A 121,896-nucleotide genomic window follows, 5' to 3' on the forward strand; every position below is an offset into this window, starting at 1 on the left:
TTTTAAGAAAATCATTCAGTATGCTACAAAATTATTCTTATTATATAAGCAATCAATTATTTGATATGAGTAATAAATGGTGTATATACTAATAGAGGAAATATTGTAATTCAATTATAAACTTCTTTATAAATAATGGCATTTAAAAATAATGATTTTGTACTGATTGGGTGCCTAATTTTGTTTTATATTAATAGAACACTAAAATTAAACTTGTTATATTATTATAATTAATTATATTATGAAATATATCATGAAAAAAAAAATCCTAGTAAAGGTACTTTCATCGTCTTCCTATCCATGAAATAAAGAGACACAAGTTTCCAAAAAATACAGATAAATGTAATAAAGCATAAAATTTAATGTTTATGTTTACATTTATTATAAAAATTAGTGGTTATGTTATTTACATTTTATTTATATATCAATCCCTTAAGCAACCCCCATGAGACACAAAAACTTTGCCATTTCTAGAATGAAATGTTTTATCTAACCTCATCTCTTATGAACACAATTTTGATTTTCAAATCTTATTCATAAAAATTAAATAGAAAAAAAATAAACATAAATCTCAAGGATGAAGCTATGTTATTAAATCCAACTGAGCAAACCATGCTTTTTCCCCTTAATTTTCAGTAAGATTTATACATGTATCAATGTGTATGTGTACATGTGAATATACGAAGAAATTATCATAAAATATAAGACCATCGGGTCATTCCACCAAGCAATAGAACCATCTGTATATAATAAAGAACAATGTTATATGAAATTTAAATGCAACCTTTCATCAATTCAAATTAAGTTTAATAAACTATTGCACCAATTAATTTCCAAAATTATTTTATAATTTAAAACTTTAAAGAAATTATTATTGTTGTTTTTATAACTCCTCATTAAAAGGTTAGTGTAGTTGCCACAATGATCTTGAAGTGATGATAGCAAGATCATTCAATTTTTTTTTTTATAAAAATAAATATTCAACTCTTTATTGTTCATCTCTCTTTTATTTTAGGAATTTGAGTAACACGATTTGGGCTTCGAAGAGTGTGAATAAGAACTTATCTTGAATAAGGAAAGTTAATTAAATTGTATATATTTAATTTATATTGAATTGGATGTGTGATATGTATTATGTATTGTTTGGTTAGATTGAAATAAAGATATTTGAATACAATTATATGTTATAATAACTTTTTAAGTATTATATGACCAATTATTTTTTAACAAATTCTGAAAAGAGTAAAAAACTTTAAAATTAAAACAAAAATTATAAAAGGATACTATCAGCTTAAATTTTTTACAGAAAAAGAGTTAAGCTAAAGAAAAAAAAATCTCTTTCTCAATTAGTACAAAACATTTAAAAGTAAAAAATAAAAAATTAGCTATATGTATGTGATGAAGAGAAGGAGTAAATGTAAAAAAAAAAAATTAAGAGAGGGAAGAAAGTACACATAAATGAGCAAAAGGTAAAAGGATTATAAAAAATTATGATAAAAGCTATTAGGAACATTATTGTACATGAAATGTAATTATTGTGGATTTGGTGTGGTTATATTTATTTTTATTTTTTATAATTTAATAAAATTTTATATAATAAAAAGTTGTTGATGAAAATTTGAAAGTAAATATATTTTAAATGTTAAAGTTCATAATTATATGTAACATAATATCATTATTTGAAAATATCATAATTAGGAATAATGGAAGAGACGTTTATTACTTTATTTATCTATTTTATAATTTGTTCGTGCGATGGTTGTTATCTCATTTTATAATTATTATGTTAATGAAAGAAGATTTTTATTATTTTATTATTTTATAATTTATTTTACTGAGTGAAATGTTTGTTAGTTTATTTTATTTATTCATTAATCTTGTATATTTAGTGAGGTGTTATTTATTTATTAATCTTACTATTATCTTTCCTTAATAAAATATCATTAGTATAATCTTATTTATTTATTAATCTTACAATTACATTGATTTAGGATATGTCTAATCTCAATCTTATGTATTTATTTAATTATTTTATAAATATATTTGTTAAGTGTGGTGTCTAACAATTTTATTTTAAAATTACCGGTGGGGCATTTCTAATTCATCTTGTTTTTTAATTTATATGTACACATGTTAATTATTTAATTTTAATATTCATTGTTTTTCTTTATTCTGATAGTTTTTCTTAATGGTTTATATTAATGTAAAAATAATAACTATCAAATACAAAATTCTGCTACTAATTATTTGTAATAAATATTTAAAATTTGATAAATATTTGATCGTGTTTATTTTAATTAGTCACAAGAAATACACAAAAGAGAAATTCTTTTTCTTTTTTTTAACTTTCAAATCAATAGATAAATGATCATATAACGACGTTAAAATGTCAAAATTTTAGTTTGTGACATTTTATCCAACAAAATCTAGTTTCATAAATTCACACATCCTATACCAAAAGAGTAAAATGTTTTGGCAACTTTTGATAAAGCACACTGGTACTATTCATAATTCAATTAGTTACATTTTATCTTTATTAACCATTAAGAAGAAAAATCATATAAACTGACAACAAAGAAAGAAAATTTCCAGTGAGTATCTGATTAACCCGAACTAACAAAAAAGTATAACCTTGTCAAAATAAGAAATTCTAGCCATGCAGATATCAGAACACCAACAATAATTCTAAAGATTAATACAATCATCCTTACACAGTGTCCAAAAAGCATTTTCAATAATAACATCGTATGCATCATTACTACCTGTCAAATTGACAATGATTTGAATAACATGTATTTTTTATACTTAGACTTAAGAAATCGAACATGAGTTTAATCTAAGTAATTTTACCTTAAGCAAACTCTCGAGCTAAACCAGCATATATGCTTTGTTCTCCAAATGAATGTTAGTAACCAACAAACCACCTTTTACCTTAGAACCTCGTACGAAAGACTATTTAATAGTTAAAAAATTTGTTTCTATCACTAGTCTAATAAGATTTCAAATGCATTGTTCCACCTCAACAATAAGCTTAATAGGTCATTTGTAAACATGAAAGCTATAAGACAATAAGCTAACAATTACCGATTTATTTATTACCTAAATTCTTCCCGTCATACTAAGTAACTTCCATTTCGTTGAAAAAGTCACGTCTTAGGAGTTTCTACAAAAATGGGCACACATAAATATGTAAAAGGAAGAGATCATTTATTACAAGAGAAAAATCTCTTTAGATGTGTAACCAAAGAAGCAGAAGCATCAACGATGTAAAAGTGATTTTTAACGATACTCACTCATTGACATAAGAAAATGGCATATTCATTCAAGAGAAATTTTCAAATGTTGATTGGTGGTAGTATATTCTTTATATAGAAATAAATATATCATCAACATAAAGAGCGTGAGAAGAAAAATGGTACCCCAAGGACCAACCAAGCTTTTTAGAAAGCTCTCAGATGCTCATACTTAAAACCTCTCCAGTAAAACAAAAATGAAAAGGAGAGAGAGAATCTCCTATCTAACCCATCTACCATAAGTGAAGTAACTACCAAAATCATCATTAACTCAAATAGAAAGATGAACAAATTATAAGATATACTAAGAAAATCTACATAAAAAAGCCTTCATGAAAACCAAAACAATGTAAAATTGAATTAAGAAATGTTAATTGATCGTATCAAAAGCCTTGGTTATATCAATCTTAATAAGTACATTACCACCATTAACCTCTTTAGATGGAAGATTAATAACTCCACAAGTAATACAATTTTTAACACTTCTTTTAATGAAATCATTTCGATTAGAAAAAATAATCGTGAAAGAAATCACCACAAGTCTATTAACTAAGATTTTGTAATGATTTTGAAACAAAAAATACTCATTACTATAAACAATATTCTAAAGAATGATAAAAATATTCTAAAAAAATGATAAAAACATATGCTAAAACCATATAAACAAAAGATGTTATAACCATTTGAAAAAAAAACATACTTCATCTATCAAGATCACTAAATTTAATCAAAAAGTTATTTTCATCACCATTAACTAAAGAAAGAATATATAAAACAAAAAAGAAAAAATTATTAACCATATCAACAATCAAATAAATTTGTAGCAATGGACAAAGTACTTTTATCTCATAAAAAATCATTGGTTACTTTTATCTTATTTTAAGTTTTATTGTTGTGTGTTCTTGAACTTTTGTATATATCTATTAATTTAAGAAAATTTTAGATTTGATTCAGTTAAACATCGAGTCGATATCATTGTCTAGTTGTGAATATTTTCTTTTGCTATTATATGTGAAAATGTTTAAAATCAAATTATTTTTTTTAAAAAAATATTATACACAACATCCATCATGGTCATAATAAATGTTGTAGGTGGTGTTTTCTATATTGATTATGTCCACAACCAATATTAAAAGTAACATTTAACTTCTTCTTTTTTGTCTAAATGACATGAAAGTAAAATTTTCTACGTCGATTTTTTTTTCATCTAATTGGTATGAAAGTAAAATTTTCAACATCAATTACTCATTTTCTTCGTCTGACATGAAAGTAAAGTTTTCTACATCAATTACTCACTCTCGTTGTGTGTAAAATCACGATTGACTCTCTTTACTTTTTATATCAATAACACTTATATTAATTTGTGAATCAATATAGAATGTTTAAAATAAATGAGATAGAATATTTCTAATATAATAATGAACACTACCATCTTTGTTTATTTATTTATTTTCAATTTCTCTATCTAAATATGACCTTTTTGAACTCTGAATTTTTTTTTATTAATAAGTTTATTATTTTTCATCATTCTTTTAAATTCTTCGAATATTAAATATTTTTACTCTATTCTTTTTCATCGTAGACCATGTTAATTACCAGACAAATACAAATACTTTCAATTAAATATTTTTATGTTGAACGTTAAAAATATAACTCGTCAGGGTTATATTCAAATCTTTTAAAGGATAAATTTTAGATGTATACCTATGGATTTATATGTTGTTATAAATAATTAAATAATCTTTTATTTTCTTGAAAAGTAACATAATCCTATCATATATACATGTATAAGTAGAAATAATTTAGAAAAAAAAATGTTGTCTAGTCAAGTCTTTTATTAATTTTTGTTGGAAATTGAATAGTAATATGAGTGTACATTTAAGAAAAATTAACATTAATTACTCTAACCCTTGAAGGTACATGTTTCCATTATACTCGTACATCAAATTAGTGAAATAACTCTGCATTTGAAATCACGTGATAACTAATAATCAAGCAATGAAAAGTTAATCTTTTTTGGAATCTTGACACACCTTGATATCTTTGAAGCATGGATAAATATGTCTGGGTCTTAATATTGGATTTTGAGAAAATATTTTTAAAATATTAAGATAAATGTATAAAAAATTTAGAAATATCAAATGCATAAAATATACAAAAATTAAAAAAAAATATTTCATATATTAGTTTAGATATATAAAAAAGAAAATTAGTAAGTTAAGAACTCTTATAAACTTTCAAAAGAATGTGATATCCGATCTTAATTAAAAAAAGGTTCGATTTTATAAAAGCTGATATCCTATCTTAATTAAAAAATTCAAATTAATTAGTATTTCGGTGAGTAACTTTATGATTTTAAATTACATAAAAGAAGTATGATTTTAAGAATCCAACATGGCCGAAGTTAATTATATTGGTAAGGACTGTTCAATTAATAAAATAAAATAAAAACATAATTATCAATATTACAACATATCAACAGTATCATTAATATTATTAAACAATAATTATAATTAATAAAAAATAGAAGTTAATCTGTAACTCTGGCGAATGAAAGTTTTGCAAGCAGAAATTGATATTTAGTGATAAATTTTAGATATTACGAATACTATGGTTATTTAAAAAAAATAGAAAATGATATATGCGATTAAATGAATGTAAAGATAAGGATAATTTGAAGTCAAGGAATGTATTAAAAGTCCATTGCCGCCAAACCTATTAGAGGGAAGGGCACACCTCCCCACGTGTCTCGGGCTGCCCGACTACACAAGTATCTCAATTCTTTGACTATCATCAATTCCTCCAAACACTTTCAACATCACAAAAATCAAATACAAAATTCATTTTCCCATAATATTATGTCAACATCATTCACTCTTTTCTACATACAAAAAATTGCTTGCATTAATGGATATTAGGCATATCAAATGTTTCAAGTAAAACTACACTTTCTCTTTTTCATATCAAACATTTACCTTAATTTGATGATTAACGTTGAGAATTTTACATTAATAAAAATAAAATCAAATTATAATATATTAATAAATACAAATTTTATTTCATAAAATAATTTTATAGAATTAAATTAGACTTAAAAACATATTTTTTTCACATAATATAAACACCATGTTAAAATTTAATTTAAGAGTTCGATTTTCTTTTTGCTTTATTTCTTTTATCAGCAGCGATCAGAATATTTTGAACACTTAGCATAAGATAATATAAAAAATTTATAAAAATTATTCTTTTAAAAAAAAATTATTATTTATTAAATCTATTATTTTACTTGTTATTATCGAATTATACATATATATTTAATTTTAAACTCAAAATATACATTATGTAAAAAAAATGTTAAAGATTTCGTATTAACTGAAAATAAAATTATTCATGTTATATTTTTTTTCTTCAAATATTTTACCATAAGCATTTGAAAAACTTTCCTTACATTTATGTTATCTTTTAGTCTAAAAAAATATAAAATAATAAGTTAATAACATATGAAAAAGGTTTCTTCCACTCTTGCATACTTTACTTTTTTGAACCATTTAAAATGCTCAAATTTGTAAATTATTTTTCCAATACATTGACATAGAATTCTCAAAACCGATCCATGATTAATAAGGAAGTTAAGTTAATTTACTTTTTGGTGAAGCAAAAAGAAAACAACATCAAGCCCCACCTATCCTAAAGTTTGTAGGTTCGAATTTTTGACTTATTTGATAAAATTAAAATCGAAGTTAAAAAGAAAATGATGATAAAAGAATGAAAAAAAAAAGTGGCATTTCTATGTTAAAGTTAACAAATAAAATTATCAAACAGATTTGGATATTGCTACAACTAAAAATATCTCAAATATTAATTTTATAACATGTTTGGAAATAAACTTTCTCTTTCTTCTTACTACAACTCTATGTCAGTGGTCCTGAGGGTGATTATAATTATATTATGTATTCTAAACTAATTAATGTTAAGCTGCTTAAACATTATTATGCTACCTTCGTACAACAATATATTTTTATTTTTACCACAATTTATTAGAAATTAAAATATTAGTTATATCAATTAGAAAAGAATGGTTATAATTGCTTGAGTCACACTTCAATTCTTATAAAATCTGCTTGTCCGAATACATAAAGTTTTTATATTTATATATCGTTTAATACTCCCTTCATCACTAACATATTTTTTATTATTTTCTTTATCCTTTTCAAAGGACTATTTCTGATTATTTCTTACCTCGATTATTTTACACTAATACACTCTTGCTTATTTTAGATCAAATATTAAATGTTACAGTTAAGTATTTTTTATTTGGAAATTAAAATCATATTATTATCACTCTCGTTGTACATTAATTATTTAAAATTAATTTTGAAAAAAAAATCATAATTATATACAATTTTTATATAGTATTAAGTATTGAAATCCGTTATTGAAAGAAGATACTCTTATTTTATTAATGGTCTAAATTATATACAAGGCATTAGGTGATGAGAATATTAGGAGAGTTTTTGCACCACTTTTCTAGTTATTTGTGTAATCAATACACTTACCCTAATTTATGAAATCGAAATTTGTTAATCAAAAAGACTTTAAATAAGTCATATTTTAGTTTTGGGAGATTTATGATTTCCTGTGGTGAACTTATGAGGTTTTTGTCTCGTAAATTCTTCTAAACTTGGAGATGTAGAAGGAAGAACTACAAGGGGGATGCATCTCAAAATGATAGATAAGAACTTAATGTTGTTCTACTATATAGTGGCAAATGATGTTGTAATGACATAATAATCATCTTAATGACTTAATTATTTGGGAGTATATGATTGATTGAAAGTAGAGTTAGGCCTAGACATCATATCTTAACATATAAAAGAACTTAAATTAGAAAAATCGTTAAGAGATTCCTAATTATTTTTCTTAATTTATCGCATTGTATACATAAAAAAACATACAACGTACCCAGTTCCTTTAGATTAATCTAATGTAGAATCTCTTTTTGTTTTTCTCAAATCTCTACAAAACTAACATGCACACTAGTCATATGTGTGGAGGTTTAAATTTCTATTATACCTTTATTGAGAAATTAACTGAATTTAATCCATATCAATCAATTTTTTAGTAATTTATATTATTGTTTCCAAATTTATTGTACTTAAAACCAAACCGATGACAGTTCAATATTTGTGTCTATTCTTATTCTCCAATATTCAGGTCACATGTTAGTAACTTACAAAAAAAAGTATGGCAAAAGTATGTCAATTAATTAAGGTCGTTTTAGGGTAAAATAATTAATTTATCAAAAAATTATTAAGTGATTTTATAAAAAGGATGAACAATTTTTCTAAAATATGATCTTGTAAGCTAGGAGAGGAAAATAGCATTGAGATGGTGTTATGTGTTCTTGAATTTGATAGTAGTATCTTAAAGCACAATAAACACATGAAATTGAAATGTAGGATATTGAATTATGTGTGTGCAACCGATCTTATAAAACATTCAATGAATTTGTGACCGAATTTAATGTCAGAAGGTTATTTTCCTTTCACTAACTATTGACTCACAAGATTTTATTATAATTTTTTAAAACTACATATACATTGTTTCGTCATAAATTTTATGTTTCTTAGTAGTCTTGAACGACCACATGCGAAAAAGCTAGTGATGTTTGTTTTATAATAGCAAAGGAACATTTATAATTTCTTGTTTTGAGAACAAATCACTAAATTCTTATGATTGTATACGTACGTCACTCTTTGGTGAAGTTGAAATTATGTTCATAATGTGTGATCCGTTTAAGACATATTTGCATTAGTGTAATGTGTTAGAATGTTGTTTGATTCAAACTTTTATCACATTAGTATTAAAATCGTTTTGTTTCTACAAGGAATGGGATGTGTGCTTTGACCAAGTGATTAATATGAATTATAACTTATTAGTAATTTTTAAGTTGCCATCTGTTGATGTATTTGCCACATTTTTATTTTTATTTCTCTTTTATATGATGAATTATTGTATTACTCATTCTTAATTTAAAATGTTGGAAATATCTTTTATCTTGTATTTGAACGTGTTGGTAATTCATTAAAGATAAAATGAATTTATAAGTATATGAAATCTCATCTTATAATATGATTTTGTAAGGTTGAGTTAGGTTTAAAGTCTACTTTTTAAAATAATATTAGAGTTATCTAAAACCTATCATAACGATATTTATTGTTTGTTGAATTTGTGTCATTTATTATCGAAAGATTTGAAGTTTTCTTTTTAAGAATTTTTTTTCCATTATCAAGTATGACGAATTTTGAGAGAGTGAAAATTAAAATTCATTTTTTAAGATTGGGTTAGATTTAAAGTTTTCTTTTTTAAGATGGTAAGAATTATATGAAATCGAAATAAAAATTGTTTTTTTAATCTATTGTATCAGCCATTTTCAAAATGTTTAAATTAAATTTAAAATTTATTTATTAAGATATTTTTTTTCGATTATCAAACTAATTTCTAGAATATTGGTTACATAATAATTACATTATTAGTTAGGAATTTAGGTAATCTGGAAAATACATAAAAGCCATTAAAGTTATAATTTTGTTTTCTCATTTTCAATTCATTTCTATATTGAATTCAATAGATTTTCTCTAACAACATGCTTCAAAAAGAAGCATTGAAGACATTGCAGCCAAAAATATAGTTCATCGTGTTAATTGCACTCACATTTGGAGAGTTATTCATAAGTCATAACTAGTTAAATGCTATTTTTAATTATTGTGATAATCTAACTAATTTGACTTGAATAATATGAATTGAACATTCTTGATGAACTTACATGCTGTCCTCTAAAAGACACCATTGGCATCTTAATCACTTGAATGTGGTTGCTAGATATTTCATATTAAATTAGAAAGTGAAGCTATGATAGACCAAATTTAAAACGTAGCTATATTGACCATAATTAAATCTACATTATTCTAGTAATTTATATGGCCCTTTAATGAAATTTTCACATTCAAAATATTTTTCACCACCAAATGATTTAGTTACTAATCATCATCACCTATTTATTGTTCACTTACAAACAAATAATTGGATGCTTCAGTGACTCGTTTCAAGCATTTAATTGCTTTCATTAATCTTGCCCTTTCATGCTACAGAGCTCTGTGCCTATGCTAATATCTCTGCAAATCATCAATTAGTTAATCTCCGTGAATGAATTTTAAAATCATAACCACTACTTCAATAGCTAAGTTATTGGACAATAATAATGTTTTATCCCAGCTCTGAATCAAATGATGATTAAAAGTTCTAGTTAAAGATGTATTAATGTTTTGCAATATATTAAATAACAAATAAAGTTAAATTAACCTAAAAGAACGATATATATATATATACATATATATATATATATATATATATATATATATATATATATATATATATATATATATATATATATACTATTTTATAAATGAAGTATAAAAAAGTTAGGTAATAAGCGTAGTGCAGTATAAAAAAGTTATTGTCATTGTGCTGATTAATATTTTATAGTCTGAGAGAGAATATGTATTACAAAATTACAAATCCACAAAAAATTAGGGGTAGAATTCAAACAATACAATTTCTCTAAAAATTCTAGTAGTATTGAACATTAAAAGAAACATTAAATTGTGTAAGACAATTTTAAATTCTTGTACTTTATTTTGTGAATATAAAAGAAATACAATATATATATATATATATATATATATATATATATATATATATATATATATATATATATATATATATATATATATATATATATATAGGTTATACTATTTTGAACGAAATGTGATGAGACTCTTTTAATTACGTATTTCTATTTTTTCCTTTCGTTTAAGTTTATGTTTCTATTATTTTTTTTTATAATTTTCACATTAAATTTTTTATTTATGTATTTACATATGTTAATTTGGCAAAATAATATTATTCCTTTATAATAATTAGTTGCTTCCTGAAATAAGAGGTTCATATTAGAAAACAAATAACAAAATTACTTACTAATTGTAATAATAATCTAGTATCACTTTTCAATTATTTATCATAATGTTAGCCATAATTGCAACTAAAATACACCGTAATTTAATTAGATAATAGGTAAAGATATACTTCACTAAAATAATAAAGATATTACTTATATTTTTTATAAATGCATGAAGTTCATTAAATTCCTGTAAATTTTTAAAATATTTTCAAATTTTGTGATTTCATATTTTAGAAATATATATACTTTTAAATATTATAATTTCGTATTACTAATTCCTTTATAGTGCAACTTCAAAAATTCTAATCATAAAATTATTTTATAAAATCATTACTTTGTACAATCTTTTAAATTGTAATAAGAATTGTACTTATTTAGTTCCAATATAACCATAGTCTAAGAGTTTTTGTAAAACACAAACATATTAACATATGGTAGGTATGATATAGAGACAACCGAAAAGAACTATCTATAATCTTTAAACAAGTTTTTCAAAATCTTCAGATGTAATTTTTTTGTACATGCATATTGAATTCTTTTGAGAAACAATTCACACTTTAACTATCATTTTAACAATACAAATATATTTAAAGGAGAGTGCTAATTAATCTATATCCATTTTTGAAGATTTTATATTCAGTTTTACTTGTTTCAAAGTGCAATTCACAACTACAACATTAGGATCCAGTCTTTCATTGATTATTTGCACTGAACTTCCTGTGTTGTTAAATTAATGTTTAATGACTTTACCTGCAAACATATACACATTTACCTGTTTCAATAATTCATATTTATGAACGGAACGGGTTTCAATGGATCCCAAAATTCTAAAATTATTTCCTTAACATCTCTCATTGAATTTTGGATTCTAAGTTTTTTTCTTTTCTTTAATAATAATAATAATAAATAAATAAACAATGAAGCATCAACCTATAAGTTAGAAGCAAAACTTCATATTTATCTTTTTAATTCGTGTAATATGTTTTTGTTTTAAAGAAAACAACCATAGTTTTTTAGTGGAAAACAAAAATGGGAGGAGAGGAACCATGTTTTGATTTCATAAAATCAAGGTTTAATAGGTAAATGTGGCACAGTTTTATTTGAAGGATGCTTCAATATACCACATGTTTAAAAAGTTAATGACGTCCATTGCATTTAACGGAAAGGGTATTATTGACTCAATTTTGTTAAATTAGGGACCAAATTGATCACTTTCAAAATTGGAGGACCCAATTGAAACGAACCCACAAATATAAGGACCTCCGAACCTATTAAACCTAAAATCAAAGAACTTATCAACAATCATCACCTATTGGTAATGACTGTCGACGTTTACCGACAATATTATCGATGAATATACGTCGGTAAGCAACCAAGTTCATTATTGATGGTCATAGGCCCGTCGGTAAATACTCATTATGCACTTCGTTAATAAGTTTGTTGGTGAATAAGTTTTACCAACGGATCGTTAGCCATCGATAATTGTAATAATTCTTATAATGCAATTGATCTCGTCTCTCTTTTCTTCTCTTTTTTGTTCGATTCATGCATTTTTCATTTTTCATTCACCATTGTCCTTAAATGCATTCCTCTTTTCGTTGTGCATTCTGTCATTATCCGTTGCTATGGTTACCACCACCATTCTTTTCCATGCCTTTTCTTTCCATTGTGAAAATGAAAGGTTTGTGCAATACTTTTTCTTCTCTTGAATTTTTGTATCTAATAATGCAATGTTTTGGTATCTTTTGTTCAGGATTTTAGTTCTTCACTTCACCCTCCAAACATTTAAAAGTCTGATTACAACTAGTTTCACACTTTTAGAATTATAAAAGTTAAAAAAAAATTATATATGTTTTTTGTAACATCTCATAATCTCACACTTGATAATTCATAATTTATATATTGTAACATTACATTTACGGTAACATCCCGTAATACTTGAAAATTTATAGTTGATATATATATCTATACATATGTTTTAAACTCAGATTTCAACTACAAACTCATAAATATAACTCAAATTCTTCTAATTTATTCTTCTATCTCTTTCTTCATTGGCACTGGATCAGACGACATTCCTTCATCTGCTCCCGTATAACGAATTATACGATTATCGCACATACACAAACACAAACAAGTAGGGTGAGCTAACATGCAACAAATCATTTATAACATGCATAATTACTTTGATACAAACATCATATAATAATTATGTCAGACACCCTCATACCATCATACCACAATCACACCATAGATACTCATCCCACAATACTCAATAGACACTCGTTCCACAATACCTAATAGACACTCGTCCTACAATACCCAATAGACACCACAATACCCAATAGACACTCATCTGGATGATACGTTGATGAGTGGTCACAGGAGGTTATGCACTTGTGATGACTTCTACTTCCTCTTACAAATACATTTCCAAAATACTCCATACCATTCACAAGGTTAGTCCTCAACACTATGTCCAAAACCGGCACATAGACTAGGACCTCCTGCTCCTCTCACCACATAATTCATCCTTCTCTACTTGAGACTGGATGATTATTAGAGTATCAGGATAACCTCCAACTACAAGACCCTCAACATCAACATATACACAAATACCACATCATTACTGAATCTCTCCACGAGACTCATACCATGCTCATGTTCCTCAAGTCACATTATACCCTTACAAAATCTCTCCATAATACTCATATCATGTTCAGATGCATAGATTCAATATAATAAAATCCAATCATCGCAGAAATCATACAAAATGAATATATCACAAAATAAATTAACAATACTAAAATATCACCATAAATGGTCACCGGAGAAGAATCAAATGTTTGACGAATCAAACTCACCATAAATGCCAGTACATATGACCAGTCACAACTTACTGGATTGGACCAGGGTTGCTCTATGATCAGGGATGTACCAACTCCGATTTTTAAGATTCCTCTATCCTACCATCACAATTATAATTCATAATTTCGTATCTACCACAATAACATGAATTCATTCCAACGAGATATATTGCACAACAGTTTAACAATACATAATCTGTTCAACAAGATTTAAGTTAAAAACTTGTCGAGTAGACTTCTAGGAAAGAGAGGTGCGTCACAATGGACAACTTAAGTACCAAGTCTTTCCTTAGCCAAAGTGTTCCTCAACTAGTTTTAACAAATTTCTTATTTACAGATTCAAAACAACAACATATAATATTAACACAGAAATTCAATATAGATAGATATACAATAAGTATTAACAGTATTCACACAGAATTTCAAGACATGAATAGTAATAAAACAGTACTAAATCATAATATAAAAGCTTAGAAATGTTAGCTCCCCTACCTCATTTCCAGACTTATTTTCTTGACCAGAGGTTGTTCCCAAAAATCTTCCAAAATCTCTACTCTAAAATTTTTTCCTATTCCAAAAACTTCCTAATTTCTTCTTTTCTACTAAATTTCTCTACTTCTTGGTGAAGAATCAGCCTCCCCTCCTTGCTATTTATAGGCCAAAATTTTGGCACTATTTAAGTTTTTTTCTACTATTCATTATTTTATTAAAAAATATTATTTTAATCTTAAACATATTTGATCCTACTCTACACCAACGTGGATGCCTTATCCCTTTGTTACTATTCACTTTTTACTATTTACTTTTTACTATTCATTTTTCTTTTAAAAAAAATTCTAAATAAGGTATCAAAAATTTGAACCTCTCCTTCTAGAATTACTATAATTTTATATCAAAATTTTTAATTTTTCTACCATAATTTTCTATTTTATTATATTTTTGATCCATTAAAATTATTATTACTAATAAAATGCTAAAATTTACTACTATAGATATTTTTCATGGGTCTTACATTCTCCCCAACAACAAAAATTTTCGTTCCCGAAAATTCTACATTTCAAGAAAAATATATGATAGTACGATATATATGTATATATATATATATATATATATATATATATATATGTGTGTGTGTGTGTGTGTGTGTGTATATATATATATATATATTAATTTATTTATTTAGTTTCAAGTCAATTACAACTTCTAATAGTTAAGTGTTAGTACATAATGAGTATGGTAATATATTTTGATTCTTCAAATAATTATTCACATAAGTCATACTATGAGTTATATATATATATATATATATATATATATATATATATATATATATATATATATATATATATATATATATATATATATATATAAGATGTATTGTATATCACTGTTAACTTCCTTTATGGGTTACCTAGTCAATTCAATTTATACTAATTACTCTACATATGATACTATGAGTTACCTAGTCAATTCAATTTATACTAATTACTCTACATACAATTACCAGAGCATTTTTTTTTATAACCGACACTATGCCAACCCCGGTAGCAACAACCAAAACTGTTGCTACAGTGAAAATGTTTGGCTATAATTAAATTATTCCTCCGCGTTGAGCGACACTTGAGTCTTATAGTGGAGCGTGAGTTTGCTCTCCTTGAGTGTCCTTCGAGAGTGTCCTAATTCTGTGAGGAGCCTCTCTCTCTAAGTGTGCCTTTTGTTTTTCGCATCCGTGTAAGTGTTTCATCCTCTCAATGTTTCGTTTTGTTCCTTCTTTCCTTTAAGCTTTCTTTTAATCCATGTTCTTTTGCATTTACGTTCGTTCCTTGTTCTTGTTATACTTGTTTATTTGTTTTGTTATTTCACCACTCTTCACTTTTTTCTAATAATGGGGTATATAAGCTGGAAAACCGTTGTTAACCTCCCTTCGTTTGAAGGTATGATAGAGGAATTCGGGTAGAACAATGCTACGTACCCTAAAAATTATTTTAACTTAAACAAATCATAGAGATAAACTTGTTGGACTTAGATCTGGTAAGATCCTTTGCGAGGACCGGATGATACATCTAAACTGGACTTCAAACTAGACTATGGACAAAATTGAGTTAAAAGAAAACTAATTGTATCAACCTTCTTTGACACAAACGTAATATTCCTTCACTTTTGTCTCTTAGAAAAATGAACAAAAATTTAAAATATTTGGAAGTTCAAGACAAGCTGGGATATAAACGATGGAGTCCTGCTAAAGACAAGTTGCTCTACTAGAGGCTCTTTTTGCATTTGGGATACGAAATTCAAATAGAGAGCAAGTGCACGAGATTGCAACGAAACTTTAAATTTATGAGGAAATTGGAGAGTATAGTGTTTATTGTTGGTTTCAAAATTATGGGTATCGTGAAAAGCAACAATGCTTGAAGCAAAGCACCACCACCACATCTTACTCTCCACTACCCCTCTTGCCGCCTTTTATGAATGGTAAGATATGTTGTATATTTTTTTTATTATTACTTTAACATTTCTAATTTTATTTATTTGGAGATCTTTCATGGATAGCGTTGTCGGTTCCAGATCAGGTGACGTTGGATCTTTTTCCAATCCCTCCCATTCCTGATAAAAGAGAGGTTTCTCCTCCCCTACTGTTCCAGGTGAAAGCTCCTTCCCTTGAGCTTTCCTTACGATTGCCTTCCGCCGAAGAATAGTCTCCTCGAGGAGACTACAATTGTCTTTATTTATCTCTATTACTATGGACTGTAATCTTTAACGATCACTTGTGGTCGACTTTTGAACATCTTTATTATTATTATTAGTATTATTATATATTTATTTATAGACTTAAATCTAACGTAAACTAGCTAACCATCAATTTTTTTTAAACATGGTTTAAAGTTGATTCCTTGATTCACGGTAAAGTAACTTTGCATCCTTACTGTTAGATCTGTCGATTTGTTTTTATCTAGGAGCATTAATTTGTTTATTTATTTTGTTTAAGTAGTGGAAGATAGATTTTATTTATCACAAGGGTAAGACCATCTTCGGTGTAATGGTTAAGACATTTGGTTATTCAATAACTCTACTCATATTGGTGTTTCTTCCTCAATAATTCTATAGATGTTCAATCTTCCTTCCTCGGTCTATACTAAGGTAAAAATTGGACACTTGAAGAGTTGTATTGATTTTGGGTATTTACAAGACTCAAGCCACAAGTGAAATTTTCAAAGGCTTAGGAAGGAAAATCTATTATTGTAAATTTTTACTCTAATGATGAAATTAATTAAATCTTATGTTTTTCCTTGATTCATTCAGTTTAAACCTATAAAACCTATCCTACTTACATATATATATATATATATATATATATATATATATATATATATATGTGTGTGTGTGTGTGTGTGTGTGTCTAGCCGGTTTAACGTGCAATGCTAGTTATTAATTAATTCACTTAATTAGTATCTACACTTATAATATTAAGACCTATTCTAATATAATTTAGTACACTATCCAGCAGTACCTTACGTTTATAACTCCTAATCCTATCTGTTACCAATGAGGAGCATTGGTAAATTTGAAGATAAATGACTTTGATGATGCTGCAAGAAGATAAACTGTTCCAATTGTTTTAAAAGCACTTTGTAGATTATAAATGTATTAGGAAAGGCTTTGAACATATAATTCTTAGAAAAGCTTGTACTTCCAGAACTGTTACGCATTTAATCGATTATTAGAAGCTATAATTGATTATCCTGAGCTTTTCTGAAAAACCTTGTTGCTTTGGAATAATCGATTATTACTCCAAATAATTGATTATCATTGGTTCTGATGAGAACTGCCAAAGTCTCTGGAATAATCGATTATTCCTCAGGATAATCGATTATCACTTTTGATAAACCCTGTAACTGACTCAAATAATCGATTATCACTAACAATAATCGATTATTTGTGGTAGTTATAATTCATCTCTGCGAATTCAGAATAGTTGGCTATATAAGGTTCTTCCAAAACTCTAAGAAAAGAACTCTGAGCTTTTTGAGAATACAGTGTGTCTGAGGAAGTTCTAAAGAGCTAGTTCAAGTGTTTTGTCTGGTCTCGTGAATAGGAGAAGCTCGCGTTTCGTGTGTCGATAGTCGGAGCGGTTCTCTTTGAGTTGGCAAGGTGGTCATCTTCCGGTTCGTTCGTCGAAGGAAGATTTTATCTCTCTGTTTTTTATTCACTCTTATTGTAATTTGTGAAACTGATTTTAGTGAAAACGTTAATCACTTTTTATAGTGATTAACAACTGGACGTAGATTCTTTTGAATCGAACCAGGATAAAAATTCAGTGTATCAATTTTTCTACTCCCTACTCTTTTTATTGTTTTATGCACATCAACTGTTTGATAAATTTTCTCTAAGAAAATTGTTTTTCTAAAACGGACCATCAAAACTTGATTTGTGACCATAACACGCTTTCCGAATATTTTATTCCGCTACGTGACTCTATAACGGTATCGATTGTTCCGACACTATCATGTATCCACACCATAAAAATTATAAATTCAACAAATCAATGACAAGTAATAGTTGAGACTGTAGCAAACATGTTTATAGAATTGAAGTTCACTCAAAACAACCATGAATCGCTACACTAATACCATAAAACAATGACAAGTAGTATTTGTTCATCATGTGAATTATGAAATCATTATCAGCCCTATACTAGACATAATGTATGTAAATTCCACATAGACTAATAACCAAAGATAATATCATGTGAAAATCAATAGCAAAAGATTGACTTCATTTACCTAATTCATTTATAATTCATTTCAATAAACAGTCAAACATATACGCATCGTAATGACAAAGTAATTAATTTCAATTTGCTCATTCGATACACGTACTAGAAACTATATGAGCTCACTCCCCAAAGCCCTTGCCAAGCTAGGCATATTAGAGGTTTCACAGTTGGGTTGGGTGCGTGTCATTTCTCTGTTCACACAGAGAATTATTGTTATTATGATTCATAATGAGTTCGTAGGATAAATCCACAACTCTTAGGTCGTCATAAGGACGAACCGGTCTGATAATTTCTCTGTTCACACAGAGAATTATTGTCAGTATGATTCATAATGAGTTCGTAGGATAAATCCACAACTCTTAGGTCATCATAAGGACGAACCGCTCTGATACCATTAATGTAACATCCCGTAATCTCACACTTGATAATTCATAATTTATATATTGTAGCATTACATTTAAGGTAACATCTCTTAATCTCACACTTAAAAATTCATAGTTGACATATATATATATATATATATATATATATATATATATATATATATATATATATATATATATATATATATATATATATATATATATATATATATGTGTGTGTGTGTGTGTGTGTGTTTTAAAGTCAGATTTCAACTACAAACTCATAAATATAACTCGGATTCTTCTAATTTATTCTTCTATCTCTTTCTTCATTGGCACTGGATCAAACAACATTCTTCCATCTGCTCCCGTATAACGAATTATACGATCATCGCACATACACAAACACAAACAAGTAGGGTGAGCTAACATGCAACCAATCATTTATAAAACATGCATAATTACTTTGATACACTCAACAAACCTCATATAATAATTATGTCAAACACCCTCATATCATCATACAAAAATCGCATCATAGATACTCATACCATCATACAACAATCGCATCATAGATACTCATCCCACAATACCACAATGGACACTCGTTCCACAATACTCAATAGACACTCATCCCACAATACCCAATGGACACTCATTCCACAATACCTAATAGACACTCATCCGGATGATATGTTGATAAGCGGTCACGGGAGGTTATGCACTTGTGATGACTTCTACTTCTTCTTACAAATACACTTCCAAAATACTCCATACCATTCACAAGGTTAATCCTCAACACTATGTCCAAAATCGGCACATAGACCAGGACCTCCTACCCCTCTCACCACATAATTCATCCTTCTCTACTTGAGACTGGATGGTTATTAGAGTATCAGGATAACGTCCAACTACAGGACCCTCAACATCAACATATACACAAATACCGCATCATTACTGAATCTCTCCACGAGACTCATACCATGCTCATGTTCCTCAACTCACATTATACCCTTACAAAATCTCTCCATAATACTCATATCATGTTCAGATGCATAAATTCAAATCCAATATAATAAAATTCAATCATCGCAAAAATCATACAAAATGAATATATCACAATAAATTAACAATACTAAAATATCACTATAAATGATGTACATGCAATTGAAAAAGATCACAATAAAAGAATATACATATTACCAATCTATAATTTTATGTATGAATTTCATATTCTTGTATAAATTTAAGTATTTTGTTAAATAATATGTTATTTTATATGTCTTTTATTAATTTTTTGTGTTTTTAATTATTTTAACATATATATGGTTGACTATCATAATTCATTAGGAGATAAAGGACTCACTACAAAAACCCACCAAAGAAATTACTATATTAATTTTTTGTGTTTTTAATTATTTTAACATATATATGGTTCACTATCATAATTCATTAGGAGATAAAGGACTCACTACAAAAACCCACCAAATAAGTTACTATATTAAGACAATTCTTAATCAGACGGGATAGTGGTGAGAGAATATTTTTCGTTATGATTCCATATTATTTGAGTTTGTGTTTTGAAACATTGAAAATGTTTTTCTCTCACTAAATGTTAGTCTTAATAAGATTTTTAAATCACTTCAATGTTAAGATAATTAAACACAAATTTTCATCTATAATGATTTCTATTTTTATTTATTAAGAAAAAATGTTAATATGTAATTAATATTGAAAAAACCATTAAAAATGGTGATCTTAAATTTAGAAAGCAAAAGCACTAAATTTCTTTCAAAATTTATGGGTATTAACGCTCTTTTATTATACACATAACAATTACTAAAAACAAAATATGTGTTTAATTATTTTATTCCTTAATAAAATTAACAGTATTAACATTGTTATATTAAAATAATATTTTTTATTATACTAAAAATAAAACATATCAATAATTCTTATACTAAAACGATTATTTATCTTTTTATAACTATTTCCAACTATATATATATATATATATATATATATATATATATATATATATATATATATATATATATATATATATAAATATTTTAGACCCAAAATTCCAACAAGAGTTTTATTATAATAAATTTTCTATAGAGCTACTTTTTTTCTCTCTTTATTTCTCTATCATTTATCAATCATTTCATCGCACTTTTTTTTTTGTTCAAACATTTAGCTAGGGCACCAACCCATTAAATGACTTCACATATAAAAACATCATGTTTTTCTTTTAAACAGTTTCAATATGCAATGGAACACTCAGTGATTTAAATTCAGATGAAATCTGACCAATATCTGTTGTATACATCAAAAGAAAAAGAAAAAAGATTAACCATTGAGTGTTCCAAGGTTTTCAAGAAGGTGTTGATGGGTCACTTTCGAGCAATGACGATGATAAAGAAGATCATTCATGTCACCCCAACAAGCACACAGAGCAGAATGCCATGGTTCATCCATCTCAAACTGCAGAAGGAAACAAATTAGGTTAATTAATTGCATGGTGCCATCCCAACCTAATTTCTATTGCCAAACACACAACAAAGATTATAGTTTTACCTCTTTGTAAAACTTCATGCATGTGCTTGTGATTATATTAGGTATGTTTTTTTTTTTCTTTTAAGAGAAATATTTGTTAATAAAACACTTACTTGTTAATATATTTGAGTAAATTTATTTTAAAAGCAGAAAAATATATTTTTCTATTTTTTAAAATTATTTCTATAAAAGTATAATAAAAACAAAATATTTTTCAGCAATTACATTATTTCAATCACAAACATACCATTGTGTTGAAATTTGTAAAGAGCATTCTTATAACTTTCAATTAAATGTGCATGCCTCCACTAAGAGTTTTATTTTAATAATAATTAGCATGATAGAAATATTAAATGTTAATTAAGTTATAAGAGTAAATATGTTTAATTACGTATAAATAAGTACGTTAATTATAATTTTTTTTACTTCTGGATAATTATCCTTTGCTTATCCTCCTTCTCTTTCAAGTTTTTAAACTTAGTATCTTATTTTTATTATTAAGTATTAACAAATGGATTGTTTTTAAACTTAGTCTCTTATTTTTATTATTAAGTATTAACAAATAGATTTTAAACTTTACTCAATCTTATAAAAGTGTTTTTTTTACGTGAGATTTACAATTACTTATATATTATAATCTCGTTTTATCTTTAGTCAATTGAAATCTCTAATATAAATCCTTATGTTAATGCATATACATTTTAAACGTAAGGCTATATGAGATTTGCAATTACTTATATATTATAATATCGTTTTATTTTTAGTCAATTGAGATTTTCAATACACCTATTTACCTTGATACATATACATCTTGTATGTAAGACTAAACATTAATGGATGATACGACTTGATAATGGGTGACATGATAGACCCAAAAACAACAAATCTTGTTAAGATATACTCTAATTCATGATTCTAATATCATATTAATAAAAGAGTTTTAAGTCTAACAACCTTACAAAACTCGCTTCTATACTAAGGTTTGCATTCACATATATATTGTAACTTGATTTTATCTCTAATTGATATCGAACTTTCAACATTCCCTCGTATCAAGACATTTACATCTCAAGCGTGGGAGAAGATATTATTGAGTGGTCCGATAGTAAATAAAACAATAGACCCAATTTAATTGATGATAGAAACGTTAATTCATGACCCTGATGTCTTGTTGAGGGATAAACTTTAGCCTAACCCAACCTTCAAATTTTAAAAAATAAATAAACTCAAAAGAGAATTTTTAAATAAAAATTTAAAAAATAGAATTTTAATTAGAAACACAGTTATAGTTTATTTCGATTATTTCATTAGTGCTTACTATTTCAATATATTAATTTCGTTACCAAGTTCTTGACCCTTTAAAGATTATTATACAATATTCAAGAAATACTTAACGTTATTAATTAATAATATATTTGATCTAAAATACTTCTACCCAATATCTGTCGTTGTAACTATTATTCCAGGTTACACAATATAGGAAAACATATCTGTTTCTATACATTCAAGTATACAAGTATAAATATAAAAAAAATGACATTTAGAAACTGTGAAATATCAAGAGTTTAAAAATGGATGAAGGGTTTATCTGTTACTACTTTTAATCAATTCCTTAACTAAGTGATGAAAATTGAATAGCCAAAAGAAAAAAGAAAACCCTTGTTAAAAATTGTTTGAAATTCAAAAGATGATGATGATGCAGAAAATGAAAAAAAAAAGGAAAATAGAACACATGGATGGGTCATGAATAGGATATTAATGATATCCTCTTTAACTGAAACTTAAATATATTGAAAACTTCATCTACTTTACCATTCATTTATTCTTTACCAGCACTTGATTGCTGAAGCATTTAATTGCCTCACTTTTCCTCTTTCTTTTTACATCATAATTTAATTTCTCTCCAATTGAATCGAGTGGGTGGGGTGCCCAATTTACAACTTGTTAACTCTTCATATATATCATTGCCAATTTACCATCATCAATGTTTGTGCAAGAGAAAAATAACCATATTCAATTCACATTTTTTATATATGTGAAAAATATTTACACCATTACTAAATATTTTTATTTCTCAATCAATTAATAAAATCACTCTCTTGAAGTTCATTCTTAATTTACTTTTAATGTTAGTAACTAGTGTCTTGAAAATTATATGAAAAGTATTGATAAAGGATGAGATACAATGTATGGATTTTCTCATGTCCTTAATATGAGAAACAATGTAAAAAAATGTTTTAAAAAATCGTATTTATCCTGTTTGTATCTGTATCAATAAAAAAATGAGAATGGGATTTTTAAAGTCAGAATAAAGGTATCTCGTCCATTGATGATATTGGTTTAAGAAATTAACCAAAGTAACTAAATTAGTATTTATTTCTATTGGTATATGCCATCTTTTTTTAAAAAAAAAACTTAATAATTTATTAAAAATATTTTTATCTAGCTAATGAATGATTTAATTATCACATGTGGAAACAAGACTAAACAAAAATCAATATAGTAAATATGAAAGGTAAATCCTTATTTGATATTTTAAAAAATTAAGTAATTTGATGGCTATTAAGTATTAATTAGTAGAATTACAAACATTACTTTTATGAAAGTATTGGGAAATTCTTCAGAGCTGCCTCTCTAATATCCAGCTCCAATTACGCTATTATCATTATTTACATTGCTAAATAAAGAAACTGATATTCATGAGTTTGGACATACACTTTAATCTAAGCTCTGAAACAAGTGAATTTATTGTCATTATTTAAAAACATGTAGGCAGAGGATCCTATGTGTTTGTAATTAACATGGATGTCTGAGTTAAAGGTTTGTGTTATTTGTTCAAATTCATTAAATCAAAAGTCATCATTAAACTCTGATCACTGATCATTATTATATTTTGTTATTGTAGTGTGGTCATGCTAGGGTTTTTACAAATTCTATTCATCAAAATCTAACGACAAACATTCCACAAATTATCTGCATTATTCCTTAATATAGTATATTATTGTGAAGAAGCTATAGCTAGGTATATTGTAGAAAATGTTATTTGAATAATCACATGAGCCTATGTATTTGTTTAAATTAATATTCTTAATGACATATGCATTATGCTAATTAACAAGATGCATTATTGAAGTTATTATGGATTGTGTAAAATTTGACTTAAAGTGAATAGAATGATGATGATTATTAATTAATGTGTATATATAGGCAAAAGAAATAAATATAGATATAAGAATGAGGAAATGAGAATAAAATTAAATTGAGTAGGACAAGGATACCTGAAGAAGGAAAAGTGAAAATGGATGGAAAAGAATTAAATTCAGGATACAACACATTTGAAGAGAAACATGGTTTAAATGGAAACACAAATTAAGAAGGATTAGATGAAAGACAAGCTTCTTCGTACACTTCCACCTCTACCTCCCAACGACCAAGCATCACTGCTACCTGTTTCTTTTATTTATATATATTTATATATTAGGGCAAATTTTTTTTTTCATGTGATATGATTTACAACGGATTTAGTGAAAAATAACAAAAACAATGTATGGTTGAATTTTTTAAATAATTAAAACTTATTTATGTCGGGTTTATGAAAATTGATGTAAAACTAATTGAATTAGAATTCTCAACTTTTAGAATTTAAAATTAAAATAATCATGTAAACTGCAGTATTTTACATTAACCTAGGGGATGGGTAAAGGTAAATACAACAAAACTTTCATTTTCTTTTTCTAAACTTTTATAATTAAAATTGTTTTACCCTACCACCTAATTACAAATTACTATATATTATATTTGATAATTCATATAACAACAAGGGGTTTTCCACATCAGTTGATAATGTTTAAAAAATTACAGCAAAAATATACGTCATAGTCAAATTGTAATTTGTATAAACTTTTAACAACAATTATTTAAATAACTATCATTAAAAGTATTAATGCAAACAATGATATAGAGAATTATCATTAAAAGAAGTGGAATATACGAAAAATAATCACAGTTATATAGGAAATCATAGTTAAAGTTTTAAAAAACGACAACGATTATATAGAAAATCTTCGTCAAATATACATTATTCTTATAAAAAAAGATCCGTTTTTTTTACACGATTTTTATTTGAGTGTTTCTCTTTCAATTGAATCTTTTTTAAAAAATAAACACTCAATTAAAAAATATATATAAATAAAAATAAATTAAAAACCTAAATATAAAATCAATTTCTAATTAAATCAAGATTAGTGTATTTTGATATATCAATATATATATATATATATATATAATATAATATAATATAAAATTTGTCTAACCTATATAATATAATTATAATTTGACAATTCAGTAATTAATTAAGTGGAATAATACAATGGAAATATTCAATAGGGAATAATATTTGAATAAGAAATTAGCCTTAATCAATATTTTGGAAAGAAGTTCATAAGCTCTTGAACAAAATGTCAGATGATTAATGAAAGGGTCAAGCCAAAAAAAGTGATTCATTTAAATAGTGATAAGATCAACTGAACTGTTGAATTAAGAAATTAAGAGAAATTTCAACGATTCATTAAGATCTGCAGAGACAATCATTGCAGCTTAAACTTTAGTGGTGAGGGAGAAGATAGAGCTATTCATGTGCACCTCTTGGTTGTTCAAATTCCAGAACCAGCACCCAATTTTTGCTCAATAATTTTTATGAAAAGCAATGTAGCATTTACGCAGTTGGTGAAGAACATTTTTCAGCATTAAAACCCTAGCCTTTCTCAAATTTAACCCTTATATATGCACACACCAATACAAATTATAACCCTAGATAATACACATAACTCTTCCTACATCTATACTTCTTTTCAATGTTGTTTAAGATTTTCTCAAAAAAACCAATGAATGAAATTAATTTTCTACTTTTGCAAAAAATTAATTATAGTGTTATCTTCAAATAAACTTAAAAATCTTTGAAAGATGACAATTAAAAGAAAATGGGAAAAAGGGTATATTTTTCTCACACTCATAATTTATGAAATAAAATTTAATTGTCTGATAATATGAGCTAATTTAACATTAGTAATAATCTATGCTCAAAATTTTCCTAATTATTTTTTATTTTATTTTGCTTTTTATGTACCATCAGTATTATAGAGGTGAAAATATACCAAACTAGTTTATTCATTTATATATAAAAAAAAGGTTTGAGTATGGATCTGTGAGTGTTTTTAAATTATTGAACTTCATAATCTAACCTTGTTTATAAACATGCTTAAGAACCTATTTTGTCAAAGAGACTAATAATAAACATAATGCTATGAGCATGTTGACCTAAAATGACTTATTAGATTTTATATTTGTGTGTTACATTCATTACATCTATACTATGAATAAAGATTACTATTATTATTTTTTGTGTATACACTTTTTAAAATTTTATTTTTTAATTAATTATTCTATTAAGGTCAAATAACTAATAATAATATTGAGTCCACAGAAGAAAAGAAAATAATAATAATTGAAGCAGAGTTATAATAAAAGGGTCATTTTCATGTTTTAAGAGAGAGAGAAGATTGGGGAGCAACCTCTGACTATGGCAGTTTGAGAGGCAGGTCGTCATCACCGTGTGCCTTAAACAACACTTCTTAAATTCAGTAACCAATTAACTTTCATGGTCCACACTTTTTCTTTTTCTTTTTTTTTTTCATAGAAATATTTGATAATATTTTTTTTCAACATTTTAACATCATTTACGTGTCATTCTATGAGTGATTTACGTTAGTGTTTATGATTATTATTATTGATTATAAAATAATTTTAAACCAATCATAAAATGACACGTAAATAATATTAAAATATTGTAAAAAATGAGTGTATCTTTTAACATTTTCTTTTTAGTTGCCTTCTCAAATCGATCGTAAGAATGAAAAAGAAGAAAGAAACAAACTATCAATTGCGTGTTGTCTCTTTTTGAGTTGACTTTTTATTCTCGTTTTGCAACGTATCTTAGTTTTTCTCCACCACTCGCCTGCATGCTACTTCCATATAGCTCATCCATCCAAAATAATCTTCTTCTTCATCATTAATTCCTATCAAACTTCTTCTTTAAGTTACTCTCTTATTTTCTTTATCATCATTGTCATCTTCTTCTTAAAATATCTTTTTGTTTATTTTTGAGTAATTTTACAATGAAATATTATGTTTTTGGATGCATGTATAACTTGAATTTAATTCTTACATAATTCGAAAAAAGGCAATGATTATTATATTGTGAAATAAGATTTAATTTTAACTTAATTTTATAAAATTGATTTTACAATATATGAGATTTATTCTTACTTAAATAACATAATTTATTTAGCTTGTGTAGAATCACTAAAATTATATATAATTGTATTTTTTAATATCATGTTAAAAGGGTAATTTTTTTTACTGTTATATTATTCTCTAGAAGAGTAGGTTGTAGATTATATATTTAAATGATGACTAACTAACGATAGAATCTAACCTGATGGTGGTTAAATAAATTAGATCTTTTACATTCCTATAATAAACCGATTATAATCAATGTCTTCTACAAAACACTTTTATAGTTCAACTTACTAAAGAAAATGGTACGGCTCATAAAGGCATCCTTATGTCATGTTAATTTCTTTTAAAGTTTAGATCTAATTTTAGTTTATAAATTATTCAGCTTCCCTATAAAACTCCTTAAATCAAAATCAATTTTAGAGATTAAAAATAATTAGTTAGTATAATCATACCAATTTATAAATTAAAAATTATGATATACAAGTTAGTTTCTATTACGAATAAAAAATTATAAATGATTTATGAATTATATTTTAAATTTCTCTTTAACATTAGTTTTTAAAATTTTAAACTAATGTCTAAATTATCTCTAATTTTAATTAGTTGATACTTATATGCGTTTCTTGATATTTGAGAATAAAATATATATATATATATATATATATATATATATATATATATATATATATATATATATATATATATATATATATATATATATATATATATATATATATATATATATATATATATATATATATATATATATATATATATATATATATATATTAGTTAGAATTGTGGATTGTTTTTCCATTATTTATAACTATTTATTAATTGCGAGTTTCAGTATACATTATTTTCATACAAGAAGGATGTTGGAAGTTTTATATTTAGTAAAAATAAGATCAATTGACAATATATAAATATATAAATAAAAATAAACTTTATCTTACAATTCAATTTTTTTTAATTAAATTAGACTTAAGTTCTAAACATATTTTGATATTCAATCCTTAATACATAATACTTTTTTCCATTATTTTTTTTTCATAAAAAAAACATTTAATTAATATTTATGACCTCTATGAATAAGTAACCTATTACACGTTTACACATTATGTTTAAATTATTTATTGATATTTAATTTTTTTTTCCAAAATAGATTGTGTATAATAATATCCACAAAATGAATTAACTAGTAAGGTGATAATTATTCTTAGGTAAATTAATTTTATACATCATTAATTAAATTAGTTGTTTGTTTTTTTCTAATGAAAATATATGAATCCACATCCTCTTTCACTCTTCCTTCTAACTACATCATTAAATCACCTTGTAATAAACATCTGATAATCAATATGAGATCTCATAAATGTATTTGTTCATACTCAAAAAATAAAAATTGTTATATATATAATTAATATAAAGAGAAAATATATGATGCATGGGCAGAAGAAGCAGCATTAAGAGAGGAAGGATGAAATTGAATTGCAGTAGTTCAACTGACAAGAAACAGATAGCTAAAACCATTATATATGTTACTTGTGTTTGGTTCTGTCGTCTTCCCAACTGCATGCATGTTTCTTGTTGTACTGTTAACTATGTCCATCAATATAAATAAATAAATAAATATATATATATATATTATGTATTTCTATATACTGTATTGTGTAGTGTACACATTAATACGTACGTACGGATAGTAGTATACCCTTAATTGGCTGGTAAGTAATTAACAGCTATTGTTGAACTACCCCTTTAATTTATGTTGCACCTTAATATTTATACCTTATTTTTTCCTACATTATATATATATACACAACTGTATAAATATCGAATCACGTTCAACTCAACCAATTTCCAATCTTTTTTGTACTTTATATTGGTACAATTGATTTTCGTAGTTCTTCAAAAATTGTATCTAGTTGTCACGTCACTTTTTTAAACTTAAATAAATTTCTGATTTTTAAAGATTTAAGATTCTGTAATTATTATTTTTATTTTCAATAAATTGAGGGACAATGACAATGTGTGTCTAAAGATGAAAAGGAAGTTAAGTCAAACTTTTTAAAGAGTTCAGAAATTTATTTGATTTTTTTTTAGAAACAAATTTTGATGGTAAAGTATAAGTTTAGAAAGTAAATTAGCTATTTTTGACTTTGATATGGAAAAACTTCTCTCCTCTTAACTTTTTTTAATTAAAAATATATACTCCTTTTTATTTTTAGTTTTTTTTTCTAAAATTAGTGTATTGATTTACTCGTTTAATGGCTTATATATGGATATGATAGAAGAAGCATAATCTACTAGCTCAATAATTGGTTTTCAAAAAATAAAATATAATATTAATCCCGGATTTTTACATTCAATATAGAAAAATATATATTTTTTATTTTCAATGCACCTTTAAATGAGCTATTCATTATATCTCTTTGAAAAAAAATTCCAAATCACTTTTAGTATATAATAAAAACATAATTGAAATAATATTTAAAATTGAAACTTCTTCCTACTTACAGCTTTTGATTATATTTAAAGTTGTTGTTTTATTTTAAAAGTGTTACTTAGGTCTTACGTGTTTCTATTGGCATGCTCATGATGTTGCTTCGAAAAGAAAATCTTCAGATTTTGGGCTTCGAAACAAAACAAGAACTTCATGGATAGGCCCAACTCGAACAAACAAAATTGGGCTTTGAAAAGTTAGTCCAATGCTTACAATCACTTATGGACTTAGTTTTTTTCTCTCTGCACCATCATAAAATATTTATAAACCCTAAGTAATTTCTCATTAAAATTATAATAAAAAAGGTAAAATTACTTTTTCAATACATTTTGAAAGATAATTTTGAATTTAAAAATTAATTCTAAATACACAATCTGAATTATTTAAAAAATATCTTTATTAATTATATTAAAGTGTTAAAGTATAATAAGATTAATAATATTATTAATTAATTATTGTTGTCATTATTACTTTTATTAGGATTTTATTCAGATATCATATTATTTTTTCCATAAATATTATTTTTAAATACTTTTTATTTTATTAATATTAATAATAATATTTATTGTTATAACTGTTGTTATTGTTATTATCATCATGTTCAACAAAATTAAAAAAACTTAAAGATATTAAATCTTTTTACTTTTATTATTTATTTGAAGTGTAAATATCTTGAAACAAGCAGATAGAACATTATCGAAAAACAGAGAAAGAAATAGAGATGAATGTAGGAATAAGCTTTATACGAGGATAAAGGATAAATTTTCTCTAGAGTGTCAACATAGAGATAACTAACTCTAGTTTTATATAAAAAAGAATTATAAGTAAATACTTTTAGTTATTACTTAATTACTTGGATTTGTTTAGATAAATTATTATAGGTTTAACTAAGTTATAAATCCATTATAAATTTAACTATTTTGAATTGATTATATCTATTAATTTTTTTAGTTTATAAATATTAAAAAAATTTATATTTTTCAATTGATTCTTTAATGTTATTCTTTCCTTATGCTAGTGACCTTTTATTATTTTATTTCATTATCTTCCTTAATTGTCCTTCTATGTTAAAAAATGTGAGATTTATTGTTAATGTAAAGTGATATTGCAATTAACACAAAATAAATGATTTTTTTCATTGATAATGTAGTGTATAATAAGGACAAGAACCTGACAATTTCTTGATTATTCTATAACATGAAAATTATAGGAGAGTAAGATTATTTCATTATTAAAAACCTCACATTTTTAACATGAGGAGATAAGATAAGTAAGAAGGAGATGACGAAGGAATATTAAATTTTAATTAAGTCATTATTTTATAAGATTTTCTATTTCAATTTTTTCACACATAAGTTAACAATATATGTTAATATTAAATAATTTATAAAATTAATTTGTATATAAACTAATTTAATATAGGAAAATGATTTCATAATCTTTTTCTACAAATGTTTCTAGAAAATTTAATTCAAATATACCTTATATATAGTAGTTCTGATAATTTTTAAATAATACCTATATTTGGTAGAGAAGAAAGAAATAAAGAAGGGGAAAGAAAGAGAAATGAAGTAAAATAAAAGAGAAATAAATGAAAATTGAAGTTGTTTAAGTGAAAAAAAAATGAAAAAATGAAAAATGTGTGAAAAAATAAATGTAAGAAATCAATATTATTGATTGCAAATTTTAAAATAAGTGTTCTTAGAAGCATCTTATTTTTCTTTTCATTACCCGCATTAAGGAGTTATAAATAACTATTTGTAATTTAATTTACTCTTTCAATGTTATTAAATTCGTTTTAATCCACAATCATTTTTTTCAAAACAAATTTTCTAGCAAATACACAAAATCTAAAGCACTAAATAAACCCCTTTTATGAAAAAAAAAAAAAGAAGATTTTGGTAAAGTAAAGTGGGTGAACTGAATTCATTAATCTTTACACACAACAACACATGCATCTTGTGGGTTTCCTATGTTTCAAATTTGTGTTCATATCTAACATGAGCATGCTTGTTTTATAAGTTAGGATGGATCTTAATAAAAAAAATCATAGGTTGTCCCAACTTCTAAAACACATTCATCATGTGTAGAAGATGATAATTCCCTCATGAAAAGGGCATCTAAAATCATGTTCATCACATGTAATCTTTAAAGAGTTGAACTTATCCAATTTAATTTTTATTTTAACATGATTTTGAAGACAAATTTATAGTTAAGTCACCCTTTAAATCCTCTAAATATTATTGTCTCATGGTTATTTAGATAGATTTTTTTAAAATTATGCTATTTAAAAAAATGTTATACAAACTTAAACTAATAAAATTGCTTTAAGACATGTGAATTCATATTAGTTTCCTTAAGGCTATGCTATTGTTTAACATGCAGAATTGATTTTATTTAACATAAGTTGAGTCAATAATAAGTAACATATAAATATCTATAGTTTTATAATGATGAGGTGTACTATTTTCATAGGCTTTGCTATTCATTGATCAGTCACTAATAAAACGTAGGTTGTATCATCTGTTCTAATCCCAATTGTGCCCATTTTAGGGTGATGAAGCATAGCAATTACCAATGTTTATACCTTAAATGTTTTATTTTATCTACCATGTGTTTAGATCTATTTGAAATATTATACATTAAGACAAATAGATATATTTGAAATATTATTTAACTAATGTTGTTTCCAATGACCAACAATCGAAGTCTACTATAGTTATGTTATTTCTTATCCCATGCCTTTGTTTTCAGATTCCATCAAGCATGAAGAAGGTTTTCCACCCAATAATTTTTGTGCAGCATTTGCAGAGCTAGCATCAATTGTTTAAGAGTTTCTTTTTGTATAGAGCTTGATTATATTTTAGATGTAAATTATAGTTTAGTTAATATTAAACTCTATATTGTACAAGGACAGTTTGTTTTGAACTCTATTTATAGAGTCTTTCAATAAAAATTTTATGTTTTAATTATTTGTTTTAAGCATATTTATATATTATAAATTCTTTACATTTGTTGAAAGTTTAAGCTTATATAATATTGTAATTGTAAGTTTCTTTGTTTGTTTTAAAGCTTTCTGTTTTTTTACTAAAAAAAATTATTATTTTTCTCTATTATATGTTACATACGGATTTATCCGTATGTAAAAGAATTATTTTTTTAATATATTACATACAGATATTATATACGGATATCCGTATATAATTTATATACGGATTTTTGTCCGTATGTAAATCGTATATAACTAAGTGTTATATACGGATTTTGGATTTTATATATGGATTTTGGCTGTATGTAATTCAATTTTTTCTTGTAGTGAATGCATTGAGCAAGTCATTTGAAATTTTAAGAATAAAAAACTCTTAGGAAAAAAGAAAGAAAGAAAGGTGATTAAGAAATGAGTCTCTAGACAAATAAACTTCTGAAATATGAAATGAGGTAAGTTTAAGTCAATAATAGTATATATATTTTTATAAATATTAAATTAATTCTAAAAGGGGTTTTGAACTAATTAATTAGAAATATTTAGCTCTTATTAAATACCAATCAAAGTCAAAATATATAATGTTCAGTAAGTTGAATAAGTAAAATACATAATCCCCTTAAATTAAATGATAAGAGAGGAAAATATATATTTTATAGATTGAAATTGATTTTTAGAGAAGTTCATATAAGAAAATTGTTACAAATTAATTTACACATTAGTCAAATTTTAATTTATATACTTTGATGATGAAAGGAAAGAAAAGTCTTGAAAGATAAGCAACTAGTGAACAACACTTACAAGATTTAGGGAGAATCATTGGTATTTTAATTTTAAGATAATAGTCATATTTTCACACAATCATGGTCAAAGCCGTTTTCTAATGGACACGTTTTATCTTTTTACATGTTAGTCATGAGAATCATCAAGTTTTTTCTTTGCCAAAACTTTAGATCACCCATAAGAACTAGTGTTCAAAACATTTTGTACATCTATACAAATTGACAATTTTTGTTTTTAAAATTAATTCTAGTGTTGTATAGTGCAGCCGATCACGCAACCATTGATGAATCGAATATGAACACAAATAAAATAAGGAATTAAAAGGTTGATTCAGCAAACTTCCTGCAGAAAATCTTGAAATGGTTTTGTCTTGTACCCAAGTGGACAAGTTACTGGTAAGCAGTTATCTGTGTGGCATTGAAATTTTCTGCAAGTCTTTCATTTTTTGATGAAATTCATTGAGAAAGACATTAGAAGTGGATTTATATGGCAGATTATGTATTAGTTTTTTTCCTCATACATCCTATTTATTGGAATAAAATGTCAAGAATACCAACAAAAATAATATAATAATAAATAACCTGATAAAAAAGAACATAATAAATTCAAAAAATAATAAATTTTATTAAAATAAACTTCAAATTTTAAACCTAATAAACTAAACTAAATATTAAAAAATGAATTCTAAACCTAATAAAGTAATTAATAATAAACTTGAAAAACAATAAATCTTACTAAAATAAATTTCATACCAAAGTAAATTCTAATGTACAAAATCAAAATTTAAACTTTTACAAAACCGGTTTATAAATGTAAAATAAAATTTACAAAGCTTACAATTAAAAAAAAGAAAAACATTCAATGGTACATAAATAAGTAACTAGTTTGTACAAGTGGAATAGCCTTTGATATTAGATACAGAAATAGAAGTTTTAGGTGCATAGAATAGAAAACAACAATGTAATACAAAATTCATATCTTCATAGCCACAAAGCAGGGCTGCTTGTTCACTAAAACTTTCACACAGCCTAGTTTTGTGACTGTTTCCTAGTCGCTATCTTCAACACAACACAAGGATGTTCCAAGAAATATTCTCAGTGCAGGAGCACTGCAGCCTCTTGCACAAGAGGCTGTGTAATATGCACAAAATGCTCTGCCTCCCTTTCCATCTCTTCCCAACATTTGTTTGCTCTTTTCCCTTCTTTCATCTTCTTCACAAACGCCACAAACTTCCTCCAGTTATCTGCTTCAAACAGATGAGGGTTCATCCTCAGGTATGTGAATGCACACATCTCTCTGTCACCAGACTCACCGTCCACATTCAACTCTGATGCCCTTATGATCTGTTCGTGAGCGTATTCATCATAGCGTGGCAGTGCATTTTCCCCAGCAAGTGCCACCTGAGCCTTCTGTGTTGCCAGAGCCACTTGCTTCACCAGCTTCTCAGGAGCACAGAGGGCATTCTGTGGCTGCTCGTGATCGCGCATCTCGATACAGGTGAAGTTGAAAATGGCACCATGGCGTGCCAACATCTGAGCAATGGGGAGGTAGCCATCACGGAAACGGGTGTTGTAATACCCTGCTGTGAGTTCTGGAGCATGAGACCTTGAACCGTAGTGCCAGTGAATGCCAGCAATTTTCACTGAGATCTTAACTCCAGTGTTGTCAAAGATTGACTTGGCTGATGTTAGAATCCTATCACCATGGTCCAGCAGCATCTGAGAGTACCATGTGAGGAAAAACTCACCATATGGACCATCCCAGCCTCCACCTTCTTTGCGGAAAAATTGTGTGTCTTCTGGCCAGTTGTTATAGTTGCCAGCATCGGTAGGGCCTGTGCTTCCCCATTCTGGCTTACCCTGAGCTTCAGCAGCAGCTTTTAAGCTTTTCAGCATATACTGCACCACACCGCATAATTAAACATTAGAAATACAAAGCAAAGCAAAGCAAAATCTGTATAGTCTTTGGATAAATTTATCAGCATTTGTAAGAAACTAAGAAAGAAAATAAATTGAATTTCTTATGCGATAATGTTTTTAGTTAAGTTAGATGTATGCTTCTGTATAAGTTAAATACAAAAAAACGATTTCAACTAATTACATAGACAAACTGAACCCATTTTTCGATAAAATGCCTTTTAGATTATTATTTTTATATTTAAAAATTAGTATCTTTTAAAATGTGGCCCAAGTAAATGAAGGATTTAGGTACAATGTATTTTGGATCCATTATTTTTACATTAAAAAAAGGATATCTTTTATTCTTGTATTTCTGAAAGGTGGTCCAAGTAATAATAAAAATAAGAAAAATAGGTTTAGGATAAAATGTGTTTTGGGTGCATTATTTTTATATAAAAAAATAATATTTTTGGTTCTTGAATTCCTTAAAATGTGGTCCCAAGCCAAATAGATATGAAACATAAGGTTAGAAATGAAAATCAACCACATTTATAAAAATATCAACCTACAAAAAAATCATATAGAGATCAAAATTACCCGTTTTGAAATATAGGGCTAAAATAAATTTTTGGCAAATATTGAGATATTTAGAATACATTTTCGAAGAAAAGCAATTATATACAGAGGGCAAAAAAGTATAAGGAAAAAAAAACCACAAGTATACCTTGTCAAAGCATTGAAAAGCACCAATTCCTGGGAATTTCCATGTCCCGTTTTGCTCCGGGTAAGAAGGGTAGCGCAGCTCACCGGCTGGTCCCATCCCAACTTGAATTTCCTGAATTATGCCAGTAACAGGATTTCAGGTAAGAAGTTAAGGAGCACATAACAATTTCAGGTAAGAAAAATTCTACACAGAGGGTGACAGTTATTTACCACTATAGTATCACCAAGGAGGTCCTTGAAAGTGTCTCGGAAAGCACGCATGAAATCAGCGTAACATTGAACTGGGGTTCGGCCCTTGAGCACAGGCAAAGTATCACATCCCAGTGATACATATTCATAATTTCTTCTTCCCCATTGATCAGTGTATGCAAGATCGTGATCGTTGTTAATTTCCTCCACAACCCATTTGGGCAAGGGAATACTACAGACAAGAACAACAATCTCATAAGCCCACAAAGAAGACAAATGGAAATCCAAAAAATGCAACTAGCTAGAGAATCACACAAGTAAGAACTATTACTCAGGGATCCAGTTCGAAGTTTCAACTTGCCCCGTTTGGATTATTTGATAGAATTAATTTTATTTAATAAATAAGAATTTTAAAATGTTTGTAATATTTTAAAACAAAGTAAGATATCGGATCCACTAAATTACAGGTAGATCCTAAAATCTTTGTCTACTTTTTGTGGCGATAACGACGTGAATCAGAGGAACTAGAAGTCTCGTGTGGTCCCATTTTCCTTCCCATAGCTAAGCCACACACTTTTCTCATGTATTTTAGATGCTTTTCTTGAGAACCACAAGGAACGAAATCAAACAACACTAGCAGCACCGTATTCACCACGCCTCTTTGAATAATAATATTTTTTAAAATTGTTTTTGAATTGTTGTAATTATAATAAAAACATAATAATCAAGTTTAAAATAATTTAATTGACTTCATAATTTTCAATCATCATGAAAATAAAACAGTAATAATTCATCTAAAGAGAAAAGGCTAAATAATACACAAGACCCAATTATTTCAAGTTCCTAGGTCACTTTGAAGCAAAGTGATACAAGTCCACCTCACATCACATGGCATGGGTTCAGCTCCCTATCAAAAAAACCCTTTTACTCGTTTATTTTATTTTTCCAGAAAAGTGTTGCACCTAATAACAATGAACGCAAATTTCGGTTCAAGATACGTAATTTTGAAAAAACGTAAACAAACTTAAATCTGAGCACTTAAAAACCATTACTTCTGTGTCAAAACATAAAAAAGAAATTCACATCTACTTATTCTTCAAAAAAAACTATCAGAAAGCCAAAATAATGAAAATTGCAAGAAATCCATCCAAGTTGTGTCTCCGAATTTTTATTTTTTTAATTCAAATATTACGTCTCTATCTTGTTTTGTGTTAAATTAATATCTAGATTCCAGAAACATGTAGAACTTTTTTGCAATTGATTGAGCCACTGTCAAATTATATTTTCCCAAGTCGTCGTCATAAACTAATTTTTTTTCCAGATCAATTACTATAATTTTTATATACAAGCTTAATGCAAAGAATCTTAAAAATATAAAACTCAGATTAATTCAACCTAGTTTTTATACTTGCTAATATAAAAAAATATGTATAAAAATTATCAATCCTAATAATCTATTCGCATGCAATTAGTAGATTCAGTCTTCTCCATAACTATTAACAGAAATGAAAAAACGAAGAGATGACATTACTCACTTGCAAGAATCTCCCACGTTACCACCACATTGATGAAAGGACATAACGGCCTGCACCTTCAGGCCATGTTTCTTGGCCATTTCCATCAATTCCACATACCCGCCCCAATTATACTCTCCAGGCTTCTCTCTCTCCACCAGCCCCCACCACACGTCCATCATCACCCCCTCAACTCCGGCGCTCTTCAGCGCTGCCATCGCCGCGTTCATCGCCTTCCTCCGATTCACCGTGTTCCCCGCCGACACGCTGTCCAGTGGCATCATCACGAAAACCGGCACGCCACTCCCCTCTCCCTTCTTCCCTCCCACGTCGTACTCCTTCTCTTCCGCCACGTCCGTCGCGAACGCCTTACACGCCGCCGACAGATCCGACCTGCACGGACTCGTCGGCGGCGACAGTCCCTCCACGCCGTCCGTCTTCACCGCCTTGCACTTCATACTCATCGCCGGCGACTTCAACACCAGCGCCGCCGGCGAGTCGCCGGTGTTCAAGGAAGAGTCCATCGCCGCCGCCGCCGCTCCGGCCAAGCTCCCCATCTGGTTAGTCATGCTCAACGCCATTCTCCAAAGAACAGTAGAATTAAAATCTTGGACAATGTTGCGATTCACACAATTGGATTGAAATTCTCTTAGATTTTATGATTTACAATTGGATGAAAATCTTTCTTTGTTATTAGAATTCTCCTGAAAAAAATGGCAGGAGAAAATAACAACAGTGAGGAAAAATAGAAAGTTGTTTAGACAGAAAGTTGTATAAGGTTTAGTGAATGTAATGAGAGAAACATTGGAGGGAGGGAAGGCCAATTTATAAGGAAAGGTGGAGGGAAATGAGGATAAGATTAAAATAACAATATTCGGAGAGCCGTTGGTTTTGTGACACGTGTGTGTTGGTTGCGTGGCTGATTCGGAAACGGGTGAGGAATGGACGGTGGGATGGAGAAGGCGCGTGAAGGAGGAAGAAAGTGTGGTAGGGAGAGATCCCTTAGAGGATGGAAAGGTGACACGTGAGGGGTCACGTGGCTTAAGGAGGAACTAGTGAGGGAAAAAGACAGAAAATTAGGGTGAGATTAAGATTTTATGACATTTGCAACTTGACACGTGTCAAGGTCCACGCCCAATCTAACACCCAAACACATAGATTTTATTTCACTAAATTCATATGGGATATTAATCACTAATTAGCCTCCTTAATTTTGGAGAAGGGGCATGAATGGTGTGATGTAACTTGCTTTTTCTCCCAACATTTCATTTTGAATAATTAAGTTTAGGATTGCTTAGGACCAAATTCGTTATTATTTTTCTTAACTTGATGACGACTTTGAATGGCTGTTAGGATTTAACTTTGTAATGACATTAATAACTAATTCTATCTATTTATGTAATAAATATGGATAAGTAATCATTTTACTCTTCCAAAATGTAGATGAATATTAAGAGTCTTCTGTTGTGAATAATTATTAAGATAATTTTTATTTCTTTTTCTATATTTTATATTTGACAGTGGATGGTATTTCTGAGGTTGTATAATTTAAATTATAGGTGCATTTATAGATTAAAAAAATAGAACTTTATTCACCTGTTAATTGTTTTTTTTTTATAATTTATTTTTGACATTATATTTGTTTAGGTTTTTGAATTAGTTCATTATTCAAATTATATATTATATCACTATTTTTATAAATATTAATGAAAACTTTTAGGACTCAAAGTTTGGACCAGTCGTAAATAAATGAAGCCATATATGATGTAGTTATTATTATTGAAAGCACATTTCTTGATTTTTTCTATAAAACGTGAAAAAAATTAGAGTTGCTGATAATTTAATTTATGATCTATCCTAATTTGTTTTTTAAAAAAAATTTCTTTTAGGAAATTCTATTAAATAGAAGCCAGAAAAATAAGCTCCAACCTCAAAATTTTCTTTTAAGTGGATTGAAAGCAATATTATTAATATATATATATATATATATATATATATATATATATATATATATATATATATATATATATATATATATATATATATATATATATATATATATGTCAAATCTCATTAAAAATGCACCCAAAACCCCTCTGAATGGACGCCAGGTGTCAAGCAACGAGGATTTGGAAATCAAATAGTGGAAGGCAAGTGTCAGCAGATGAGCGGACGTTCGTTTTGACGTGGGAAACAAAACTGATTTTTCTGAAACTTCCGTCCCACTCTCTCTGCATGTACCCTTCTTCCCCAAAACTCTGAACTTTTCATTTTCTCCTCCTTCTCAGTAAAAGTTGTCCCTTCTCTCTAAGAAATCTTACCTTTTCTCTTCTCCGATCACCACTCAGGCACCGTAGAAGCATTTCCGGCGTCCTAAGCTTCATTCTGAACCGATCGGTTTCGAGTTCTGAACTGGTAAGATCTTCTCCTCCTTTTAGTCATTCGTTCCTGACACATGCAAACCAACTTCTAGGTGCATGAGGTCATAGTTTCATTCTGAATCAGTTGGTTTATTGTTTGGTTTAGTTTGAAGAGTTGATTGAACGTTGATAGTAGAAGAATTGTAGTCAGACAAACCGCATTCCATCTTTAGGACGATCGTTCACGCTCATAGGTAAGGGAAGCTTATTTAATTTAATTGTATGTTAGTTGTACGTTCGTTAATAATAAATGCATGTTGCTGAGTGGTTGAATGTATATAAAGTATGAATGTTGATATGCTTGAATATATGGAAATTGATTATTTACTATGTTATGGATTGTATGAAGTGTGAAAATTGATTATGATATGAATTTATAAAGTTATGAAATTATGTATTGAGAAATGAGTTGAAGATAAATGAATCCTGGATATAAATTTTTCCTATGATAATGTACGTTCGTCACTGAACAATCATTGACTGTTCGGTAATACTAGTAACCTTGGTTAAAATTAGATTCTTTCATTTGGAAAGAATCCTAGTTAAGGACGAGTGTCTTCGTGTGGTAATACTCTACTTGAGTGTTCGGCCAAGCGTAGTTGCATCTGAGTGTTCTATGATAAACTTAAATTTTGTAAATATATGTAATTGTATATTTTAGTTATTCTTAAACACTACTCTAATAGCAGTTTAGTATATTTATCAAGCCTCTTTTCTTTAAGTTTAGTAGCACTTGGTCTTACACTAAGTGTTCACCCTAAGCAGGTGTTTGGTCTTACACCAGGCCCTCGTTCTAACTTCTTAAGCTAAATTTCCAAGTACGAGCGTTCGTTCAAACCCTCTAGGGTTAGCTCACTATAGTGTCCGTCTTTAACTGACATTCGTAATTCTTGATACTAAATCTGAGTAATCTAATTTTTCATAAGTGTTCAGTTCTTCATGGGAATTCCTCTAAGTATTGTTCTTTGAATACCTAGAAGTGTCGGTATCCATCGGTTACGGCCTAAAGCTTTAGTGCCGAGCATGGTCATTTAAATGTTCGGTTAAAACTCTTAAGAGTCAGTTCATCTAATTGGCTCATTTTGTAAGCTACGTTCGTTCTACTCGTTTATGGTAATATATGATTGTACTCGGTCTCTTTCTAAAATCGATAGTAAACTTCTTGGTCTAAATTCTTTCTAGAACTGGGGACCTCTCGGTCTCGTTACAATTATTCGGTCTCGTCCTGAGTCAGGGTTGAACGTTCGGTATTTGGTAACCGTTCGAATCTTGGTGAGAAATGTTTAAGTGAGATAATTATTAATGAAAGATGAAGAAAATATGATAACAAAATGTTGTGGATTATGGACGAGCGTTCCGGGGAGGAACGACTCATGTGTGAATATTGGAATTTGTAGAGTATGACTATGGGTAAGCTAAGCTGGCTGTTCATCCTGATGTTCCGTGAATACTCGTCTTCACGTAGAGGAGGGTAGGTCATGTGTGGGAACGACAGGAGGTCCTAGTCCTTAGGGTTAGTTTGGACAGATAGGGCTAACCTCGGGTGGCAGCTGTTGAGGGCATCCCAATTACTACATCACCCGGGTGCACGAACGCCTGTAGCTATGCAAATTTCATACGGTCCGGACAATCAGTCTAGTATTAGGATTTGTGTGAATGAACTATGAATTATCTTGTTTGAATGATATTGTGAAATGTATGTTTATGCATGAATTAAATTACATAAGCTTACCCTGTGTTTTCTGTCATGTCTCGTCTTGTGCGTTCGTCTTGTCGTTGCAATGATCATCCATGTGGATGTGAGCAAAAGGGGACGCGTTGTTGGAAGATGCGCTGGAAGAAGAGAATTTGGTAGAAGTTGAAGTTAAGACCGAACCTTAAGACGTTCGGTCAGTAGAGTAGTTTTATTATAAGGTGGTCTGTCGTCACTTTCCTTTCTTTTGTATGTATGACCGTTTGGTAGTTGACTTTTGTAAACCGTTCGGTCAGACTCGTACTTCTGTATTGTTTAATTATAGTAACTCTTTCTGTAAGGCCGTTCGGCCGAGACCGTACGTTCTCGTATAGTGTAAGACTGATCTGCTATATTATTAAATGTAATTATTCAATTATATGGTTTATTGCTGTATTTTTGGGATGTTACAATATATATTATTAGATAGTTGGATATATTTAAATTTTATTATATTTAATCAATATTTTTATATCATATTTATTATTAATAAAATTAATAAAGTTTTTGATTATATTTTATTTATTAATTTTATTAATTTATTAGAACTTTTTTTATAACATTTAATATTGGATTAACTCTAATAAAATTTACACTAAAAGGTTTTTTTTAATTATTATATATATATATATATATATATTATTTATTAAATAAAAATAAATAATTAATAGAATTTAAATGTAAATTTAAGTTATATATTAGAAAATAAAAAATAAACAACATATAATAAAAACATCATAGATTTATTATTAATAAATTTGTTATTTTAAACTTTCAAATTGAAATATCTTATTTAATTTTGACTTAGATTTAGATAAATTTTTTTATAAAAAAATTAAATAATTATTTTATATATTTTAAAAATATATTTATTTAATAAAAAAAAGTTAAATATATTTAATCGAATTTTAATATCTTACATTATTGTATAATTTTCTTATATATAAGTAAAAGAATTATTAAAATCTCTTATAAAATTTATGTTAGCTTAAATAAAATGTTTGTATATAGTTATTTGACAAATTAAAAATATTTAGATTGATAATATATTAGGAGTTAATTATATTTTTTTATATTAAAAATAAATGTTTTTTTAAAAAAAACTAACTTGTTTACTTGTAAATATTTTAATCTCGTAAACTTTTTCAATTGAGAGTTTTTTAATCTTGGTTTATTACCTAGTTAATATGCGTTAAAAGCAAACCATATTAGAAGAGCCAAAACTTATATGTATAGAAAAAACTAATATTATCATAAAAAAAACTATGAACAAAGTAAAAGAGGCATGTTATCAAATGGTGGTAAAAGTAATTGGTTTCATCATTGTTATACTTCAAAATATATTTTTAAATTTTACTAAAATTTACTGGACAAATATGGAAACATGATACGGAAGATAATAATTTTGATTATGGTTATAAGATTGCCAGTCACTAATATTTATACACACATATATAAATCATTTAGATATTTTATGGTTTTTATACATACAGAATTAGATGGTGATAATTTTTTACTTAATATATTAATTTGTTATTAATAATTATTTTTATGTATGGAATGCTAATTACACAATTATAAAATAAATATTATATCCAAATACTTTCTTTAAATAATATTTAATGGTAAAAAGGATATTAATCATTTAAAATTGAAATAATATTTTTGTGGTAAAGAGGATACTGATTATTTATAAAAATAATATTAAAGTAATTGTTCATATCATATTGAAGAAAAAAAATACACATAATTAGTGTAGTGACTTTTTTTATGAGATAAATAAGTGTGTGGACTTAATCAACAAAGTGGTAATTAAATTTAAATTATGCTTAAAATTAAATTTTATACTTTAGTGGATTAGTTTAGATATTATTAGATTCTATGTTTATGCTTAAGTATAAGAACTAATAGTAGAAACTAGGATAGGTATTACAGATAAAGAGAAAACGCGTTGTGAGCTTACTGGAACAGGCGTGCCAATAGCAAATTGAAAGGTTTTCTTCTGTACAAAAACAACAGTGTCACGTTACACTGCACACTGTCTTCTTCAATGTAACGCTCTACCTAATTATATCTTATTGTATGAGAAAGAAACATGACATGAAAATATTTTAACATCATTTGTAATTGATTTAATCAATAATAATAATTAAAAACATTAATATAAATCAATCACAAAATAACATGTAAATAAAGTTAAAATATTATCAAAAAATTATTGTTAAAAATATCATTATCCAACAGAAAAACGTCTTTGATGAAAAACTTGTTTAGGAAAACTTGTTTTAAAAAGTATTTTGTACGTTCGAAAAAAATGTTTTAAAATATTCATTCCAAACATTTCAATATGCGATTCCAAAAACTTATTTTAAAATATTTTATTTGTTGTAAAAGTCTTGTGTCGAAAACAACGTTTCAAAAATTTTGAAAAGTTTTTTTTCAACAATAATTAATGTAAAAAAATAGATTTTAGAATGTCTTAACTCGTAAGTAATATTAAAAAAATAAAAGATGAAGATTTAAAATCTATAAATATTATATCTTTTCATAATGTAAATAGTTTATAAATAACACTCAAACTTCTCCTAACATAAATCATTGAGATGCATCTTATAATTTTTACGAACACAAAATATTAAAAAACATATATCTATTTATTCGATTGTAATATAGGTTATACAATTGAAAAGTTTTATTTGAACCATTTTATAAAAAGATAAGATTGCAATTAATTATCAAGATGATTTCTCCTTGTCTTTTCTCTTTATTTTAATTTTAATTTTTTCCCTTATTGTGGTTTGGTTGGGTGGAGAGAATGTTTTAAAATTGGAATTTTAATCTTGATTATATGATGTTTTATGATTAGAGTTTTTAGGAGTTTTCTTTTAGTGTATTATAATAATAAAGATAAAAACAAGGGAAACTAATTCTATTTAGATTTTGAGCGACATGATGTTTTTTTTTATCACATAAATGATGTTCTTGCACGTAATTAATGTGAAAAACAATTGGAGATTTTGTAAAAAGTTTAATGTAAGAGTTATGTGTGTTACAATTCAATTTTTATTAAAAAAAAATGTCTTTGTAGCCTTTATTCAAAATTACTCTATAAAAATATTAATTAATTTGTTATAAAAATATTTTTTAAGATAGTGAGGGTTCTATTTATTCGGCTAATCAAATAGTTAAAAAATATATCTTTTTCTTTTAAAGTATTTTCGTTCTTTAAAGTTGTAGGTCAGTTTTAAGTTAATGTGTATGGTTTAAAAGAGTTTTTAAGGAATTTGTTGTTTTGCAGTCTAGATGATAAATTTAGATCTATTGAGATTATTGTTATCAAATTACATCTTCATGTCTGAATAGAGCTCTAAAGAACACCTTTGAGGAAAAAGAATGTTTAACTAAGATAAGAAAGTTAATTTTGATTTTTTATTACCTTAAATTATGTTATGGTTAGTGTATATCTTGATACTTTGATTTTTATGAATTGGATTTACGTTAAAGCTAATTGTTTTGGTGTAAATGTGTATGAATGAGGAACCTATGATGTATATCTAAGGATTGATATTGATATGTAAAGTTACTAATTTAATATACGAAAGTGGTTTACTTGACTTATCATAAGTTGTTTGTATGTAAATTGTGTATTGATGATATGAATGAAGCATAAGTTGGGTTTTATGTTGTTTAAAGTGCACATTTACTAGTCTGCATTTTGTAGATTCATTAGGCAAGTCCTCTTCTAATGGAGCAACAATCAGATTCAAGTTTAACAGAAAGTCAAAAGATGAGGTCTCACTAAACGAATAAATTTGTATTTTGGTTTTAGTGATCAACTCATTGAGCGAGACTATTAGTCGCTAAGTGAGGGTTCCTATAGTGGAACTTATTGAGCGAGTAATTTGTCTTGCTGAGTAAAACTGCTAAATTTAAAGACAATTATAGCTAATCTTAGAATATGTGAATGTTGTGGGAAAATGATTTATAAATTAAAGAATGGATTATGAGTAAGAAAGTGGAATGATGGAATGAACATTGTGAATGCTTGAATTGTATAATTTGGAGCTTGACTTTTATGGAAGAAATACAAGTCTTTTCTAGTTTAGTGTTATGCATTGATTAATGATATGTATTGATCATAAGCTATTTTATGCTCTAGGTTATAAACTCACATATAGTGTCATAATTTAGGTGGTTTGAATGAGGTTTCATGGTGAAAACTTATGTGAAACTTTGTTTTAGAAAAATCATAAGTTAACTTATCTTTATCACGAGATTGAAACAATGCAGTTGATATGATCAATCTTATATTTTGTTTCACTTTTACACGACAGGTGTAAAATTTATTATATCAAAACTTATGCATAAATCTATATATTAAGTCTATGGTCAGTATACCATGTATGAAGCTTGATTGTTTTAGAAATATAATGCATTATTTTAAAGTGATTAATAATGTAATATGTTATATTTTGAAAATTTATATTATATTTATGTTTAATTATAATTAGCTTAACATTTTCACTTGTATATTGTTTGTCTTATTCTTACCATGATTAGTACAGTGGTATGAGCATAGGAGTCTACATGTAGTAGTAAAACTAGACCTTAAAAGTAGTGATTGTAGCTTAGTGTTTTCGTCGGATTGGTTAATGTATATGAACTTTTTATATTATGTAGTCAGTTTTATTTTTAGTAACACTAGTTTATCTAAGAACTATATCTTTTTTGTAAACGTTTTGATGGATTGAAATCTAAAACATTTGTTTACGTGCATCTATAAGAATATGTATTCTTAATACTATAAGTTGTAGAAACTATATTAAAGGATGAATTCTATTTTTAGGATTGTTAGAAATTATATTTTCACAAATTTTAATTAAATTTGAACAAATTATTTTATTTTTATTTATATAACATATTTTTTCTTAAAATAATAATAAAATATTAGAAAAAGGTATTTATTATTAAAATTTATATTTAAATTCAGAATTTCATTACAGTTTTATCTAATGGATATTTCAGAACATTGGAAAAGAAAGCGACTTTAACTTCTAAACAGTCACCACAGTATCTGCCTTGCTTCCATTATCTTCTCCTCTGTTTAATGGAAAGCTAAAAGCTGAAGTGTATGTTGTTTTTATGTTGAAAGGGTTCAAATTCTAGTTCAAAACCAAAATTTCAAGAGATGAACTTTTCCAATTGAGTGAAACCATCACTCCAAACCAACCTTTAAACCAATGTTCACTAACCCTAATTTGTGACTTCTATTTTTTGATTTTGAGTTTTTGTTTTTCTTCTTACCTGTTTCACAATCAAATGCTAAGGTTAAAGCTTACCCTTTGTCTTTCTCACCCTCTTTCGTTTCACAATTTTCCTCCTTTTCTTCTTTCTTATCACCTTCATTCACACTCTCGCCCCTCATGCTTTCACAATCCCCAAGATGCCGTTACCTTGTTCAATGGCATGCTTCAAATGCATCAACCACCACCCATCATTCAGTTTAATCGCATTCTAGGATCACTTATGAGGATCAATCACTACCCTACAGTCATTTCCCTCTCTAAGCAGATGGAATCCAGTGGAATTATTCCCACCGTTTGCACTTTAACCATCCTCATCAATTGCTTTTGCCACCTCCATCAAATGGCCTCAGCTTTCTCTGTGTTCGGCAAAATTCTCAAGACGGGTCATCACCCCAATACCGTAACCTTCAACACACTCATCAATGGTCTCTGTATCAGTGGTGAGGTCAAGAAAGCACTGATCTTTCACGACAATGTGGTAGCTCAGGGAGTTCGGTTGGATCAAGTTAGTTATGGAACCTTAATCAATGGGTTATGCAAGAGTGGAGAAACCAGGGTTGCTGTGCAGTTGCTGAGAAAGATTGAAGGACGTTTGGTCATGCCTAATGTGGTAATGTACAGCTCAATCATTGATAGCCTATGCAAAGATAAACTTGTTGCTGAGGCTAATGATTTATACTCTGAAATGGTTGTCAAGGGAGTTTCTCCCAATGTCATCACTTACACTGCTTTAATGTATGGTTTCTGCATTGTGGATCAATTACACGAAGCCATTGATTTATTTAGCCAAATGGTACTGAAAAGCATCAGCCCGGATGTGTATACCTTCAATGTATTGGTTGATGCCTTCTGTAAGGAAGGAAAGTTGAAACAAGCTAAACATATGCTGGCTGTGATGGTGAAAGCTGGTGTAAAACTTAATGTTATTACCTATAATTCTTTAATGGATGGGTATTATTTAGTCAAGGATGTGAAGAGGGCCAAAGATGTATTTAACACTATGACTTTAAGGGGAGTGATTCCGGATGTTCGGAGCTACAACATCATGATTAATGGATTATGTAAGAATAAGATGGTGGATGAGGCGGTCAATATGTTTGAAGAAATGCATCAGAAAAATATTGTTCCAAATACAGTGACTTACAATTCCGTTATTGATGGTTTGTGCAAATCAGGAAAACTATCTCATGTTTGGAAGCTTATTGATGAGATGCATGATACTGGTCAACATGTTGATGTAGTCACCTACAATTGTTTGTTACATGCTTTGTGCAAAAGCCATCAGGTAGATAGGGCAATTGAACTACTCAAAAAAATTAAAGACAGTGGACTTCAGCCCACTGAGCATACATACACAATACTTATTGATGGATTTTGCAAAGGTGGAAGACTTAAGAGGGCACAAGAGATTTTCCAGAATCTTTTGATTAAAGGATATCATCTAAATGTCAGGACATATAATGTTATGATCAATGGACTTTGTAAATGGGGCTTGTTTGGTGAAGCTTTGGCCATGCTGTCAGAAATGGAAGAAAGTGGTTGCAACCCTAATGCTGTAACTTATGAAACTGTTATTTGTTATCTCTTTGATGAAAATAAAAATGATATGGCTGAGAAACTTCTTCGTGAAATGATTGCTAGAGGCTTATTGTAGGATTTAAACTAGGTGAGATCTTTTTTAGTTTTTGGCCTAAAGTTAATTGAATTTTAATGGCGATTTTATCATATTAGTGCTTCAGATATCAAACCAAGCTGAACGTGTTATGATTATTTGGTATTGGAATACGTCATCTCTTTGATTTTTAGATATGCAGGATTTGCTAATGAATAAAGGATCAAAGATTGAAGGATGGCATCTAAAAGGCATGATGGTTGAGGGCTGAATTTATATATTCAATGTAAGGTTAGATGTGAAATTTGAACATTTGTTTACCAATTTTCTCTCCTTTGTGTCTTTCGTGTAGAGAATGTTATAACATCTATGTAGAATGCAATTTTGAAGAAATTTAAAATCCAATGTCATAAGATATTTCATTATAAGAAATATGAAATTTTGGACACTTTAACCAGGTGTTTCTTTTTTTGACAAACAAGTCTTTCTAGATAAACACTCTCTTGTATTACTTGTTGTGTAAATACGTTGAATAGTACAAGAACTATTTATAGACTATTTTGTCTTGGCTCTTCAACTACATCCATTAAATACAACTACTACCTAAAACATAATTAATGAACTGTATTGCATGCCACAATCATTACTAAAAGTACTCCTAACCTTTGCAATCTCCTAAGACACTTAATTCTACCAACACTACTAAAGGCAACTAGCCACATTTAAGTTTACCCAACAAAATCTCCCCATAAACTTAAATGTCTTTGTTGTCCTTCATTCCAATCACCCTCTTGTTATTTTCGAATAGAGTGGTCGATAATGGCTTCATGAACATATCAGTAGCTTGTTCTCGACTTCCTATGTGCTCTAACGCCATGTTTCCTTCTTTCACTTGTTCTTAGATGAAGTGAAACTGAACATCAATATGCTTGCGTCTCTCATTATTTATTGGGTTCTTCGCCATTTTAGTGGTTGATTTGTTATCAACTCGAATCACAGTCCCCTTTTCCTGCTTCATCTCTAGCTTACTTAGCTTTATGAGCAAACAATATGGCAGACACTCTTGGATGCTGCAACAACTCGGCTTCGCAAGTTGGCAACATTACAATGGGATGCTTCTTTGAAAGCCAGGTGAACACTATGTTTCCCATAAAGAATACATATCTAGGTGTGCTTTTCTGGTCATCAACATCTCGACACCCGTTGAGTAGCCAACTAGTCGGTAATTATTGGTCCTTGTATACATCAAGTTTAGTGACACTGTTCCTCTCACATACCTTAAAATTCGCTTTAGTTCCAATGAGTATACTTCGGCTCCTGCACATATCGACTTGTTATTCAAACACTTAGACTTTGTTCACTTGAATGGATTTGGGGGATAGTGATTGAATGGATTTGAGAGGATTTGAAAGTAAATTTTGTTGTTGTTTATTTGAGTGGATTTGGAGGTAAATGAGAGTGGATTTGGAAGTAAAGTTTGTGAGAATTAGTGTAAGATTTGATTGATGTGACATATTAAAAAAATTTACTTCCAAATCCACTCTTACTTACCTCCAAATCCACTCAACTAAACAAAAAAAAAATTTAACTTCAAATCCTCTCAAATCCATTCAATCACTCTCTCCCAAATCCATTCAAGTAAACAAGGGCTTAGCATTGAATTGGTCTTGTATTTGTAAGATGCCTAAGACTTTTAATCAAACTTCGGTATTTTCTTGCATCAACTCGGTCTTGCTCACTATATTTTGAAAGCTTTGTGCCTGGTTCCATTGGGGTGGAAACCGGGTTGCAACTTGACATTTTAAACTTCTTCAAGACCTCTTCGACATATCTTTCATCTAGTCTTCTTATGTATAAAGCAATCCTTCACGAAATGCTCGACCTTGCCACAATTGTAGCACTTGTTTGACTTGCAGTCTTTTGTGCAATGGCCATACTTTCCACAATTAAAGCACTCTATGCTTGAGTTGCTTGACCGACCTCCTCTCCCCGACCTCAACCTTGGCCATGCCAATTTTCTTGACCAAATTGTTCTTTACCTTTTTCATATCCTCCTCTACCTCTACCACCATGACCTTGAGTGTTTTTTTGTATAAGGTGCCTTCTTCTCTTTTATGGTTTCCTTTGCCGAAAGTGCTTGATTGAGAGACTCTTCCTTCTTCTTCCTTCTCTACTGCTCATGCGCCTCAAGTGACCTAACAAAGTCTTCAATTGAGAGCATCGATAGGTCCTTATATTAGTGGGCAGTGTTTCTCCATTCCTTTCAAGTGGGTTCATCATGTCTCAGCCCGAGAGACGTACAAGGCCACTCCTTCAACCTCTTTCATCATCATGCTTTCAAGCTCGCCTTTGAGAGTTTGAAGTCTGACCTACTTTATACAATTATCCCCTTTATAAGCTTTCTCTAATATATCCCACGCTTCTTTTGAAGATTTAGCATTTGCTATGTTCTCAAAGTTGGACTCATGGACAACTCGGTACAACACGTACATGGATGCTTTGTCCTTCACTTGCAATGCTTTCAACGCAACAAGTTAGGCAATCGTCTATTCTTCAATGTCTAACGATTCTTGTGCCCATTTTCAACTACTTTCCATACTTCTTGGAAATCAAGGAGGGCCTTCGTCTATAAACTTCAGTTGTCATAGTTGATGACTTTTGTTAACTTAGGCAAGTGCATATTGTTTGCAAGGTTGGTCATCTCGCTCAAACTCTCAAACACTTTTTCTTAAGCACTTAGATACTCAGGCTCTCTAGCTCTGATGCCAATTTGTTGACAAACAAGTCTTTCTGGATAAAAACTCTCTTGTATTACTTATTGTGTAAATACATTGAGTTGTACAAGAACTATTTATAGACCCTTTTGTCTTGGCCCTTCAACTACATCCATTAAATACAACTACTGCCTAAACAATAAATTAATGAACTCTATTGCACGTCACAATCATTATTAGAAGCACTCCTAACTTTTGCAATCTCCTAAGATACTTAATTCTACCAACACTATTAAATGTAACTACCCACATTTAAGTTTACCCAACACTTTTAACCAAAATGAAGCATTGCTGATATAAAGGACATTTTAGAACTCCTTGTCTTTTCTTCTTAAAACGAAACCCAACTTCAACTTTTGCCTTCTCTGCATGAATCCATCTTTACTGTGCTTGCAATAGTAACCTTGAACTCAAACCATGGACACAATTAAATGTGAGGGATTTCCTGCTGAATTATACTTTGGTATGTGAGTTCTTCTCGATGGTTTTGATGAATAAAAGTTTAAAAGCACCCATTTTAGGATTCTCCAGACTTGCTTGTATACCTATAATTAACATTTGACCTATCATGTGTATTACTTGTAAACTTCTTTGTTTTTTTCTCTTTACATTCTTATTGCCGATTTTTTAATGATTTGGAATCAGTAGTTTAGGTTGATGCTTTGAATATAGTCACTTTGTAAATATCCCATGATATAGTGTATAGTCGATTAAGGACTGTGTTTTTTCCAAAGAAGAGAATGATAAGGCCGAGAAACTTATTCAAATGATTACTGGGAGCTATTCTAGTTTAACATAAAAAGATGGACTATGTATTGGGTTCATTGTCACTTTATTTTCATCGAAAGTCATGTATGTTATTAAGTTCATTCTCTAATTGTGATGATATTCATGGTCGTTTTTTGTGATTCTACTTCATTATTCTTTTTTCTCAATGTACCATTGTTCTGCTTCATCTGGTTTCAAGGTTTCAAGAAATTTTCAGTCGCTGCTCATTGTATTTAAATATCAACCACTGAATTGAACATGATACTTGAAATGCTTCATTTCTTAGTGTTTCAGATTTGTATAACTTTTTAATGAAGGGTCAATGAAGGATAATATTCGAAGGGGAAGATTAGCATTTGAAGGTATAATGACTGCTTGCCATTTTCAATATATTATGTAAAGGCTGGCTGTTACATATTGAATCTTGTTTACCAAATTTTATTTCTCTCTCTTGTAAGAGTTACTATTATTTTATTTCATTGATTCTAAATTCAAGATTCCATTTAAACATTCCAGCAAAGCACTGCTAAATCATTTGCTTGCATTTGGTCATTATTTAATTTTGAAAGGAAAAATTGTATATAATATTTGTCCTGTATAAATAGGACAGTTTTCAAGATGATTAAACGAAGTTGGTTATTTAGTTAGTAACATTAAATTTATTAACTCACTGCATTGTTTTTCCATAATTACAACTGTATTGAAATTATTGGGACCTAATTTTGTGAAGAGAAAATAGTAGTTTGTATAACTATCTCAATAATTTGTGGTAGTCACAAGAAAAATAATTATGTTTTTAATTTATAACATCTATTTACCAAAATGTTGTCAAGTAATAAAGGGTATCCTGGTAAAAAAAATATTATCATAAGAGAAAATTTGAAAAAAGTCTAACAAAAAAGACAAACATATTTCTCGAAAAATTGCCATGTTCGGATGGAGGTAACAGTAGGTAGAAAGGTGAATATTCTACAAATTCATTGGTTGATCTAATTGTGAGGTCATAGAATTACTTCTACGTTTCTTCCAGTATCTCCATGCCACCTGAATTCGAGTTGCTGCCAATGATCGCCAGTAAGGTGATTCATACCTGGCATAACAAAACGATCAAATGATCATGACAGAGCCATGAATTTGAAGAAAAGAAAGTGGGTTCATTACTAGTGAAAATCTCAAACTTGTGAGAATCCCAAACCTAGGAAATAGATTACCTTAGAGATCCTTGAACCCGAAGATTCCGCAAGAATCTCATGAACCGGCTTGTGACTTCTTCAAGATCTTCAGCTCGGATTGAAAATGCCTCCACATTTGTTAGGCACTTTACTGTCCTGTTGCTAAGCCACCTCTGCCCTGGAAGCCTTACTTTTTTACCATCTGCTAGTGAAAAAATGTTGATTACTTGTGTTGTTTCTCATTTAGTATTTTTGTTCATTTCCTAGTTAAGTGCGGTTAACAAGCATGTTGTCATCATACCAAGTATAGCTATACCTGTGCTTACAGAAGAAGAATGTTCAAGATACCATGTCAGAAGTTCTTCACCACAAGCATCTCCTTCAGACAAGGGAACTCCAACTCCGTCTTCTCCAATGCTCTCCAATTTTCCGCGCACAATAAAGATCATCTTCTCAATTAGACAACCTTGGGTCAAAATTAAACTTCCTTTTATGTATGTCTTCTGTCTCAGTCTCTCACAGACGGCATCCAAGATAGGTTCATCCATCAGAGTGAAAATTCGGACCTACCAACATTTTGGATCCTCAGGTATGCATACAGATTGATATTAAGTAAAAGAGTCAAATATCATTTGGATCTTGTGTATGGTGTTGGTTTGACCATAAAGATACGTGAAGCTTTTCCTTCAAAATGGATTTTAAATTTAAGTTCCATCCTTCATTTCTAGTTTCTTACGCATAGAGAGAAAAGACCCAAGGACTATAGAACTTTAAATGAGACTTTGTGGCTTTGACTTTGAACTTCATCCAATATGTTAACCACAATTCTTCTCGTAGCAATCATGATTATGGTGTTATTATAATAAAATTATTGTGGCACAAGTATTGTACTACATACTTTCTTAACAAATTTGAAGAGATGACGTCTTATGTCTCTCTGGAGATCTTCGGGCAAATTCTCAAGAATCATTTCTTCATTCACCCCTTTTGTTGCAGCCCAATTATACCGTTCAGCGCTTCGTACTTTCCTGCACAAGAAACATAATATCTATCACTTATACATTAATTGTGGTCTTAAATTTCCGGTTATATTAAACAATTATTTTGGCTCATAAGAAATGGATGATTAAAAAATATAACTAACAGTAACTTTATGTTTTTTAATCATGAATTAGACTAGCACCATGATTTTCTGTTTCTTTAAAAGTAAATGCATTGCCAATATATATATATATATATATATATATATGTATATGTATGTATATGTATGTATATGTATGTATATGTATGTATATGTATGTATTTGCTTCATGATTTTGCATATACTTATTGGAGGAAACTGGGGAAGTTTTACATACATGGAGGAATTACCAAATCGTGTACAACTAGAATACAAAAGAAAGGGGTATGGGAAGCAAAGGTTGTAATATATAACGTATAGCAGATAGTGACTCAAGGTGACAACATTTGTTGGATGCATATGCTAATCATGCTATCTATTTAAAGGTAAACTTATGTGTGTGTGTATATATATTTATTTTCTCACAAGGTATTTCAATATCGTTTGTTAAATTGGAACATTTCGTACTTTCTTAGATCTTCTGGTAAACGACGATGCCTCATCCATTGCTCAACATCGCGGCCTCTGAGTTGCATTTCTAGCCTTCTGCAAGTGTAGGTAAGAAAATATATCAAATGCATTGTAATAAAACCACACTAAAAAAAGTAACACATAGCAGTAGATAAGTTATGTGTAAACCTTCTTCCAAGACCTTGAAGAAAGTTATGTATGTTTCCAATCAGAACTGCAAAAAGCAAGAGTCCCAATCCTATAATGGCCATTGTAAAAAGGACTTCTCCCCAAAACCTGCTTGGGGTTAAACTACCAGCGAGAGTACTAATTTGCTGCATTAAACATCATGCAGGTATTATACTACAATTGGCAAGACATCAAATTATTCATGAGCTGTCACTGCAGAGGTTAAGTTACCGTTTGTTTGGTTTGGACTTTATGATATCAGAGTATTTATGTTCTAGAGTTCATTGGTTGTCTTCCTCATTCTTCTTAAAAATTCTAGCACGACATAAAGTGAGTGTGTGTTTCATCTAAGCTTTAAATCCAAAGGAGTTACCAGCCAGGTGGGTTAGAAAGTGAGAGACCAACCATGAGAAAACAGGACAGGGTTCATGGAATTTGTAAATACTACATAGGCCTTGTTAATAAGTTAACAAAGAAAAAGGGATTGCAGATGGTAACATTGTGAGACACTTTTCAATCATGTCATAATTAAAAAATTATGTTTGGCTGAAACAATTCTTCGAGACAACTTGAACGGCTTGAACACCAATCCTTAAGCACTTAACAAACAATCTAGAGAGTGAGTGTACACTTACTTTCGTTTACTCATTTGTAACATTTTTTTTGCGAGACTTATTTTCATATATCTTAGTTGTTTTTAACCATCAAAATATATGTTTGATAGCATTCTATCTGTGTAGATACTTGTTATATGAAAACTAAAAAGCTTAGTCTTCATAGATATGCCACATGCATGCATCCACATTTGCACCCAAATCAACATTCACACCTTCTTACTTGGTACTAAATGTACATAATTGCAAAAGAAGGAACAAATAAAGGAAGGAATGAGATACATACCTGGAACCCCCAAAAAAGAGAATAAATATATTTGTTAATCAAACTAGTTTCCGTGGTAAGAGGTACAACATTGACATAGATCCCATATTGGAAACCGCCGGGTGAGGAATTCAAACAAGCAATGGCGTCTGTGTTATTGTTCCATAGAGCTGATGCTTGGTCGGAATAGTTGTTTCTGATATAACCTCGTCTTCCACAATCAATGATTGTCGTGCATCTATCAATACGAGACTTTCCGCAGACATCTCGCAAGCATTGATTAACCCTCTATCAGGAAGATATACAAAAAGAGACAGTAAGATAACACCAAATTCCTGATTCTAATGGATCACTCATCTTTAAAGAATCCAAGACTATATGATAGTTGAATTTGACAATTAATATCAATAAATTAATTAGAAGGATTAAACTTTGTAGTATATACTGATATCATACTGACAAGACAGTAACACTCATTTTCTCTGTACTATGTACAATATCACTTGAAATCAGATTCATTTATGGTAATCCAGTAGTATTCTTTTTTTCTTTTTACAGTGAGGGTACAAATAATGAAATTCGGCGAGGAAGAAATTCATTCTTGTTTTCCTGCTTTTGAAAAACATTTAGCAGAATAAAAATATCATAAAACTTGTTTGGTGAATTTTGTATTGAGAGTTGAAGGAAGCTGTAGTAGTGGTTTGAAGTAAAAGTAGAGAAGTCAAGGAAACAAGTTAGAAGAGAAAAGCTAAATTATGTTTTCAAAACAAACAAATAAGCTTCAAATGTTTTTAAGTCACCTGTAGACCGAAGAGATACCAGCAAGAGCCAACAATATGGCTAGCAAGCATGAAAATGAGAAGATTTATGATGAAGTTTGCCCAAGCTGATTCAAATATAAATCCTGTTTCAGATTGTCCAATTAGCAGAGGCAGGATCCTGAATAATCTGGGAATATACTGCACAAGGATCGCTGCACGAAGAAGATTCTTTGCATAGTTTGCTCCTGATGCCCCCAAGCGGGTTGGTAGGACAAAAAACATCATTATCTGCACATATTTCATTAGCAAGGATTTTGATGAGCATATAAATAGTTGATTAATTTTTGCACATTATTAAAACACTTTCTTTCCCCTTTCACACTATAGTTAAATCTAATTTTGACTATCTTTTATGATTGTATGATCAAGATTAACTTTCTGACTTGTTAGTTGTAATGCTTCCTGTACATAGAAGGTTATATACAAATCTGATGATTTCCAAGAAATGGAAAGAAAGTATAATGCTTGTATCATAAGTCACGTTAGAAACTTGAAATGTGTACAAATGGATACCATAAAAACATGAAGTCACGATGAGAAAAATTAGTTACAGAAAAAAGAAAAAGAAAATAACTTTTCAGAAAATGAAGAAAGCTAGACAGGAAGAAATTTACCTGAGGAAGAGGAAATACAACAAACAAGTCAAAAAGAAAATAACCCTTAAGGTAATGAAGTGCAATTTTCTTGGGATGATCAACTAAATCTCCAGCACCAACCACCCTTGACTCTGGAGAAACATAGGCCAGCCTAAACTGCCAAGGGGCAACTTGATAGTTAGTATTATTAAGCTTTAAATTGTGAAAAAGCACAAAACTATACCTAAAATCTCAACAACCGTATTCAATATCCACGAACAACTTTTCTGTATCTTTTATTTTCCTTCCAATCTCCTCAATAATTACATAAGTCTCTTATTAGTTGATTCTCCACTAGATGAGTATGTAAATCACCATAACTTTCCTACATGTATATATAATGCGTTTTCTTGCTTTCCTTTTTCAGTGTGATAATTTCATTATGTGTATATAGTTGTGATGGAAAGGCTAGGAGCTCTAGACACAAGTCTCTCATGTCTTGCATTATTATATTTATAGCTTAACCAAGTTCATTGGTTACTTCATGAGATCTCCACATTGCATTATAATTTAGAGACTTAGTTAGCTCGATCGATTGAGTAAACCCAGGTTAAGATCGGCCAAGTCATTTTCGATCGAAATTAGATTGAGTTGGTTCCAACCAAAGTTCAACCGAGTCGGTTTAACTAAAGATTGATCAATTTGGTCCAACTAAAGATTGACCTAGTCCATATCTAATGAATTTAATAGTCAAGTATATTAGATCAATCTCACTTAATTTAATATCATTGACAAAGTGGATTCAATCTAATTTTAGTCCAATTTAAATTGGATTAAAAAAAATCTAAATCTTGTTAATCTAGTTAAAATAAATTTAGATTTTAATCCAGATCCATTCTAACTAGATCATCTAGATTTGGAATATAGATCCAATCCATTTTATTGGATCTAGACCTGGATATTCAAAAATCCAATCTATGCCCATATGCCCACCGCTACATGTTGCTTTTGCTACAATGCACTTGGGAAAGCTGGAAAAGATGTTTTTCATTAAGATTAGCAAGCCACACATATCAATCCTTATTCATGGCATCACACACAAATACACACTAATTCCTTGCACTCCACATCTATTAAATTGTCTTCAAAATCAAAGAGAAGTCAGTGCAAAATAATAGAGATCACAATAAATTACATAACATGGTGAATAACTATGATGCATAGATGCCATGTCCTACCACACCCATCAGTTGCCACAGAAACTTTTATTAAAAAAAATCTATGGACCATGTGTATTAGCACACTTTTTGGGAAGGTAAGTTAGTTATTGAGAAATCACCTGGAGAAGAATGTTCAAGAAATACACAGTATCATTCACTGTTCTAAGAAAAACAAGTATTTTTCTCGTATCCCAGTCGATAGCTATACATTTATCATCCTGCGTACAATGAATGGGAAAAATGTAAAGTAAATTTGCAAAATACTGTAACATGAAAATCTCAGTACTACTGATCATATAACTTAATTGATTTTTTCAATTAAATAAAAGGAAAATAATCATACCTTCTGTACATATATTAAAAACAAAAATAACGGATCCACAAAAATTGCTCCCATGCAAAAAATGGCCAAAAGCTTGTTCCATTGTTGTACAACTTTTGAGTGAGGATTCATAACTCCAGGAACACATGAAGAACAGAAAGAGAGAACTTTTCCACCAAAACCCTTGGCATCCCCATAAAGAGCACTGTGGAAGTGAAACTGTAAGCATTGAAAGCATGAATGAAAACAAGCTTAATTTTGTAGCAAAGTATACAAAAGGCAATAGAAAAGGTCACAGAAAGATCAAGAATTGTGATAGAGTAAAGTTTGTCATAGTGGCCTTCAGTAAGTGAGTGTTGAACAAACAAGGAGACAACTGAAAATTCTCAATCCACAATGCATGCATTGACTCATTGGTGGATACAGATAATTGTTGGATCTATCGAGGAGGAGGTTCACCGGAGAGACACAAACACAAATGAGATATGAGTCCAATCATATAAGGAATTGACACCACTCTCTACCCAAAATCTCAAGACAATGAGTTAATGGATCTTTCACCTTTATATACTAATCTACTTTCTCATTTCTATCTAATATGGGACTTAGACTCACTTGGATTCCCAACAATAATAACAAATTTGTTTTAAAAAAACTCCTTGTACCTTCCAAATTACATGAAAATTTTCTCTTATAATGCACAATGTATTTAAAAGGAACTTCAAAATATGAAAGTCCATGATTTATAAACAAAGGTAGTAGTTTATTACCTGGGGATCAAACACAGTGGAATCATTTGGAAGTCTTTGCATAGAGGTCTTGAAGTAAGTTGGGCAAGTAGTACAATAAGGATCGTTACATGTTCCGAGTAGCCTAGACCTCACCAAGTGTTCATTCTTTGTATCATAGTTGTTATTGCAATGATTTTCATCTTTCTCACTAAGATTACAAAATTTTTCTGTCTTGCTCTCCACTACTTTGTTTCCTTCCACAACTATAGTGTGCTTCAAAGGATTTTCAGTTCCATTGGTAACATATAGTGGCCCACTCATATGCATTAAGGATGGTTTTCTTACACTAGGAAGTCGACCAGTATGACCCACAAGACTAATTTCTCTCTCATATGACTCCATGGAGATTACAGGAATAGAAACTGATGCACTTCGTGTCCTTGATACAACCTTCCCAGACCTAGAATGTTCGTTATGTTTTGCATGTGTTTCGGATGGACTAGGCTCCCCAGTTTTTTCAAAATTAGCCATGTTTGTTGATTCTGCAAGTTTTAAGAAAATGAACAAAATAATCATTGCAGATGTTTCTGCACCATATCAGTTTTTAAATCAAACACTTCATGTCAGCTGAACTTGAAAGGGGAGAAAGTAAACCATAAACAGCCAATATTACTAGCTAACGAGTGCAGTATGAAAAGTCAAAGATTATACCATACGGAACAATGCATGTTAAGGAAGATCACAGTTAACATGAGGCAGAGTTATACAATGATAAATTTTGTGCTTCACAACAAACAATTAAGAAATTGTTGAAGTAACATGTGTACGTAAAAAAGTTCTACATCCAGTAGAAATATGCAAATTGAATATCATATACGTGAGAAGGATTAATACACCTGAAAGTTTAAAATTTTTATCCTCTGGTATTCATAATTTCTAATAGAACTAAGACTTGAAAGATTCAATCACCAGAACTAATAATAAAATCATAGAAATGCTTGTACCATGCAACCTCTCTTAATTCTATGAGACTGAACAAGAACATCTATAGGCATTTTTAGACAAACTCCTCTACAAAGACTTCAAGAAAAGAAAATGAAATGAGTTTTTCCATAAGTTAAAATTAATGCACAACTTAAGAATAATTTTTTAAAAAACTATATAAAAAAACCTCTACAAATCAGTTTATATATAAACTAGTTTTCAAATTATGAAAAACTCATTTCCTTTTTTTCTGTTATTTTTCTCTTCTACAAGTTTTTATAAAGAAGTTTGTGAATATATTTGTCTTATATATTCTTTATGTCGTTGCTCCTTCCACATGCAACTCTGCTTGTATTCGAATTAAGTTATCTAAAAGCAACACGATGAGGCACTATATATATATGATGAGAAAGGTGTGAACAGTAAGCATTAACACAGCAATACTCAAAGCATTTTCAAACTAGATGGAGTTGTTTACATGTATGAATAAAATGATGCCATTGTGTTTTGTCGAAAGCCAATACTTTGGGAAACTTCCTTGAATTCTAGAGTACTACTCCAATAATTTTACTTAAAATCTTTCTTAGTCTATCTATAACTCTAGTTATTGGAATATCCTCCATATATGCATGAATAAACAGCAATAAATAAGAAAAACAACAGAGAGTAATTTAAGACCTGACTGAAGAGAAATTCCCAGAGAAAAGTCGACCAACTATGTTTTTGTCATTGAAGTTAAAGCATGTGTTCTTGTGAGCTTGTGATTATGGGAAAAATGGAGAGGTTTGTATGTGTAAATATGAACAAAGTGTATGAGAGAGAGAGAGTTCATGACTTATAATGCAACAAAGTGAGATGTGAGTTGTAATGCAAGGACGGAGCAAGAAAACACCTTTGTTGGATGTCACTTTGTTATCAACGAAACTGCAACAAAGCCAATGAGTTAGACAATAGCTAGCAAGTATTTGGATTTTTTAAGTTTCTTTAATGCTTATGGATTTTTCAAGTTTTTTTAATGCTTATGGATTTTTCTTTGATTTAAACTGGATCCTTCAAATAAAAGTTTCTAGATTTGAATATGTTTCTATTTCTGTAAATAATTGTTTTTTACTCCTTCAAAATAACTTTCGTTTTTTAATACATGTTAGATATGATCTTTGTTATTTAAAAATATATCTTTTTAATCTTTTTTCTTGAAATAAAAATGATATATTTTTATGAATGAGAGGTCAAAATAAGACCATTTATTTTTTAGAAAATGATTTTTAATTCAATTCTTACACATATTATTTGTTTAAAATTAAAATCTATCCCCCATTATTTGTGTATGTATTGATATTGTGAAATTGATATTAAATTATAGTAAAATTTAAGCACCAAATTGAAAATTGACTGTATAGAAAAACTAAATATTTTGTTTTTATACATGTTATTTACTTTTTCTTTTTAATTTGAACTATTCAGTGAGTTATACATCTTTTAGTATTAATTACGATGATCCCTTGTGCTATTCAATTTCCTTCCCTTTTTAAACATTTCTTATTCATGGTTGCTTAGCCTATTTGTTTTTTTTTGGAATTTAGAAGAGTGCTCAATATATTTTAGAATTAATTTAAAAAAACCATTGATATACTAATCCTATTTAGTGGGAAGTAATTTTGAAATAACAGTTTAAAAAAAGAAAATAACCCAAATAAAGAAATGGTATAAAAAACAATACTACCAGTCACAACATACAGAGACCATAAACCAAATAGAACAACCAAACAGAAAATGCTTTCCTTATTTTATTTTGAAACATTTTATTTCATAATAGACAGGGATGTTTATGGAAGAGACTTATGTTTGTGGCTATTCAAAAAACTTGTTTGATAAGATTATCTGTTCAAACATCAATTCAACTCAAATAAGACCAACAGTATGTGAAACATGATAAGTTAACTCAACTTACTAGTATAACATTATAATTGTTAATAGTATAGTTTAAAAATATTCAACTAGAGTACAACAAATATATATAATCATGTTATTTTTTATGTAAATCCATTCATGCTATTATACAAACAGATTAAAGGCATCTTCAGTATCACAGGCTGAGTCAGGGAAACACGACCATGAACTTCCCTTATGACCCAATTAGCATATTTTAAATACTCACATGGTTTAAATAACATCAAATTAAAAAATAAGGACAAAACAAAAAGCAACGACCAAAGACAAAGATTAAGAGACCCAACATTCTACAGACACAAATATTAAAAAGAAAAACATTGGATAGAGAAGATAAAATGGAATGTTGAAATGCAAATATTCAAATTGTTACCTTCACAGAGGCCTAAGAGAGTTCTTCCTCCACTTTTTTCTTTTCACTTCCAAAACTTCAAATCTGTGTTTAAATATCATGAAAAAGCAAAAGGGGTGTGTGGAAACTTCACAAATCTTTCTGTGTCCACAGAAAGACGCGTTCCTCGTACCTTTTTGCAGTGTTCGAAATGCTTCTATTCTAAGTTCTGAAGTCAAAGGAAAACAAAAAAGGTAGAATGAAGAAAAAAAAGGTTAATCAGCACAGCTTGCTTTCTGTGTAGGGAATGCAGTGAGAAAAATTCCAAAGAAGTGAAAAGCTCTTTATGGCCTAATTAAATGCTATGAAAAATGAAAGCTAATTAGATACACTACTTTTTAATTACTCTCTGACTTTTGGTAAAATCTTGTCATTTTACTCTTCAATGCACGTGTAAGCTTTTGGTACATGAAATAAGAAGTTAATTAATATTTGAGATAGTTAAAAAAGCCATTTATATTTTTTGGATTTAATAACTATGTTATTTTCTTTGTTCTAAAACTTCTATAATTTTAGTATTTTATTTATAAATTATGAATCAGCTAATTTCTCAATTTTCATTGATTTTTTTTCTGTTCTTAATTCTTTTTCAAATTAATCATTTTCTCTGTTTCAATAAAAAATAATGTACTTACCAAGAGAGTTAAGTAATTTTGATATAATTATTTTAAAAGGAGACATATTTATTATTGTGATTAATTTGTGTGAAACAAATTATACTACAATAGGAAGTGATGTGTAATTTATTAATATGTTATTGTTTTAATTGATTATTAATTTACTTCTAATATAGTATATTGATGCTTGAAGTATTAATAAGGTAATAAAAGAAAATATTTAATACATCTTATCAAAGCAGAAGTTTTAAAAGAAGTGCCATGTTAGCTTCTAATACAAATACAATATTAATTAATAATTTATTGTGAATAACAACACCACAATCACAATTCTAAAAATAAATAATCAGTAAAACATTAAAGTGAATTTTTAAGGGCATAGGTAATTTAGGAAAAATATATTAATAATAATGGTTATGTAAAAAAAATAATGACTATATAATAGTCACTTTTAGTATTTAAGTAATTATTTTTTATTTTTTAATTTTAAAATATAATTAATCATAAAATATAAATATTAAATATGCATTTTCTTTATACATTATTATATATTCTTTAGTTTAAAATTATAATTAAGAATAAAATAAGAATACGAAATTTGTACTCAAGAGGAGGAATTTTTTTTTATATATCGTTATAGATAACAATGTTAAAAAGTGACAATACAATGTTTCAATCAATATTATCAAAGACAATTCTAAAAAGAAAACATATTTTTTACAAAATTAAAATTATTAACTAAACTAATTATTTTCTTTTATTTGACGAATGAGTTAATTGGATCTTATAATCATAGACAAAAGTATTATATCTAGGCAAATATTCTCTGACACAATATTTATGGCTGATTAGAAAGATAGAAAATTACATAATTATGAGAAATACTTATTAAAGACATGAAACGTAGAAAATTATGACACGTCCACAAAAATTAGAATAATAATTAGTATTTGGAAAATAAATTATTTTTAGCTGTTTTTATTCAAAGACAAGTGTCCCATATTTTGTAATCTTAGAATACAGAAAAATGTAGTGTCACCACCATACACTACATTTTATTTCATGGACCAATTTAACCCTTTCACAGAATTTATATTACAATAATCTTAGGATGCACTTTACTGCATAACATGCCAGAGAAATCCTCACAGAATGCAAACTACTTCTTTCTTTCTTTCATTGACTGCAACATGAGTTGACTAAGTCAACTTGTTTGGCTACATAGAATAACTTTATCCATTGACTGACTTGACTCAGCTTATTCATTTTTTTTTAATTACATTGTTTCAACTAGCAAAATGAAATCAAAAGAAATTCTTAAATTAAAACAAAAAAAAAAGTCTTTTGAAATCAATTAAGATATGTTCAAATCAAGATATTTTCTACCACTGATATGAGTTCAGACAATACCCAGAACAGATATGAATTTATTTGTCTTATCATATATTTTGAAATGAATGCAACATGTACATGGAAGAATGAACTTGTGAGTACTAGTAATTATTTAGTAAAGTAAATATTGTTCAAACCATAGTTTGATCTTTGCCTTAATCTTCTCTTAATAGCTCTATTTTTTTTTAAGATAAAGTAAATATTGTTCAGATTATATAAAGAAAGACTAATCTTGCAGTAGCATTTACTAAAGAATAAATATTATATACACTGATGAGTACAACCTATGATAACGCCTTGCTAATGAGTACAACCTAAACATCAGAATGTTTGATCTGATTGAGAGGTATAGGCACGACTTAGACGCTTCTTTCTGTATCTCCATGCAACCTGAATACGACTTGCTGCAAGGGATCTCCAATAAGGTGATACATACCTAACATGATACAATTTTCAAATCATTTGTTTTGAAAACTAATGAGGCATACAAAGCATACTAGTTACATGCTTATTATGGTCATTCCAAGAAAAAAGGATGGATTTGAACACTTTCAAGCTATGTAACAAAGGTGTAGGTGCTTCCTAGACATGTCAAGAAAACGTAATGGAAGAATGCTCTTCATGAAATGATACAGTTGAATGATGTCCATTTTTGTATGTCAGAAGGTTCAAGGTTAAGTTGAAAGATAAACCAAAATACAACAAGGAAATGAGGTGAAATGAAGCACCTTAGAGTTCTTTGAACATGAGGGTAGAATCTAGTGAAAAGAATTGTGAGTTCCTCAAGGTCTCCGGCACGAAGTGAAAATGCCTCTACATTTGTTAAGCATCTTACAGTCCTTTTACTCAGCGACCTCTGTCCTTGAACTCTTACTTTTTTTCCATCTGCAAAAGTCAAGAAACAAATTGATTAAACATGTTTCTCAATTTTGTAGTGAGGCCAAGTTGTTGAAAATTGCAACTTCTGCTGACCACAGCTTCAACATGTATGGCCGTACCTGTGGTTACAGAAGAATGCTCAAGATACCATGTGAGAAGTTCTTCACCACAAGCATCCCCTTCAAATAAGGGAACACTAGTTCCATCATCTCCAAAGCTCTCCAATTTCCCTCGAACAACAAAGACCATTTTCTCTACCAGACCACCCTGAGTAAAAATTTTACTTCCTTTGATGTATGTCTTTTGCTTTAGTCTCTCGCAAATTGCATCTAAGATAGGCTCATCCATCAGGGCAAAGATGCGAACCTGAAGTGTTCAGATCCTCAGAAAATTAAATTCTCATAACAGAACTTAGAGGTGGGTTGAATGCTTTGGCTTTTGATGAGTCACAGTTCTAGTTTCATGATGAATAAGAATATGTTATGAAAAGGTGAAACCATTCATACAAGGTTCCAAAATTCCTTAACAAACACCCCTCCTTCAAAGCCTGACACCTGACAACATGATGAATTCGGGATTCCCCCTTCTTAGGAGTAGGAGCCTCAATGAGATTCAAACTCAAGAAGTTGGGTTCGTTGCAAGGTACTGATACCATTGTTACAAAAAGGTTAACCCGTTCACAGGTTTCAAAATTCCTTAACAGAATAGAGCTTTTTTGAAATGGTTTAAGTTTTTCATATTCAAATTCTAGTTAAATCTAGTTGGTCCCAATAGACAGACACCTAAAAAAACAAAATTTAGAAAGAAACACCCTGGCGGGAGTTCAAATTTCAACATAACAATTAATAATATTTTTAATAATTATTACTGGTCATTTAAGAAGCAAATTTTTTGGGGGCATACTTTCTTAACAAACTCGAAGAGATGACGTCTTATGTCTGTCTGGAGATCTTCGGGTAAATTCTCCAGAAGCGTCTCTTCATTTACACCCCTTGTTGCTGCCCAATTATACCGTTCAGCTTGTCGTACTCTCCTGTATGGAAGATAAAGTATGTATCAGTTGTTCATTGTGTGTGATCCATAATGTCATAAAACTGAAAAACAGTAGACATTATGCTCTTCCTCATTTCTACCCCACATGCTCTGTTGTATAGCTCCAAATATATTTACATTGTTGATATATCTATGATTATTATGGCTGGGAACTTAATACTGTTTTTATGTACAATTCTAAAAGCCAAAGGTCCCACATTACCTAGCCTCCTTTTAATTGTTTACATACCAGCTTGAATCTAAAGCTAATAAAGTGACTAGCAGTAGGAGTGGGTGCAAGAGCTTGAGGCATGATTTTGGGTTGCTCAAAATCTGCACTTGATTTTCCACCTCCTTGCCCGTGTAATGGACTTTCAAGTCCTTTTCTACCACAAGCTTTATTTAACTCCCAAGGCTCTTATTGAGCAGTTAAATGTATAAAGGTTTTATCAGAAAAGCATTTTTTAACACAATCTATAAGGAAATGGATTACACGACATGTTGTCAATGAGATGTTTTTAACAGATGTTTCACATAAGTTGCAGATATTCCTAATGCACATGTTGTAAATATGTTTCATTGTCACAGTAATTTGCTCACGTACTTTTTCATGAAAGGGAGTTGTAGGAGGAGGTGGAGAGAAAATAAGCAATGAATTGAATCAACCAGTAGACAGATATGTTTTTGAAAATGTGAACTTTTGACTCGTGAAAAGAATAAGAACAATTCTTACCTTCTTAGATCTTCTGGCAAGCGACGGTGGCTCATCCATTGTTCAACATCACGACCTCTAAGTTGCATTTCTAGCCTCCTGTAATTGTGATGGAAGAAAATAAATCAAGCACATTATGATCCTTACAGAAATAAGGATATCTAAATGTTGTGATTCTGTGTCACACATGTACTGTATATAATTGTGTATTAGAGTACAAAGGGAATTAATCATAAATACAATTGAATCCCAAATTCATGATTAACATACTTATGTGTCTACTCTAATCTAACAAGTCATTTACCATTCTTCTGGAAAGAAATTCTCTTTAACAGAGTAACATTCAATATCCATTTGGTACTCTCATGGAAGACCTTGTTTGATGAAATATGCCTTGCAGCTAGGTTATCATAGATAAGCTTTGTGTGAGCATTGCATTATTAGAAAAGAAGTTATTGGACTGTTTCTAGGGTAATTAGTTGTTAGCAAGTAGTTAAGATAGTTACATAACTAACTATAGACTGTTAATAATACAGACAGTATCACAAGGATGATTAGCCAAGCATACTAGTCTCTTCAGAGATGACAAAAAGATAATTATGTTGTGTGATAAATAACACATGAATGTAAATAGGCTGTATCCATTCCCAAGAAATATTTAAGTGAGAGATACCAAATCTTTTAATAACATAAGAGATGCTAGTTGCTAGCTTCACCATCACTATGAAGACAGTGCTGTCACCATAGACTACAAGACAAATGCAATGGCCTGTAGGAGAATGGATGCAGATGTTCAAGAGGACTGTTTCAAACCATAGAGAGAATTGAAAGGTGAAATTGATAGACAAGGTGAGAGTTGGTAGAAGTGAAATCAAGGTGTTGCTCCTATAAACTATTTCTGAAATTCATGGTGTAAGAAGGCATTTTCAATGTTTGATTGATGGGGAGACCAAAATGATAAATGACACTTATGGCATGAAAAAGGTGAACCCAGGTGGTTTTAGCCACAAAGGAAAGGGTATCCTCGTAGTCAAGACCAAAGATTTGAGTATATTCTTTAACTACAAGGTGGGTTTTGTTGAAGTCTTTTTAGAGTGTTGTAAATAGGGCATTACTGGGATAAAAATATCCTAATATCTATACAGTAATTAGGAAAAATATCTCTAGAATCTACTCATTATTTCAGCTGATTTTTATTTCCTTTTCTTCAAGAGAGTGTAAGTATTGTGATTGTAATTAATAAAATATTTCCTTTCATTGTCTCATTATTGAAGTTAGACAAACTCATCCAAATAGACCCCCTTACACTTATGAAATGGATGACATCCATCCATCCCATTACTTTTAAGTTTTCAAATGAAAGAAATGGTAAAGAGAGGTTTATTTTATGGAAATGGATTATTTTAGTGTGTTTTATCCAGTTTACTTTGAAGAAACAATTTTTTTTTTCTGGCTTTTAGAAAAGGCTTTTGAGGGGAAAAATTATTATAATCCACTTAAAAACATGCAATAACAGGAAAACTGTCATCAACATGGGGCATGGCAACTAATAGCAAAAATTTCTACCTGCGTCCAAGAGCCTGAAGAAAGTTCTGTATGTTTCCAATGAGAAGCGCAAAAAGTAAGAGTCCCAAACCTATGATGGCCATCGTAAAAAGGACTTCCCACACAAAATAGCTTGGGGTTTGATTACCAGCCAAAGTACTGATTTGCTGTAACAAATATGACGAATGTATAACTGTTGAGGAATATCATATTAAAAACAACTATATACAAGACTTCGATCTTCTTATATCTCAACAGACAGATCAATTGATCTTACACAGGTAATCTTAAAGGAATTGATCCTGACACACACACATACATTGCTCTCTATTGGGTTCATATAAAGGAGGACTCAATAAGGAGAGATTACACAAATGTGACTTGAGCTCAACCTACATAAAAGATCGACACCATTATGAGTCTTCTTTCTTAAATGGTATTCAACCTTTTCATTTCTATCTAATGTAAAACTCAGACTCACTTAGATTCCCAACAATATTACACATATTATCTTGATAGATAGACACACATCGACATATATCAGGTGAGACTATTAGAGAAAATAATCTGAACCATCCATTTAAGATTGAATGGTCAATATTAGTTCATCTAAAGCTCTCACTTGACATGTGCCCCCTATATGTATGTATGTATTTTATTAAATTTATGTGAATTTTTATAGCTGTAAACAATTACCACAAAAGTAAAAAAATAAGAGAAGAATGAAATACACACCTGGAAGCCCCAAAACAGTGCAAATACATATTTGTTGACCACCCTAGTTTCTGTAGTAAGTGCTACAGCATTTACATAGACTCCATATTGAAAAGCACCGGAACTGGCATTCAAACATGCAGAGGCATTCACATTTTCGCTCCATATATCTGACTTACGGCCAGATGAACGTCCACAATCAATAAATGTTGAGCATCCACGAATATTAGAATCACGGCAGGCATTTCGCAAGCATTGATTAACCCTCTGGAAGAACGAAGAGGAACATAAAAGAGAAAGTTATAATTGAATATGACCCATCATTTACGGAATCAAATTCCTGGTTCTAAACAGTTCGTTTAGCTTGCAGGGAGACAACAATTCTGCGAGTTGAATGTCATTATCAACATTACAAAAGTTTAGAACGAGTAAAATTCTGAGAACATACTCCTTTCATACTTTATTTTGCTTATACTCCCTGTAACATATAACCATATTATTTACAACCTATCCTCCTTTTCCATGCAACATGAATTCAAAGCAAATTATGAAAGTTAGATAGGAAGATGAGATTTTGTACTTTCTGAAAATGAAGCTTCAAATAACATTTTTACTCACCTGTAGACCAAAGAGGTACCAGAAAGAACCAACAACATGGCCAGATAGCATAAAAATGAGAAGATTTATAATGAAATTTGCCCAGGCTGACTCAAAAATGAATCCTGTTGGAGACTGGCCAATTAGCAGAGGCAGAAACCTGAATAATCTGGGAAAATACTGCACAAGGATTGCTGCACGCAGAAGATTTTTAGCATAATTTGCTCCAGATGATCCCAGGTAGTTTGGTAGGACAGATAATATCATTACCTGCAAATATTTCACTCCATGTCATAACAAAGAATTTGAAAAGTACACAATAAACCATTAATCTTTCTCACAGACTGAAAACCCTTTCCTTCCATTACTGCCTGCTTGATGTCAAGTACATTTTTATATCCATTCTCCACAGACTATTTATTCATCAGAACACAACAAAAAGTTTAGCCATTGAGGTTCATTTGAGTTTGAACAAGACAGCATAGAACAAAGCAGTTTATAAAGATAAAGATGACATGACAACAAAAATTTTTCAGAGCACTTAAAAATTGTTCTACTATAAAAATCATTTCTACCCTACAACTAGCAGCTTAAGCTTTTAAGATAATAGATTGTTAAACAAGTCATCATAGCCTTTACAACTAATTATAAAATTTAGATCCTCAATGCTCTCGTTTTCTTAATTTTAATTTCAACACAAAAATAAGTGGGCCTTTGGAATATACGCGTTTCAAGGAAATTGGATATTAGCGAGTTATCATAGCCTTTATGAGAGACGGTAAAAGATAGATCTACAATGCTCTCATGTTCTTAATTAACTGGCAACAGTAATTAATTACAAAAGGTTCTATTATAGAAAACTTAACAGCTAGTTTCAAGCACTGCATATTTAATCTGAATAATAAAATCATAACTAAAAAACTGATGTTTTGAAAGAACCAAGAAAAAACTCAACTTCATACAAAATCCAAAATCAAGCATTGTGTTTTCTTTGGGTGGGGAGATTTGAATAATATTTCAATATATAAATATCTCATGAAATCCAAACTCATCATCGCAGTGAATGGCAACAATAAAGAACTTCATGTTTTCTAATAAATAAAAAGATACAGAACCACTGAAATGAAGAGAAACATCAACAAGCATTCATAATCATTTGTATGGAAGGTACATCTCATAATTCATAGTAAACTTTTCGCTTTGTTGCACATAAAACTAAATACCCAATGAGCAAACTCAGGCAAGGAAACAATATAATAAAAAGTTACCACAAATCAAAAAGGGAGAAGGTAAGAAGTTTACCTGAGGAAGAGGAAATACAACAAATAGGTCGATAAAAAGATAACTCTTCAGATAATTGAGAGCAATTTTCTTGGGTTGGTCAACTAAATCTCCAGCACCTACTACCATTGACTCAGGAGAAACATAAGCCAGCCTAAACTGTAAAAAGCAAACAAGACTATAAAACTCAGAAGTCCGTATACATGTGCTTTTCTTTTCATTTTGACCTGAACTAATTATAAAAAAAGGTAAGACATACACAAGATGCGGCAACATATTATGAATAAGGTCAAGGTCCAGCATTCTATATCATCTGAGTCATCATTTCATATTTCTCTTCCAGTTTGACACCATATTGCTAATTGCAAAAAATTTAAAAATACAAAAAAAGAAAAATACTTTTAGGTTCGTATCTAAGTGGAAAAAACTCCTGCTACTAAAAGATTTTCTTCAACAAGTGTGGCAATAGAATGAATGGATGAACATTTGACAGGGAAATATTGAAATTTAATGCCAAATACCCTGAAGTATGTGCGGAGTTGCAGCAGTACAAATAATTAGTACAATTACAATAAATATCTTTGGTACTTGGTTCTCCACCAGATGAGAGTAAGTGCGTGATCTTCATTTTCTGAATGTAAACAAGATTGAATTCTAGTTTAATTTTTTTTTTCTGGTTTAAATATGACTGTGCTTGTAGGTGTTCATTTTAACCTGGATGTTTAGGAAATTTAAAGGAAGTGTCATAAACAATCTCATGCATTGGTTAGCAGTTACTTCAAGAAGATCTGCATTACTTTATGACGCTGAATGCTACAAAGAGATATGTTTAAAAAGCTTTTTACTAATACTTTAAGCTGGTCCTGCACACATGAATCTTTATCCATGAATCATCACATGCTCATTTATATCTGTGTTTCCTTCATGAAGTCTACAAAATATACTCTACTTCCACCAGATACATGTTGTTGCACTCTATCTATTAAAATTGTCTGCATGCATTTCTCCAAAACAAAAAAGACAGTCCAACCTACAACATGAAGCACTCTGTAAACAACGCTGTATCTTTAAGTTAAAAGTGATCTATACCAAAAAACAAGATAACTTCTGTCATCCCGCTTCTTTATATACAAAGACTTGAAGTTTAACAGGAAATGCTTAGCGCACATGACGGAGCTCCAATGATCTTATTATTCCTCTAGTGAATATTTATGTATGATTCAAAGCAACAAAGAACCTAAACCCTGATATTCTGTTGCTAGAAAATTCTTTTCGAATACATTTGACAGTATATTTACCTTCTCAAAAACAGAAAAAATTAATAATAAACACTTGTTGACAAGGAAGGATCTTAATCATATAATTCAAGCTAACGAATTGGCATCATTATTGTATTTGAACATAAGGGTATGGGGGAATTCTAAAAAAAGGTAGTTACTGAGAAATTACCTGGAGAAGAATGTTAAAGAAATATATCAAATCATTAATGCTTCTAAAAAAAACAAGTGTTGTTGTCATTGTCCAATTGATAGCAATACATTTATCATCCTGCACATATTAAGTGGAAAAATATAAAATTGCAGAAATAGTAGCAGGGAAAGACAAATATCTACATGTAGGAAGATTTAATTAAATAAAAGGAAAAGAATCCACACCTCCTTCACATATAATAAGAAGAAAAATAATGGATCAACAAAAATTGCCACCAAGCAAAAAATGGCCAAGATCTTGTTCCATTGTTGTACAACTTTTGCATGAGGATTCATAACTCCAGGAACATATGAATAGCAGAAGGAAAAAAATTTTCGGCCAAAACCCTTGGCATCTCCATAAAAAACATGGTGGAACTGCAAACATTCAAATTGCAAATGAAAGTGACTTTGGTTATGAGAGTGACAGCAGACAAGTGTCTATTAAAACAAATGGAAAGGTCACAAGAATATGAAGTGTAAGGATACAGAAAAGTCTGCGATCGTAGTCTTTGGAATTTAAGTGTTGCTAAGTAATGAAACATTGTCTGTTGACAATACTTCTACTGCCCCCAAAATGGACAATGATATGAACAAAGTTACAGCATAACTCAATCAAATGTCTATAAATCATTAGGTTAATTAAATCATCTATCGTGAACACCTGAATTTGGTCAGAAAAAAGAAATGAATGTGCAGTACAAAATCACATCTGTCCCATAAATGGCTATGCAGCATATAGTTAAAGTCAACTTCAAAACATAGAAGACAATGTTTTCTTAAATTTAAGGAGAAATCGAAGTACATTTTAGGAAGAAAAGTACCTTGGGATCAAATATAGCTGAAGTTTTTCGAGTTCTTGGCTGAGCAGCCTTGAAATAAGTGGGGCAAGTAGTACAATAAGGATCATTACACATTCCCAGTTGCCCAGACCTCATTAAGTGTTCATTCTTTCTGTCATAGTCATTATCCCAACGATTTTCATTTGTGCCATTGAAAGTAGAAAAATTTTCTGTCTTACTTTCCACTACTTTGTTTCCTGTAGCAGCTATATTCTGTCCTGAAAGATTTGAAGTTCCATGGGTAGCATACAGTGGACCACTCATCTGCACAAAGGGGGTTTTTCTCACACTACGAAGGGGACCGGTATGTCCCACAAGACTAGTTTCTTTCTCATATGATTCCAAGGAAGCCATGGGAATCGAAATTGAAGCACTTCGTGTTCTAGATACTAGCCTCCGGAAATTAGAATCCACTAATTCATCAGACAGTTGAGCACGCGTTTCAGACAGCATAGGAACCTCATCTTTTTCAAAACGAGCCATGTTTCCCTGGTGATTCTCCTTTTTTTATTAAACTAACAAAACATCAATATATACATTGTGCATCACATCAGCAATTTTAAAGCAAAACAATCCTATTTAGCTCGAAACTTGAAAGGGCAAAGCATAAATTAATGTAAAAAACAGCAAATGAAAGACCAAAGAATATCTGTTCCTAAAGTAACAACCACAAGGAAGATCCTTGTTCTAAGAGGCTGAGAGTTAATTATAAAATGATATATTTGTCTACACATTTTGAAATTTTCTGATTAACTTATATCAACAGAGAAGTGACAAATCCCCTTATCTTAAAGGAAGTAACCAATTACTAAATTGACCTAAACTGACATTACAATCATTGAAATTCATCTACCATCTTAGTTTTAAGAGAAAATTTAACAGTTTCCAAACATATTTATACCTTTTCGACAATGTCCCTACCTAGACACACATGAGTGCGTGTGTTTAAACTTGAAATTTAACACACATACACCAACTTAAAAACAATATGAAGCACCATGACCTATTGTGACAAATTGCAATTGGGGTCAGGAATCAGTCGAAGAATTCCAGTATAATGTAATAATAATCAGTTAGCTCACGTTGCAGAAAATGCCATGAACAATGAACAATAATGAAAAAAAAAGCAAGAGAGAAAACAAACCCAGAAAGAGCAAGAGCTGGTTCAAGAGGAATTGAATTCCCGGTGAAAACCCCACCAAGAATTCAAGTTGAAAAATGAAATTTTGGGAGCTTGGTGATCATGGAGAGAAGCAGAAAGCTGTTTCCAACAGAGAGAAGTTGAGCTCAGAAAACAAAGTGTGAAAGTAAACACTTAAATACAAACAACCATGTGAGAGAGAGATAGAGTGTGAAGAGAAAGACTTTGAGTGCTTGACTAAGTCAATTGTGAGATAATTGAAATTGTCTGTGCGTGTTTTATGTTTTACTTTCAAACACATTCCAAACTTCCATGTTCATAAATAAGTAGCAGTTTCATTTTAATAATACGTAATAACATTGTTTTAGATAATGATGTTACTGTTCGGTAATAGAAGAGTAGCTTTATTTATCGAGGAAATTCTAGGATTCCCTTTTCAATTTTTTCAATTTATTCTAAATTATTAGTACTTTTCTCAAAAAACTATTAGTAGTTAAAATATTATACATTTTCATTATAAATTTAAAATATTTTATTTATATTATAACTTATATTTTAAACATTTATTTATTATAAGTGTCATTATATGAAGCAAACATTAATGTTATGCAGTACAAAGAATAAAACACGGTATATGTCTCTATTATCAATATTTGAAACCTGGTCAATATCTCAGTACTTATTTTTGATTAATTACTCCAAATCTATGTGGTTGAAATGGTAGGAGTTTAATGTTCCAAACCATCATGGTCTAAATTTTCTATGAAAATATATTTTTAAACTTAAAATTGACAACTTTAGTGTATGTAACATCCCAAAATACCGTAATTACTATAAATCAGGATTAATTACAATTAATAGTAAAATAACAGCCTTTAGCATTAACAGAACTCAAGGGTTCAAAGCCGAACGGCTGCAGTACAAAAATAACGAGCGTATCAAAGTACAGGGAATTAAAACAGAACGAACGGTTTTACAAAAGGATAAACCGAACGTCCAAAACGAGCTAACAATTACACTCTAACATCTACGAGCGCTCTAAGGCTCGGCCTTGACTTCCATCTCAACCAGACTTGAATCTTCCAAATTTTCTTCTTCCAGCATTTCTTCAAGAGATGCACCACCATCTGCTCACATCCACACGGATGATCATTGCAAGACAAGACGAACGTACATGGACAGTGGACAACACAATGGAAATGCAAGGGTAAGCTTATAATATTTAATTTATACAATTAACATATACATTTACATTTCGATTCACACATACAACATGTAACTTATCAAATAATAATCATAGAAATACTTATATAAGACAGACCGTCCGGACTGTATGAACCATGTAGTTACAAGCGTCCTTGCACCCGAGTGGTGTACTAGCCGGGATATACCTAATCAGCTACCACTCGAGGTTAATCCCTCGCCCATATCTAAGCGATGAACGAAGAATCTCCTGCCATTCCCACGCATGACTTCCCCCTTCTACGTGAAGATGAGTATCACGGAATATCAGGATGGACCAAGCTTGGCCTAACTTATCCATGTTCATACTTTACCAAATTTAGTATTTAATACATCTGAGACGTTCCTCCTTGGAACGCTCGTTCAAATTCCATAATCATAAAATCACTTGATATAACGTTCGCACTGTAATTTATCATAATTCATAATCAATCTCATCTTTAACTTTAAGAGTACAAAAGAACGAACGTTCAGTCCCTTGAAGAAATAGGACGAACGTTCAAATATAGTACTGGATGGACAGACGTGACTCTCTGTTTGACCAGTTAAATGCACTGACTCAATTTGAAGTGTATTGGTACTTAGAAGATTTCAAAATAAATACCTTGGACCAGATTTAATATAAGAAGAATACTCAATAAGACTTAGAAATTTTCTTTGTATAATTTGGTATATACTGAACTGATGCCAGTATTTGAACGAACGTAAGAGAATGAATATTGAATATTTGGACGAACGCTATTTACGTTCGTTAAGGAATTAAGAATAAGGACGAACGTTCGACATGAGGCCGAACGCTATCAAAGACGAACGCTCGACATAAGGCCGAACGCTATCAAAGACGAACGCTCGACATAAGGCCGAACGCTATCAAGGACGAACGCTCGACATAAGGCCGAACGCTATCAAGGACGAACGCTCGACATAAGGCCGAACGCTATCAAGGACGAACGCTCAAACATTCAAATGGGGACGCTCGTTCACGAGCAGAATTCTTTCCAAATGAAGGAATCCCATTCTAAGTTATTTTAAGGGGAAACCGAACGGTTTAAGACCGTATAGTGACGAGCGTCATTTATCAGAGGGGATGAATAAAATTTCAGATTTCTCAACCTTAGAAAATTCTTCCAGATTTCAAATTTATAAACTTTATAACTTTCATTCCAGATTTAATTCACCTTAAATATCATCATCATATAGATCTCATCATTTTAATCATTCCAACTATACAATAACCATACTCCATTCATACGTAATCAAATCAACATGCATTTCAATCAAAGTCCACAACGTATTTAATACATACAGGCAGTGCTCGTTCATGACAGATCAATCAAAACCAGAATTCATACCAGATATCAGTAAACGTCCATAACAGCTCAAACTTCATACTTTTCATACATGCAACCCAGATTACACAACATGCAAGTATAAATTAAACATATAAGCTTCCCTTACCTGGATAGCAGGGTAAGCCCTAAAATATGACTTCCACACGTTCAACTACAGCTCTTCTATACTCAACAGCCACTTAAGTTCCTTCTACTAAATCTAACCCTTTATCTAAACACCAAAATCAGAGATTGTTCAGAAACAGTCCATGCATGAACTGAAGACATGGTTTAGACTGAAACCCTAATGGACGAACTACTAGAGGAAGGAACTTACCAGCTTAGAATCAAATTCTGTTCGGTCCAAACTAACGTCCGCATCCCTGGAAACGTTCCTATGGTTCTGAAATTGAAATCAGAGAAGAAAATGAGGAGTTGCAGTAGAGGGAAGGTGACTGGTTTCAGAGAGAAGTTGGAGAAGATGAAGAGTTTGAGTTCTGAGGAAGGAGAGGAATGGTGCAGGTGAGAGAAAGAGTTTTCAAAAAATCTGATTTTGTTTAACTCACATTCGTTTGAACGAACGTCTCCCAAACTGACACCTGCATACCAAACTCTGAAATGGAAGCTTCCAACGTGACAAGTGGCGTGTGTGCATGCAGAGTTTGGTGCATTTTTAATGCACTGGTGTGTGACGTGGCGTGCGTAATTGGTGTGGTGTCTGAATTAGCTTTGCTAATTATCCAGGGTCTCACAGTGTATATAACAGTTGATTTAAAATCAAATTTAAAAAGCAAAAGTCTAACTTTATGGGAACATCTTTCACCAAAACATGAATATAGATTTACGTAGGTTGAGTTGAGTTATATTGAATTATGTTAGGATTAGATAAATTTATTCTCCAGTCAAATAAAAAAAAAATCTAAGAGTGAAGTTTAATTGAATTTTTTTATTTTTGAATTATATTTAATTCAATTTTTGAATGGATTAGATAAATTAATTTATAAATTATAATTAAATTTGTAATTTTAACTTATATTTTTTACAGTAATATTTTATATTTACTTATATTTAAATATTTAAATATTTTAAAAACATACATTTAATTAATAGAATAATAAAATAAATTAAATAACGATGAACTTACTATTTAATCATTTTAATTGGATTAAATTTCAAATATTACTTACATAATTAACTATGTAGCTCTTGAAAAACTGGATTAGGTTTAACCTAATTATAAAAAGTTTAAATTTATTTAAGTTGAATTGGTTCATCATATTATTTCATTTCTTTAGTAATAGATATAACAAAAAAAAAAGTTAAACTTGATGTGCTACCCAGTATTAAATGATGTAAAAAATAAAAAATTTTAATCTATTTGTATGTGATATTAGATTTTTAATGAAAAAAAAAAAATCAACCCACCAATCCTATAATCTTATCATTCAACAGGTTAGATAGTAAAATTCAACTTATTTTTTAATTAATTGATCAATCCAAACTTGACCCTACCTATTTTCGACAAACCAATATTAAGTTGGACTTAAGCAAACCGTATTGCCTTGTATTACCACCCAAAATTATCAGATAAACTCAATCATACGTACGTGTCTGTATACATATATTATACTAGGAGGCCTGCATGCAAAGTGATAAAATGTCTTAATTTGGGACGTTGAATGTCACTTCTTAAATTAATAACCAAAGAAAAACTGGGTCAAACACGAAATCACAGCATTGACTTAATAATTTTTTTTTAATATTTTTGCCAACAACATTTTTAAACAGAATTACTTTATTGGATGATATTTTTTGAATAAAATTAAAGATTTTAATTAAAAATTTGATACATAATTTTTTATTTAAATAAAACTTGTATAAATACTTTTAACAACATCAAACCAAATGTAATTGGTAAGGAACTAGAAAATATATATATATATATATATATATATATATATATATATATATATATATATATATATATATATATATTAAATAATAAATAAAAGGATTAAAATGAAGAGAAGAACTTCTCTTTTTATTCTGAAAAGCGTACAATTTAGCAACTTTACCAAATTCTGCTCACTTCTTCTAAAACCACTCTCTCCTTAGAAAGTTGTTTCCCATTCTCTCTGTCTTCTTTCTACCATTCCCTCACATTCAACCATTGTATATTTGATTAGGTGGTGCTCAAGTGACTACAACACAGAGAGCTTCATAACCATCCGATTAGATTCTCTTTCTTCAGCGGGTAAATTGTTTCCCCTTTTTCCTCCTCCTTTGGGAACCTAGGGCATGTAATTAGAAACTTTCTCCTTTAATTTCTTGTCAAAAATTAGCTTTAAGGAGTTGTTCTATCACCCATTGGGTGGTTTGTAGGGTTTGGTTGAGTTCTTGCGGAGTCAAGCACTGTTGAATCAAGTTGTTAGCTTAGCTGTGAAACCCTAAGGTAAGGGGAGCTAGATATTGTTTTCAATTTGCTTGCAGTATTTGTATGTATGTTAAATTCCTTAATGGGTGTGCTGTTTGGTTGACTTGTTTAAGCTCTAAAGTAAGTTGGTCATACATGTTGATGCGTGTGATGTATGAAATTGTAGCGTGAGGTTTGTAAACTGCATTGGTTGAATCTAGCTGCTGTAATTGGGCGTGTTGGAAGTGCTTGGAGTGATATATATGTTATAGCTTGAATGAAATGGAAAGTTAAGTGAAATTTTGGTGTTTTAGGGCAAATTGGGGGAAATGAGGTAGTGATTTTGGACATTTGGGGCCTAAAGCGCCATTGGGCTGTTGGGGCAATCTTAGCTAGTGTATTGTGACTTGTTTGAGTCACTAAATTGATCAAAATAGGTGCAAAGCGGTAGGATTGGGTTTTGGATCCCTAAGTTGGGAAAATTGGTGTTTTAAAGTTGAAATTGAGTCTTACGCACTTTAGAATGGTAGTAGGAATGTTTAGAATCATTTAGATAAGTTTAATTAAGTATAAAACAAGAATTAAGGGTGTTAGAAGTTAGTAAAAATGGTTAGAAATGGTCATGTTGGGTTATGTTCGCAATTATGCATAATTCTGCAAAATTATGCAGAATTCTGCAGAACGCTGCAGTTGACCGTTTGGTCTTGTGCTGCTCTCGGTCATAACTGGGTGGGTCTCTTTTGAGTCTTATCAGTTCATGACCGTTCGGTCTCCTAAAGAGTGTTCAGTCTTGTACTGGCACTCGGTCTCTTAAAGAGTGTTCGGTCTTGTACTGGCACTCGGTCTCTTAAAGAGTGTTCGGTCTTGTACTGGCACTCGGTCTCTTAAAGAGTGTTCGGTCTTGTACTGGCACTCTGTCTCTTAAAGAGTGTTTGGTCTTGTACTGGCACTCGGTCTCTTAAAGAGTGTTTGGTCTTATATTAACATTCGGTTTCTTAAAGAGTGTTTGGTCTTGTACTGACACTCGGTCTCTTAATGAGTGTTCGGTCTTGTACTGACACTCGATCTCAAAGCTCTAAGTGTTCGGCCAAAGTTCTAAGTGCTCGGCCAAAGCTCTAAGTGTTCGGCCAAAGCTCATAGCGTTCGGTCTCAAAGCTCTAAGTGTTCGACCAAAGCTCTAAGTGTTCGGCCAAAGCTCTAAGTGTTCGGCCAAAGCTCTAAGTGCTTGGCCAAAGCTCATAGTGTTCGGTCAAAGCTCTAAGTGCTCAGCCAAAGCTCATAGCGTTCGGCCAAAGCTCATAGCGTTCGGCCAAAGCTCTAAGTGCTCAGCCAAAGCTCATAGCGTTCGGCCAAAGCTCTAAGTGCTCGGCCAAAGCTCCTAGCGTTCGGTTCAAGTTCTTTAGCTATTGTTTTGAGTAAATTAAGTGTGTGTGATGATTTCCGTGTAAAGTATGATTGTTGTAATGTGAAGGTATGATGTATTGTTGTGTTGAAAGTGAAAAGTATCAGTATTGGACGTAATTCCATAATCCTCAAGGGAGGGATACATGGTGGTACCTTTTTAGTGTGTTTAGAATGATTTGCATGGAAGCTCAGTCTTGGGGGTTATCCTGAAACTACAATGGTCAATCATTCTCAAGTAGAGAGGATTGAACCATGTTGTGAGTAGTAGCAGGAGGTCCTAGTCTTGGGTGCTTCCAGTATGGCCCAAGGTGAGTGATGACAGACTAACCTCATGAGTGTGGTAGGGTGAAACCCATTGACAAAGGCTTTGCAAAGCAGTAGAAGCCACCACAAGTGCATGACCCGTCATAGCTCGACAATCATTCTAAGTCCGGACAAGTCAAGTTTAAGTGTAACAAGTCATGTTTATGTAGTGTATCTGTCTTTACTTGCATGTTGCCTGTGACTGTTATGACATGAGTTTTGTATATCTAGTTCACCCTTGCTTCTGTGTTTGTGTGTTGCTTGTGTATGCTTTTCTTTTGCAATAATCATCCACTTGGATGTGAGCAGATGTTGAGAAAGTGTACCTGAAGCAAATGCTAGAGGACGGGATGCTACAACTTATTACTTCTAGGGTTTTAATTAAATTGTATTATTTTGAAAATATTCTATAATAGTCCTTTATGTTTAAGTTTTAAAATTTTGGTGATATTTTGGATGACTGTAACCTTAATTGAATTAACAATCTTATTCCAACTGTTCTATTATACTAAGATGATGACGTGTATAATATATCATTTGCTATATAATTGGATGTCATAATTATTCTTAAAATTCGTATTCCAGTTTTACATAAAATTCTCCGGTATAAGAGTTCCAGTTTTACACCATACATTGTCCAGTTTTAATTTGATGAAGTGTGTTTAAAATATATGTTTCTGCTTTTAATAAAAGATCCCTTGAAAAATCGGAAAATAAATTACTTTTTACTTCGTAATTATTCTTTTACAATGCTAAATATTTTTATAAATGTAACCATGAGTAAAATAAGGGTGCGAAAATAAAAATATCAAACATCTGTTTAATAATATAAAGTTATTAAAAAATATATTATAAAATAAATAAAATATTATAAAATCAATAAATTCAAAGCAAATATAATATTAATATAGTTATTAAAAAAGATAATTATATTAATAAATTATATACAAATCAATTACAAGTGATATGAGTTTTTTTAAAAAGAACAAACTCTTATAGAAAATAAAGAACTATTTTGGAGCATAAAAAACATAAGGAATTACTCTGCAACATTTCCACCTTCTATGAGAGGAATATCTTTATTTAACTCTGTCTCCTCACACCTTAGCAAAATAAACAAACAAAATATATATAAGCAACTCAACACATAACACATAATAGAGTATAAGAAACACAACAGACAATAAAGTAAGATATTGTACAAAAAAAGTTAGCCTAAAATAAATTAAATTATATTAAATATAAATTAAAAATGAATTATATATAAACAGTTAACATTAAACTTAATTATTTATATACATGTCTTTCACGTCAAATTTTAATAAAATTGTACACTTATTATTGTCTCTATGTTATGGAGAACTATAACCAAAATTATTATCCTCTCATACAAGGTTAATCTCCTACACAATTAGGATAAACAAATCTATTGACTAGGATCTCTTTCAACTCTCATCATACAACTCATTTTATTCTATTTTAATATAAATGATTATTAAAGGATTGAATCTCTTATTTATATATATATATATATATATATATATATATATATATATATATATATATATATATATATATATATATATTTACTGATTTTAAAATTTCTTTTAAAGTCTCAGTTAATATTTTCCCAAATTTCGGATAATCAAACTTCATTATAATTATGGAAATAAACCATTAACGGGTATACATTATATCTACTCAGTCTATTACTGTTCCTACCTAATATCATAATATGTCTGGACATTTTTTTAAATATAAATTAATTAATAATTTCATTTAAAATGTGATATAGGTTTGTTGAAAATCTTAATGACTATATATAAAATCAATTTTAAAAATATATATAAAACCAATTTAAAATATTTATAGATGTAAAACTCATTTTACAAAATATTTATGAAGTTGAATTAAATTTAAATTATTTTTTAACATCTAAGTTATTTTTTATCTTTGAATTCTTATGATTTTTTTTTCTTCTCCCTTGACCTTCCACTGACTTCTCGACAGTAGTTTCAAATACATTGTATTGCACACATATAAAATATTGCACAAAATTCAAAATACAAACATCAAAATTAGTTTTCCTGATTTGTTTTCTTTCACTAATATTTTTTTTTTCTTTCCTTCAAGACTAAGTTACGAGGACAACTCTTATTCACTTCATTCATAAGTTAAACATATTGTACACTTTTACATATGAACCAAATTAGATACATTAGATTTTTTTTCTGTCTGTCATACATGAGAGAAATAATATATAATATAATAATATTTAAATAATTGATTTAAGGCTTAGATTTTAGGAATTAATTCCGAAATTTCTGTGAGACCCTGGATAATTAGCAAAGCTAATTCAGACACCACACCAATTACGCACGCCACGTCACACACCAGTGCATTAAAAACGCACCAAACTCTGCATGCACACACGCCACTTGTCACGTTGGAAGCTTCCATTTCAGAGTTTGGTATGCAGGTGTCAGTTTGGGAGACGTTCGTTCAAACGAATGTGAGTTAAACAAAATCAGATTTTTTGAAAACTCTTTCTCTCACCTGCACCATTCCTCTCCTTCCTCAGAACTCAAACTCTTCATCTTCTCCAACTTCTCTCTGAAACCAGTCACCTTCCCTCTACTGCAACTTCTCATTTTCTTCTCCGATTTCAATTTCAGAACCATAGGAACGTTTCCAGGGATGCGGACGTTAGTTTGGACCGAACAGAATTTGATTCTAAGCTGGTAAGTTCCTTCCTCTAGTAGTTCGTCCATTAGGGTTTCAGTCTAAACCATGTCTTCGGTTCATGCATGGACTGTTTCTGAACAATCTTTGATTTTGGTGTTTAGATAAAGGGTTAGATTTAGTAGAAGGAACTTAAGTGGTTGTTGAGTATAGAAGAGCTGTAGTTGAACGTGTGGAAGTCATATTTTAGGGCTTACCCTGCTATCCAGGTAATGGAAGCTTATATGTTTAATTTATACTTGCATGTTGTGTAATCTGGGTTGCATGTATGAAAAGTATGAAGTTTGAGCTGTTATGGACGTTTACTGATATCTGGTATGAATTCTGGTTTTGATTGATCTGTCATGAACGAGCACTGCCTGTATGTATTAAATACGTTGTGGACTTTGATTGAAATGCATGTTGATTTGATTACGTATGAATGGAGTATGGTTATTGTATAGTTGGAATGATTAAAATGATGAGATCTATATGATGATGATATTTAAGGTGAATTAAATCTGGAATGAAAGTTATAAAGTTTATAAATTTGAAATCTGGAAGAATTTTCTAAGGTTGAGAAATCTGAAATTTTATTCATCCCCTCTGATAAATGACGCTCGTCACTGTACGGTCTTAAACCGTTCGGTTTCCCCTTAAAATAACTTAGAATGGGATTCCTTCATTTGGAAAGAATTCTGCTCGTGAACGAGCGTCCCCATTTGAATGTTTGAGCGTTCGTCCTTGATAGCGTTCGGCCTTATGTCGAGCGTTCGTCCTTGATAGCGTTCGGCCTTATGTCGAGCGTTCGTCCTTGATAGCGTTCGGCCTTGATAGCGTTCGGCCTTATGTCGAGCGTTCGTCTTTGATAGCGTTCGGCCTTATGTCGAGCGTTCGTCCTTGATAGCGTTCGGCCTTATGTCGAGCGTTCGTCCTTGATAGCGTTCGGCCTTATGTCGAGCGTTCGTCCTTGATAGCGTTCGGCCTTATGTCGAGCGTTCGTCCTTGATAGCGTTCGGCCTTATGTCGAGCGTTCGTCTTTGATAGCGTTCGGCCTTATGTCGAGCGTTCGTCTTTGATAGCGTTCGGCCTCATGTCGAACGTTCGTCCTTATTCTTAATTCCTTAACGAACGTAAATAGCGTTCGTCCAAATATTCAATATTCATTCTCTTACGTTCGTTCAAATACTGGCATCAGTTCAGTATATACCAAATTATACAAAGAAAATTTCTAAGTCTTATTGAGTATTCTTCTTATATTAATTCTGGTCCAAGGTATTTATTTTGAAATCTTCTAAGTACCAATACACTTCAAATTGAGTCAGTGCATTTAACTGGTCAAACAGAGAGTCACGTCTGTCCATCCAGTACTATATTTGAACGTTCGTCCTATTTCTTCAAGGGACTGAACGTTCGTTCTTTTGTACTCTTAAAGTTAAAGATGAGATTGATTATGAATTATGATAAATTACAGTGTGAACGTTATATCAAGTGATTTTATGATTATGGAATTTGAACGAGCGTTCCAAGGAGGAACGTCTCAGATGTATTAAATACTAAATTTGGTAAAGTATGAACCTGGATAAGTTAGGCCAGGCTTGGTCCATCCTGATATTCCGTGATACTCATCTTCACGTAGAAGGGGGTAGTCATGCGTGGGAATGGCAGGAGGTTCTTCGTTCATCGCTTAGATATGGGCGAGGGATTAACCTCGAGTGGTAGCTGATTAGGTATATCCCGGCTAGTACACCACTCGGGTGCAAGGACGCTTGTAGCTACATGGTTCATACAGTCCGGACGGTTTGTCTTATATAAGTATTTCTATGATTATTATTTGATAAGTTACATGTTGTATGTGTGAATCGAAATGTAAATGTATATGTTAATTGTATAAATTAAATATTATAAGCTTACCCTTGCATTTCCATTGTGTTGTCCACTGTCCATGTACGTTCGTCTTGTCTTGCAATGATCATCCGTGTGGATGTGAGCAGATGGTGGTGCATCTCTTGAAGAAATGCTGGAAGAAGAAAATTTGGAAGATTCAAGTCTGGTTGAGATGGAAGTCAAGGCCGAGCCTTAGAGCGCTCGTAGATGTTAGGGTGTAATTGTTAGCTCGTTTTGGACGTTCGGTTTATCCTTTTGTAAAACCGTTCGTTCTGTTTTAATTCCCTGTACTTTGATATGCTCGTTATTTTTGTACTGCAGCCGTACGGCTTTGAACCCTTGAGTTCTGTTAATGCTAAAGGCTGTTATTTTACTATTAATTGTAATTAATCCTGATTTATAGTAATTACGGTATTTTGGGATGTTACAATTTCAAACCGCAAAATTGGTCTAAACTGCTTGGTTCTAGGAAAAAAAAATTCAAATCAATTAAAAAAGAATTTTTTAATCTACAATTAGTTTTCAGTTATTTTTTTGGATTGGTTCGATTCTAAACACCAATCATTATAACTGATGTCTTTCCATCAATTGAATTCAATCTTTGTCAAGTCTGATAAACTTAGCATGAAATTGCCAATCCAATTTAACCTTTGCAAATTTGGGGAGAAAGTGTTAAAAAATCATGTTATCTTATTCATCCTTTATTCACACCTCTAGTTTCTCACAGATCTCCATATAATCTATAACAAATCACAATCTCAATGTTTATTTTGAAAGTCTGAATTAACATGACTTAAGCGTTTCTTTCTGTATCTCCATGCAACCTGAATGCGGATTGCTGCAAGGGATCTCCAATAAGGTGATTCATACCTAAAATAACCAATTAACAAATGATATGTTAGTCATGGACTTCAAAAGAATCAAGAGAGACCTTTAGCGAAACTTCAGTTGTCTAACACAAAGGCACTAAACCAGAGTTAAAAATACATAATGCACATAATGTACTTGTTGAAAGTACCAAATCAACTAGTGGTAAGATCAATTTAAAGTACAATGGATGCGGTACGAGGAAGAAGGTATGAAGGTATGTTGGAAGTCCCACATTCACTTGTGATAAGGATAAGGTCACTTTAGAATATCTTATAATTTAGTTGACATTTCTTAACCACTCTTATAATCCTGGATCAATTTCTCAGTTAAGTTAAAGCTGTGTTTTTGCCTATTATCATTAGTTAACTTTCATTTAGTCCAAGTCAAAAGTTGAGAAGACCATGGTAAATCACAAACATAGATACAGGAGAAGGGAATGACCTTAAGGCTCCTTGAACACGCAAACTACGCAAGAATCTTGTAAAAAGGATTGTGACTTCTTGAAGGTTTTCTGCTCGGAGTGAAAGTACTTCCACATTTGTTAAGCATCTTACTGTTCTGTTGCTAAGCAACTTCTGTCCTGGAAGCCTTACTCTTCTGCCATCTGCAGGAGTACTCAAATTGATGAACTATGCTATGCTCATATAACTCTTCTACTTTTGATCTCTGATTTAGAATGTTAATTCATCAAGCACATTACCATTGCACCAAGTAATGCTACAACATGTCTCTAACAGAATAGTCTCTGAAGGAGGATACAAGTAAAAACAAAAAAGAAAGAAGGTATATTGCTATATATTGCTATACCTGCGCTGACAGAAGAGTGCTCAAGATACCATGTCAGAAGTTCTTCACCACAAACATCCCCTTCAGATAAAGGAATTCTAGTACCATCTTCTCCTATACTCTCCAATTTACCACGCACCACGAATACCATCTTCTCTACCACACTACCTTGACTCAAAATTCTACTTCCTTTAATGCAAGTAGTTTGTCTCAGTCTCGCACAAATGGCATCTAGGATAGGTTCATCCATCAGAGCAAATATTCGAACCTGAAGAATTTCAGATCCTCATGTCATGGTTAAAAATTGGTAGAGTGATAAAGTAAACTAAACCATCTTCAAAAACTTCAATGATTGTTCACACAATTGCCTCAATCCATAGATTCATCATGAGAATGCATAATGTTTTGCCTTCAAAGTTGTCTTAATATTTAAACTTGCGTCCAAGTATAGTTGTTTAGAAGTGGAGACCAAGTTAAGCAAACACAAAATTTTAAATGGAAGAGACTGGATGAGATCACGAAGTTAACTCAAGCTCTAAATTACATGTTGCAAACCATTCTAGTGTAAGCATGATAAAATTGTGGTAATCAAAACTAGTCATCTATGCAACAGATATTCTAGTGCTTACTCTCTTAACAAATTTGAAGAGATGGCGTCTTATATCCACTTGGAGGTCTTCTGGAAAATTCTCCATTAGCGTTGCTTCATTCACCCCCCTTGTTGCAGTCCAACTATACCGTTCAGCCTGTCGTACTCTCCTGCGTGACAAACATATCTTTTACATTCCTTTGATCCATTATTTCATATGACATGATAGCTAAATAAAATGGCAACAGTAGGCTACACCATCTAAATTTTGGCCTATAGACGTTCTATATCATAGAATTGTGATGTTTTTAACGACTTGAATCAAGAAATAGACAAATAGTCCATTGATAATGTTGACATCATTCATGAAAAAAAATGGGAAGATATTATACCTTCTGAGGTATTCTGGCAAGCGCCTATGACTCATCCATTGCTCAACATCACCGCGTCTAAGTTGCATTTCTAGCCTCCTATAAAAGCATGGTACAACACCAAACACATTGGCACTTGACCATCAAAGTTTGCTCAAAACTTGAAGTATTAGATAGGCTCTACCTCCGTCCAAGACCTTGAAGAAAGTTCTGTATGTTTCCAATGAGAAGCGCAAAAAGAAAAAGTCCCAATCCTATGATGGCTATAGTAAAAAGGGTTTCAAACACAAAGTCGCTTGGTGTTTGGTTACCAGCCAGAGTACTGATTTGCTGCATAAAGATCAAATTGGGTATAATTTCTAGACATATTAAACCGTTGATATGCATTCACTAGTTTGAACAGTGTTGGTACTATTTGGACCTTGACACATGACTTGATATTGAGCTAGTAAACCATTTTTATACATTTAAGATTTCTACATTGAGTTATTGAGTTGGTGTAGGAGTATCAAATTTTTCATCAGTATCATTTGATCCAGTTCATATATTGTGTACAAATTACTGCTAAGAGAACAAAACAACTAAGAACGAAGTGAATACCAGAGCTGAATAAAAAAAGGTGCATACCTGTAATCCCCAAAATAGAGCATATATGTATTTGGTGACGATGTCTGCTTGTGTAGTAAGAGGTACAGCATTGTTATAAATCCCATAAGAAAAAGAACCGCTGGAAGAGGAATTCCAACATGCAATAGCATCTGCATTGTTGTTCCACTGGTTTGATGATAAGCCAAGCCGATTGTCCCCAACATGGCTATGTCCACAATCAATGAATGCCAGGCATCCAGGGATATGAGAACTTTGGCACGCATTTCGAAAACATTGATTAACCCTCTGAAAGAAGGGAGAGAGAGAAAGAAGAACCTTAGCAAGTTAAATGTTAACCTCAATTTACTGAATTAAAATCCCTGATTCTGATTGAATCACTCATCTTCTAAGTATACAAAGGAAACATAACTACATTAGTAATTGAATTTTATTGCCAAGACTAAAATATCTACAAGGAAAAACTTTACTAGGACATACTAATATCATATTGACAAAGCAGTTCATTCTGCCTAGAAATCTCACTATATATTATGCTAAACATATGGAGTTTCTTACGCTTTCTCTTTATGTTCTTAACAGGATTTGACGCCAGGAAAACAATTAGTATCCGATATTAGTGAATAAAATACAGGTTCTTGCCTCATGCTGAATGAAGGTGAGAACTTACTGTGCAATAGGAAGTTTTAGTGAGGAAGAAAATTGGTACTTTTGAAATAAGCATCAAATGCCATGTTTACTCACCTGTAGAGCAAATAGGTACCAGATAGAGCCAACAACATGGCTAGCTAGAATGAAAATGAGAAGATTTATAATGAAATTTGCCCATGCTGACTCAAATATGAATCCTGCTGGAGACTGACCAAACAGCATAGGCAGAAATCTGAATAATCTGGGAATATACTGCACTAGGATCGCTGCACGCAGAACATTCTTAGCATAATTTGCTCCCCTCAATGATTTTGGTAGTACAGACAATAACATGATCTGGATATTTTTTAAGAGAGATGAAAGTTATTCTAGTGCGTGCACGTTATATCTATTTGTTTTTAACAATTAACAGTAGTTGCTGTTGTCAATGAACTCGAGAACAAATATAAAAAAGCATTCATGTTTAAATTTTTAGGCTTGCATATTTCATGATCAGGAACTGGGAGATAAATACATCTAGATACTTAATAGTAAGTTCCAAGGAGCAAACTCAGTGGAAAGAAAGAAATGTCCCTAAGGAAGAATGTAAATGGGAAGAAATTACCTGAGGAAGAGGAAATACAACAAACAAGTCAACAAGAAAATAACCCTTAAGGTAATGAAATGCAATTTCTTTTGGATGATCAACTAAATCTCCAGCACCAACCACCCTCGACTCAGGAGAAACAAAAGCCAACCTAAACTGTGACAAGGGAAATTGGTAGAGTTATTTAGCCTGAAATTTTGGAAAGGAAGAAAACTAAATAACTATTGTGATACTTGGTAAAACACTGAGAAAGTCCTAATATAATAGTTCTATTCCCGTCCATTCTTTATAAGTTGGTTGAAATGAATAAATAAATAAATACTGTACTTTGTGTATTGGAAGAACAATCCTCAGCAATTTATAGATTAATAATTGTTTCAAATAAAGGATGGCTGTAATGGAAGTGATGGGTAACAAAACAAGTTTTCAGACATACTTGCAGAAAGGAAAAATTCCATTGAATATGACAGTTATCCTTTGAGTTGGATTTTGTTATTAGCCTAAATCCTTTTAGAATAGCGTTAGAAAACTCTTCTGACTCATTTATCAGAATATTCATTCATGCAAAGCCAATAACATTGACTAAACAAAAATGTTTTGCAAACTAAGAACTGTTACTCTATGAATATATATGGATGTGAAAAAGGTTAGAGAAGGAGGAATAGGAGGGGGAACTTATAAAAGATGCTTATTGGGAATTTACCTGGAGAAGAATGTGAAGGAAATATATGAAGTCATTCATGGTTCTAACTATGACAAGTGCTTTTGTCAATTTCCAGTTGATAACTATACAATTATGATCCTGCACCGGAGAAATGCAAATTTAGTTTTCACAGTTGCATATCATTAGAACTTGTAAAATTTGTGTAACTAAATAAAAGGAAAATAATTATATAACTCATACCTGCCGAACATAGAGTAAGAAGAAAAATAATGGATCCACAAAAATTGCAACCAAGCAAAAACTGGCAAGAACCTTGTTCCATTGTTGTATGAATTTAGAGTGAGGATTCATAACTCCAGGAACAAAAGATGAACACAGAGAACAAAATTTTCTTGCAAATACTTTGGCATCCCCATTAAGAGCATTCTGAAACTGTAAACATTGAAAACTGAAGCACAGATGGCAATATGAAAGTGATAGCAAATGATATATGTCTACAAAGGCAAATGGAAAAGTTTACAATAAGATAAAGTGTAATAATAAAGAAAAGCCTGTAGGAGCCTTTGGAAAATGAGAATTAGATAAAACGCGAGACATCACGAAATTGTTAATTGACAATACTTTTATTGACTCTCAAATTGAACAATGACAACAACAGTAAAATTTTAACAGTGAAGTGAATGAAAAGCTCTAAAGAACTTAAGAATTTTGTTGAGAGTATAATACTAATGAAGCTGTGGAGTGTAAAGAGTGGTTTCTTTGTAATGAACACAAAGACCACATCTAGAAGAAATTCTTCTACTACATATCATGTAATCAAAGGCAATTGAAACAATAATTTATTATAGGAAGAAAGACAGACACCTTCGGATCAGGTATATTACAAGCTTTTGGATTTCTTAGCCGAGAAGACTTGAAGTAAGAAGGACAAGTAGTACAATAAGGATCATTACAAATTCCCAGTTTCCCAGATCTCAGTAAATGTTCATTTATGCTATCATAGCTTTTATGCCAGTACTTTGAAGCCGTGCTGTCAACAATAGAAAATTCATCTGTGCTCTCCTGTGCTATGTTTCCTGTTACAACTATACTATGCTGCATAAGATTATCACTTTCTGATGTAGCATATAATGAACCGCTATCTCCCACGATACTAGTTTCTACCTCATATGACTCCATGGGAATAGAAACTGATGCACTTTGTTTCCCGGATAAAAGCCTTTGAAATTTAGAATGCAAAGTTTCATGATATGGTTGTGCATCAGTTTCTTCTGGTATCTTCTGCAGCTCATCATTTTCAAAACTAGCCATGCTTCCTTGACAATTCTGTTATCTTTTTACATTCAGTATATATATATATTATGAACAATAACAATTTTAGAATCTAATAATTCAATTCAGCTAGAAACTTGAAAGAGGAGAATACAAATTATAAGTCTGTAACTACTTTAGTTTCAGAAAGCCAAAAACTGTACAACTGTTACAAAGACTGAGATTTTAATGCAACATAAGGGAACTAAGTTTCTTGAGCCTTTCTCAAAATTTACTGCTAACATTTTTCCTGATATAGAACACAAATTTATGAACAAGGTGGTGTTTAAACTGAATATAACCAAGCAAAACCAGTTTGAAGTTTTCTAAGTGAAAAGTCAACACCTTGATCCCGTCAAGTTTACATTACATCATGCATTTTTCAAAGTAAACAAGACACCTTAGGGGATGCTAATATACCATAAAATTTAAGATCTCAGAAATAAAAACGTTGAGTCAAATGAATAAAAAACTGATCTTTGAGATTTTGAAAACTTGAAGTTTGAATAAAAGATTATTATAACATGAATTTTGTATAACTGTGGGGAAAAAATTATTAAAAAGTCTTACAAAAGATGTGATATAAAGTAAGATAGCAACCTTTGCATTGCAGATGAGAGTTGAAGAGTTTGAAAATGTCAGTTATGACATAAGATTGTGAATAGATTATGTGTTCAAACTTGCAGCATTAGTGTGAATTGTTTTGAATATAAAACTATGAAAGCTTTTAGTTTACTTTATCATTTTTTTATTTGTCTAACTTTGTTTGTTCTCTCTAAAGATTTGATGGAAGTAAAGTAGAAGAAGGTAACATTGTCTACTTTGGAGCAAAGGGTAGTGTGTCACTGACAGCTTCACTTATCCTTTTTAACTTTATTAATTATCTTAATTTTTAAAGAAATATTACTTATTTTTTTTAATTTATTCTCAAGTAAATTATACTAGTGTTTTATTTACAGAACTTAAGAATAATGCGTTTATTAAAGAAGTAAATTCATTTTAATGCATAACTCATTTTAAATTATTCTTAATTTGTGTCAAAAATATAAAAATGTTCAACATTAATAACATTATTATTATAATTATTGTTAAATTTAAATATATTTCTAATCCCTATAAAGATAGTGTCGCTTTTATTCTCAGTAAAACTGTTTATATATATATATATATATATATATATATATATATATATATAAAATATATATATATATAATTTTAACTTTTTCATTTAATAACTTGCTTTTAATATTATGTTTCTTTTAAAAAAATATATATTTTATCCAAAATTATAATTTGTGTTCTATATTTAGTTTTATATTATAGTATTAAATTATTATAAAATATTTTTTTCCTATATCTTAATCGTTTATTTCTAAAGAAAAAATAATAAATATATTTGATCTTTTTAATATTAATATATTAATATTATATGTAATATAAAACATTATGGTTTTTTTTTCTAATTTTGTATGAACTAATTAATAATTGAAGTAATTAAACAATTTTTTGATTTTTAATAATTACTACATATATTTATAAAAATAAAAAATAATGTTAATATGAAACTAAGTTTGAAGAAAGTATTGTACCATTTGCTTTTGGTTTTATAAATTTAAATTCTTTATATATCAATATTATTTTCTCTTTAATAAATACATTTAAGAATTTTTCAATATTAAATATATGTTGAATTATTGAAATTCAGGTAAAACTGATATAATTAATTTTTTCATGTAGATTTTATCTTTTTATAATGAGTCGACTATTTACTCTAGAATAATTAATTTTAATATTTATTAAAACCTTCAAATACTATTTGGTTTTATTTTATTTGAATTGATTAATATTTTAATTATTATAAACATTAAATAACTATAAATAAGCTATGATGCCCGATATTATATATGTATTGAATATGACACATAGGATACGTCAGTAAGTTTATTTTTAAAATAATAAGATGTTATATGTGTATTTAAGTACTGATGTTTGATATTATTTAATTTTAAATAAACATGTAAACAAGAAAGAGTTCGGAATACATTATAATATTGGTTTGAACATATTGATCAAAATTTATTAAAAACAAAAAATGTGAGTCTTGAATCCAATTTAATAATAGTTTTTGCTTCTTCCACCCATCATTATTATCATTCTCCCTCGTGAACTCTTGCGCACTTGTACTTTTTTTTTTCTTCTGATGCGTGTTGTTGTTGTTCAACAAACTTTCTCTCCACTATAGCATCCTCGTTTGCACATAACACATTTCTATTCTCAAAATAGAATGTTTTGAGTGTATACACAATAAACTTGGAGGTGAAATTAATTTACAATTTGGTTGCTTTGATAAATAAAATGACGCCCCTGTATGAGGTAACAACCTAGTGAAACTACTATATTGGATTGGAGATCATAAAAACTGTATGAAAAGTGGAACCCAAAACCTCAATGTTCAATCTGATGGTGTGGAATTAACACGACTTAGCCGTTTCTTCCTGTATCTCCATGCAACTTGAATGCGGGTCGCAGCAAGGGATCTCCAATAAGGTGACTCATACCTAGTGTAACACAATTATCAAATCATTAAGAAAACCCTGGATTTAAAAACACATATTTGCATTCATTTATAATCATTAAGCCTAATTCAATCTCACAAAACCAGCTTGTAAAATGAGGTTTGTATTCATTTATATATTCTAAATTGGCTTTACCTCTAATCGATGTAAGACTTCCGACATAAAATGTTAAAAAGATTAAGTTGAACCATACATCTATATAGATACAAGAAGTCAAGGGATTGATTCACCTTAGGGCTCCTTGGACGCATGGGCTCCGCAAGAATCTTGTGAAAAGGATTGTGACTTCTTCAAGGTCGGAAGCAGAGAGTGCAAATGACTCCACATTTGTTAAGCACCTTACTGTCCTGTTGCTGACCAATCTCTGTCCTGGAAGCCTTACTTTTCTACCATCTGCAAGAGAGATCAAATCGTTGAACCATTCAGTTTCTTATTTAGTACAGGTCTAGGTTGTTGATTATTGCAAATTCTTCTGGTCTACTCTAAAATATTAACAGGCATTATGACATATAGCTTACTGATATACCTGTGCTGACTGAAGAATGTTCAAGATACCATGTCAGAAGTTCCTCACCACATGCATCCCCTTCAGATAGAGGAATTCTGGTTCCATCTTCTCCAATGCTCTCCAATTTACCACGCACCACGAATACCATCTTTTCTACTAGACAACCATGACTTAGAATTTTACTTCCTTTAATGTGTGTCTTTTGTCTTAGTCTCTCACAAATGGCATCTAATATAGGCTCATCCATCAGAGCAAAAATCCGAATCTGCAGATAGTTCAGGTCCAGATCCTCAGATTATGGATCCAAATTGGTACAAAATCTAAAAGAAAATAAAACCATCATTATAATGAACTTAGGGTTGGTTGACATGCTTTGGCTTTTGCTACTCATGGATTGAATTTCCTGATTAAGATACATAAAACTTTTCCTTTAAACTGGCTTTCAGTTTAAACTTTCATCCAAAACTAGCAGCTTACAAGTAGAGAGACATAAAGGAAACTAAAATTTAAATAAATCAGTGACTGACATTATGAAGTTTGCCTTACATTTAAACCTCAAAATTATAATATACTAGAAGTGAAATCATGATAAAATAGAGTAGTTATCACTCATTTAAGACGTAGGTGTGCATACTTTCTTAACAAATTTGAAGAGATGGCGTCTTATGTCTCTCTGCAGATCTTCTGGCAAATTCTCCATTAGCATTTCTTCATTCACCCCCCTTGTTGCGGCCCAGCTGTACCGTTCAGCCTGTCTTACTCTCCTGCACACAAGATATGCTCCATAATTTGAAGTCCCATGATACAACATACCTGAATAAAAATGAAAGTAGTGCACATACTATTTTTCTAAGCACTGAAGCCTATATACATGTCATACTATAAGAAGATTGGTTGCTTCCCATATATGCATGCTAGATTAACATTCATGTGCTGCACTGAGTTATATTATATTAAAAAAAGAATTTGATATTTAAAAATTTGAATCATGTATTAATATATTAATGAATTATTTCCATCAGAAAGACATTATTAAGTCAAAATTATAAATTATTTAAAATTTAAATCTACATTAAGGAATAAGATGATGAGTTCTTTCTGACAAGATACTAATGGATTCGAATTTTGAATTGTTTGTAATAAGACAATAATAGAATTTCAAACTTTTAATACTTTTAGAATAATTTATTAGGCATGGAGGAAAACTGTGACGTGTCAAAATTTTGGGGAGACACTAGTGTCAAAAGTGACCACTTAGTAGAGTTTATAAATCATGTTCTCCTTTTATATATTATACTGATTGACGGCCTAAATCACCACATAATTCAACAGGATACCCAATAACATGTTCAGACTTTACCTATTCTGCAAGATTACATGTACTACTAATGTACAGAATGACTAATAATATCTAAAATAATATCTAATAAAGACATATTAAGGACAGATGAAAAAAATTCAAAATTTCCATTGTCTCTCTTTAAAAACCTTCAGAACCAGCTAACTTAACTTTGGCAGCTAAAAGAGCATTTGTATCTTTGAAAAAAAAACTTCAAAAATTGGCTGGGAGAGGATGGAGAATTAACAACCAAGCAGTGACTTCAATAATTGACAAATGTGCCTTTTGGTAATGCTGACATAATTCATAATAAGAATGAGAAAATTTTATACCTTCTTAGATCTTCAGGTAATCGCCGATGGCTCATCCATTGCTCAACATCACGACCTCTAAGTTGCATTTCCAGTTTCCTGTGAAAAGAATAAAAGAAAACATACTGTAATAAGAAAAGCAATAGAACTAACTGTAAAGATAATCTTGTAGAATTAGGTAAGTTCTACCTCCGTCCAAGAGCCTGTAGAAAGTTCTGTATGTTACCAATGAGAATTGCAAAAAGTAAGAGTCCCGATCCTATGATGGCCATAGTAAAAAGGACTTCCCACACAAAATAGCTAGGAATTAGATTACCAGCCAGAGTACTGACTTGCTGTATCAAGAACATCCAGGGCATAACTGTTAGATTTGTTGATTAGATATTAAATAATTGATGTGGTTGCTTTAGTATTTAGGAGTATTAGTACAAATTAGAGTTTCTGTGACCTATTTAGCAAGGAGTTCAACTAGAGAGAGAGCAAACCTGGAATCCCCAAAAAAGAGAGTACACGTATTTCTTGACTACATTAGTTTCTATAGTAAGTGGTACAGCAGACTGATAAATCCCATAAGTGAAACCAGAGGAATCCATACAAGCAACAGCATCAGTATTGTTAATCCACGGATTTGATGTCAAATTTGGATGACCACGTCCACAATCAATGAACTTCATGCATCCAGGTATATTAGAGTTATGACAGGCATTCCGCAAACACTGATTAACCCTCTGGAAGAAGAAAGTGGAAGAAAAGCAGAAAGTAAATTCAATGCTAACTTTCATTTACCAAATTAAATTCGTGATTCTAATTGAACCAGTCATCTTTAAAGCATCCTAGATGACATTTGTAGACCAATTTCATTTCAGATATTGCAATAGCAATAGGAGGATGTCATATATATATTGGTAAACCACATCATGTTTTGATAAATCTCATAGCATACAACAACAACAACAATAATAATAATAATTACAATTATGATTATTATTATTATTATTATTAATTTTTAATATTAATACACAACCACAATGAAATATGCATTTAAGTGAATCGAGTTTTATTTATTTTGCCTTTTCCTTTTGCTCTTATCATGGTCCAAGGGCAGGCATCCAATTTGTAGCCTATGCTACTCATTAACAACATCATTGGGAGCTTGGCTCCTCTCCAAGGAAAGGTGAGAATTTAGTGGACATTCATTATCGTATACTGAGGACAAAATTCAATATTTTTTAAAAAAGTAAGTTTAATGCTATGTCCCTCACCTGAAGACCGAAGAGGTACCAGCAAGAGCCAACAACATGACTAGCAAGCATAAAAATGAGAAGATTTATAATAAAATTTGCCCAGGCTGACTCAAATATGAATCCTGTTGGAGATTGACCGATCAGCAGTGGCAGAAACCTGAATAATTTGGGAAAATATTGCACTAATATTGCTGCGCGCAGAAGATTCTTGGCATAATTTGCTCCCGACAAGGAATTTGGTAGGACAAATAATAACATTATCTGCACATAGTTTACCACGTATGTCAAGGAATTTGGTGAGTAAACAAGCTCCTGATAGCTTTATCTTGTTTTGCAGATTGAAAACTCTTCCTTTGCTATGCACGTGCTAATCTCCGTGGACAGATGATTACTCGGGAAGATACAGAAAGGAGAAACCAATTTGGTCAACTCCAAACCAATCGTGCATGATATCGTAAAAACCAAGAAGTTCAATAACAAAAACAAGCTTCTAATGTTAGACAAGTAATTGGGTCGGTCAAATTGGATTCCAAGTTCAATAGTTGAATATTGTTGAACTAGCACATAATTAATGAGTGTGGGCGTGATAAACTTACCATGCGACTTTTTATAATATTGTTATCATGAATCCTTATAGACCGTACTTTAACATTTTAAGCATTTTTTTGTTAATTTAAAACCATAGCATTGATGCTATTAACATATACAATAACAGCAGGCTATTATAGCATATAAAGCATGAAAAAAAAATTATATACAAAGAAAGTGAAATAATTTCTTTACGGTAGGATTATTAAAACAAAGTATCAATTCGTTATAGTAATTAAAATATAGTGTTGGAAGTCTCACATCAACTGAAAATAAGGCCAATTCACAATATATAAGTGTATGCAAACCTTACCTCACAAACTAGTTTTGTGGAGTTGAGTTAGGCTTAAAATACATTTCTTAACATAGGCTCAGAATCATACACTATCATAAAAATCCTTAATAGCATTTTACTCATGTTTTCCCTTATTGTATGACAAGATAACTAGAAAACAGAATTTATTGATTGCCAAGAAAAGGAGAGAAAAAACGAGTAAATCTTCATAATCGGATGCTAGATGCTAGGCTAATATACTACTACCATGTAATTCAAAATGAAAATTGTGTGGCCTTTACAATGGATGTAAGATATCCTAAATCTAGACAAGCATACTCAGAAAAAAAAATGAAAATAATTTCCATAGGGAAAAAGAAAAACAGGAAGAACTTTACCTGAGGAAGAGGAAATACAACAAATAAGTCAATGAGGAAATAACCCTTTAGGTAATGAAGAGCAATTTTCTTTGGATGGTCAACTAAATCTCCAGCACCAACCACCCTTGATTCACGAGAAACATAAGCTAACCTAAACTGTAAACAGGCAACTTCATAGAGTTATTGAAGCTTTAAATTTTGAAAACGAAGCAAACTAGGCTAAAAACTTAACCATGTTTAAGATTCAGGACAGTGCTATTTTTCTTTGCTTTTCCTTTTGAACTTAACTAATGAACAACAAAGTATAAGACACGTGGGAGTAACTTATACTATCAACAAGGACAAGTCCAGTCTATTTAGCATTTGTTCCTTTTAATCATTTCTAATTTTTAATTCTCATCTAGTATTATTAGAGATAGATAATTCTATTACATTTTTGTTGTAATAACTAGTTGAGATAGTTTTCTGTTCGTTACAATTGTATACAAAACCTTTGTTTGATCAACAAAATTCACAACATTCTTTTCTCTCGCTTCAATATGGCATGAGTTGAAACTTTTCCTCCATGCTTTGATTCTTAGCATGTTTCTGCTTGTCTCTTAGATTCCTCATGACTATCATGACACTGTATGGTTTACTCATCAGCAAATAATATATATACTATTGGATTTGGAAAATATAGGAACAAGGCTCTATACTTGATAGATATATGGAGCAATTGTCTTGAATGAGGTGTGGTTAAGTGAAATTATGGGTGGGTAACCAAACAAGATGTAGACATACTTGCAGAATGAGATAGTAACATCTTATTTGAATAGAATAAACTCCCTTTAAGTTGGCTTATACGAAACTAAACTCTGTTATTATGCTGAAGGACATGCATCAGAATATATACCTTCTCAAAACTAAGAACATAGATTAATAAAAACCTGGCATCAATGACAGAGTTTGACCATTATATGAGGAAAAGGATTTGCACAAATGAAAATTCAGGGGATAGGAGAAAGGGTTTATGAAAAGGTAATTAACGAGACGATACCTGGAGAAGAATGTTAAGGAAATAAACAAAATCATTCACGCATCTAACTAAAGCAAGTGTTGTTGCCAATGGCCAGTTGATAACAATGCATTTATTCACCTGCATAATGAACAGGAAAAATGAAGAGTAAATTTGTAAATAGAAAGAGTGACATCTAGAACTTGCTACTTTGTAGTTAATGGAAAATAAGCGTACCTTCTCCACATAGAGTGAAAAGAAAAACAATGGGTCCACAAAAATACCAATTAAGCAAAAAATGGCCAAAAATTTGCTCCACTTTTGTACAACTTTAGCGTGAGGGTTCATAACTCCAGGAACATAAGAAGAAAATAAAGAAGGAAGTTTCCTCACAAAACTCTTGGCATCCCCATAAAGAGCATTATGGAACTGCATTCAAAATATAAACAAAAGTAGACTTAATTATGGAAAGTGATTGTCAATGACGAATGTTACAATAAGATTAATGATAAGATTAATGATAATGATACAGTAAAGCTTGTAGCAGATAACAAGTATTGGATAAATAATGAGACAACTTAAAGTTGCTAGTTGACAATACTTTGATTGCCCCTCAAAGTGAACCAGGACAAATAGTAATAGCCTTAGTGGTAGCAAAACAATGTTCATTGACACAGCTTGAAAATAAGAATTTTGTTAAAAGTATAGTAACAAGGACAATCTTGAGGATTACGAGAGTGGTTTCTCGCAATGTACCCATATTAAGAGGATAAAGGATCATATGATAGTAGACAATACTATAAACATACCAATTGTCAGATTAAGGCACCACAAATTAGTAAATCACAATTATTCGGAAACTATTTAGTGAATTACATTTGCAATATCCTCTCTTCTCTCTCTTTTTTTGTATTTTCTTCTGATATAGTAAAAAAATTTATCAATATCTAATATTTCCCATTGGAAATTTTCATGAGTTAAAAGAGTGGTGCCTTCAACTTCGAGAATATAACTCAGAAATTTATTTTTCTTGTTGCTAACAAATGTTTTCTCTTGGTGCATCACCAAACAAGTGTTTAAGAAAAAGAAAATATTTTCTTCTAAATCACACATTAATTAGTGTAAATACTTGACTTCTTGTATTAGTCAGGATTTTTTTAGAGATAGGTTTGGTTTGCCTTAATATAGGATTTTTCAATTTCATGGGTTTTGGTTTGGTCCCCCCATGTGTTTGTATTGATTTTTTCTATTTTCTATATATTATACATATCCTCTAGGGAGCATGTGATTGTTGAGATTTGATATGTGAACCTAGTTGAGATGTCCTATTCTCATAGTGCTGCTTTTTAGAGTGATGTCTTTCTTAAAAAAAATAAAACCCATAAATAATTTGTTACGTACCTGAGTACGTAAACTAGCCAAATACAACCTCTCACACTCTCACAACACGTAACAAAACAATAAACGAATGATAAAAGATGAATGAATCTCTTTTATTGATGGTAATATCTGAATAAACAAAAGTAAACCATAATTGGAAGCATAACCTCCGTCAATCACTTTGGGAGCATAACCTCCCTCACAAGACGGTAGCCGCCTGTCAACAACTCAATATTCAAAAGCATACCTTTAACCCTGGACTCTCCCTTTATTTATACTAATTATTTCCTAAATAAAATATTTCTCTAGAATAAAATATGAATATTGTTCTAAATAAAATATTTTCCTAAGATATATTCTTATTTACTATAATTATTTCTAAATATTTCCCGCCTATCCTAACTGGGACAGTCAGGATAGTCACTCTTCAATCGATCGGTCCAGCTCCCGTTCAGCTTACTTCCCCTTGCCTCCTACCGTTCGGCTGCAGCTCTTCACCGCCTTCCACTGTTCGGCCTGACCTTCCCATGCCTTCCACCGTTCGGCTACTATTCGGCCTTTCTGGTCAATACCGTTCGGCCTCACTTTCCTCCTACCTTCCTTCTCCTTCTCATATACTTTCCAAACCTTATTATTAGCCCCCTACCTTATACCGTAACATAATCTGAATTTTATAAAATAATGACTACTAATGATTTACCAAAATTAAATAGCAATTATAGTTTCTATGCTTCAGCTAAATCGGGCCTAAGGACTAACAATCTTTCTCGTGAATATAAATTCAAAATGACTAGCTACTTAAACAAAGTGTTTTTCGCAGCAAAACCATTCAACATATTGATTATTAAGATATTATTAAAATATGGTGATTTCAAAATGCGAAAAATAAAACACAATTATAAAAGTAGAGAAGTACAATCCTCTTGTTGATTGAGAGTAAAAACTATATTACAAGGATATGCATAAATATGAAAACAATAGCTGCTACAGTGGTGCGGTTGAAAAAGTGAAGAATGAATATTTATTGAATAGGAACAATCTTCAGGTCTAACCCAGTATGAAAGCAGCATGAAAAGAGAAAAAACTGCCAAATTTCATCTTAAAACCTAGTGAAATTATCCTACAAATATATAAACAACACCTTAAAAATTGAGTCAACCATGCAGGAGTTCCCAACACCCCTGCCACATATGTATGCCAGAACAGACTACTCTACAGAATAGGCTATTGACCAAGATGGGCTGTGTGCTCTCTGATACTATGTGAGACTTCTTCTTAGAACCTAGTGGCACTAAGTGAAGTTGTTCAGCAAATATATAAGCAACACCCAAAAATTGAGACAGACATGTGGAACTTCCTAACAATTCCTTCACAGATGTTTGTCAGAATAGGCTACCTTGCCAGAATGACTTATTTATCAAGATGGATTATATGCTTTGATACTTTGCCAGAGTTCACCTTAAAACCAATTGATTTTAAGTTCTTCAACAGATATGTATGTAGCACTCCAAGAATTGGCACAAACAATGTGAAACTTCTTGACACCCCCCTTCCAGAGATACCAATTATAATAAGTAATTGATTAAGATGTGCTATAGGATCTGATACCATGTCAAAGTCATCTCAAAACCAATTGATATTAAGTGATATTGCCCAACAAATATATAAGCAACACCCTTAGAATTGAAGCCAGCATTGTGGGACTTTGCAACAAAAACAGGGTGCTCCACCAAAGTCAGACAGATACTAAACTCTCCTACATGCCTCACATTGTGAGACAACCAAATCCCCTAATCTGTTATCCACATACAAATATCAACTGCTGCTAATTCTGACCCAAACTTCTAATTACTACCACCAATAGCTAAACTGAGTCTTGTGCTACATTAGTTTGGTCCTTGCTAGCTCCTGGCCCAATCCCCTTCTTCCTAACATAGACCTGCTTTAACTAAAGGTCCATCTATTAACAGCCTACTTAAAAACTACTTTAGTACAACTGAACCAAATACCTACAAATTATTATTATACCATAGTGACATCCTGATCGTTGCCAAAATAAAGGTCCACAACATGAAAACAAGCATCTAAAGTAAAATGTTTGTCTATGCACTAAATAACTGAAGACAACTGAAACTATAGTCTGTTTTAGGATGAAGGATACAAACCTTTGGATCCCATCTAGCAGAAGATTGTGGATTTCTTTGCTGAGAAGCATTGAAGTAAGTAGGGCAAGTAGTACAATAAGGATCATTGCACATTCCCAGTTGCCCAGACCTTAGTAAGTGTTCATTTTTTCTATCATAGTCACTATTTTGGTAATTTGAACTTGAGCCATGGAGAGTAGAAAAATTATCTGTCTTTCTGTCATCTGCTTTGTTTCCCGATACGACATGCTTCTGCAAAAGATTTCCAGTTCCAGTGGTAGCATATAATGGACCACTCATATGCATATAGGGTGTTTTTCTCTTGCTCAGAAGTGGACCAGTATGTCCCACAAGGCTAGTTTCTTTCGCATATGACTCCAAGGAGCTCATGGGAATAGAAATTGAAGCGCTTTGAGTCCTGGTTACCATCCTTCGGAATTTAGAATCCGAAGGTTCATCGTATGGTTGTGCATCTGTATCCGACAACATTGGGCGCTTGTCATTCTCAAAATTAGCCATGTTTTGATTATTCTGCAATTTTTTACAAAGTTAGCAAAACATCCAATGCATATATATTTCTGCATCATATCAGCAACTCTAAATCAAATACTGAAATTTAACTTGAAATGTGAAAAGGGGGAATGTAAAATTAAAAAGTGGTTTAGTGCATGAAAAAGCCAAATACTATATAGCAGTAACAGAACCAGATTGAATTTAATACAGATACCAGTATTAACTTTCCCTTGCATTTATATTCCACATTGATCCTTTACCAAAACTCAGTAGGCTGCAATTCATTTTCCAGACGAATACTTCTAGCATTTCAGGACTATTAAACACCAACAAGATGATGAGGATGTGTGATCATACAACGATTAAAAGGGGTACTTAATCTAATGTTGCAACTTACGAAAACAATAGTGAAATCTAGTTGTGAATTTATATAACCCCCTTACTCTCTAGAAATAGAACATATATTTATTCAAGATAAAAAATAATCAACTCCCTTATCTTAAATCCTCCGGAGCTTGAAAGGAACTAAATAATGATCCATTGACTAAAACCAATGATACAAAAACACTGATGCATGAATCAGCAACCTCTACATGCATTCCAAAAACTTAGGACACACATATATACTGTAATTTACAGAATTGAAAATTAGCAATAGCTTTGGAATCAGTAGAAGAATTCTAGCACGATGAAACGAGGCCAACATTGTGCACAGGCAATGATCAAGCAATAATTAAGGAAAACAACACTGATCAGAATTCAGAAACCTGGTGAGGAGCGAATTTCCCGGAGAAGAGTCAAAACCCAAAACACCCGCCAGCTTTTTTACATCCAATTAAGAGAAAGATTGAACTTTTGAGAGCTTCGTCATCACGGGGGGCACTGGAGAGGAGATTCTCACAAAAGGGTAGAATCAGTTTAAGGAAAAAACGAGAAATGAACAGAGGTAAACACCAAGAGGTGTAAGAGTAAAAATGTGAGTTTGATATGAAGTGAGCGTGTCTGATGAAGAATTGAAAGTTGAAATTAGAGTTGGAAATGGATTTGGACAGTCATTTTGTGAGAGGGATGGCTTCCTTTGATTTTTATTTTTTTTAAATTTGTTTATTAGTCCTTGGAATGTGCGCTACGGCATAGAAACATGTAAAGGTCTATCCTTTTCAAATGTTTTCTCCCAGAATACAATGACTTTGCCTTTCTTCCTCACTTTAACTTTTATTTATCTGTATAAAATATTTGTATATTTAAATATGAACAATGTTTCTAATAAACATAATTTAGAAAATAGAGAAATCAAGAAAATAAAATAAGTATAAAAGCCTTCCTTTTTACAACAATGACAGTGAAAGTATAATCTTTTACCTTGTAATACCACATTCTATCAAAATCCCACCCCAAACTTTCTATTTTCTTGCTTTATCTTAGGTTCTTTGATTCTTTTGGTTCTTTTCCTAGAACTTGCCTACCAGCAAAGCTATGAGTTAAGGTATATTGTTATACCGAGGAGTATCAACTTTATTAAAAAAAACTTTATATATATATATATATATATATATATATATATATATATATATATATATATATATATATATATATATATATATATATATATATATATATATATATATATATATAGATAGATAGATAGATAACATTTTTTGCTTTATTTAAATTAGATAATACCATGATGAAAGGCATAGCTCCTTTCAAATATATTAACTGTATACTTTAAATTTAACTTTATTTATTAAGTCAAAGAAAGAAATAATAACTTCATAATATGAAACAATTCATTTTTTTTAAGAACATGAATTAAGATTAACGGTTCCTTTGATACTGTCCAAAAAACATGGAAAGAAAATTTATGTAAGAATACAATTTTTATTAATTAATGCTTTGTTTATTTCAGAGAAACGGTAAAAAGAAAAGAAACGAATGAAATAAGATTTAAAACTGATTTCTTTGAATTAAATAAAATTAAACATAAAAAGAAGAGAAAAACAGAATATAAATTATTCGATTATGTTATATAATAATTTTTATATATTTATATATTTACAAAATCATTTTTTAAAATTTGCTTAATGTAAAAAATAGCTTTTAAAAATATAAGTTATAATTAAAATGAAAAAATTATTATCAAATCTCAGTAAAAGGTTATATTTTAAAATAATAATATATTAAAATAAATTGCTTCACAAAATATCAAAATTTAAATTATTTTAATTTATTTATTATTTTCATATTTATATTTATATTAATATTTTTAGTATATTTATATATTAGAAAAAAACGTATATTTCTCTATTTTAATAAATAATATTATGATATACTAATAATATAATTATTAAAAAACTATTTTATAACCTAATATAACAAAATTTTGTGGATATTTCCATCTACTTTTACGGCATGTGATTGTTTTCTAATTGGCTTTCCCCCACAGAATAAAGAAAAAGAATAAAAAAAATGTTGACAGTTGGCAAAGACTTCCTTTAGGTCAAAAATACATTCCAAATAAATATGATTTTTTCACATTCACCAAACTCAGATACGACACATAACCAATATATTTGATTCCCCGTTGTCGTTTATCAATTTAATATCTTTTATGGTTAAATATGTATTAAACTCAATAGTTACATATATCTTACTGGATAAAATCAGGTAAAATATTGACAAATTAAAAAAGGTCACTCATACAAATATAATACAATTATTGAATTTAAGTCAAAACATTGTATGTGGATTTAAGTATGAGAAATACAGAAAGTGCTATGGCTTAAGTATTGATAATCATTTGCTTATTGTATTTAAGTGTATTATATCATATAAGAAAAAGGTATTATATCATATAAGGTTCAAATAAGATAATAATAAATAGGGTTAAATATGTTTTTAGTCCCTAAATTATTGGTCGTTTCTGGTTTTCATCCCTCTTTCAAAGTAAGGTACAATTTGGTCCTCATTCTTTTCGAAACTTTGGTTTTAGTCCTCGAAAACTAACACCGTTAAAAATGTGCTGACGTGGCTAACGGTAGACTGAGACACGACTTTTTTTTCGAGTGTTTCTCACATTTTCTCCCCTTCTCTCTCTTCCTGAATTCACGTTCCCCTTGCCTTAATCATTATGTGTGTTAGCTTCTTTGTTGTAACATGATTACGTACTTTGATAACGTTTTCTGTAACCACAGTGCCCCTTGATATCGAAGTGCGACTACATAGGACGATTGGAGATTCAGCCTTTCATCTCAAATTCTAGCAATGCTCTGAAGCTTGAAAACTTCCCAGGTGGGTCTGAAACATTTGAAACAGTTCTTAAGTTCTGTTATGACCTCCCAGTAGACTTCAGCCCAGATAACATAGCTGCACTAAGATGTGCATCAGAGTTCCTAGAGATGATCGAAGAACTAGAAGATGGAAATCTAATTTCCAAGACTGAAGCTTTCCTCACCTTTGTTGTGCTTTCTTCATGGAAAGACACTATCACTGTTCTGAAATCTTGTGAAAACCTATCTTCATGGGCTGAAAACCTCCAAATTGTAAGAAGATGTTGCGACTCCATTGCGTGGAAGGCTTCTAAAGATGATCGCACAAGTGAGGATGCAGCGCCAAATCAAGAAAGCTGGTGGTTCAATGATGTGGCCACCTTCCGCATTGATCATTTTATAAGAATCATTTCTGCAATAAGGGCAAAAGGAACCAGAGCAGAGATCATCGGTAAGTGTATCATAGAATATGCCAAGAAATGGCTGTCAGGAATGGATGTGGAGATAGAAGGGCTAAGAGGATATGGACATGAAAAGTATAACCTACAATTCAGTATTTTTAGTGGGAAGAAGAAAGAGAGCAGTGGGCACAACAAGGAGCAAAAGACAATTATTGAAACCCTGATAAGTATTATTCCTCCTCAGCCATATGCAGTCTCATATAAGTTCATGTTGCAGTTGCTAAAGATGGCCATGATGTATTATGTCTCACCAGCTCTCGCAACAGAACTTGAAAAGAGAGTGAGTATGGTGTTGGAAGACGCTGAGGAGAAAAGGTGAGAAACACTTGAAAAAAAAAGTCGTGTGTCAGTCTACCATTAGCACGTCAGCACATTTTTAACGGTGTTAGTTTTCGAGAACTAAAACCAAAGTTTCGAAAAGAATGAGGATCAAATTGTACCTTACTTTAAAAGAGGGACGAAAACCAGAAACGGCCAATAGTTTAGGGACTAAAAACATATTTAACCCTAATAAATACTATAGTAACCAACAAAATTCATTATTTAAATAATTTATTTATAACTTAATCTCAGTCCTAACATGTCATAATCTTCATTATGTATTTAACATGTGTTTTGTGTTTATAAGTGTGCTTTATTTTTAGTTAATGATGTTACCTGTTGACCGAATTGTTCATATAGACCCATCGGTTGATTATTAATAAGGGATCGATGTCATATTATATAATGTAAAATTAAGAAAAGTATTGTGTTAGATCAATTTACTATTATATTTACATGATTAAGAGTGTGAAAATATTAAAATAAATAATGGACATGATTCAAAAATCTTGACATTAAAAAAATTTATAACAATTATATTTAAATATACAACTACTTTAAGTGGTTAATTATCAACTCATATAACTATAGTATTATGATATCACTATTAACTTATTGTATTTTTATAAGATGTTTCATTAAATATAAGTTAGGTTTAATGTCTCAATATATTCCTATTTCGTCATGAATTTGAAATAGGTCCCTGTTTTTTTTGAAGTCTTAATTAGATTCTTATTTTTGATCATTTGATGCAAATAAATCTTTTCCGTCAATTTCAGAAAACGACGTTAATGAGTGTCTGACGTGGCCTGTGTGAATGCAATTTTTTAATACTCAGAAATAAAGAATGTATTAAATATATCATAATCCATGCTGAAATTAATTAAAAAGAGAGCAAATATAGAAAGTAGTAATGTTTTTTTTCTGACAAATCAAAATCAAATTGGAGATTTTTCTATTTTAGGGGTCCTGTCGTCTCAGAACCTCCCAACAATTGCTTCTGCAGAATAATTGCATTCCTCAAAGGGGCCAAGAATATTATCAAATCCGAAACTTCTACCGGCGAAGGCCCCGTGATGGAGAGGATGGTGTTACCACACCGTTTACTATAATCTAAACTCACTAACAACGAATCCACAAGCTCGGGAACAAAGGAAAAAACATCGCGAAGCGAAACCCTCTTTTTCACACTCCCAGAATCATAGGAAACCCCAATTGTATTCAACAAATGCCCCAAAGTGTTTCTACACTTAAGATACAGATAATCATGGTCTCCATGCCCAAACTTTCTAAGCTGCTTGCAAAACTCCATCACCGCGCCAATGGAACCCCCCTGCCAATTCTTCGTGCTCACGCAACTCGTGAAATTGATTATGCAAGACACAGCTAATTGCCCGGGGTTCAGCGTCACGTGACGAGTGGTAGATCGAAGCCAGCATGGTGGGGGCATTAGAGGCTGCGTAAAGCTCCACAAACCTAGAATAGAAAAATCCCCAATTTGATTTTGATTTCTCTTACCACTTTCCATATTTGTCCACTCTTTAATTAATTTCAGCATGGATTATGATATATTTAATACATTCTTTATTTTTGAGTATTAAAAAATTGCATTCACACAGGCTACGTCAGACACTCATTAACGCCGTTTTCTGAAATTGACGGAAATGATTTATTTGCATCAAATTATCAAAAATAAGGATCTAATTAAGACTTGAAAAAGAACCTATTTCAAATTCAAAACGAAAATAGGGATCTATTGAGACATTATAATTGGAAAAATGTTAAAATATTTATGTTTTCTTGGTAAATTGTATACAAAAATTACAAAATTAAAGGAATAAAAAAAGATACTTGTAAAAAATTAATATATAATGTAAAATACTTCATTGAATGCATACTAATATGAATAAATTAATCATATGGATATGTTAAATGAGTTAATTTGATTTTTAGAGATTGTGCTAAAAATAAATAAATTTAATCCGACTAATTTTAAGTAAGTGAAAAATTTTGCATCTTAACTCAAATGGTTGATTTGAAGTCATATAGGGTAAACTTTCCTTTAATCGTACTCAAAATTGCTTAGTGTATAAGGTTATAAGATTTATTCTGACTTATAAATAAAGTTTATTAGTTTTAATTCAACTTAATTTGTACATGTTGCTAATCTAATTTACACGAATTTGAAGTTTTTTTAACCATACTCTATATATATCTTGGGAGATGATGGGAAAGTTTTAAGTAAGTAACTCTTACAAAGTACATACTTTTGTTAACACATGATATATCCAATCAATTGTAAAACCTCTTAAAATAATGGAGAGAAAAAGCAAAAGAAAATATTTATTAATATTATGGCCAATAAAATGGAAAACATATAGTAAAGGAAAAATTAATAATTTATAAGAAACATTATAATGATTATGTGAATCTATACTTAAACATTATACCTTACGATAAGAGTGTTTAGTATGTTTTGATGTCATAATTCACCATAAGTAAATGCTTAAGACTTATATGTTCATGTATATGATATGTGTAATGTTATATTGTGTTGTTAAGACAAAGCTTATTTTACGTTATGATTTAGAAGTATTTTTACATTTGAGATGGAAATGAGTAATTTTTAAAATAAGATAAGAAAATGAAAAAAAAAAATTATTTTTCAAAGCATTAATTGAAATAATAAAAAAATGTAATTTGGCTTTATATTTTTAAAACATATGTTGCTAATGACTTTACAATAATTTGTAGGTGTGAATAAGTGATGTCTAATGCACCTTATATATAACATTGAAATCTAAATGTTCATGTTTCATTTGATTATGTAGTTTTAGCACGACGGAGACATTTCATTCTGTATTTCCATGCAACCTGAATGCTTGTTGCTGCAAAGCATCTCCAATAAGGTGATTCATACCTATCATAATATAATCAACAACAAGGGATAATTAATTTCATAATTAAATGCATGTTTAGGGGAATTTATCTAATTCCCATTATTTAATAAGGACTAACATGATGAGATATTTGATTGTTTTATTAGGGCATAAAACAGGAGAAGATGATAACCTTATGGCTCCTTGAACACGGGGATTCCTAAAGAATCTTGCAAATAGGCCTGTAACTTCTTCAAGGTCTGCTGCTCTAAGGGAAAATGCCTCCACATTTGTTAAGCATATTACTCTTCTGTTACTAACCAGCTTTTGCCTTGGAATCCTTGCTTTTCTGCAACCTGTAAGACAAAATTTCAAACAAGTTCAGCATGCCAATACCATAATCATGGAACATGTTGGATCTATGAAGAGGTTCACTGAGGAAATATAACAATGTTGAGATCTGAGCCCAATCACGTAAGGGATTAACACTACTCTCTACCCAAAACCTTAAAACAATGGGTCTTTCATTTTTATATAATACTTTACTTTCTCATTTCTATTCAATGTGGAACTTGAACTCACACTCTATTCTATAAAGAATATCGCTAATGAGCACCTTTAAGTCAAGTCTACATCAACACATCCATGCTGACAAGTCAACATTGTTATTAAATACTGAAAGTTAAGCTACATGGACCAAAAACTGCACAGTAAAAATATACAGGATCAAATTTGAAAAGAGTGAGGGACTAAATTTGCAAAATGATGATAGGAAAAGAGATCAAAAGTGAAAATAAGGCTGAATAATTCAACTTAGGTAAAAATGTAAGCATTGAATATGATAAATGCTTCAATTTTTTCATAACAGTTTCTACCTTTATATCAAACAGTACCTTAGAGCAGTTGTTACTTTTCTAATGTTTGTTTTCTAGAAGTGCAATGTACCTTTGCTTGCTAAGGAATGCTCAAGACACCATGTCAGAAGTTCTTCACCACAGACACTCCCTTCATAAAGGGGAGCACTGATTCCATCTTCGCCAACGCTCTCCAATTTTCCACGCACAATAAAAACCATCTTCTCTACCAAACCACAATCATACAAAATTTTGCTTCCTTTGATATATGTTTTCTGCCTTAGCCTCTCACATATGGCATCCAAGATAGGCTCATCCAGTAAGGCAAAAATTCGAACCTGCAGCATATAAAACACAATGTAAGATCCATTTAAGCTTGAAGTGTGGACAATGCACAAAATCACCCTATCTTGTAATAAAACTCAACTGATTTAGCAGAATGGAAAAAACAAGGATCAAATTCTAGAGCTCATAAACATAGAAGTTATATCAAGTGCAAAATCTATATAACCAGTGAATTGATGACAAGGAAACTACTGTACTAACTTTCTTAATAAATGTGAAGAGATGACGTCTAATTTCCCTTTGGAGGTCTTCTGGCAAATTCTCCAGGAGCATTTCTTCATTCACCCCCCTTGTTGCAGCCCAGTTATATCGTTCAGCCTGTCGCACTCTCCTACATGACAGACCAATCATATAAGTGGAATGGAATCTGTCTCACATTATATCAACCAGATAAATCATATGATTTCAATGCCTGTATAAAAGTGACAGATTGTGAAACTGTTTTAAGCATTGCCCAAACAAACATGCAATAGCCTCCTATAGTGTGGCAATGATTACTAGCTTCTCATAGTTTTCTTTGATCATATTCCACATTGGTGGAGGCATGACATTAATTCAGAGGAAGGAATTAGGCTTTTGGAAAAATAATCATGTATAAGTGTATTGCAGTTCTATACTATACACTAGTGCTGAGGTTGGTAAGTAGTCTCTTTTTTGTAGATAACCTTTTTCCATCAACACTCTTTTCCTAGACACTGCCAGTGCATAATGCATTTTAGCAAATGCATTTAGGTGGAAGGTAGTCAGAAACACATATATAGAGATTCAAGGTATTACAAATTGTCCAGGTTAAAAAGAAAAGCAAACTATCATTGGTCACTCAGTAAAAGATTCTCTAATAGTTGGTGACTAGAGTTGATCTATTTTGACCTGTAAAGTAGTAATATTTTCTACTTGAAGTTAATATATACATTGCCAAAAATGGTGCTTTGGAAAGGAGTAGAGTTATAAAAAGAAAATTTTAACCAATTTAACAACAAATACTGAGGGAAATACAAGTCTGACCATAATGGAAAAGAATTGTACCTTCTTAGATCATCTCCTAAGCGCCGGTGGCTCATCCATTGCTCAACATCACGTCGCCTAAGTGACATCTCTAGCTTCCTGTAAGAGAAAGTAAGAAGATGAAATATACATAAATATATATGTATGTTGCTAACTATTTAACATATAAAAAGTGGTAAATTTGTTAGCCACAATTAATCTAGAAAAACTACTAGAATATAATATTACAAGAGCTCTTTGAAGTCCAGAACTCATTGTTAAAACCATCAACCCAAAAAGTCCAAATTCCAAAATCATGAAACCAGTAATGAACTTAAATTCAGTTCCATATATGAAACATGGCATTCTACCTGCGTCCAAGAGCCTGAAGAATATTCTGTATGTTTCCAATGAGAAGAGCAAACAGCAACAGTCCTGACGCAAGAATGGCCTTAGTAAAAAGGATTTCGGGAACAAAATAGCTAGGGATTAAATTCCCAGTCAGTGTACTAATTTGCTGCAGAAAACACACACATAGAGCATTAGTAGGATTTCATCTATTTGAAAAATAAAATATTGAATTAAAAAGCATGCCATTTATATACATCAACAAAGTATCTTGTTCCCAATATAATTTCAATGAGGCTTTTCCAGATTCATGGATATTCATTTTTAGAATTTCTTGCTCTAGAAGACATTAATGTGCATGTTATCTTGCCTCAATTTTCAACACTAGGAAAGCTTTATATCTCATAAAAAATACACCTCACAAATATACTGGTAACATGATAAACTTGAAGACAATAAACAAAGTTACCTGAAATCCCCAAAATGATGAATAGAAATATCTAGTAGATAGATTAGGATGCGCGGTAAGGTTGACAGCTTTAATAAAGATACCATAACCATCACGAAAACCATCTTCAGTAAAACAAGCATTTGCAAAAGTATTGTTCCTCCAATTATGCCAACTATTGTTAAGTTGATATGCTTCAGTTATTCCATGTCCACAATCAATGAATTTTGTGCACCTGTAATATGTGTGGTATCACAGGCCTCTCGTAGACACTGATAAACCCTCTGGGAGAAGATATAGAAAGAATGCTTTAAAACTTAATGTAGCTCACAAAATCATAGGGACTCATTTCCTTTACAATTTAAATTGAATTTCAAAGCTATGTCAATTTAAAATTAGAAATTATAGAAAAAAGTGGCAGGAAATAGTTTCCACTGAAAAGGAAATACAATTATGTAAAGGAAAGGCCTTAACCTACCTGTAAACTGAAGAGGTACCACCAGGATCCAACAACATGTCCAGACAGTACAAAGGTAAAAAGATTTATAAAGATATTTGCCCACGGAGACTCAAATACGAATCCAACTGGAGAAAATATCATAGGAAGAAATCTACATAGTCTAGGGATATGCTGGACGAGGATCACAATGCACAAAAGGTTATTTGCATAGTTTGCTCCTGTTGACCCTGTCCCTAAGTGTGTTGGTAGGACAAACAATATGAATATCTGCAAATATTTCACAGAATTATACCAGGATCGTGAGTTTGACAAATAGACAATTATTCACCCCAAATTGCTTCCATCTTCATAAAATGGTATACACCCAAAGTTAGTGACAAGGAATGAAAACATAGTGTAGATTGTGTACTTGATCATGAAAAAATCACATTAGATGCAAATGATACTGCTGTGAACATAAGCAGGAAGGGAAATGGAGAGAAATTCACCTGAGGAAGTGGAAGAACAACAAATAAGTCAATGAAAAAAGATGTCTTAAAGTAATGAAGAGCTATTTTCTTTGGATGGTCAACTAACTCCCCAGCACCAACCACCCTAGACTCAGGAGCCACATAAGCCAACCTAAACTGCAGAGAATCAATGTGAAATAATTAATTTAGCTCTGTTGCATTAGAATAGAGTACCAACATAGACTTGTGACCAAATAAAACTAGATTAAAGATTCAAGACCATCACTCTTCTCTGTTTGGTACCAACACAACAGACACACTACGGTGTCAACCTCTACAGTTATTTGTTGTGATTGTTACACAAAAAGAAGCTGACAGGAAATAAACTGGTACAAAATGGTAGCGAAAGGAAGCCAAATGTTAAGTTCAACAGAAAAATTTAGCATGTGATATGATGATTTTCATATAGATTTTTACATTTGATGATAAAAAAGAAGCAAACAAATATGATTCATAGGTTGCTTTCAGGAACATTCAGCAGATTATGTTATACCCTCTTAGTCTCTTACAGAGAGAAAACTTTTAAATACGTCTCAAAGTAACAATACAGTACTCTGACTTAATATAAGAAAAGTAGGAAAGTCTTAAAAGTTACCTGAAGAACAATGTTTAGGAAGTGAATGAAATCATTCATGCTTCTAAGTGCAACAAGAAGTTTTGTAAAATCCCGGTCTATAACAATACACTTATTATTCTGCATAAGAAAGTCAGAAAACTTAGAGCACGTTAAACACTTCAATGAGAATTGAAGACATGTTAATTGCATAATCATAGATAACAAGAATCACATAGGAACTAGTACAGCATGCAATATTTTGAATCATAATAAAGGGGTTAAACCATACCTTCTGCACAGAGAGCAAGAAGAAGAATAACGGATCCACAAAAATTGCCACCAAGCAACATATTGCAAAAAATTGATTCCATTGTTGTACAAGTTTATTATGAGGATTGATAACTCTAGGAACATGGGGAATCAAGAAAGTAAAAAGTCTTCTCGCCCAATTCTTGGCATCGTCGTAAAGAGTATTCCGAAACTGAAAATATCAAAAGTTCAAAATCGTTGAGTAAATGAAGCTAATATTGTCAAAGTGATTCATAAGATCAAATGTCCACAAATGGAAAAATAGATTTCAAAATGTGAAAGATTATTGCCAACACAACCAAAAAATAGAACATAATTAAAACCACAACATCTATTTTCTATGCATACACATGCATGACAAAATAGCTTGTAATTCCGTTTTAGGTCCAACTGCAGTAACAATTCCAAATCTCATCACCTTGTGAAACAATAATTTATGAAAACAACAAAGTAGTCCACAATAAGAATCAAAATACACCATGATATTATGTATAAACATAAAAACCTTTGGCTGCTTTAGAAGTTGTAGTTTCAAAAAATTACCAAGGCATCCTTACAAAATCATCATATTAAATCATAAGCAATTCTTATAATTAAACTATAGAGCAGAAGCATACACATGTAGAATAAAATTCTTGAGTATGATCAATGCAAAAACTTAAGAACCTTGACAAACAAAGTGTAATCTAAGGAAACTTCAACATGTAGCAGTCATAAGCTTCTTAAGAGAAAGAAAAGTATAATTTATTTTATACCTCATGATTAAATATACCCGAAGCATTTGAACTACTTTTCTGAATAGCCTTGAAGTAAGTTGGGCACGTTGTACAATATGGATCACTACACATTCCCAGTGGACCGGACCTGACTAAATGTTCATTCTTGCAAGCATAGTTCTGCAAATCATTTTCACCCATGATGCCACAGCATGGAGAAAAACTTTCTGTCTTACTTTCTTCTGCTTGTGACTGGGGTACCACTTTATTCTGCCGAAAAAGGTTTCCAGGTCTATTAGTAACATGTAATGGACCACTCATCTGGGTTATTCTCTGAATCCGTAGGGGACCAGTGTATCCCACAAGATTAGTATCTCTTTCATATGGCTCTGTGAGTGTCGCGGGAATAGAAATTGATACACTTCGAGTCCTAGATACATGCCTTGGGAATCCAGAATCAAGGACTTCAACTGATACTTGAGGATGACAATCTGATAGAATTGCCACCTCGTCTCTCTCAAAATTAGCCATGTGTTCTGCAAATTAAAAAGAAAAATTCTGCATCTCAGTTTCTATGTCAAAACAGTGATATCAAAGTCAAAACTAATCCAACCTATGCAGAAAACAATGAATAAGTGAAAAGGAAACAAAACATACAGCGCGGCAAGAAAAGCATCCAAAGACCATCATATATAAGCGAATATGCCAAATGAAACATGATGTGCAATAGGGATACGAGGAATATAATCTCTTTCACATAAACTTACAGCCCATACAATTAAGACTTAAATGATGCAGAAGAGATGTTCGAACAATGAAACTTTATGGTAGAAGAGATGACACAATGGTGGGAAATAAACAACAATCAAAGATTTTATTGGTAAGTTCATTCTTTTTCAGTTGAAGTTTTTTTCTTCAAATTAATTTTGGAAACTCCTCTATCCCCACTCTGCTATCTCTTTTTCTACTCTTGACATAATCACAACCCTTCATGAAGGAAAAAAAAAATGAAAAACAAAACAAATCCAAGAGCTTTTGTGACAGACAGCACCAGTAGGTTTCCAAAAATATACAGGCTCAAGGGATCCTCTTTATCATTACTTCCTGAGAAATGAAAATGAAAAGTAACAACATGGGTTATTTTCTAAGCATTTTGGACACTTAACATAGCTTATTTTTCAAGGAACAACAGCGTTCTTCCATCACTAAAAATGGTGAAACCATCAAACACAAAGAAAAAAATGGTAATAGGCACTTCTCCAGGAAGAATACATACATGATATAGTAAATAGTGACCAAAGCAAGCAAAAGGGTATGAAATGAGACCTGTATAAGGTATTGAAATACTCAGAAGTCAGTCCCCACTAACTGTTGACAAATGTCACAGTGCAGCCATTTGAAAATACAGAATGGCACAAGAGGAGAGGAGAGGAGAAGAAGATTCTCACTTGTATAAATAAGAATCATGAGTGAGAAAGAGAGAGAAAAGGTGACTGTGTTTTAGTCTTTGAGACAACTTTGACGAAAGAACGGTGTGAAACTAGGTAGCAGAAAGCAGAAAATAAAGCAGCATTAATGTGTTTGGTGTGTGTTTTTCCCACACACTTTCCTATTAGCTCCTTTGAACAAGTTTGTACCTTTGGCTACGAAATCTTGGTGTGTTTTTCCCACACACTTTCCTATTAGCTCCTTTGAACAAGTTTGTACCTTTGGCTACGACCGTGTTTATTTCTCCGACAAAATCTAGATAAGGATTTTTCATTATATCCTATCTCTCCAACTATTTAGTTCTAAAACAATTTAATATCATTGTTAATTCAAATATCACACAAAAGTTTGTTGATTTCCTAAGGTGAATTGTTAGTATTAGAAAGTGTAGTTCATTGAATACCAACAAAAAATAATTACACTTTTGCAGTTTAATTTTAATACTTCTTTTACAACTAATTATATTTTCAAGAACTAAAATTTGTATATCATTTTCATATTAATTTAAGATTCATCATGGTTAGTTTATAATTATTTGTGTAAATAAATCTACACGAAGATCATAAAACAATTTTTATAATTAATTATTTTCTTTGTAACATTTCACATTTTGCATATCAATTTTTTTTTTAATTTTAAATTTAGTACTTTTTTCTCTGCATAGTTGTCATTAACAAAGATGGAAGTAATTATGCTTAAATGAGATTAATGTTTTAGGCTAAATATTTACAGTATTAATTATATTTTAAGAATTAAATATAGAATAATTATTATAAGAATTAAATAATTAGGTTTCTAATTTATTTATTCTATGGTTTTGTTAATTCCTCGTATTTTTAAGTAAAATAAATTAATTTGAAATACATTAATTTTACTACTTAGGAATATTGTTAAATAGTATTATAAAATATTAAAATTATTATTTTTACATATAAACTAGTTACGGGACTCCAACACTGTTATTATAATTAAATAATTTTAGACTGCTATTGATTGTATAATTATTAATATATTTTTTTGTATTTTTCAATTATATTAATTAATTATTTATTCACGTAAATTTTAAATGTTAATACTGAAATTTAACAATTTTTAAATGTTTGTTGTTTTCCCTTCTCTCTATATATTTCACGTAATTATTTGAACAGTATTACTATTAAATAAAAATATTTTAATTTTAAGAAACTTAAAAGACTAACCATATAATATCACTAATTGTTTTTAAGGACTCACATACTGTAACATCCCAAAATTTATACAGTCAGCAACTATATAATAGAATATTAACATGTATTAATATGATAAAGCAGTTTTACAATTAAAGAGAGCAGTGTGCAAAAATGGCCGAACGGCCTTACATATACACACAAAATAATGAGCGTTCACAAAAGAATGAGGACGAACGGTTTACAAAACAATGACCGAACGTCCAACTATTTAAAACCAACAAAAGGGCGCTCGCTCAAAGCGACCCGCTATTCTAATTTCACTAACTAAAACCCGAACGTGCTACTGTTCGGCCTTCACTTCTACCTCTACGAGATTGGCGTCCTCC

At 30.5% G+C, this 121,896-nt stretch overlaps 7 protein-coding genes and 1 pseudogene across 26 annotated transcripts; 2 read left to right on the forward strand and 6 right to left on the reverse strand.

The window, feature by feature from the left end:
- Positions 1-35,283: 35,283 nt before the first annotated feature.
- On the reverse strand, positions 35,284-39,567 carry LOC108345955 (beta-amylase 1, chloroplastic). Its single transcript, XM_017584823.2, has 4 exons — positions 38,790-39,567; positions 37,276-37,486; positions 37,067-37,177; positions 35,284-36,342 (listed from the first exon to the last, which is right to left on the reverse strand). Exons 1-4 carry the CDS (start codon positions 39,347-39,349, stop codon positions 35,539-35,541), a joined length of 1,686 nt encoding a protein of 561 aa, XP_017440312.1. The 5' UTR covers positions 39,350-39,567; the 3' UTR covers positions 35,284-35,538.
- Positions 39,568-47,968: 8,401 nt separating this feature from the next.
- On the forward strand, positions 47,969-56,512 carry LOC108346094 (putative pentatricopeptide repeat-containing protein At1g12700, mitochondrial). 10 transcript variants are annotated; one of them, XM_052866724.1, is made up of 4 exons: positions 47,969-53,742; positions 54,820-55,141; positions 56,149-56,230; positions 56,478-56,512. In XM_052866724.1, exon 1 carries the CDS (start codon positions 48,240-48,242, stop codon positions 49,878-49,880), a length of 1,641 nt encoding a protein of 546 aa, XP_052722684.1. In that variant the 5' UTR covers positions 47,969-48,239; the 3' UTR covers positions 49,881-53,742; positions 54,820-55,141; positions 56,149-56,230; positions 56,478-56,512. The 10 variants fall into 10 exon arrangements, with proteins under 10 accessions (XP_052722684.1, XP_017440557.1, XP_052722688.1 ...); XM_017585068.2 differs by lacking the exons at positions 56,149-56,230; positions 56,478-56,512 and having other exon boundaries at positions 47,969-50,129; positions 53,667-53,742; positions 54,820-55,266; XM_052866728.1 differs by lacking the exons at positions 56,149-56,230; positions 56,478-56,512 and having other exon boundaries at positions 47,969-50,129; positions 53,667-53,742; positions 54,881-55,266.
- Positions 54,164-64,417, reverse strand: LOC108345571 (probable cyclic nucleotide-gated ion channel 20, chloroplastic). 5 transcript variants are annotated; one of them, XM_052866715.1, is made up of 14 exons: positions 64,167-64,417; positions 62,736-62,767; positions 60,899-61,401; positions 60,150-60,347; positions 59,926-60,024; positions 58,626-58,763; positions 57,991-58,239; positions 57,212-57,478; positions 56,312-56,457; positions 56,141-56,218; positions 55,451-55,580; positions 54,869-55,118; positions 54,592-54,757; positions 54,164-54,470 (listed from the first exon to the last, which is right to left on the reverse strand). In XM_052866715.1, exons 3-14 carry the CDS (start codon positions 61,388-61,390, stop codon positions 54,350-54,352), a joined length of 2,334 nt encoding a protein of 777 aa, XP_052722675.1. In that variant the 5' UTR covers positions 61,391-61,401; positions 62,736-62,767; positions 64,167-64,417; the 3' UTR covers positions 54,164-54,349. The 5 variants fall into 5 exon arrangements, with proteins under 5 accessions (XP_052722675.1, XP_052722674.1, XP_052722676.1 ...); XM_052866714.1 differs by lacking the exon at positions 62,736-62,767; XM_052866716.1 differs by lacking the exons at positions 62,736-62,767; positions 64,167-64,417 and adding an exon at positions 62,522-62,713.
- Positions 64,418-66,407: 1,990 nt separating this feature from the next.
- Positions 66,408-76,670, reverse strand: LOC108345572 (probable cyclic nucleotide-gated ion channel 20, chloroplastic). Of its 5 annotated transcripts, none has more exons than XM_017584179.2 (13): positions 76,409-76,670; positions 75,247-75,753; positions 74,609-74,800; positions 74,403-74,501; positions 72,975-73,112; positions 71,694-71,942; positions 71,097-71,342; positions 70,383-70,528; positions 68,838-68,915; positions 67,976-68,105; positions 67,192-67,438; positions 66,922-67,078; positions 66,408-66,629 (listed from the first exon to the last, which is right to left on the reverse strand). In XM_017584179.2, exons 2-13 carry the CDS (start codon positions 75,745-75,747, stop codon positions 66,515-66,517), a joined length of 2,298 nt encoding a protein of 765 aa, XP_017439668.1. In that variant the 5' UTR covers positions 75,748-75,753; positions 76,409-76,670; the 3' UTR covers positions 66,408-66,514. The 5 variants fall into 5 exon arrangements, with proteins under 5 accessions (XP_017439668.1, XP_052722679.1, XP_052722680.1 ...); XM_052866719.1 differs by having other exon boundaries at positions 75,247-75,765; XM_052866720.1 differs by having other exon boundaries at positions 75,247-75,779.
- An 11,640-nt stretch (positions 76,671-88,310) lies between these two features.
- On the reverse strand, positions 88,311-94,396 carry LOC108344028 (probable cyclic nucleotide-gated ion channel 20, chloroplastic). 2 transcript variants are annotated; one of them, XM_017582489.2, is made up of 12 exons: positions 93,694-94,396; positions 93,070-93,261; positions 92,869-92,967; positions 92,184-92,321; positions 91,673-91,915; positions 90,950-91,216; positions 90,507-90,652; positions 90,344-90,421; positions 89,992-90,121; positions 89,384-89,630; positions 89,018-89,180; positions 88,311-88,576 (listed from the first exon to the last, which is right to left on the reverse strand). In XM_017582489.2, exons 1-12 carry the CDS (start codon positions 94,138-94,140, stop codon positions 88,465-88,467), a joined length of 2,262 nt encoding a protein of 753 aa, XP_017437978.1. In that variant the 5' UTR covers positions 94,141-94,396; the 3' UTR covers positions 88,311-88,464. The 2 variants fall into 2 exon arrangements, with proteins under 2 accessions (XP_017437978.1, XP_052722683.1); XM_052866723.1 differs by lacking the exon at positions 88,311-88,576 and having other exon boundaries at positions 89,157-89,242.
- A 1,795-nt stretch (positions 94,397-96,191) lies between these two features.
- Positions 96,192-107,489, reverse strand: LOC108345717 (probable cyclic nucleotide-gated ion channel 20, chloroplastic). 2 transcript variants are annotated; one of them, XM_017584433.2, is made up of 13 exons: positions 107,162-107,489; positions 105,903-106,412; positions 102,595-102,786; positions 102,400-102,498; positions 101,379-101,516; positions 100,137-100,379; positions 99,360-99,602; positions 99,064-99,209; positions 98,896-98,973; positions 97,859-97,988; positions 97,243-97,489; positions 96,947-97,109; positions 96,192-96,698 (listed from the first exon to the last, which is right to left on the reverse strand). In XM_017584433.2, exons 2-13 carry the CDS (start codon positions 106,398-106,400, stop codon positions 96,593-96,595), a joined length of 2,283 nt encoding a protein of 760 aa, XP_017439922.1. In that variant the 5' UTR covers positions 106,401-106,412; positions 107,162-107,489; the 3' UTR covers positions 96,192-96,592. The 2 variants fall into 2 exon arrangements, with proteins under 2 accessions (XP_017439922.1, XP_017439924.1); XM_017584435.2 differs by lacking the exon at positions 100,137-100,379 and having other exon boundaries at positions 107,162-107,488.
- LOC108332632 (BTB/POZ domain-containing protein DOT3) lies at positions 107,083-110,443 on the forward strand. The gene is made up of 2 exons (XM_052867920.1): positions 107,083-107,109; positions 109,589-110,443. Exons 1-2 carry the CDS (start codon positions 107,083-107,085, stop codon positions 110,441-110,443), a joined length of 882 nt encoding a protein of 293 aa, XP_052723880.1.
- A 2,679-nt stretch (positions 110,444-113,122) lies between these two features.
- LOC108345716 (probable cyclic nucleotide-gated ion channel 20, chloroplastic) lies at positions 113,123-120,356 on the reverse strand (annotated as a pseudogene).
- Positions 120,357-121,896: the final 1,540 nt, after the last annotated feature.

The sequence above is a fragment of the Vigna angularis genome, chromosome 8 (assembly GCF_016808095.1).
Source record: "Vigna angularis cultivar LongXiaoDou No.4 chromosome 8, ASM1680809v1, whole genome shotgun sequence".
In the NCBI taxonomy this organism is placed as follows: Eukaryota; Viridiplantae; Streptophyta; class Magnoliopsida; order Fabales; family Fabaceae; genus Vigna; species Vigna angularis.

Excerpts from the sequence above, each read along its gene's own strand:
- LOC108345717 (XM_017584433.2), bottom strand. The coding sequence starts at position 106,400 with ATGGCTAATTTTGAGAATGACAAGCGCCCAATGTTGTCGGATACAGAT. Across the intron at positions 101,517-102,399 it reads TCCTTAACATTCTTCTCCAG|TTTAGGTTAGCTTATGTTTC; the intron begins GTATCGTCTCGT and ends GCCTGTTTACAG. Across the intron at positions 98,974-99,063 it reads CTACAGGCTCTTGGACGGAG|GAAACTGGAAATGCAACTTA; the intron begins GTAGAACTTACC and ends TTCTTTTCACAG.
- LOC108345572 (XM_017584179.2), bottom strand. The coding sequence starts at position 75,747 with ATGGCTCGTTTTGAAAAAGATGAGGTTCCTATGCTGTCTGAAACGCGT. Across the intron at positions 68,106-68,837 it reads TTGCCAGAAGATCTAAGAAG|GAGAGTACGACAAGCTGAAC; the intron begins GTAAGAATTGTT and ends TCTTCCATACAG. Across the intron at positions 66,630-66,921 it reads CATGTTCAAAGAACTCTAAG|GTATGTATCACCTTATTGGA; the intron begins GTGCTTCATTTC and ends GTATCATGTTAG.
- LOC108345955 (XM_017584823.2), bottom strand. The coding sequence starts at position 39,349 with ATGGCGTTGAGCATGACTAACCAGATGGGGAGCTTGGCCGGAGCGGCG. Across the intron at positions 37,487-38,789 it reads AACGTGGGAGATTCTTGCAA|TATTCCCTTGCCCAAATGGG; the intron begins GTGAGTAATGTC and ends TCTTGTCTGTAG. Across the intron at positions 37,178-37,275 it reads TCCTTGGTGATACTATAGTG|GAAATTCAAGTTGGGATGGG; the intron begins GTAAATAACTGT and ends GGCATAATTCAG.
- LOC108344028 (XM_017582489.2), bottom strand. The coding sequence starts at position 94,140 with ATGGCTAGTTTTGAAAATGATGAGCTGCAGAAGATACCAGAAGAAACT. Across the intron at positions 91,916-92,183 it reads TTGTATTTCCTCTTCCTCAG|ATCATGTTATTGTCTGTACT; the intron begins GTAATTTCTTCC and ends AAAAATATCCAG. Across the intron at positions 89,631-89,991 it reads TCTTCAAATTTGTTAAGAGA|GTTCGAATATTTGCTCTGAT; the intron begins GTAAGCACTAGA and ends GAAATTCTTCAG.
- LOC108332632 (XM_052867920.1), top strand. The coding sequence starts at position 107,083 with ATGAAACGAGGCCAACATTGTGCACAG. Across the intron at positions 107,110-109,588 it reads GAGGCCAACATTGTGCACAG|TGCCCCTTGATATCGAAGTG; the intron begins GCAATGATCAAG and ends CTGTAACCACAG.
- LOC108345571 (XM_052866714.1), bottom strand. The coding sequence starts at position 61,390 with ATGGCTAATTTTGAAAAAACTGGGGAGCCTAGTCCATCCGAAACACAT. Across the intron at positions 55,119-55,450 it reads TCTTCAAATTTGTTAAGAAA|GTCCGAATTTTCACTCTGAT; the intron begins GTATGTAGTACA and ends AAATGTTGGTAG. Across the intron at positions 54,471-54,591 it reads CGGGTTCAAGGATCTCTAAG|GTATGAATCACCTTACTGGC; the intron begins GTAATCTATTTC and ends TTGTTATGCCAG.
- LOC108346094 (XM_052866724.1), top strand. The coding sequence starts at position 48,240 with ATGCTAAGGTTAAAGCTTACCCTTTGTCTTTCTCACCCTCTTTCGTTT.